Source organism: Haemaphysalis longicornis, unplaced genomic scaffold (assembly GCF_048455015.1).
Source record: "Haemaphysalis longicornis isolate Haplotype H1 unplaced genomic scaffold, Haemaphysalis longicornis Haplotype H1 scaffold_11, whole genome shotgun sequence".
Lineage (NCBI taxonomy): Eukaryota > Metazoa > Arthropoda > Arachnida > Ixodida > Ixodidae > Haemaphysalis > Haemaphysalis longicornis.
This window is the reverse complement of record NW_027526214.1, coordinates 53,315,979-53,443,026: the sequence shown is the minus strand read 5'-3', so window position 1 is coordinate 53,443,026 and position 127,048 is coordinate 53,315,979. Positions and strand designations below refer to the sequence as shown.

At 48.1% G+C, this 127,048-nt stretch overlaps 3 protein-coding genes across 3 annotated transcripts; 2 read left to right on the top strand and 1 right to left on the bottom strand.

The window, feature by feature from the left end:
• Positions 1-5,739: 5,739 nt before the first annotated feature.
• LOC144160954 (protein HID1) lies at positions 5,740-80,110 on the bottom strand. The gene is made up of 19 exons (XM_077692028.1): positions 79,878-80,110; positions 78,140-78,356; positions 74,138-74,277; positions 68,900-68,938; positions 63,931-63,984; positions 60,190-60,358; positions 58,062-58,116; positions 53,554-53,758; positions 52,079-52,315; positions 49,124-49,214; positions 46,358-46,509; positions 34,664-34,742; positions 30,417-30,478; positions 27,500-27,602; positions 18,174-18,479; positions 14,563-14,654; positions 10,817-10,989; positions 10,581-10,739; positions 5,740-10,364 (listed from the first exon to the last, which is right to left on the bottom strand). Exons 1-19 carry the CDS (start codon positions 79,941-79,943, stop codon positions 10,301-10,303), a joined length of 2,463 nt encoding a protein of 820 aa, XP_077548154.1. The 5' UTR covers positions 79,944-80,110; the 3' UTR covers positions 5,740-10,300.
• Positions 24,650-27,143, top strand: LOC144160852 (uncharacterized; the record flags this gene model as incomplete). Its single annotated transcript, XM_077691980.1, has 4 exons — positions 24,650-24,859; positions 24,921-25,160; positions 25,369-25,742; positions 27,140-27,143. Coding segments are annotated over 4 exons (828 nt in total), but the record flags the coding sequence as incomplete, so codon positions are not given.
• A 223-nt stretch (positions 80,111-80,333) lies between the features above and the next one.
• On the top strand, positions 80,334-107,204 carry Rps11 (ribosomal protein S11). The gene is made up of 3 exons (XM_077692026.1): positions 80,334-80,417; positions 80,658-80,846; positions 106,872-107,204. The coding sequence occupies exons 2-3, from the start codon at positions 80,663-80,665 to the stop codon at positions 107,156-107,158; spliced, it is 471 nt and encodes a 156-aa protein (XP_077548152.1). The 5' UTR covers positions 80,334-80,417; positions 80,658-80,662; the 3' UTR covers positions 107,159-107,204.
• The last annotated feature ends 19,844 nt before the right edge of the window (positions 107,205-127,048 follow it).

The following is a 127,048-nucleotide window of genomic DNA, read 5'->3' as shown; positions in this document are numbered from 1 at the left end:
GCAGCGTGCTTTGTTTATTCACATGCAAATACAATGAGAAGGTTTGTGCTACGCCACCGCGATCGCGCCCTAAACAACGTGGTCCACAGTACTCGAAGGCGGCTTTGTGCTCCGAATTTCTATCGTAATTATATCGTTATCATAACGAACTGACTCTCAACTCGAACAATGATGACATGATTACTGTGTTGAAGGCATGATATACTCGCTAACTAACGTAATAAATAGTATACCTGCATATATTACAACACTCGAAACCAAAGAAGAATTCCAAGTAGCTCTTTATTGCTTTTCATCCCTGCCAGGCGCGAAGAACAAATCCTATTCCACTCGAGATGGCGTTCTATGATTTGAAGAAAATTACTTTTACTCTCTTGTCCTGGACTGAGGACCCGGCCCACTAACCAGATCAATTATTTTGTTAAACAAAGTTTTCCCCTCCTCCCCTTCCTCCTCCTCCTCCTCCTGTTGAGTGCAGTTTTCCTATAACGCATATCCGAATATCGGGAAGATATGGCTGTGCAAAATGTCCCGAAATATCCCTCCAGGTCTTAACAAACATATATGTGTTACTATAAAATTAACAAAGACGTGACTCGTTTTGCTCAATAAACCTCCATACTGGTTAGATTCCTGGTATAGAATCAGCACGCGCGTATATACACACTGTGTTATTTGGAACTCAACCTACAGTTTTTGCAGTCTATAGTGCATGTCGGCAAACTCATGCCTTGACAACGTAAAGTGATGTGACAAAAACGCGTTCGAGCGTTCGGCAAGGTTGCAAAAACTGTTTCACCTTACATATGATTACCGGGAATCGTGATGCCTTCTGCCAAAGCCGACAGCGCTGAAGGCCTAGAATTTGTTTTGGTCTTCCATTTTCGCTGGTGTCGGTTATTAGAAGCTGACTGTTCCTTTTGTTCGAATGCTTACATGAGAAGCTGACGCCTAGCTCCGACTCTTCGCGCTCCGCACAGGACCGGCTTCGCAAGGAATGGGGTGGCGCCGGCAATGTTTCTCCCGTAGCGGTATCCAAAACTATACTTTCATTGGCACCATGAGCTAGTGTATGCGATTTTAAGCCTATTATTATGATAAAAAGTTACCCACACGCCAATTCTGGTGCGGACAAGCATCAGACGTTGACCGAGCGCAAAGAAACAGCAGGGAGAGCGATCCTGAGTGAAGCAGACGACAAACGCGAGAATCCCTAAGCTGACGTCACGGAGGCGCGCTTCGCAGCGCCGCCTGTGTTCGCGCTCACCGCCAATAGGGAAACCAGGGAACGTCCAAGCTTGAGAGGCCTGGTTCCGTTAGCGGTTCTCAATTCTTATATATCCTCCCCCAAAGAGATCGTCGTTGGAGTTGGTGAAGAGCAAAAAAAAAAATTAAAATTAGGCTTAATATTACTAATACGCAGATGAAACTTGCAACCTACATGCCTGGGTGTTGATGCACAAAATCCTTTTAATTGAAAAGCACAGTAGCTTTTTCGTTTTTGCTTTTATATTCAATTTACGCCATTATTTGAGACTTTATAGTAACTTTTTACAGCCGTTGGCGGACGTTATTCGGACTTGTACATCCGTTTCTAGATGTCCACTGTACGTCCGAAAATGTACGTCCATACACGGACGTACAGTGGCCGTCCAAACTGGGCCTTGGATGTTCGGCTGTATTTCGGACGTCCCACGGACGTGCGTGGTTGCTTGGGTTGCTGAATGTGTCCAACGTTGGCCCACATTCGGCAGCATTGTCACCACGTTGTGTAACGTTGCCTAACGTTACGCAACATTGGCAACACGGCAGAAACGTTGCGGCAACAATTTGTGCTACTAGGGGTGCTATACTGCGACAGGACACTTCTTGATCTCATCTGCCGATATAAATTTCTGCCGCCCCCTGCCACGCTTGCCTTCTCTAGTGATACACTAGCTGTTACCCTTAATGACCAGCGGTTAGCTTGTCTTCGCATATTACATGCCCTGCCCAAGCAACCACGGACGTCCGTGGGACGTCCGAAATACAGCCGGACATCCAAGGCCCAGTTTGGACTGCCGCTGTACGTCCATGTTTGGACGTACATTTTCGGACGTACAGTGGACATCCAGAAACGGATGTACAAGTCCGAATGACACCTGCCAACGGACGTAAAAATTACTATGAAGCATCAAATAATGGCGTAAATTGAATATAAAAGCAAAAGATTTTGTACATCAACACCCTGGCTTAGCCCTCATTCACACAGCCGTCACTTCTCCGTCGCGGCACCGTTACATCAACAGAAAGCGACGTTGACGGAACGGAAAAGTGTTCAGACTGGATCTACACGGAAGCTTTCCGTCAGATTACAGGGTCGTCACTGCCTAGTGATCAGTTCAGCCTAAATAAGCGTTTTTAATCTGAAAAGTAAAGAAAATGGTTTGTGCTCACTTTTCGCGAAATTTAGCCGCAAAAATTTGTTTTCTGATTAGCTGGATAAGTGCGGGGCATGGTCCCGTCACTTTGACGTGGCGGAAACGTAGAGCTCGGCCTCCCGTCACCGTCGCACCGTTTTCGGCGAGAAATCGGCCGAAAAACAGCGCCCATGACGGAAGACGGTGACGTGACGGTGACGTGACGGGGTGAAAAACGGCTGTGAAAATGAGGGCTTATAGGTTGCAAGTTTCATCTGCATATTTAAGCCTAATTTTTTAATTTTTTGAAGCATTTCACCAACTCCAATGATGATCTCTTTGGGGAAGGATATACAGTAATACCTCGTTAACTCGAAGTCGTAAAAACCAGGGAAAATTTCGAGATAAACGGATTTTCGAGATAAGCAAAGTTGCGCTATAATCGCCGGGAAAAATGAGCGCTCTTCAGAAAAATCACTGCTACTTACCGGCTCTTCAGCGGCAGTTTCTAATCCTTCTTCTCGTGCAGGTTTAAAAGAGAAAAAAATAACATACAAGAGACTTTAACCGGCTGGGTTTTGCCGCACTGCCATTTTATTTAGCAGAAAAAAACTGCCTAATGCTCGTCTGCTTTGCGGTCGTGCTCGGGCCTAGGAAGGCGTCCTCCAGCTGCTTGGCGCATCGCATCAGTCGATCTTCCCCGCCGCTGCACTCAATCTTATTTCGAAGCAAGCGCAGCAAATTTCTCGTCTCAGAAGATGTCGGCACCTCTCGAGGTGGTTCGTCATCGCCGTCGTCTCCGCCGTCCCCTATGTTAGTGGCCGTTTGAACGATTTCGGCGTCCGTCATTTCTCCGGCCAGCGCCACATCCTGCTCACACAGCGCGTACTCCAGAAAAGTCACGTCATTTTCGGCGGCACCGTTACCTGTAAGCTTGATGACCTCTTGACAAAGTTCCTCACAGTCTGTGAAGTCGCGTGACTTCATCGCGCGAATCTTGTGAAATGGTCCGGCGGCGGAATTTTCGTTCCACTCCCAGTCAAGATTTCGAGTTATCCGCAATCCGACCGAAAAATACTTCAAGATAAAGGGAAAAATATACATGGGACGTATAGGAAAATGTTCGGTGCCGCGGAAAATTTCGACTTAGCCGATTTTTCGAGATATGCGAGTTCGAGTTAACGAGGTACTATTACTGTATAAGAATTGAGAACTGCTAACGAAACATGTGAAGCAAGTTCACTGTGTTCATGTATGCCGTCTGCCTGGTAGTGCGTTAGCCTTGCGCAGTGTACTGTACTATTCGTTGTAAGAAAATTAGCTTCTCGTTATACAAATCTGGAAATTTTTAGTGAACATCCAAAATACAGCCAATTTCGGACGTCCAACTGGACGTACGGAAGTGTTAAAACCGGACGTCCAACGGATGTACATAGTACGTCCATCGGCTTTGAAATGACGTCTGGTAGAGCCGGAATGGACGTACAGTGGACGTCCGTCGGCCGTCCGGTGGTTGCTTGGGACGCCCATTAATTTGTACTAATTTATACGAATACTGAAGATTAAAAAATCCCACATGAAGATTAAAAAATACCAACTTGACATGCCAAGTTGTGTGTAGTGACAACTTCATGTGGACGTCCTTTGGCTGGGACCAACGCCGCCTGTATAATCATTGGCTAACGCGTGAGGGAAAAATGGCCAAACAGCCACTCTCCTGTTGCTCTCTCCTACTCTTTCCGGCTCCATAGCCTTCCTACGTGCTTTCATGTCCGCCGGCCAGCGCCGCTTCTCGGAAACTATGCAAAATAGTTGACAGTTCGTTTAGCGTTCCCCAGGCAGTGCTCCTACGCCTTCTTATTGTTTTTCACCATGCCTGTCTGTCTTGGTCTGTCGCAGATAAAACCGCCTTTGCCATGAAGCAAAATCACTTGTGCTGCCGCACGCTGATGCCGGCTTTGCGCACTTATCTATTTGGATCACGGGCTCCGAAATTTTCTGAGTAGGGCATCCCCCTCTCTCTCCTCCGCATTTAGGTCTTGTTTTGTCCTCGCTGTTCACACTCTGCTTCGGTTCGCACTTTGAAAATTGAGGACTGTACTCTAGATGCGCCCGGACAGCGTGGCGGGACCCTCAGCTGCTTACCCTTTGGTTTCTGTAATCTTCTGAAATTTACAAGCAAGTGATATTTTTGGAAAATAATGGTAGAAGTGAGCACCGGAACGAAAGATGTGAACGCAATTTTTTCTTCCCTAAATCTTCCAAAATGAAAAATATCACTAAAATAATGGTTGCACCATCTGAAGATATCGTTTTTCTGTTTTCCATTTGTCTACCGGACAATTAATATGTTCTTACACTATTTTAGTTCCGCCTCCGTCAAAATTATCTTTGGAAAAATGCACCAAGTATGAAGCGAGCGACACGTTGAACGAAATGTCCAGTCCGCCCTAGAACTACTGCCCCGTCGCGGCTAAGATGTGAGCAAAACGGCTCTTAAAACCCAAAAGGCAAGCTGACAGACACACATCGTAGAAGTGGGTGCAGCGTTGGCGACTCGCGAGCAGTGATGTAAGGCGAGATGTCCACCGGCGCGTGCCACATAGCGGATGAGTGCCTGAACTAAGCGTCCCTTCCCTTCCCACTGAAAAGCGCGCGACGCGTTAGGCAATGTTTATACAGCCGGCGTTGCTGGGACTATGAATCGACCTTCTTTGATCATGACAGAAGGTTGAGTTCCCTACTGCCTGTGGTATTCATGAAAAAGAGCAGACAACCTGTAGCAAAATAAATAGGGTATTTTTTCAGGTTTTAGAGGGACAGACAACCGATTTTTGTCGCGTATATGTTCTCTTTTGGCACCATTTGGTTTGACACCACCTGTGCCGGTGGTCACTCTTCTTGTTTTACGAGAGCTTTCAGCTTAAATCACTAATTCACTTCATTACGTTCAACAAAATAGGTGCTAAATTGACAGCCACCCGTCACCGAAACTCAGCGGCTAATACCCATGCTCAGCTGTCATTCGATGCATTTGAACCAAATGCCATGTGCCTCAATTGAACGGTGTCGAATAATATTCAAAATCCACCGTGCCCTGCCAATGTTTACTTACCACGTGACATCAGCACTACCGTTTCTGTACCATAGGTCTACATGATACATTTCCTTGTATAAAAATCATTGCCACTGCATCAGAGATTAAAATTAATCGAAATTTCACAGGTTCCTTTCTGTTACCAATTCTGAATCACTCGCAGCAGAAAAGGCCTCGAAGAGGTTGTGTTCCCCCTCTTGCGCTGAATCTGGGAAGCCTACGAAACCAAGCAACACTTGCGAGTTGAAACGAGACGTCGTTTATTGGAATCGCAAAGTAATTATATTATATCTATGTCATCGTCATCATTGGCACCACAAAAAAGCATACAGCAACAGAACACACAGAACTGCCAACTGCCTCCCGAAGTCATAACCAAGCACTAGCATTGCGTGACCAGGCCGTGACAAAAACGGGTCGCAATGCGCAAGCGTATAGATTTGGAACAGCAGAGATTCTATAACAAGAACAAAAAATGTACAAGTGTGTAAATATACAGTGTTCCTGTGTAAACCCAAACATGCACTCTTAAAAAAAGTTGCTAAATAAAGGGAAAAAAAATCCGGAAAAGTTTTGTTTGCGTGATATAAATGCAATGCAAAGCAAATTATTCTGGCTGGAAACTTTTTTATTTTCCTGCACGCTGCAAGCTTTTATCACATATGGGAAAGAAGTGGGTTTCTTAACATTCGCGCTGTTTTGTTTCTCAAACGCATCTGTCACAGGCAGCTCCAAATCAGTTGAAAAAGAAGCAAATATTCATCTCTTCCGACCCATACCAGGCATGCTGCACTGCTTCCGTAAACTCTTGATAAGTTTTTCGCGTAAATCCTTGCCTGGTTTACGCCTGAACAGCTTGAAGATGTGTCAATGGGCTTCGACGATACACAAAGAATGGAAGCAACTGTTAACAGAGCAATGCAATGCTACCATTATCCTAAAGTAATATAAATAATCTTAACATAACTGTTGTTTTTGTCTGCATGCGAAAGGCCCAGGAATTCTCAAACTGAAAGAAATACGCAGTTTTTATGAGTCGAAGCTGCGTTGAGACCATGGAGAGAATTTTTGTGCATGAGTTCAAATGACAGCCCTAGGTAGGCGGTTGTCCTGGGCTTCAAATCCGACCAGAACTGGAAAATTTCTAAGAAAGCTCTGCAGCTTTACTCAGTAGCTGTTCCCTGCATTTAAGGGGGATAATAAATCGTCCCCCCGCATTCAAGTATCATACACGCCAGCATTTGTCCCTCGCAATGACCAAGAAGGCATTGTTGGCATTTCCATGATAGGAGCCCCAGGCATGGTCTCTACATGAAGATAAGCAGCCAACCATATTTTAGGCCGAGCATTCAAGGGGCCAAGAAAGCCATCCTTCTCTGTGTTCCTCGACACACCGTGAAAGCTGTAATCGGGTCAGTGGAGTGGAAGGTGCATACGGATTTTCTCAATATCTGCTTTGCTTTTGTTGCTGTTCTCAAAGCAGTTACTTCTACATTTTCCCAACTAAAATGGAGCCGGTCAAAAGTGGCCCAACAGTCTTTCCAACAACGCATCTGCCAATGGGGAGTGCACGAAACCTCAACAGTTTTTCAAGCGACTTTCAAGCTGCTTGCATGGTAATTTTCCTCAGATGTTTCAAACTTTTGAAGTTTAAGGGGGACTCGCCTGATAACGTTCACATGGCACTCAATCATTCACGGCGCACAGGCTTAAAAAGAACCGTGTATGGATGCAAACTTTCTCACAGATACGTGAAAATGTTCCGAATGGCCTAGTTTGCTTCTTTTAGAAATATATCATTTCTTTACTGGAGTAGAATTGAACAGGAAACACCTTTTGGCTTATCAAGCTTCCACTGGACGGCACTAGCGGTCTAGCGAGCGAGAGTTTCGTTTGTTTATTTCAAGTAAAGTGGTGACATATTTCCGAAATAAGTAAAATAGGCTGTTTGGAGAATTTTTATGGATCTGCAAAACTCTTCCTACTGATGCATGATGGTTTTTAAGCCCGTGGGTCACCAAGGAGCAAGTCCTATAGGAATGTTCACAGGCGAGTCCCTCCTAACGCTCCAGAGCTGGGGCTCAGCTATGAGGTGCACCGTACTGGAATGCTCCGGATGATTTTTTACCACCTGGGCAGGGGTAGTGACACCAATTTTTTGGGCTATGTTATTACGCAGTTTGCTTCCCTCACTCAACTGAATGCCCTAGCTAAGCTACGAACGGCCTGCGACTCGTGGAACATACTTTAATTTGATGTCGTTTATAGTGCCGACGGAACATGTGGAGTGGCGTGGAAAATGTACGTCAGCATGACAATACTCCACGATACGGTGAAGAAGGTGACGTAGTCACAAGCCTCCGACGTTCGGCAGAAACTCGTGACGTCACTTCACACGCGCCCACGAACTGATGTACGTAGCCCAGAAAAAACTGCTTTACAGAAAAACGTTCCTGCCAAAAACGAAGTTCCACACGCGGGAAAGGAGCTGATATTATAGCCTACAATCGCAACAGAAGTCGCCATCAGGAGCGTTATTGAAAGCGGCCATCCAATATCTGCCACAATAGTGGGCCTAAACGCCTTTGCACATCTCGGCCGGTCAGCTCCGGCATCAGGGCTGTCGGAACACCACCTCCACCGGCCTCTGCCGTGTTTAGACGTCCGCACAAAGAGGTGAAATTACGGCGTGGTTCTCTCATACGCGCCCCCCGCAATGGGAGTGATGGAAACCGAAACTGGCAGTTTTCAGGCCATTCTGTGCAATTAATTATCAGGCATATGAACTGCTGTTTCGGGTTTTCCAGGCCATAAGCACCCACAGAAGCAATAAAAAGGGAACATGAAAATTTGGCGACCGTACTCCTTTTAAGCATGCGTGAAAATCTTGACACGTGAGCGTTTTCACTTCTATCCAGCTCAAAAGTGGCCGCTGTGGCCAGGAATAGAACCCGCCTCGCTTACATGCTCCATGGCCACAATCTAACACATAGGTGCACTCTCTGAACATGTTCTAAGGGCCTTCCTGAGGCCCTTTTGAGGAGCGTCGCTACTGCTGTCATAGTAAGACCTCGTTACAAGAGACACTGTTACAAGAGACACTTGGTTATAAGAGACATTTGAATGAGAACGGTTTTTGTTGGTTTTCCTCTGTTCCCCATGTTAGCAACATCACATACAAGAGACCTTGGCTACAAGAGACACGTCTCTTGGGTCCCTTGAGTGTCTCTTGTACCGAGGTTTTACTGTATAGCCTGCAGTGGCAGCAGTTTGAAAAAATACCATGTAAAATAAATTACAAGGCAAGCTTTTGTTGTTATTTCCCTGTTGTTGGTAACCACAGAAGCCATTACAGGCCAGCCGATATGAGAGAATGCCTTTGTAATGCATTTTATGTGCAACACATCTTTTTTCTTCTTAATTTTTCTTTTATAATTTGATGTTGCAATCGAATCGCCTCTATGTTGACCGAGGCATTTTGAAATGCATAGGCAGGCCGTCCCATATTTTTAGTACTGTGCTGGCGGTCTTGAACTAATAGATGGCTTCAGAAGAATATAGTTGATATCCCTAAAGACGAACCCTTTCGTATGGTTTTGTTGTTTTCGAGGTGTTGTGTGGCTTGTTAGTGGAATTTGAATGTTCACAACTCCAGATCTTCCGCAGAACAGATGGCATGCGACGAGCTGAATACAACGCCCTGATCACAAAGAAAGTAGTTCTGACGACTGACGGGCTGGGAAACTTTTCTGACACTGGTAGGCGAGTGGAAGAGAATGAGCCAATAACGCATGAATGGATGTGCTGGAAATGCCTTCTGGATGCGTGCGGGGCAGAAAATGCTTTTGTGGGTGGCACTGTCAAAGATGCGAGGTTTCCTCCATTCGCCAGGGCAGAATAGTTCTGGGTGGTTTGTGGGCAGTCCAGGAGTTTTCTCGAGATAGGAATTCCATGGGCAAAAGAAAAATGTCGATGGATAGAAGCACTCATAGGCAGCCTGGCCAATATTACAAACAGAGGAGGCACATGATGAGCACAGCATTTTTTTCGGAGCTGACAGGTTTCCTACACCCAACGAATAAAGGTATTCTTTTTTGGTTTGGTTTACTTGCATTACATACACGGTACCAATTTATTTCTTTTCTTGGCACAGCCCAAAGTCATTTCTCATGTTATAACTGAACTGTGCGAAGACGATATTTTGCACGAAGAGAACATATTCACTGCAAAAGCGCTGTTTGAGTCAAGTTGCAACATTGCACCTCAAACCAGAACAGCAGAGCGGCATTCATCAGTCACAATCCAGTTTTGTGACTGAAATTCAGTTTTTTCAAGTGGCGCATGACTTAAAAAGCAAAACCCAAAAGCCAGGGCCTGAAAGCTGTACAAGGCTAATACCCGCGTTGCTGGCCAACTCCAGTGTTCAGAATTTCAAAGCGCTTTCCCCCAAGGACGAACAGAAAAAATGGAGAGATACAGAACAGTTCTCCAGTTTGAGTCCAGCACTGGAGGCACACGCTTCAGAGTGCACTCTGTTTTTCCTCAAAGGACACCGCAGTGTCATGCTGCAAGTGTGGGGTCGCTGCCACTTCAGCGAGCACCGGTGCAGCCTCCAGACTTGGTGAAATGAGCACCCCTGTTGGCGCAAGTGGTGCCACCTCGCGGTGCCAGTGAGAAGAAGCGCTCGGTGCTGGCTGGACGCCCGTCAGAGCTGTGTGGGGGCTCCCTCGCACAGAGCCCCGAATGGGCTCGGCTCACTGCACTACGGAATGCGTCGAGGCAGGGAGGGTGGTGGTGGTGGTGACTAGAGTCGCTGGATCTCAAAGAGCCGCACCTCCGTGTCGTACCAGATGGGGGGGTCCACGTTCCTGGCACAGGCAGAAAAAGAAGGAAAGATGGAGCTTTGCACATCTGTGTAACTCTGAGAGCAGAGCTGAAGGACCTGAACATTTACGGCGCAGTACACAAATCAGGACAGAGGGAAGAAACGGAACGAGGCGACCGCTGGCATGCCAACCAGTTGTTAACAAGGCTGCCGCAGCCACAGCACAATCGCAGAGAGAGAGCGACCCAGAGGAACGCACCTGAGATAGATGAGCCCCCACATGTAGGTGCGGAACCACATGGTGGTGCCTGCATTGGACTGGTACTTGCGGATGAGGATCGGGTGGGGTACGGGCAGCAGGCCCACCAGGGTGCCGTGCTGCAGGAAGCGCAGGATCTCGCTCTCGTCCGTCAGGCCCCTGAGTACGTCGTGAGAGGGACGTAGGGGGGACGTTGAGGGGACGTTGGGGGGAACAGCGGAGACGCTCGGGCTCACTTGTCGATGCAGATCTTCTCCACCTGGGGGACGAGCACCTGCAGGAGGCGCATGATGGTCTGCAGGGGCAGCTTCTGCTTCCACGAGGACACCCACTCGGCCGTCGGCCCACGCCACTCCTCCGGGGCATCCCCGCTGGCCCCACGCGTCAGGGAACCACCGCCCTTGGATGCCTGCAAGGGGGTGCAGCGGCCTCACTTGTAGCTGCTGCGGCCCAGGGGCATCAGACTGGTGCGATTTACACAGACTACTCGAAAGCATTTCACAACGTGTGCCATCAAAAACTACCTCCTCAACCTGAGTGCCTTTCTGAAGGACTTGGTTAGATTGCAGATCATTTGTGGTTGCAATCTGAATTCATTGCTTTCAGCCAGGTGCAGTCATTCAGTTTGGAAACCCTGTCCGGCGAACCACAAGGCTCTGTGCTCGGGCCTCTCTTATTTATTACATTTATCAATGCTGCTGTACAAGTTATCTCTGGAACATTTGTAGACTTTTTCTTTCCACTGCAAACCACAACCACCACCACCACCAGGTTTGTATGCTGATGATTGCTTGTTGTATAACTCTATCACCAAAACTCAAGACCAGTCAGTGCTTGACAATGTATTCTCGCTATTTTCCCAAAGGAGTTACAGGCGGCACATGCCCGTAAATTACAAGAAAGCTGTAGCTATGACTTTCTTTAATAAAAAACAGCCTCTATGTTTCACATAGAACTACAATAGATGCACCCTAACTTGTGTGAGTGAATTTCAATATTTTACACATCCATTTGAACTTTAATGAAGCAAACATGTAGTTCAGATTAGTTGCCAAGCTCTACAGAAAATTTTAGATTAAAAAAAATTCCACAAAAAAGTGCAAGTTAACAGCGTACAAGTCTTTGGTGAGAGTGATGCTCAAGTATGCCTCAGTGGTTTGGTCTCCTCATCTTCAGCAAGGTAAAATTAGGCTGGAATTTGTACAAAAAAAGGCAGTATGGTTAAAGGGGTCCTGAAAAAAATCGTCCGCTGATACATGGATGCACACATAACGAAATAATGCGATGTACTAGAAAGCACCTTCTTCAAGAGTCTTATTAAAGCAATGAGTATTAGCTGAGAAATTGTAAATAGAAAATTGCCCATTGTTGCCATGTCGCGTTTTCTCCACTTCTCAGCATTGTTTGTCCTCGCTGTTGACACTGTTGACAGCACACGAGCGTCCCCTCCCATGATGCTTCACTTCTCAAAGGTGGCGTCTCCAGCCATTTCCGGTTATGTGCTCTGCTGGCTACACATTGCGATGGCTACCATCGGCGGCACATTGAGACGACATGCTCTTCGAGACGCACGGGGAGGTTCATACGTGTCTTGTTTTCTTTCACTTAGTGCTCGCGTACTGTTGATTCGAAAAGTGCTGACTTACATACTGCCCCATTGGTGCAGGCCTTGTTTTGCGGTCTTGCGGTAATTCCTGCCGGCGGCATGTCAAAATGGCATTTGAAAACGGCAGAGAACCTGCACACGTGTAAACGTGCCGCAGGAAGTGCTAATTAACCAAAGGTGCCGCCGCAACGCTCCGATGCTGGCCAGACGACACCTTTTTTCGCCGCAAGTGTGAGAAAAAAGCCGTCCAATAGCAGGATCTCTGCTGCATGACGCACATGGCAGGATCAGTGGCGTACATGAAAATGGCGGTGCCTAAAAGCACGCAGGAAAAGGTGGGAAAGGCGCGGCAAACTTTGCAATGGCAGTGTGAGCTTTCCGCTGCATGTAAAGAAGGTACACTTGGCGCAGATGAAGTTGACCACCCAACCTAACGACTGTGCTTGTTCGTTTAGTGTGTCCAAAATGCCTTTCAAGACCCTTTTACCTGTTGCGACTGAGACTTTTCGCCAACTTTGTAAGCTCATTTGCTGTCACTTCATTCACTAGAACGCTGCCATACACGAGCATGTGATCTTGTTGTGCAAGACTGCAAACATGACTAGCATTCACGAGCCGTCACTTTTGGCTGATTTAGCACTGGCCACAATGCATAGCACAGATGCTATGAGCATTTTATCCTTCACATGTCACCTGGACTGCTTCAAATTTTATTTTTTTTCCCACGCACAGTGGAACTATGGAACAACAACCTTGATGGTGCTTTGCTTAAACTAAACACCGAAGAATTTGGGAAGAATCTCATGTGTTAGCCACAAACTGCGTGCACTGTTGTCTACTTCTGTGTATTTTCATCACCCACTCCAGGGATGTCCCGGCAACAAAACAGCAATATTTGTAAATAATATAAATTAAACAGCAGCTGATGATTACTATACTCCCGAATGCGAAATTTGTGCACCGCGCAAACTCCAGTTTTCCCGGTCACGGCGCTTGCTGCTGTGCCTTGGGAAGTGATCGCGTGATCAGCGAATGCACGGCAGCGCATGCTACTTTGCCGTTATCTCGCCGCGCTTCGCAGCTGCCGAGCATGTTGTTGCAAATCATGTGTGAACCTCCCGTGCAAATGTAACGCGGTTCAAATGAGCCATGGGCAGGGGAGGAGCGTCTGGCGAAAGTGTGAGGGGGAGGCAGTGAGAGAGGCGTCGCCACAGCTGCGCATGCCAGCCTCCCCACCACATTCTGCCCGACGCTCCTGTCCGTTTTCTTTCTGCCTTGGGTGTCTCGTTTGCTTGCTCGGTTACATGGGCATCGCCTTCGCCACTCTGCCGCCAAACACCTGTACCGGGCGCCAGAGTTCTGTGCACTACATGTGTTATGTCGTCTCAGGTTAGCCATGTGTGCATGTGTGAGGGCTAGGAAGAAAAAAACAAAACGCAGTCCCACCCAGTGTGAAATCTGCTGGAACAGCAGAGTTCTCTTTCGCCGGCGTTCACCCATCAACGGCAGCGGCATCGCCACCACGCAAATTCTCCGGCAGCCAAACGTCGGCTGCAGGAGGGAGAGGAACCTGCCCCTGCGAGACTACTGTGCCCTGTATTGGCAGGTCTGGGAACCTGCTCACACTCCTGTGTGACGCCAGACCTTCAGCAGACGGACGAAAAAGTTCAATTTACTACAGCTCCGTCGTTGAAAAAGGTGTTCAGATTTGGGGAAGCCATTACAGCGGCTCCTCCGCACTTGGAGCCTGTGGTGTAATTACTCCACTATAAATCTAAATTAGCCATCTTTATATAAAACGCACTAGAAAGTTCCACCGAATACACATGTTCAACAACCTCTCCACAACATTTACAAGACCGAGACACCTGCCTTAAATCCTTGAGCCACCTAAAAAGACCATTGTTACTTGCTGGATATTGTATGCAGTCAAAAACCTAGTCAGCCCCAAATAACTGCACTCCGTTTTATTAATGTTCTAAAGCTCCATTCACTAAAGATCTCCATGTATCCACGTTTTCTTATACCTACCAAGCTGAACACTAAATGTGCCATCACAAGGCACAATCTATGCGTGTCTGCATGGCTGTAGCTAGAAATGTTTTTTGGAGGGGGTTATGAGTTATCGTTATGAGTTATCGAAATAGCACTAAGTCTCACTTACACACTGCCTGGAAAGCATTTCAGAGTGGGTTCGCACCCTAGAACCCCCCCTCTGGCGTATGTGTAGGAAGGTTTTTCTCTACTAAAAACAAATTGAAAGCCAGCGCTTGTCCGTTCTGTCTTGTTTCGCCCTCTCTAGTCCCCGAGTTTTCGTGCTGCTCCCCCCCCCCTCCCCCTCAGGCAAGAAGAAAGCAGCAGAAGAGAAGCGCCGACCTTTGACCCTGCCGTCTTCTCCGTGGGGCTGGAGGCCGTGCTCCCAGTCGGAGAGGCTGCCGGGTGCGCCTGCTCCGTCATTTTCTCCAGGCCTGCACGAGCAAGAAGTACCACTAATAGTACCGCTAGTACCAAGTAGTACCACTTATTAGTACAGTGGAACCCCGATAATGCCACTTTCAAGAACTCATTTAAACAACTACATTTAATGTGTTTTCGCGTGATTTGTGAACCTTTAGCTAAAATCCCAAGTTTATAAAAAAAAAAAAAAAGAAAGAAGAGCCGCCCATTTTGTGCCCCCTCTTCTCCCCAGCGTCCGAGGTAGCCCGCCAGCCAAGCGCCTCACAGGCGTGAGATGAAGGCGACGTGGTCGAGCAAACTGAGAGGGGAAAAGGCGAGAGTGCCAAGGCCAAGCGAAATGAACGACAGTACCTGACGGCGATAGACAAAAGGCGGCAAGCAAAGAAAGGAGCAAGTAAAGAAACAACGCCGCTTTGAACGACACTGATTAGCTGAGAGCAGAGATAGAGGGAGAGAGAGCGTTGTGAAAGGAAGAAATGTGGATTGAGCGGGCGAGGAAAGCGCGTGATTTGATTTGATTGTGGGGTTTAACGCGCCGACGCAACGCAGGCGATGAGGCGCGCCGTAGTGGAGGGCTCCGGATTAATTTTGACCACCTGGGGATCTTTATCGTGCGCCGAAATCTCGTACACACGGGCGTTTTTGCTTTTCGCCTCCATCAGAAAAGCGGCCGCCGCGGCCGGGAATCGAACCCGCAACCTCGTGCTCAGCAGCGCAACGCCTTAGCCACTGAGCCACCGCGGCGGGTAAAGCGCGTGTTTGGTCACCGCCGTGGGGTTGCATCTATACAGGTTTTCGCGCTCGTCTGCTCGATGGGAGCTTCAAATCCATGGTCTGCCGGCCACCTGGACTTTGACTTGTTGCGGTTGGCACGTTGGCGTCCTGCTGCCGTGTGGGGCCACCACAGGTTAACTCCTCCCGCTTGCGAGTACCCGCCTGCTTGCTTGCGCCTGTCCAGCAAGTGGTATGGCCCGCCTGCGGACTTTTCCACATCAGGCAGTGGCAAACAGCTGTTAAAGGAGCCAGGAAGACAAAATACAGGTTGGGTTTATTACAAAGACTGCTTAGTCCCGACAACAATGATACCAATATCACCGCAATCTTCGAACAAATAACGGAGATATTAAAGAAAACGTGTGAAGCAGTCGCGACCCCCTAGCCAATGTCCTGCAACTTTTTTATGACGTCATGGAACCTTGTTTGCGCGATTGGCGGCCGCCTAACTGATCTGTTGTGACGACATGACTGGACGTCTGTAATGGGGCCTCTAGGTCCATTTGACCGCATCACTTGAATGCTAACGTGCAGTTAACGCACTGAAAATTATGCAGTCACTCCTTGGACGGCGTGGGCTCCGCGTGCCCTGACTTGTTTCCTCTGTGGCTACCCCTTGGTAGCCGCTGCCGCTGGAGGTCCCTGATGCCAGCGTTCGACGTGCGTGGTAATCCCTTGGGCGGCGGGATTCCTCGGTGGCTACCCCCTGGTAGCCGCTGCCACTGGAGGTTCCAGGTAGGCCCGGCTCGAACGTAGCCTTTCGGGGCTGTCGAGACGAAGGTCGACGGAGCGTGGACGTTGGCCGCAGGTGCCCAACCGCTGCAGCTGGGCCCACGAAGACACGGGTTCGTGGTGTGCCTAGGATGACGGTGCCAATGCGAAGTTGGCCCGCTCCCACCCAGGCTCGGATGGCATGGTCGATGGCCTGGCCACGTCCCCCTGGCTCCTTCCTTGGAAGCTCACGTGCTCCTGCCGCCTCCCGGCCTCTAGCCTCTTGCTCTTCTCTTTGTGCGCCCCGCTTTTATCCCCTCGGGGCTCTCTCGTGGCGCGCTCTCATCGGCTTCTTGCCTTTTCCATGTCCATACATGGCCATCACGCCACTGGTCTCCTGTGCGGCCTTCTCTGGTTGGCCGACCAGTGCGCTGCCCTATTTGCCCATGATGCCTCGGTGTTTCGGCGCTGGCGCTCGCTCATTGGTGCGCTCCTGGCGTGCACTTCAAATTCCCGTTCCTTTGTTCTTTTCGTCCCCTCTTTGGGGGTTTTGATGCCTCCCCTCTCGGGGGGTGCCCTTGATGCCCGACACCCACCAGGGTCCACCGTATGAAGCGAACCACGTGCACCCGAGCATCTTATCATCGGGGTTTTTAATGCACTGTTTCTATGGGGAGTTTGCTGGGACCACGGTGATCCGTCATAAGAAGCGGGTCGTCATAAGACTGGGGACGTATCAGTGGGGTTCCACTGCACTGCTTTTTTGGCACCCCCACCCCCAGGGGACAGCACATCACAGCATTTGGACGTCAAGTCTATATTTGATTCCAAAAATGCCTTGTCTGGGAATTTTTCGGGATTCGGAGACGGGCGGGAACTCGGGCTACCTGGTTCACTGCGAGAGCTACATCGAAGTGAAGAAGCAAGCAGAGACGACAGACATTTTGTTCACCTGTTGCTTCCCCATTTTGTCATGTCTTCCTTGCCTTTGCTACATACTGAGGTTCTGAGTGGGTGGTCGGATAGATGTGACACTCCACTGCTTGCGACATTTTATGTGCTGTGAAAGCATTATTGCAACACCTGTCTAAGAATCATGCGTGTCTAAGAATCACTATCCCAAATGAGACGTGTAATCGCACCGTCACCCACTGATCGAAGTACCACAATGCTTCACGAAGAGCAACTTCATGAATCTACTCCTCCTTTTTTTTGTCTCCCATTGCGTGGATGGATGCAAAGTTCTGCCAGCTTGCTCTCTTCCTCTCCATAGTGGCTAATAATTTGTTACTGTTTTCGAATTTTTTGCATCTTTGAATGGAGCAGAACCGAAGTCTAGTTCCTTCAAAACGAAACAAAGTCGTATTTTCTCTTCATGGCGCCTTTAAAACTAGATAGTGCGATTCGTAAGCAACAAAGGTGACCAGCAGGCTAATGGGAAAAATCAGAGATAAAAAATTTTGCCAATCATTGTGACAGCGGGTCATGATGAGCGTGCATGCATCCTGGCCAATCATGACGACTGACATCACAGTCATTTTCCATCAATGCACATAATCAATATCACAATGACAATGGCTCTCAACTTGCGTAGAAGCATTTGCTTTTAGGCAGTCAAACATTGTGACATTTCACTTCCAAATCACTGCACGCTGGGCACTTCTGATGCGATGCGGAACTTCATCTGAACATGGTGATAGCTAGGTTTCTCTCCAGACCTAACCGACCTAAAGGATACTAAAACACCCCCATTTATGAAAAGAATGCGTATAACTGATATACACGAGCCTTTTTCAAAAAAAAAAACTAACAAAAAAAAAAGGTAGAAGTGCACAAAGAAAGGCAGCCCTACTGGGCCTCAAACCCTGTCTCTATGCGGGAGAAGCCATAAGCTCATTTCAGCAATTGATCAGCAATTGGAACAGTGTTAAAGCTAACCACTAGATGGTGACTGGTGCAACGGGTAGTGCCTAGCCTGCAGTGTCTCGGAAACAAAATGCCGCGCAAGCGCCATTTTGCACGGCGTCAAAGAATGAGCAGCGCACGTGGTGTGGCTGCCAGGCTGGCGTTGAGTCCGATGGCCGGAGCGGTCTCCTCCGCTCCTGGTTTGGGCTCCGACGGGTCCGAGGCCGTGCTCGGAACGTTGGGCTGCTCCTCTCCGGGCGTGGTGGGGACGTTGGGCACGGAACTGCTGTTGCTTCCCCCTCCTGCGCCACTTCCCCCTCCCCCTCCTCCACCCCTGGAGCGCCGGCTGAGCGAGCGCTCGATGGTGCCCTGCTCCGTGGGCAGGTTGGCCAGCGCGTGGAACACGTGCCGCTTGCGGATCACCGTGTACACCAGGTTCGAGTTGCCTGTGGGGAGGACGAGCCAAGTCAAAGTCAGAGTCGAAGCCAAAGCCAAGTCAAGTGATCAATCACCTTTAACAGTTAGGTCCACTGCCGGGCTAGCACCTCCAACCACTCTTCTGCTGCTTGAGTCCATTCTTTGTCAAGTCTAATACGCCAGTCACGCGGCACATCTAATGACATTGAGAGCCAAAGTCATTCGCTCTAACGAGAATACCGAACGACATTTGAGGCGAATGACATTCGGTGGCTAACTGAGGTCTCGGACCTCTGTTAGCGGCCAAATGAGTAGTCTCGACAGCAGCGGAGTGTCACTAGAGAAGAAAATTCAGCAATAAACCAAAGAATACTGTTTCTGAAACTGTCAGTAAACTTATATTTTCTTCTTTGTGTTATTGTTCAGATAAAGAAAGACAAACAAGTACTAAGAAAAAAGGAAATCTCATCCACAGTGCGTTCGCTACCCTAATACACATTTTTTGCAGACTTGTCTCAGCTTGTGATGTCTACTGATGTCACCTAAACCGGTGATTTTCTTATTTTTATTTTTAAAAATACCATCCTTTGTTATGTTTTAAAAAAAAATATTGTGCGTGAAAACATTCTGCGAGGTCGCTAATCATCACCACTATCCCAATTAAATTGCATTTGTTTTGCTGCGTAGACCCGCACGGCTTATCCGATTGTCATTAACAGCTAATGTCATTCACTTTGAATGACATTACATGTGCCGTGTGACAGGGGTATAAGTCAAGACCGGACAAATGCACAGGTACCATTGTGATTCTCGGCTGGTGTGTATTTAATGAGCCATGTACTTCTTACGGCCTCTGCTGAAGTCCTTAGCTAAAGAAGTCCAGCTGCCTACCCATGTCTGCAACAACACATTCAAAAGCGTAGCAGCCGCAAAAGCCGCTTAACACTCACGAAATAATACGTGTCTGGCATTTCATTGAAGAGAACCTCAGAGGGAAACTAAACTTACATCCAAAGTAACCTCAAACGAAAATAAAAGTCATGTCTGACATAAAGCAAAGTAAGAATTAGAGTTACATGTAAGGAAAAAATTTAAATTCCCTGTAATGGAACCAAAACGTTAAGTACCATCACATGTTACGTTCAAAACGTTATTGTCATGCTCCACTTTAACAAAATCTATTACTGCTACACCAAGGGCTGGTACACTGGTTGCAATCCAAGGACTGACAATATGCTTTCAGCTTGGTCAAGTAATGTACACCGACTTCCTTTCATACGAACGCTGCTGAAGCGAGATCGGTTGCTGTCCTCGTTTTTTGTCTTTTATATGATTTATGGAAATTGGTTTAATAAGAAAGGACTTCTTGCTACATGTGACACGAAAACAGAGGGAAAAGATAGAGTTCACGACACAGAACATCTTGCCGCAGCTTGGGTCATGGTAAGAAGAAAGTTGATATGGCACAGGGTCAGATGTACTTTTAGCAGACGCAATTATTACATGGTACAGTGGAAACCCGATAATACGACTTTCAAGGGGTACGGGTAAATTCCACCCCAGTAGATGGCCCCGTGTGACAGGTGGTCTAAGAACTTGTTTAAAAAACTACACCTAGTGCATTCTCTCGTAATTTGCAAACTCCTACATGAAATCCCAAGTTAACAATGAAGCAGAACACCACAGAAGCGTTTATTTTGTGCCCCCCTCTCCATCACGGCGTCTGTGCTAGCCTGCCAGCCTTGCCCCGCACGCGTGCAAGGCAAACTGGGAAGGCCGCCGCGGCCGAGCCAATCGAGAGGGGAAAAGGCGAGAGTGGTACACTGCCAGGGCCAAGTGAGATGAATGAGGGTAGGAGGCGACGATGAGGAACGAAGCGGCAACGCGGCTTTGAAAGACACTGATGGGCAGAGAGCAGAGACAGAGGGGGAGAGAGAGCGTTGTGAAAGGAAGCAGCATGGATAGAGCGGGCGAGGAAAGCGGGTGTTCCGTCATCCCCGTGGAGTTGCAGCGCACGCGTTTTCACGTTTGTTGGATCGGTGGGAGCTACAAATTGCTGGTCCGCCAGCCAGCCGGACTTTGACTTGTCGCAGTTGGCGCATCAGCATTATGCTGCCACGTGGAACCGTGGAAGTGTTAAGCTCCCACCCCCCTGCCCGCTTGAGCCCGTTCCCCAAGTGGTTGGGCCTGCCGTGGACTGTTTAACTTAGCACATCCGGCAGCATCAAACGGGGCTTTAGAAATGAAGGTCAGGACGAGGCTGCGAAGCGGTGAAAAAGGTGGGAAAAATGCCGGTTCATACCCACCAGGGTCCATCGTATGAAGCAGACTGTGTGCACCCGAGTATTTTATATTTGGGGTTTCTGATGAATTGTTTCTATGGGCAGTCCGCCGGGACTGTGGTGATGTGATTGATTTGATTGCAGGGTTTAACGTGCTGACGCAATGCAGGCGATGAGGGGCGCCGTAGTGGAAGGCCCCGGATAAATTTTGACCACCTGGGGACCCTTAACGTGCGCCGAAATCTCAACACACGGGCGTCTTTGTTTTTCGCCTCCATCAGAAAAGCGGCCGCCACGGCCGAGAATCGAACCAGCGACCTGACCGCGGTGATCCGTTGTAAGAAGTGGGTTGTAAAACCGGTGGACGTATTATCGGGGTTCCACTCCGGTAAAATGAATGCCTTGGTATTCTTTCACTCCTTTCTATATCTGCAAACAAGGTACACAGAAAAGAATAAAGCTTGGGGCGTTGTTAGGGGTGTTTTGTTCATGTGTCAATGAAAAATATGTGCAAAAGACTTTTCTTAAGAGAACATTTTAGCTTCAATATTCCATGGGAGTCATTTCATCAGCCTCTGCAATTGAGCTCAGCATGGAGGGTTTCCCGAAGAAAATTTCAGTCCTGCATTAAATGCCTTTAATGAGCCAGGTTTTGTAGTTAAAACATTTGAAGAATTTTTTTTCATGGAAACGAATAAAAGGAGGTAAAGGCGCTGATTTTAGTACCACGAATAAGTCTAAAGGGCCCCCTTTGCCCTGTGCTGCATCACCTTTCTTCTTAGCACGAGCCAGGCTACACAGCTTCTGTCTTGGCACCTGACTTCTATGCCTTTTGTTATGCGTGTCGCAAATAGCAAGAAGGGCTTTCTTATCAAAACAAATCTCCATAAATAATTCGAGAGGCAAACAAAAAGATTCAGTACCGGCCGTTGAACCCAATTAGGTCACCACACCAGCCTCGATAAAAAAGGAACATGCTCTAGAACATCCCCCAACTTTCAAGCATAGCTGTGACTGCATCCATGTACTGCACCAGTGCTGCACCAGTGCTGTACCAGACAACAATGTACTGATTCTTGGTACTTTCATACTGATGTCAAATATGGGCCAGGAAGTGGAGCACTATGATAATGTTGCTTACTGTATTTACATGATTGTAGGTTGACCCTTTTTTTTCAAATTTGACAATCCAATGATAGGGGGTCGAACTAGAATTGAAATCGAGCCGTGTACTGCTAAAAACGGCAAGAGAAATGAGAAATCAGCAGTGCTACGAGCTGGGGACAGCTTTGCACCCCCGTTTCCATGGTTATGGTCGAAGCTCAGAGTATTAATTTACCACTGCATACATTCTGGTGTAAATAAAGGTGATGCCGACTTTGAAAGTTGGCTTTCCCAATCTGTGCCCTTTGTCCAATGTACTTAGGGAAACTAACCTCCCACCACCGCGTTCGGAAGTGTACTGAACAATGTGATGTGATCGTGGCTACATTAGTGCCGTGCATTGAATCGAGGGATTCGCTGATACTCATTTTGTTTATTAGAGACGAACAAAATGCTTCTTGAATGCGAGTAATGTACTCACTAATAAAAGGAAATTGCACGCGGCTGCTTCCGTCAGCCGTCATGTTGTTTGTTTTGGCACGGCCCCTCGATCAAGCGCACGCAAGGTGCGGCCTGCCGCGTCGCGCCGCTGCCTATGGGCGAGCGCGTCTCGGCGGAGTTGACAGTTGCGGCCGTTGTTTTCAGTGAGGGCGCTACCGTCCGGGGACGAGTCGGAGAGCCGGCCGCGCTGTCGAACCGCGCTTTCGGCGGGAACGGGAGCACGACAGTTAGCGCATAGTTTGCGTTCGTGCGCACATCCCCTCGAACTCATGTGGTGCGGATGTGAAACGTGATTGTTGCGATCAGTGAGTCATTATTCTGTGTGCGTTTAGTGACATTAAGTCTCGTGCAAGCGGCGCGATGCCGCGCAACTGCTGTGTGCCGCTCTGCGACGCGAACGCCAAAAAAGACCCCGGAGTGCGGTACCACGAGTTTCCTAGCAACACGGAACGTCGTGAGGCGTGGTTGAAGAATATTTCTCGCGAAGGACTAGCAGGAAGAGGGAGTAAATGGCAACCAAGTGACTGGTCGCTGGTATGCTCTAGGCATTTTTTAGAAAGCGACTACAGGACAAACACGAAGGTAAGGATTTTACTTCCGACCGCCGTACCCACCGTGTTTCCTAACTACCCAGAGTACATGCAGAAAGGAGCTGCGAACCCCAGAAAACGCCGCAAATGTAACTCTGATTTTGATGCAAGTACCTGCCCAAGAGAGAGCCCCAGCGAAGGTTCCCTGCCTGATAACAATGATATAGAAGCGCTCGCTCCTGACTTCCTCGCAGAAAAGTGCGCAGAAAGTACGTTTTCAACTGATGTGGGGTGCCAAACCACCGTGGACATCTCGCGCATCTTAGAGGAGAACAAGAAAACAGAGGCTCGACTAAAAAAAAAGATATCTCGCCAATTAAACGACCTGCAAAGATTGCAGAGCGAACTGGACGAACTGAAAGACCGCCTTCGATCGTATGAAAACGACAAGGCAATTCAAGCTTTCGTGCAGGTTTTGGAAACTGCAAAAGAGGGCGACAAATCTGCTCGCTTTATTAGTAACCAAGTTGCCAATTTCAACAAGCAAAAGCCCTCCTACTGCGAAGAAATACTGCGCGAATGTGTGCTTTGGAAAGCATGCTCGCAAAAGGGGTATGAACACTTGCGCGCTAGAGGTCTTTTGAAGCTACCATGTCGTTCCACACTTCAAAAGTATGTGGGGAACTCGACCGGTGAGGTTGGTGTGACCTCCTTGATAAAGGAGCGCCTTCGTGTGGAGTGGAAGGAACTGTGTGTTGCGCAAGAAGATTATTGCTCCCTCATTATTGATGAGATGGCTATCGCACAGAAGGTTATATATGACCGACAAGTGGACAAAATATTTGGCCTTGTTGACATGGGCCCCGGGGGAGACACAAGCACGACACCTCAAGTGGCAAACCGCCTGTTGTGCTTTGTTTTACGGGGATTGTCAACCAGCTATGTGATACCCGTTGGCTATTTCTTCACCCGATGCCTGAAGAACGACAAGCTGTTTTCTATGACGATGGAAGTTCTGAAAGCTGTCGAAGAGGTGGGATTTCTCGTGACGAGAGTCGTAACTGACAACCACCAAACAAATACTGCCCTTTTCAAACGTTTTTCGGACGATGGCACTCTTGTTCATGCTGTGCCTCACCCTTTAAGGAAGGGTGACCCACTTTTTCTTTCGTTTGATCCCAATCATCTGATAAAGAACCTGCGCACCAACTTCCTTGAGCGAGAGATGATGGACGAAAATGGAGATATTCGAGGCGGCTTCTACCTGAAGAAACTGTTTGAAATACAGTCAGAGCTGCTGGTTAAGCCAGTAAGATTCCTCACTCGTGCTCACGTGGAGCCAACCAACTTGGAGAAGATGAAAGTTTGCAGGGCTACTCAGATATTCTCTCCACCCGTTATTGCGACTCTCCAGTTTCTTCAAGACAACCCAAGCAGCCATCCGGACGCACATGAGTTTGAAAACTGCTCTGCCACAATCAACTTCATGAAAATGGTAGCAAAGTGGTACGCTCTCCATGACATCGGCAAAGTTCAGTCTTCAGGACCGCATGACGGACCTTTCATTGTGACCGATGATGAACGGCTTTCGTGGCTGGAACTTGACTTCGTGTGCTACATGGAAGACCTCCGGATGCACAGTGACAGGTCGAAACGAATGACGAAGGAGACCTATGAAGCGACCCTTTTGACGACAAAGTCAACTGTGGCTCTCATTGAATTTCTCCTCGATCATGTCAAGTAAGATATATTTTGTCTACGCCTTAGTTTGTTTACTAGTGTTTGGACGATCCGACTTGTCAGTTTGCTTTCGAGTGTCACCGACCCTTACGTGCGGCATTTGTGCTTTTTTTCAGTTTCCGCTATGTCCTGACACGTGGCTTAAACAGCGACCCCGTGGAGTCACTGTTCAGTTGTCTTAGGCAGTTTAATGGCGGCAATGACAAAGTGGACGCCCGGACGGCAGTTTACACTGTGGAGAAACTGCTAAAGGTACTGTTTAAAACCTCACCGATAATAATGTTATGAAACAAGCAATATTTTTTTTTTTCAGGTTGGAATTCTGCAAGCGGCAAAAAGTGGTAACGCACCCGCTTCTTCTGAAATGAAGGCACCCATCCGGATGGCCGTTCAGAATGTTGAAACCTATCCACTGCCAGCGCCAGTGGTGTTTGCTACGAGAGAACTTGCCAGCGAGATCGAGTTCGTGAACCGGTTCTCTGAAGAAGCAGACATCGAGATAGCACCTGTGGCATTCTTGGCTGGTTATGTTGCTCGTGTATGTGTGGAAAAGGTACGGGTTGTTTCGACGATATTTCATAAAACGCATTTTTATTTTGGTTTATTTTTTGTGGCACAGGCGATAACAATCTATAGATAGTGATCGTAGCTAGCTTTCGATACGGTGTACTGGTTTGTTCTTGCATTATTAAAGTTCAGATAGAAACCTCTGTGCTAGTACCTAGTGCCTGCTTTAATGACAGTCTCATTCTTGTTTTTAGGTGCCCTGCCGGTCATGCAAAGCTTTGCTGCAGGCTGAGGATCCATCACAACCAATTTATGGGCTCCTCAAGCACATGGACAACGGAAACTTGACCTACCCTAAAACTGACGTAGTCGGGCTATGCAAGCTCACGTGCAACTTCGTAAGCCGGGTGATGAAATCAGAAGAGGTCAGACGAAGTAGCCAGCTGTGCAAAATGATGTTGTCAGCACTTCTTCCACACTTTACACGCTGTCCTCAATTAATCTGCGAAAGCCGTGACAGCGTCCACACTGAGAAGCTTTGCAAAGTGTTTTTAATCAAGCTCTTACGACCCCTGCTAGCAAACTGGGCGGGTGATATAAACTCGACAGTAGAGCGACTTCTGAGGCTGTCTCATAAACCTCTTTCAAGGAAGGTTTTCCTTCCGTTTGTAAATATCTTTCATTGTAAATATCTTTCATTACATTAATGTGTTTGAAGAAACGTTTTCTTATTTGAAATACTATATTGACCTCATCTCTTGCTTTATTTTTTCTGAAGAAGGAATTTCAGACTGTAAATACGTTTTTCGTAACTGCTGTTGTAAACAAAATAAAGGCCTGCATGAAACTCCCAGTTCAGACTTTTTTTTCTTGGCTTCGAACAACAGTATTCCACAAATGGGCACGTAAACTTACAATGCCTTTGACTGTGGGGTTTAACGCGCCGACGCAACGCAGGCGATAAGGCGCGCCGTAGTGGAGGGCTCCGGATTAATTTGGACCACCTGGGGACCTTTAACGTGCGCCGAAACCTCGTAAACACGGGCGTTTTTGCTTTTCGCCTGCATCGGAAAAGCGGCCGCCGCGGCCAGGAATCGAAACCGCGACCTCGTGTTCAGCAGCGCAACGCCTTGCCACTGAGCCACCGCGGCGGGTTTTTACTAGGCCGTTATGCAACTTAACTTGCAAGTGATTTCTTTTAAGGGGAATATAAATATATATGAACCTGGGTCTCAAAGCTCCCATAGTCACTTTTCCGGATATAAATACACAATGCAAATGATACTGCGTGAAATACCGGTGAATGCGAACGCCGTAAACACATGGAACGCTATGCCAGTTCGAAGTAAAGATGTTTGTAACTTCAGGCTCCTTATGAGCCATTTTCAGTGGCAGTAAGCTTCAACCTCATTGCGGACCGACTATTAAAACTCAGCAGCAGCTCGATGAGTGCGCGCCTTGTGTGGTTAGCAACGAGCGGCCGTGCGCCACGCAAGCAACCCGGCTAGGCGGGTATTCCGGCACGCGCTAGCAGATACAAGTGAGACTTTGCCAATATAAAGGCTTTTGCAATATGAACTTTAGCTCTCACAACTATAAAAAATCGAATTGCATTCATCCGTTTCAAACAAAGCCAAGCATATCGGCATATCGGCGCCGTCGTCACAGCGCTTCTCCAAGGCTTTCTCCGGAGAGCGTTTCCCCGGATGGTAGCGCTCGGCGGCGGCCAAGAGAACTAGAGCCCGGACGCCGTTTTGGCGTCACGTAGCAGGCCGCACCTTGCGTGCACTTGATCGAGGGGCCGTGGTTTTGGTATCACGCGGCAGTGGCCGCTGCTGGTTGCTTCGATGGGTGTCACCTCGCAGCGAATGTGTTCTCCCCGCTCAATGCACAGCGCATGGTTATTCCACGTGCTTATACAAAAGCGTTTCTTTTTTAACATCTACTGCGTGTACCACGAGTGCATGACTCTTGTGGGAGCATCGATCATTGATGCAAGAGGCGCCGTATGGGGGGTGTTGGCAGTTGATGGAAGAGCGTCTCTTTGTGATACAATTTTCTAGGCAGCGCTCGCATTTTTCTTTTTTTTTTGGAGACATGCAATTTTGGGGGTGTCGACCTACATTCGAGTCAACTTACAATCGCGTAAATACGGTAAATAAGATAGTATGACGGAACTATAGTTTTTATTTCCGACTGCACCAGACGTAATTCGCTTTCCTTTCGGGTTCCACTGAATGTGGCGCTAGGCAAGGAGACAAAAACGTGTGAGGACGTTCTGTCCACTAGTGCGAAGCGGCGCTTGCATGCAGCAGCCCGCACGAACAGAGGCCCAGCCAAGCCCCGGTTGTGCCGGGAAGAAGGGCCGGTCGGGGGTGCACCCACCGTCAAACTGGTACTGTATGATGTTGTTGAAGATCTCCAGCAGGAAGAACACCAGGTGGTGGTTGGTCGGGTTCGAGTACAGGAACCACGGGGTGCTGAACGCCTGCACAGCGGGGAACACCCGCACTGAGAAGCTTTCACGACAGGGGGACACGAAGACAAAAGGGCCACTGTGCTCAATTTTTGGAAGAGGCGGCACTGGAGGCCCCACTGCAAGTGCCCAGTTGTGCTCCCTGGCAGTGGCTGTGGTCAGGGACTGCTGCCCACTGCACAAACTAGATTCCGTGAAGTCACGGAGAAATCGCTGGAAAGCGGCTAAGGAGTTGCGTGCGCTACATATACGTGATTTCTTCAACCCTTTGCCTACCGTAGATTAGCTCAGCCCGTACACACGGGTTGCACGCTCCTGCCGAAGACGAGCTCGTCCACGCTAAAACAAGCACTTGCGCGCTACCACAGTCAAGGTACCCTGAGACATGCTAGCTTATTTACCATGGTAGTGATGTTTATCACGCTAGTTTATTTTGAACCGGTTTTATCCATTGTACACTGGTTCTTTGACCATCGTTTGGCAACTTTACAACAGGAGATGTCAGCGCCTCCCGTCGCTTGACGATGGCAGACGCCAACAGCACGAGCCCCTAAGGTGTTTCAACCCCAAAAAAATTTGCTTAATAACCCTTTCGCTCTCATGGACAAATATAGTCGTCATGAGATTTTGTACCAAAATGGCCGATGTTGACCATACTCGTCACCGGCCATTTTGGAGCCCTGACGGCGCTTATTTGCAAGGCATTGCAGCCAAGACACCGATCCCACTGCACGCAATGGTTGAAGTCGAAGCTTTGCCATGAGCAATCCCTCAGCCACTGGACTTTGACTCATTATGGAGGAGGAGGAGGAGGAATAAACGTCTTCGCAGAGCAGTCAGCCCTGGAGAAGAGTCCTCATTCCAGGATCCCGTGGGGCCATCCAGCTTCTCGGGCTTTCCCAGTGCCTAATAAGGAGGGACACTGCTCTAAAAACAGCTTCCTCTAATTGCCAAGTGAACTCTGTGAAACTTGTCAGTCTGGCTGCTTGTACCCCACTGATTTCAAATGTCGCGTTATTTTATGAGTCAGTCAAGTGGTTACCAAGATAATCAGAGATGATTAGCCACTTTTGGAGGAACAATACACAGAACCGTGTTGGTCATAAGACTGCAATCTTTACATTTTCCAATACCACGAACCCTGGGGAGTGCAATGAGAGAATCGGTTTCTTGATGCACTGCTCAGAACTAATTTTACAGCTCCTTGAACTTCGGTGTTTGAAGTGGGCACTCAGAATGGTTCCTTGCCATTGGTGCCACTGGTGCCACAACACCTTTGCGTTGTGTTTCTTCCTTCGTCGTCATTTTCAAGTAGCGCTTTTGCAATCATGAATCTGTACCAACAAGCCCAACTGGCAGTTCTTCAGTGATGTGCTATGCAGCATTCTCACTTTACTTGAGCTGCGTACCGTTCAACACAACTGCCCATGCATGTTTAGACCTATTCGTTGCATTTACATTTGACTCATACAGTGGAACCCCGATGATACGTCCCCCGTTTTTACGACGACCCACTGCTTACGACAGATCATGGCAGTCCCGGCAAACGTCCATAGAAACAATGCATTACAATCCCCAATTACACAACACTTGGGTCATGGAGCCAGAGTTATTGAGGAGGCACAACAGGGCTTGCTCCGGCGGCGTGATAAAGTCACGGCGCCGAGCACGAAACCGATGTGCCCTCTGTCGCGAGGCGCCAAAGGGAAAGGCTCGCCAGTTCAAGGTCAGTCCCTGCATAGCCGTCTGCCGTCATGGGAAGACGACGCCAACGAATCCCTCACGCGACTGCACTTTCATTGGAGCCGGTTTGCGGCGAAAGAAATCTTCGCGTTTCAAACATCGTTGTCGTTAGAGGCTTTGATTTCTTTTTAGAACAATTAAAAAAAAAAACTTGTGGTATGACAAAGCTAGGTATGACGAGTTCCAGTGAATGATGGTTCTTATCCTCTGTGCCATTAATTCATATTGAGACTGTTGTAACTTCGCCGCCCTGCCTGTGCAACATGAAAAGTGCGCGCAAATCTGAGAAGCCATTGATCGGTGAGAGCGGTGAGAGTGAATCACTTGTGGCGAGAAGGCGACGTCGGCAGATGTCGTCTGCTCTGGGATTCCTTCTCTCCAAGTGCGGTACGGCCTGTAACTAGGGTAGTATGCTGCTGGTGAAATGTGCAGCACTTCCATTCATTTATTTTACGGAAAGAAATATGGCAACTTTTACAATATTACAATATATTTGATATCACGGTTTTTGTGCCTCGCGTCCATAGAAGAACATGTAAACTATGGCAACGCGCTCGACGCGCCATCTGTTGTGCTGCTCCGCAAGCTGCATTCCCTCCTTGCCAGACAGTGACATTAACGCGCCGCCCGCCTTGTTATTACAACACAGTGGTGATGCGATGTTTTCCCACGGTCCCGCGAAAGTCATATCATTGGGGCTCCACTGTATTTTGCTTAGTCATGTTTTATAACAATTGCATTGTAGTTGAATTGTGCTGATGTTCCTTCTTTTATACCGCTCTGCTGCAAGCTGTCATCAACGGACCACTACCTCTTCACTGGTGGTCGGCAGAGAATTCACTGCCCTCCCGGTCTGCTCTCGAGGCATGTGCACAAGTAGGAAGAATGCTGTCTGCTGCAAAGACTGTTTGCGCATAATCATTGCACAACATAATGGAGCGCCATTTTTAATAAAAGAAATTAATGTGACTAACACGCTCCTTTGATCCCTTCATCCTTTGTTTACTTTACTTCAACCCTTTGAGCTTGCACGGAGATGCCACTTCCCACCACCCCCACACAACAATCAAGGCACGCACTCACCTCGAGCAGGTGAAGCAGCTTGGTGCTGGCAACCATGGACAGGGTCTTCAGGTATGGCGACACTGCACGCCACAACGTCTGACTTGTGACAGAGCCGTGCATGGGCACGACGCGCACATGTCAGGTTCGAACGCACAACGCAGCAATTACGGAGTACAACAACGGGAAAGCACATCATGCAGGCTCAAATTCACACTTCTTGCACTAATGGGTGCTGATTCACCCGAGCTTAAGGGGCCACGGAGACAAAATACAAGTTTGTTTTTTACAGTCGAACCCATCAATAACGAAACCGGCGGGGGAAGCAAAAATTTCCCCGCATTTCCCCGAGGGGAAGAATGTGAAAGTGCGAATGCAGGAGTTTAATTTGCGCGGTTCGGTAATGTTCGCGATAGAGAGATCACACACACACACACAACTGCAAAGAAAGAAAGATGCATTTATTCACAGACACCTATTTGTGTTGTTGTTGTACTTGATTGCTAGAGCGGATCTCAGCTTTGAAATTTCGTGTCAGTACTCCTTTAAGCGGGTGCATTAGCCCTTCTCATGCCCGATTCCTGGCCAATCCCCCACGTGGGTATGTGCCATGTCAGCGGCCAGGCAGCGCGCACCCATCTCCCCGCGTTGCCAAGGAAGACGAGGAGATTCCTGGCCAATCCCCCACGTGGGTATGTGCCATGTCAGCGGCCAGGCAGCGCGCGCCCATCTCCCCCCGTTGCCAAGGAAGACGAGGAGCGCGCGCACCCGCAGCTGTTGCTATGTGGACGGACGGCGGTCAACGGAATTCAGGGTCGCTTATAAAGTGCATTCGCACTTAAAAAATTCGCTTTTGCGGGAACTTCGTTGCTGCGAGAATGAAGCATAAACGACAGAAAAATCGGACGCAAGCCAAAATTTATTTCCGAAAGTCGGTTATAATTACTTCGCGAACCTTCCCTTGCAGCAACCAGAACGACCGGATCGTGTCAAACGCATCCAAAGCAACCCGCAGGTTCGCCTTCTCTGCACGTCTTTCTCCTTGGCCCTCAGCACTGCGCATGTCCGAGCTCGCAAGCTAAGCCCAGCTTCTGTTGATAAACTTTTACAGAGAGTGCACCTCGCTGCAATGCTTTTCACAGAACTAAGTGAGCACCGCTCTGTTGACGTCCAGAAGGGCCACAGTCGTCAATGGTTTGTTTTGCGCACGTGTGCCATTAAAAACTGGCAGCCTTGATTTTCAAAATGGTGGAGCTAGGTTCCGGCACTTATAAACTCCTCGTCGCTATCCTACCTTCCTCCACTTGGGCCACTGATTTGGGCCTTCGCTTGTAGCGCTAAAAACTTCCACTTTTAGGCTGGCGGAGGCATCTTACTGAGAGAAAACACGTCTATCACCGCACACACAACAAATGCACGCATGCTGCTCAGCGGTAGCGAGCTAGCGTAGCCCAAGCCAAAGCCGCACGGCCGTACCATGAGTCACCATGTGTCGCCCCCTGGTGGTGTTGCTGCAAAGTTGCCTCCACAACCACCTGCTGCATGGCCTTTAGTAAACAAATATGGCGGCAGCCATGCAAGCATGCTTTGGCAAATTTTTATGCACTTTGAGTCCGAAAAAAAGGAATTTTAAGCACTTTTTGGTTACTTTTAGCCTCAAATTGGTAGGTAAAATGCCGGTTGGACTTGCAGCGAATTTTGTTAACGTGGAATTGCTTTCCAGAAACATTTCACTGCCGTGGGATATGAAATACATGGGCGTCTATGGACATCTATGGACGTTTGCTGGGGATCTGAAAATATTTTGTTGCCACGGGAATTTCGTACTCGTGAGATTTCATTATCGCGGGGTTTGATTGTATTCGAATGATTTCGTGTTTTACAGTGTCCCCAGTGCTTGTCTGGATGCAAACGGTGTTTTATTCACTGAAAAATTAATCAATTCAAGTTAAAATTTTGCTCTTCCCACTAAATCGTGTGTTTTCGTGGTCTGCAATGACACCACAGGAATCCACCGCTCTGCAGCCGATTGGGAAGCCTTGTTTACCGTTAGTGGACCTAGATGGTGCCACCATACTGTGGCAAGCCGTTTTCTGCCTCTGGTTCGTTTTTGACCGTATGTGAACCTGGCTTGTTTTAGTGCACGTAGAAAATAATCGTTTCATGAAATATAGTGACAAATGTAGTCACGTAAGATACCGTTGCTTGCATCAATCGGCCAGTGTTGTCTGAGCTAAACCAAGCATAGTGCGTGCAGTACCAACAACACTACACATCGGTACGTCTATGTTTTGTGGGCTAACGTACGGGATAGCAGAGGACCCCGGCTAGCTTTGCTAGAGAACGCTACGCGCCGTACACTAGCCCTGCGGAATCCGAAGACTCACGCACGGGTTCGGGTACTCACATGCGGTAGACAGGCTCCGGCAATCCAAAGTAAGGCTTTATTGCCTGGCAGATACAGTGCATACACCAGACAACACGACTATCGCTCGCGGGGAGACAGTGGCTCCTGTCGCTCGCTCAAGCCGCTGGGCTCAGACCTCGATATCCGTCATCACGGCCGCGGGAGCAGGGGAGGCATCCCGAGGCGACCGATCAGGGCAGAATCTCTCGGCAGAGTCCCCGCGGCACGCTCTCGCGGGCCGCTCGTCAGCTTGGGTGGAGGAGAGGAGGTCTCCTCCGGCGATCGAGAAGAGGGCGGCGAGGGAGAAGGCGACGAACCGGTCGTCCCTCCCCCTCGCCCCCCGCACACGTTTGCGGCGAGCCGGTTTCGGCGCGTCGCGCGGGGTCGTGGAGAGCACGACCTACGTGACGCGCCGGCTACCCAAAATGGCGGCTCCCAGCTCGCCCCAGCACGTGTGCGGACAAGGCGTGGGGGCACAAGGATCCCCACAGTTTATGTGTGCTTTCGTAACTTCCACTGTTTGTCCCACCATTCTTACTGCTTTAAGAAGAATGTGCCCTAAATCGAAGTGCAAATAGCCCATTCGGCAAGCTTATAAGCTCTGCCTAATTTGCGTTTGCTTTTGCCAGCCTCCCGCCAATCGCAGAGCTGGCTGGTATGACATCATAGGTTCTGTTGTGGGAAATGAGCAAGTGGGTCGCATGGCCATTCCCTTTTTTCCTGACGATATAGCTTATTTGAGCGAAGTTTACAATAAAACTGGTGTCAGTATGATTCTAACGAGTCAATATTTTTAATGAACCAAACGTGTTTTCTCTTCATGGCTCCTTTAAGAGCATTTAGAAACTGCAGCAGCACTGATCATTACAAAATACACAAATCTGTGCCCCATATAAACCTACACGTCAGTTTCCTCATGGGCTGTACTCCCCTCTCCAAAATTTCCTCCACTGGTACCTCGTCTGGTACCTAGTTCTATCACCTGCAGTCTGCACCGAGTCCAAACAATAAAAAGTTCATTGTTTGAATAAATATCGGAATCAATCTGGGGGGAAAAAGAAATGCACCGACGATTGCAATGCTCCCTAATGCAAAACTTGTGAGTAGCACGAACTACAGTCTTCTAAGTTACGGTGCATATCTGCTGTGTCTCAGGAAGTGATCGTGTGATCACCAAACGCACGTGCTCCTCTGCAGCGCGTTGCTGCCGCCGAGCATGTTCTTGCAAGTCTGGCTTGAATCTCCTGTACAAATGTCGTGTGGTCCAGACAAGCCTAGAAATGGAGGAGCAGCATCTGGCAAAAGTGTGAGGGGGAGGCAGTGAGAGAGATGATGCCACAGCAGTGCATGCCGTCCTCCTCCTCACACCTTTGTTACATGCTATGTCGAGCGTTTTGCGTGGCTTCAGCATACTGCCCTCCCCATCACACTTCCGCCTCTTACTTTCCGTCTGCGTGCTCGGTTACAATGCCGTCACTTTCACCACGACCACCGCCACGACCAAACCATAGTAGCGGCCACCAAAGTGCTGCGCATTAAACAAACAAACAAAAAGAAAACCCATGGAGGGTAGGCTGACTGCCAACTGTGCATTCTTAGCAGGTTGTCTCGTGTCTTCAGAGCTCTCTCCTCAGTGCTGTTTTTCAACAACACCCCCTCCCTCAGTTCTCAGTTTATCTGGTTTCTTCCTTTCTGGAAATATTTTGTTCAAATTTTGACGTTTCAGGCTCTCACCCACGGAGCATGCATTTTTCTCGTAAAGCGTCGCTTTATGCAAAAGCAACGCAGTTACGATTTCACATCTCTCATAGCAACACACACTGGATCCCGCATAGCATGCATAAAGGGGCAAAGCGCTCACCGTTGACGATGATGGTGAGCAGGCAGTCAAAGAGGGGCTGCAGCCGCTGGTGGCCGGTGGTGATTATCTTGTGGAACACCTGCACGGACCAGTGGCCACCACCTCTCACACTTCCCCCGTTCAGCAATGCGGCACACCATGCACTGGCTACCTCGGTCAACCCCCGGATTTTGCACCACTGCCTGTTCAGTGATTTCAACGCAAGTGTGTCCCTCCGTGTACCTACCCCACCATCATGCGGTCTCCGTTATTTGCCTCTCCGAAGCAGTTTCGAGCACTCCCTGTGCAGGCCAAAGCTTCGCTCGCAATGCAGAAAAGCTACGAACGAATAAAACACAGAGCTCTTCTGCAGCAGTTCTGAGCCCTCCAAAATGACAAGTAAGAGAGGCATGTAGTTCAGCCCACTAAACTTCAAAATGAGTGCGTTCACAAGCTCTTCCACACACTCCCAGTTTCGGTGCAACCACACAGCAGCTATGACGGTGGGCGTCTAGCGATTGCATTGGAAGTGGCGTTTTGCTGGCAAGAAATCACCCAAGGTTCGCACAGGATTCAGGGACAAGAATTCAAGGATACTCGATGACTTTCAAGGCCTGCCAAGGCATTTTCAAGGGTGCAGAGGAGCAAGTGTGCTAACGTTTTGCTACTGTTTTCACACGTTAAACGTTTGCTTCTTTACACCTCAAAAAATGACCCCAAGAAAAATCTGTTCAGAACAGCTCCACCTTTTCGAAGTGGAAAAGTTTACTCCCACCCACGTTAATATTGAGGGAGCTTTGCAAAAGCCATGCAATCTTGATTTTTTCAAGCTCTGCAAATGATCTTCGTACACAGTCTCGGTTAACGAGGAACATAATAACACCTGCCACTACCATCTCCCAAAAAAGGTCTGTGTTCATTGAGGGGGGAATGGACGACTCTACTGGCTCTGCCCACCATCACACCCGTCAAAATATAAAATATTCCAGCAAAGCTTAGCAGCTAGATGCACTGTGTTCTCACATTCAGAGTTTTGCTTATCTGCGCTCATTCTTATTTCACCTTGGAGTGTCAGCAACATTCGCCTTCGAAACGTAGTGGGGCATAGCTGTGGTGGGGCAGAGCAACGGGAAGATATGCAAAATTAATACCACGGTTAGCCAATGCAGAAAGCAGTATGGAAAATTGGAAGGGGACATATGCTCATTTCTGCCTTGTCCGATGAAGGGGTTTCGTTCCATACGAGCCATTGTGTAAAGCAGCACGCCTGTGCTCCCAAGCTCACTTTAAATTGTAAAAGGTTTATAAAGCAGCACTACTGCACCCCCAAGCAGGCTTTAAGTTGTAAAAAGCATGTTTGAATGGGGAGTGTGCGGGGCCCCACTGATATAAGTTACGAAACCTGGTCACGTAATCGGGTCTCCTCTTTGTTACCACAAGAAATCAAGGGTATTCGAGGAGAAGGAAAAAATTCCAGGCTTTCAAGGGCCTTGAAAAGTGAGTTTTCAATTTCAAGGGTTTTCAAGGTTCTCAAGGACCTGTGATTCACCCCACAAGGCAGAAACAGTACAATAGGGGAAGCCCTCAGTTACTAAAAAAGAAAATAACAGCAGTAGCCTGCTGCAGCAACTCAACTCAACGTGTGTCCGTACCACACTTTTTCTTTTGCTTTCCAACCAATTTTGGCGAAACTTCATGGGCTTGTTCAGTTTTTTTACCTGATTTCAAACATATATGAGGAGGAGGAGGAATAAAGGTTTACTGATCGCTATAAAAAGAAACTTGAGAGCTGGATGGTCTTCACTGATCCTCCAGGGTAGGCGGCGTCCCTCGTCCAGGATGCCAAGGCCCTCGGCTGCTCATCTGGCCCGGATCACCAGGTCGTGCTCATCACCCACGACCTCGCTGGGCAGCAGGGCCTCCCACTGCTCTGTCAATGGCGCCAGGACCTCCGGGAGTTCCTTCACACCCTTGCACTCCCACACCATGTGGTAGAGAGTGTTGGGGGTGCCGCAGCATTGGCAGTCAGAACTGTACAGACTGGGATGGATCATGTGCAACTGTGAGGCACGCGGGAAGGAGTCAGTCTGGAGTCTTCTTGACTGCGTTGCTTCTTCTTTGGTGAGTTGCGGATGAGGAGGTGGATATTTCCGTCTGCCCAATCTGTAATCTTCCAATATGGCCTGAGCTTCTGTGATGGTGGTTGCCCGGTGGGAATGACCTCAGGCAGTGGCATCAGCCACCATATTACCCTCCAGAAGCTTGTGCCCCGGTGTCCTCACGATGTATATGTCTGGTTTTGCCCTAAATATGGGGTACCATAGGTAATTCTGCTGGTAATTAATGCCTGTATTAAGCGGATTGTATCTTCTTCTTTGAGTCCGCGCTTTTTGCGCGCAACCCTCTTGACCAGATGGGTTACCTGGGTGATGGCGTTTTGGAGTTTGTGGAGTGTAGCAGCTCCAGTTCCATCCTTTTGGAGAGTGAGGCCTAATACTCGCAGTGTGTCGACCCTTGGGATAGCGATGCCAGGAAGCTTCACTTCAGCATCCGGTGCTTCTGGCGGGGGTCTGCCTCCTGTCCTTTTTCAGAGTATCAGAAGTTCCGCCTTTCCTGAGGCAACGGCAAGTCTGCACTACTTGAGGTATACCTCGGTGCGATCTACGGCTTCCCGCAGGGAATCCTGTTGGTTACCTGTGGACCCTCTGGTTGTCCAGAACGTGAGGTCATCTGCGTAGATCGCATGTCTAAGGCCAGGGATTGTATTTAGCTTGTCGGGTAGTTTGGCCATCACGACATTGAAAAGATCACTGAGCCCTGTGGGGTCCTTCTTGCTGGGACCTGGACTTTGTTACTCCGGAGCTTCCTGAGGACCACTGTCACCATCCGAGGCCCTCACCCCACATTGCGAGTCTTGTAAGTTCTTGAGTATGGCCTCATGTGATACTTTATCGAACGCACGTTTAACGTCAAGCGCCAGGAAGGCGCTCTTTTGTGACGAGCTGATGTTGTCCGGGAGCTCTTGTTTGATATGTAGCAGAATATCTTGCGTCAATAAGTGTGGCCGGAAAGCGTACGCGGAGTCGGGGATCCTCATTTTGTTGCTGTGCTCCATGTGAAGGGTTAGGCTATCCAGAACCATGTGCTCCATGAGCTTCCCTATGCATGAGGTCAATGAAATTGGCCTGAGGTTAGCCATTCCATTCTGATAGGCTTGTTGGGCTTCGGAATCACGGTCACGTTGGGATGCTTCCACGGCGCCGGCATGCTTCCACTCTCCCGTACCTCGTTTACTCTGTTAAGAAGATCCTCCTTGATTTTTTTCTGGGATGCTGTGGAGTATTCTGTTGATAATCTTGTTCGCTCCTGGCGCAGTGTTCCTTGTGAGCTTGGCAAGCACCCCATCCAGCTCGGCGTTGGTAAATGGGGCGTCAGTGTCGAGGTTCGGTACCCCTCCGTAATCAGGGTGGGAAACAGGTATATTTTGGTCTTGCTCACCAATGAGTTTCTTTTTTGCCGCCTCAAGGACATCCTCTTCAGTACCCGGGGAATTGTTGATGAGGCGCTCCATTAGTCGGGCAGCCGTGTTTTTGGATCCAGTGTTTGGGATGAGTGACTTCAGGATATTCCACGTTCTTTGGGTACTGAGTGTCCCCTGTAGACAGTCACATAACTGGTTCCAGTCCTGCGTTCCCAGCTGGCTAGCGTACTCCTCTGCTTGCTGTGTTATGAGTAACAAGATTCCGAGTTAATTGAAAATTTTCCTTGACTGTTCTGGCAAACGACAGGAAAAAACCTATTCAAAAAAAGATTACCAGCAAGACGTGAATAGATACTAGAAGTTGTGGAGAATGAAATGTGGCAAGCAGTTTTTTTGTTTTGCAATCACTTACATGTTTACATCAATTCTAACTTCTGGGTTTGCACTACTCGTGCTAACCGATTAAAAATAATGCTAATTAGAAAACTACTGAAACATGAAATGATAAAATCTGATTCCCATATCTCATGGTTTAAACATTCAGCTTCACAGTGCAAAAGAAGTGATCTTCATAGCTGCACTACATGCTGGCATGTACCTCTCGAGAATTTCCTATCACTGCGACACCACTCGCGGCGAAGAAGTGGGGAATTATGGGAAAATTGTTATTTCTTTGTTGAAATCGGCCCTCTGCGGCTTTTACAAGTACCTGGTACTGTTTCACGTAAGGAATTTTCGGCGAAAAAACTGTGCAAATCAAGAAAAAAGTGATGCCTAAAAAAATGCTTTTTTGGGCAATTTTTTTATTTATTTATTTATTTTTATTTTTTATTTGGTGCAAAAGACCCATGTGCCCCCTTAACAGCAAGTGGTGGAAGCCATCCCACATGTTAGCTTAATGCAAGCCCTCTTTAAACCATTGTAGCGGTTTCTCAACCATGAGTACGGTGGATGACTTCTTTTGGGCTGGCAAAAGTGATGGGGAACCAATGATAAACAATGACGATTTGTGTCGTGATGTCAAACATTTTGCCCTTTCAGCTAAAGTTGCCCACATACTTATTCAATGCCCACCTTTTGTGCTTGAATTCTACGCTGCTGCGTGTCACACTCTCAAGCAGTTGATTTTGCAGCTAAAAGTCACCAAATCTACGCGTAGCATTTTGTGGGTCTGGCTTTCCCGCATAGCTGGCGTGTTGTGCAAGAAGCCCATTTTACAACACGTGCTACGTACAAGCAATGCAGCAAAGCCACCTTTTTGCATACCAAGCAAGGTTTCGCAAAACGCAGAAAAGATGAGCTTCGGGAAGGGCTTCGTACCCATGAAATCCCCTCGCAAACTCCCTGGGGTCCATGGACTCCCATTTAAGAGCCATAACTAAACTAACGGTACAGTTCCGAAGTTTCGGTGTATTCACAGTGCCCCCCATAGATAGTGGTCCCAGCCTCAAAATCACTGTTGTGCCTCAGACTCGAGTAACAATCCAGTGACGTTTTGGCTGCTTTTATTTTGCAAAGTTAGGGGAGCAGCGATCACGTGCGTGTGGCAATTTGTGTGTGTCTATATAAGGCATTAAAGGGGCCCTGCAGCACTTACTGTTGAATACTTGGAATGTATTTTCAAAAAAAGGCAGGCATGGCTGCCTGCTCGCAGGCACGTGCTTAGGGCGTTTTTGAAGCAATAAACGTTTGTTGTCGAGTGGTCTGGTTGAAAGGGGAGTATTGAGTCCGTCACTCAAACTCCCTGAGCACTCAAAATACAAAAGAAGCGCCAAAACTGTGCGTAAGGTTCAGGCATAGAAGAGGTTCGTACACAGCGCCGACAACGGCATACCTTCGCAGGAAATGCGAGAAATAAGCCGCTAAGTTGACCAGCAACAGCCAATAGGACAGCCATGGGCTAATGACGTCGTTTAGGCCATGCCAGGGGTGCATAATGAGGAGAACTGAAGAGAGCGCGGGTGGTTATTCCACGTCTTTTCACAGCAATTTGCACGCTCATTGCTTCACGTCCACGTGTAATACATATTTGGCTCAGGTATTCCTGGTAGTGTAATTTACCTAAATGTCGGGCCAGTTTATTTGCACTGCTCAAAGAGTGTTGCAGGGTCCCTTTAACAGCAGTTTCCATAAAAAAGCACCTTTGCAGCAAGCACAATAGCAAATAGACAGAGGAAGTAAGGAGGGCTTCGCAAGAAATGCAAGGGGAAAAAGCACCTGGTGAGGATCAGATAACACAGACCTCTTGAAAGATGGTGGGCAAATTGTACTAGTAAAACTGGCAAACCTGTAGCAAAACGCAAAGGCCTAATGACCACAAGCATACAGTCGAACCCCGCTACAACGAACGCCGCTTCAACGAAATTTCCGCTTCAACGAAATATTTCCAATTCACCGTCAGCTAGCCATAGAAGTCAATGCAACAAAGTCCTCGCCACAACGAACCATTTGTCAGGCTTGCTTTCGCTTCAACGAAATTTTCGATGATTTGGGCTGGGTTTGAACAATTATTTTACAATAAAATAAGCATAGCGCCAGCTATCTGTAACTTTTTATACATTCAGGACGCTTAGTTTCACCGAAAACATGCGCGTTGCGACCACACCGCCACCCAAAACAAAACAAAAAATAACTCAGGCGCACGCCATTGCTTGATGGTGATAACGATGTGGCTGGCCGTCTTTACACGAGGCGCAGGCCCGCTTCGCCAAGGCGGAGCCCCAGAGCTACAGCCAATCCGTATCCAGTTGAAATTGCATGAATGTGCTCCGCTGCTGGCGCGGTGCCGTCATGTATGCGTTGTGAGCAGCTGTCCTTGCCGTTTTCCTTCAACCATTCTTCATAGCCAAAAGCAAAAGTCATGTATGCGTGTTTGGTCTTGAAGCCTAGTCATCCTATCTTAGTCGCGAGCGCGCGGTCATGTTAAATGCAAGCGCGCGCGCCTTGCCTGCCAAGGTCAGTAGCTGCCGTGCCCTGTCGGAGGATAAGATAACGGCACTGCTCCTGCCTCAAGCGAGAGGGGGCTTCCGACGGCCTAGCAGCTATCTGCAAGTAATCAGCTCGGTGGACACGCCTTGTTGTACAGCGATACGTTTTGCGCCTGCATATCTTCACCCCCCTCGTTCTTTGGGTGCAGTGAAAAAACAGATAACCATTGGTATGTTTGTTATCCGAATAAACATGAGTTATGGCGCGTCACTCCTTTTTCTAAACATTGTATTATGCTGCCAATGTTGCGGAAACGTACGGGGCTATTTTTCTGGCCTTTCCGTGGTGTGTTGGGGCAGATTTCGCCTCAACGAATTTTCGCTTCAACGAAATTTTTCGCACGTCCCGTCAATTTCGTTGTAGCGGGATTCGACTGTACTAGAATCATGGAAGAAACATCATCCTAATCCATAAGAAGTGGGACATGAAGGATTTAAAAAATTACATGCCAATCAGCTTGCTGTCAGTCGTCTACAAAGTACTTACCAAGGTAATCGCTAACAGAATTTCTGCCAATTTAGATTTCAGTCAACCTAAAGCAGGGTTCCGTAAAGGCTGTTCAACAATGGACCGCATTTGTACGATCAGTCAGGTGATAGAGAAGTGCGCGGAGTATACTGAAGATCCTATATATAGCCTTCATAGACTATGAGAAAGCATTCGACTCGGTCGAAACCTTAACAGTCATTCAGGCACTACGGAACCAGGGGGTAGATGAGCATTATGTAAGAATACTAGAGGATATCTACAGTGGGTATACAGCTACCATCATCCTCCATAGGGAGAGCAGTAAAATACCAATAAGGAAGGGTCTCAGACAAGGAGACGCAATCTCTCCAATGTTATTCACAGCATGCTTACAAGAAGTATTCAGAACGTTGGATTGGGAACAGGTGGGAGTAAGGGTTAATGGAGAATACCTCAGTAACCTCAGATTTGCTGATGACGTTGCCTTGCCAAGTAACTCGGGGGACGAATTGCAAAGCATGCTTTCCGCACTGGACGAACAGAGTAGAACCGTGGGCCGTAAAAGTAATATGCAGAAAACTAAAGTCATGATCAATAACTTAGGGACAGCACAGCAGTTTGGGATAGGGGGCAAGGCAGTGGAATTCGTAAACCAATATATCTACTTAGGCCAAGTGGTGACCCCAGATCCCAACCATGAGGCAGAGATAATTAGAAGGATCAGAATGGGGTGGAGTGCACACGGCAGACATTCCCAGATAATGAAGAGCAGACTACCATTGTCGCTTAAGAAGAAAGTGTATGACAGCTGCATCTTACCGGTACTCACCTACGGGGCAGAAACTTGGAGGCTCACTAAGAGGGTTCAACCTAAATTGAGAACGACTCAGCGGGCAATGGAGCGGAAAATGATAGGTGTAACATTAAGGGACAGGAAGAGAGCGGAGTGGGTCAGGGAACAAACGCGTGTTACGGACATATTAGTAGAGATTAAGAAGAAGAAATGGACGTGGGCAGGGCATGTAATATGCGAAGGCAAGGTAACCGCTGGTCATTAAGCGTAACAGAGTGGATCCCCAGAGAAGGCAAGCGTGGCAGGGGGCGGCAGAACGTTAGATGGGCAGATGAGATCAAGAAGTTTGCGGGGACAAATTGGTCGCAGTTGGCATAGGACCGGGGTAATTGGAGAATAATGGGAGAGGCCTTTTCCCTCCAGTGGGCATAGATAGGCTGGTGGTGATGATGATGATGAACATAGCATAAAAAATTACACAACATTCCACAGAGGAGTATTTACCTTGGTTATCTTAGCTCCAGCGTAAAGTGTTCAGTGAATTTCACACTGGCTGCCTCACTTATGAGCACTCTCCCAAGTTCAGCACTGAACACAGATTTGTGCACTTACGCTATCCTGATTCTAATGGCAACACAGCTTCCAAATGAGATGGCAGTGCAAGTGAAAATGCAATACCACGGTCTTTTATAAACCATGCACAGCGGTTGTAAATGACTCTTGAGTGTGTCATCATTACGTCCATAGATCTACCATATTTGCATGATTGTAACGCACAGGAAATGTACTTAGGAGAGTTTGAAGGAATAATTTGACGCCGCGTCTACCAGCAAGATGTGAAAAGCTTGACCCAGGTGTGTGGCAGGAGAAATTTTATTTGACCCAAGCAACTGTGGTTGCTAAAATTTCTTGTGTCTCATAAACTTACTTATGCAGCACCTGCAGCCCTTAAAGGGGCCCTAAATAGGTTTCTGAAGGTCGCCATTTCAATCGCGCAATCGCTAGAGTACCCCTTCACGACAATGTATACCAAATATTACATCTCTGCGTAAAGCAGGGGCTGCACAAACACGCAACAAAGATGCTTTCTTTCTTCCTTGCTCACCTACCGCTTCCTTGCCGCCACACTTGCGCGCTGTGACGTGCAACAGAGCGGTTCTGACGCACCCGTGTGACGCACGAAGCTCTCAACAGTATGGCTGCGCTATTGGTGGGCCCCTTAAGGGCTGTAGCCACTCAGCGTTCCCGGCTCTGGGAGAAACGCGGTTGCGCGCAGCGCTCCTGCACCGGCGGCACGGCGTATTCGTCCTGCACGGGTGGCACGGACGAATGTTTATCGTCGCCATCCGTTACACGAGCGTAGCTGAGTTTGTAGTCGTTTACAAGGTATTAATAACGCTGAAAAACGCGGAAAATCTCTGCGGGCACAAACGGCCGCTACACGCGCGACCGCGGCAAGCATCTGCCTGCTCGGTCGGCAAGCAGCCCACTGTGCGGTGTACGCACGATAACGCATACACCACAGCAGCTAAAACTTGTCACCGCCCGCCAGTGCGGGACTATTGCTGAAAATCAGTTTGCAAATACGCGAAAGGGGGTGATAGTGCAGTGAAAGATTGCGCGGGGGGTCGTCGTCGTCGCGGCCTCGCAAAGCAGCGTCTGGATAACTGTGGCGATGCTAAGCCTTTTCACCGACCTCGGTGGGACGAGTTCACCGCGAAACGCTAACGCTAGCAAGCCGCTATAGTCGTCAGTGGCAATCTTCAATTATTGTCGTTAGCGAGCATGTTGAGTTAGGAGGCCCCCTATCTTGCCTTCAAACGCTCGTTTGCGCTCGTTTCCGCCGACGCGAGCACGGCCGGTGTGAGGAGCTATTCGATGCGGGCCGGCCACCGACCCACCCCGCTGAGCGGTAGTAGGCGGAGCTGGCGGAGCTTGGCCGTCATCTGCTACAAGCGTGACGTACCGCCGAGCGGAGCCAATGGCTGCGCGCTTCTCGACGCAACCCTGTTTCTCTAGGTGTCACCGATCAGGTCTTGCGCCTGGTCGGTGGCGTCTCCGCTTCCACAGTGCTTTGGAGGAGCGGTTAAAGAGGGAATACGCCAGGCCTTGTTGCGGGCCCTTTTTAATGAACGATAGCGCGGCTAATACTCGATGCTTTTAAATCATTTTTGCAGCAGGATGTTCTTTGGATAGTACTCCAATGATTGCGCACGTAAAATCTCAACCTTTGGAACCTTGTTTAGGGCCCCTTTAAAACTGCAGTTGGAAACGAAAGCATTTGGCATCTCAAGTGCCCTGACCTTCATAAGTTCAGATGTGACAAGTTCTTGGTTCACTCGTCGCTTCTTTACAAATTCCGCCAGGGAGTGATTGAGTTGTCGGAAATGTCTGTGATCGGGGTCGGTGAAGCCTTGCATAAAAATGTGGCTCTGCTTTGTTTGCACAATTTGCGCTGGGACGTTGTGTGTGGGGGATGCTGGTCGGTTGGACTCACTAAAGGCAAGCAAAATTACCTTTTTGTGGAAGTGGTACTCTCTGCAGCCACAACCACAAACACGAGGTGCTAAAATCAGCAGCAACAGGTGGCTAAGGTGTGCTTAACGAGGAATGGCCACGCCAGAATTTAGTCATGCGATCTTGACCAATGGTTCTGCATTAAATTGAAATTGATTTCGGGAGGGGCCAGTGTCAATGCTGATGTTTCTGCAGTGGAACCCCAATTACACGACTTTCAAGGGACTGCGCGAGAGTGTTGTACAACCGGGGTGTCGTACAAGTGGGGTATGGGTAAATGCCGCCCTAATAGATGGCCTCACGCGACAGGTGGGCTAAGGACTTATTCAAAGTACTATATCAACCGCATTCTCGCGTAATTTGCAAACCCCTAACTGAAACGTAAATTTTCTATAAATAAAACGCTCATTTGGTTCCCCCCTCCCCTCCATGGCGTCTGCGCTAGCCCGCCAGCCATGCACCATGCTGTCCAATGCTATTTATAGCCTGCCAGCCCTGCGCCTTGCACGCGTGAGATAGGGCAAACACGGTTGAGCAAATTGAGAGGGTAACGGGCGAGTGTGAAACTTCCAAGGGCAAGCGAAACGAACGATAGTACGACGCAGCGATGCAAAGAAGGTGGCAAAGAAAGCAGTGAAGCGACAACACAGCAGAGACCAGAGAAAGGGGGCAAGAGAGCGTCGTGAAAGAAACTTCAATCAAGCGGGCGACAAGAGCGTCGTGTCTGTTTTTCAATCGGCTCAATGGTGGCTTAGGATTCGCGGTCCCACCGGCCACTTGTCTTGACTTTGGCTTCTCACAGTTGCCGCATTGGTTAACTCCTGCCCACTTGCTTGCGTCTGCTCAGCAAGTGATCGCGCCCGCCTGCGGGCCTTCACACGTCAAAGCAGCATCAAACGAAGGTTGAAAATAGAGAAAGGTGAAGACGAGGCAGCAAAGCGGTGTGAAAGATGTGCAAATCGCCAGTTTATCCTTGCCAGGGTCCGTTGCACGTAGCGGGCCGCATGCACCGGAGCATCATATCCTCGGGGTTTTTAACGCGGCGTTTCTACGGGGAGTTTGCCGGGACCGCGGTGTTCCGTCGTAAGAAGTGGGTTGTCGTGCGACCAGGATTGCGCTGCAGCTGTTTCAAGCCGATTTCCGTTTCCGAGCCTGATTGCAACCCACACACACACAAGACACACACAAGTTGCAAGGCTACCTTGAGTGAAAAAGAAGTGCACGTTGAACACAGCATGTGTGGCCCCCTGCACATACACGGCAAACGGAACTGAGCACAGGCTGGCTGCAGTGTGCAGTGCCTTCTGCCCTCCGCGTAGGCTTCGGCGACAGCTACTCCCACGGGGTCTCATTGGAGGGACGAACGTGGCTGGACGCGGCTGCCACGCGACCCGGCGAGTTCACGCGACGCCACACCATCCACTGCCCGCTCAGCACAGACAGAGAGGGAGAGAGAGCAGAGACTCACGATGATGAGCAGGTCGGCGTGGGTGCCCGTGAAGATGGGGATGTCCATGGGCACGGAGGCCGTGTAGGGCTTGTTGAGGCGCACCCCGAAGTTGCGCTCGCCGCTCAGCAGCAGCAGGATGAACACCCCGATGTGCACCAGGCCCACCCGCGCTGCGCATGCGATCAATCGTGCAGGCATCCTTTCTCACTGGGGTGGCCGCAACGGCACAAGCTTGCCCGCAAACCGGCCATTTCAATGCGGTGCACTTGTCCCGTTAGCCCCGTATTCCGAAAGCAAACTTATCTTATGCCTTAAGGGCACCCTTCACAAGTGCCCGAAAAGGACCGGAATGAAAAAAGGCCACCGCGCGTTTCAGAAAACTTCCTTGAGGCACCCCAGGGTTTATACAGGATTCAAATACTACAAGAATTCAAGGATATTCAAGGACTTTCAAGGCCCTGCCAAGGTATTTTCAAGGGTACAGGGGAGAACATGTACCAAACTGTTCTACTACTGTTCATTTGTTTCTTTACATTACAAAAAATGACCTAGAGAAAAGTCTCTGCGGAACAACTGCACCCTTTGGAAGCGGTCAGATTCAGAGCCACCTGCAGTAATAATCAGAGGGCTTTACAAAAAACATGCCATCTTGAACTTTTTCGAGCTCTGCAAATGCTCTTAATACACAGTCTTGGATAGCGAGGAACATAACTTAATACCTCCTGCCATTGTCATCCCCTTAATGTCTGTTCATCAACAAGTGTGTGTGTGTGTGGGGGGGGGGGGGGTCAGCTCTCTGACTTTTCCCACCATCACACATGTAAAAATACAATGTTCCACCAAAGCTTAGGAGGTAGATACACCGTGTTCTCACATTACACTACGAGTCTTGCTTATCTGTGCTCCCTTTCATGTCATTCTGGCAGGTCAGCCCTGTTCGTTTTCGAAACGTAGTGGGGCATAGCTATGGTGGGGTACAAGAGATATGCGAAATCAATAGCAGGATGCGGCAATGCAGAAAGCAGCATCTAACATGGGAAGGGGACCTATGCTAATTTCCCCCTCGTCCGGTGCGGGGATTTCGTTCCACAAGAGCCCTTGCATAAAGCACCCTGCCAGTGCTCCCAAGCTGGCTTGAAAATGTAAAAGCCTGTTTTCGACGGGGAGTGTGCAGGGCCACAATGATAAGCCATAAAAAGCACGCCACATATTGGGGCCTCTTCTTCATTGCCCAAACAATTCGAGGGTTTTCAAGGAGGAAGGAAAAATTCCAGGCTTTGAAGGCCCTTGAAAACTGAATGCTCAATTTCAAGGCTTTTCAACGCATTCAGAGACCTGTACGAACCCTGGTGACCTTATGAAAGGCGCCCTTTTTGGAGCACGCTAGGCTCCTGCGAACGAGGGTAGCACGCAACGAGGCAATCAGCATACGGGACTTGACCCTTGCACCGATAGGGAAAGACATCCCCGTGGCCCCAGCTTTGAAGCGCTCGGATCAGCAAGCTCCATCGGTGGCCAGTCTGCGTAGAGAACTTCAGGCTCACCGTCGCAGCCGATATTTGATCGTCGCTTGCACCACGGCCGCGCATGCCTATCCTTTGCGTAAATTTCCACCACAGTATCATCCCCTTTCTCGTACGTGTAACTTTGTTTGCCCGATTGATCGCATTCTGGAAAGCAGCGACAAACCGTAGCCACCCCTGCCGGCGTCGTTCTAGGCATGGTGCCGACGCTGGCCGCATTGCACGCCGGCCGGGCCAATGTGCGGGTGTAAACACAGCCGCGTCTGGGCGGCAGGGGTGGGCACGGATCATTTTTACACGCAGAAAGTGCTTCATTCTTTACTGCTTCGTCAATTTCTCACAAACGACCCACAAAATGTGGCACCTCAGCCAAGCTATTGTCATAGTACACGATGTTGGTTGTGGAAAGGCGCGCTTAAGGTAGGTCACGAGCTACACTAAGTAGGCTTACTTTTCGGGCCGATAAGTTTGGAAGAACACCCTTGCAGCGTAAGTTCAGTTCTTGAAATGCGCCAAGGCGCCGTAAAGTGTCACGAGGCCAACAAGCGAAACCAACGATGGGGATTCGCGCTCCTTCACCGGCAGGAAGAAGCCAAATGAGGTAGCAGAAAATGTGAAAGCAGGTCAGGAAACTAATCCAGCGTTTATAGGCAATGATGAACTGTGGGGATATTTTTTTGTGATTGGTATCAGCTGTTATCATAAACTGGGGATGAAACAGATTTTCTGACCGTCTCCTTCCTACCGTGAATCCCATCGTCGGTTTCGCTTTGCATACACTAGGTGGCGCCGTCGTTCCAAGATCAGCTCGCACTGGCTCGCACGTCCGAATCGGCCGCTATTTTCCCATAGGCGAAAATTCTTTTATTTATTTTCAGGATAAACAGGTAAGTACCATCGTTGTTACCAGTGCCAAACAAAATAGACTACAAAATGCGACCTTCGTGTGAAGTTCGAGCGCGGTGGTGTTCGCTCAGGAAGAAATTTTTGAACTGTTCCAATTATCGGCGTACCACTCCGTATATGATGTTGTAGAATCGTGTGAGTCAGTCATGCGATGTTTGTTCCACTGATGTTATTATTTTCACTTCTTATGCTTTTCTTTCTTTATTGTACACATCTTCCTTTCCTCTCCTTTCCCGTGTTTCTTGTGCACACCACACTGAATTAGGCATCATGCTGTTTGTAGGCACTTATCCAAACAAACAAATAAATAGATACAAAAACGAAAAATCCCGGGTGGAGGCGGTTGGCTACTCACATTGGTCGGCACGGGCGTCGTTCAGGTGGTACAGTGTGGGCACCAGAATCTCCAGCACCTCGGAGCTCTTCAGAACGTAGAACAGGAACTTCTGCACAGGGCCACAGAGCAGTCGCAAGCAGTCACCGGCGGGTCAGGTCTTGGGTGCCGCCTATGTCTAGGCTGATAATAGTACGGGGGCGAGTGTGTTCCAACCACAACGCTGGCCTCCGGTTCAAATAGCAACAGACACAGCTCTGTTTGCAGGCTTCGTGTCTGGCTCCTAATGTAACGCAGATCCCCCATAAGACATAGACCCGCATCAACGCTTAACTGCGGGGTAGAAAATAGTTCACGAATAAATGACCGCAGAGGAATCAGTACAAGTTAACAGGCTTACGCTATCAAGAAAATGGTGCACTGCAGGCCATGCTTTTTTCCTGTTTCTTTGTAAGGGCGATTCAGCCCGTGTGCCTGTAAAGGCAGGGCAACTACCTAGTGAAACTACTAAGGGTTGGGGGAGAAACGTGAACAATTGCGCATTATGCTAACACATTCTTAGTTAACTCTCTGTTTCTGAGCAAGTTTATGCAAATATGGAGTCGAAATTCTGCTATCCCTTATTCAATTCAATAGAGAACTCTTTTTGCCATTATGTAAAACAATTTGATTTGAGCAGCAGCTGAAATTTCACTAATCGGGTACATCTAAATGCCTTCACTACCAGTTCCTTGCTTAAGAAACGCTCAAATCTTTACAGTTTCTTGCTTATACATTCATTCAGAACACAGCTGTTCCAATGCAGTTTTCTAAACATGGATTTTGGTGACATACGTGTCTCCACAAGCAAAGCAACCAAAGCTGCTCCCAAACACAAGCGACTGCTTATGCACTTAGAGAAAAAGAATAAAAAAATACAATTAGCGTTGTGATGATGACAACTAGGGGAATTTGCGTTATGATCAAAAGATATGCAGATTGTTTTTGAGTAGAACAGACATTTTAGAGTTTGTTTGCAATATTTAAACTAGTCGCGACCAATCCACAAGCGGGGTATGCGTCAAGGAGTGGAGCAGAAGAGGAAGTGGACGACGAACCGCACTCGTACTGACCGCAGCATCGGTGGCCGCCTCCTTCAACGCTCTTATTCCTACTCACGGCCGTAATAAACCCTTTGCACCGTAACGATATTTTTGCAACAGCTTTTGTAAAAACGAACTGAAGGTGGTGCCAGTGGACAGCGCGCAAGACAAGAAGAATTGCAATAAGACTAAGATCGTCATTCTATCTGCATCGAAGCAGAAAAGAAAGACAAAACCGGTTCTTTCATTGGTTTTTGCTCTTCAAGCCCTGAGCTCACCTACAAAGGTCTTGATCCAAGACCCCACGTCCTCCATAGAGTTTCATTGTAGTATACACTAGAGGGAAGTTTGCCAGTGCAATCAGGTGCTGTCGTGGGCCTGCCATAGTGGCTACCAGTGTTTCTCGCCTACTTGACTTGGCTTACCACGTGGCTTTCTCTCGCTCTTGAAGCCACAATCAACAAAAGGTGTGACATTTTTTTCCTTGCTCATCTTCCGTGATGGTCCTAAAAATCCCCGACAAATAAATGCCTCGAAGCACCACTTTTACATTAACAAAAACAACTTTAAATAGTCATTACAGTAATACAGTCTACGCCCGTTGCAACGGACCCTCATTAATTCGGCACAAAACGTCCGCTGTAGCCGAAGTATGCAGTATCCGACTGGCACCTAGAAAAGGCCTAGTGCATGCGGTCAAGGGTGTAAATACGCATGATAAGCTGAGCAAATAAAGCAAGAGTATAACTGGAAGCAATTATCAACCAGCTACAAAAATCAGTCATGGCCACCAGAATTAGCTAGGCTCCTTTAAATCCTTCACGACGAGGCAGAATTCTCTGAAACCGTTCGTCAAGCAAATCGGATCGCTGCCCGACGTTCCCCCAAGCAGGTGCCACAGTTTTTATGATTTGAGTCTGGTCATTGAAACAGCTGATACGAAATCATCTGATGAAGGACAGCTGTGAAATCGAAAGTTAGTCCAGTTGGATTGCGCACGGCCACTGGCAGATAGCACACAATGAATGGGAACCAACCCCCCTACTTGAGGCATTGCTTAACGGAATGGGAACGATACATGCGTGGGAATTATAAAGACCGAGCTTCACTGAGCCCGAGTTCTTTATTACATAAAAAAAACTGTGACGAGGGCAGACTCGACTCTGCGTGGACCACTTTGCGTATTTGATAGTGCTGTTCAACCTCACCGCGGTCGCGTTTATCGGCAGCGGCCTTGTTCTTGACGCTCACGCGGACCGTCTGTTTAGGCAGGCCTGTACTTCTGGCAATGTCGGCCTGTTTTTCTACATGTTCGACAGCGTTAAGTATACTTAATTTATCTCACAGTGAAATCAGCTATCTTGCCGCTCATGCCGCTGGTCGCGCACACACACAAAAAGAAACCAGTGGCACTGGCTTGGCTTGGCTGCACCAATGACCCCGCCGCCAACAATGTTGCATGACGTAACAGTTTTCTTGCCACACTAAACAAAAAAAAAGGCATATCGGGTGCCAGCCCGCGCGGAAGACCGCTATAAACATTCAGTTGAAACAATTTTCGCCTAAAATTTAGTCTGTTGTAGCCGATAGTCTGCTCTAGCCGGGCCCGTTATGAGCGGAGTGGACTCCATTTAAAATGCATGGGAACCAAACAAACCAACAGAAATGGTCTGTTGTAACTGAAAGTCCGTTCTTGCCGGATCCGCTGTAACGAGCATAGACTGTATTGTTCTTTTTTTTTGCAGCCACAGATAACTTTTCAGCTTGTTGGCGAGCGCCTAGGCACTGGTGCTGCATTTCCCTCCAGTATTGTATGTTGGTATGAACCCCCCCCCCCCCCTCCCCCGCACTTGGCCGAAGGAAAGAGCGAAAAGGGGCGGGCCCAGTGCGGGACCTTGTTGTAGTCGCAGAGCTTCCAGAAGAAGACCAGCAGCTCCTGGTGGCAGGCGACGCGCTTGGCCGAGTGGGGCAGGTAGGTGCGCACCAGCGGGTTGTTCAGCAGGCGGGTGAAGCCCCGCAGCACGAAGGAGAAGTCCTCCTCTCGGTGGATGCGCGACAGGTAGTTGATGAACAGGTTCTCGCACCAGCCCTCCTCCTCCTCCTCCTCCCCGGCCCCCACGCTGGCACCCTCCTGCGCCAGTGTTGTTGCCGCAAGCAGGGGCACGGGCAGGCGTTGCTATGAGGGGCGTGTGAATACTCGAATACGAATCGAGTAGTACCTCAGCGAATAATTCGATTCCCAAATTGAATGTTCCCTATTCGATTTTTTGAATAGTCGAGTGGAGTTTCCGAACGTTCCCTGGTTTTGCGAACGCGAGAAATGTCTGTGCATGCTAACGCGCTGCTGCTACACCATCAGCTGGGCAAGTTTCATCCTAATCCCGCTTTCGGCGAGCGCGCCTTGCAGAGGCCGTAAATTTTATCCTGCTGCACGGAGTAATCTGCGATTGCACCAATAAGGTCTTTTTTTCAAGCCGTCGCCGTCGACTCTGGCCGCCATTTTGTATCGTGCGACTGGATGTTTACGTGTCAGTGCAGCTTCCCGTAAAGACTGCCGCCGTTTTGACAGCGCTTCCGTTAATTTCAAATGAAAAGCGGTTCTGGCTGTTTTCAATGCAGTTGGGGTATGGTTACTGCGCGTTTACTTGTTTTTAGGACCACAGGCTTGCCCACGGCGACTGTGGTGCAAGCTTTCCTTCCCCTGCGTATAATTCACGCTTCTCGCTGCTTGTGTGCTTCCGGAGAAGTGCCTTATCGTGGTCCATGCCTGCAAAGTGCTCGCTTGTGGGTTACGAGGCTCTGAATAGTCGTTGCCTATGATTGCAGTACACCAACTCCACTGCAAGTCGTTTATTTTTTTATTTTTTTTTTTTTCAAATGCGTATCGTGCCCACTCCCGATTCCTGCAGTACCGCCCATGCAGTCGGAAAGTGCATTCACCGGGTTGAAAAAGAATGTCATGCCTCCCAAACATGCGAAGTAGCTTCTGCATTTGCACAAAAATCTATAAAAAATCGAGGCCTGTAAAAAAAAAAAATTAATATTCGATATTTGATTAGAAATTTACTATTTGGCATTCGCACAGCCCTAGTTACTACGATCGTTGATTGATGGCTCACTGTGGGGTGCACTGTGCCGCAGCCCTAGTGCAGGGCCCCCGCAGACTAATCTTGACCACGTGCACGGGATCTTTAACGTGCGCCGAAATCTCGCCACATGGCCGCGTGTTTTTCTCCCACTGTTGCTGGGTTCAAACCCGCGTCCTTGGGCTCAGCTGCACAAAGCCACGGCCACTGCAGCAGCCACCGCGGTGGGTGGACTTTTGAACGAGCCGCACTTGTCCCTGGCCAGCTTAAAGGGAGCACTCACCGCTGCGCTGCCGGCCCCCGTGGAGTGGTGGGCGTGCGGTGGCCGGAAGTCGTGGTCCAGGGTGACCACCAGCAGCTGCAGGGCCACCTCAACCAGGGGCTCCCGGTGGTCGGCAAACAGCAGGTGGTTGAAAGGGAGGCCGTAGCCCACGGGGTCGTACCCACACACCACGTTCAGCAGGGAGGTGAACAGCGGCAGGGCGTGCCTGCCCAGGGCGGCCACCACGCGGCCGTCACGCATACACGCCTGGCACACGTCGACCTAGCCTTTAAACTTCTAATGAGGGGTACGATTGACCGCTTGGATGGATTACGAGTTAGCATTTGGGGACGGTTGAGTGAAGGCCTTCTTGAACACTGTTAGATGTGCAGAAGTACGGATGGTCGAGCGGTAGGAAGTGACTACCGCAAACAGGAGTAGGCCATCAGGCCCACGAGAGACATGAGAACATGCCGAGCCGTTTGCCCAGAACGAACTGTACTTATTTTCACAAACCGGCCACTCGCCGCTGTGCTAGGCTTGCACGGCTGAACACAAAACTATCAGCACCGTGTGGGGGCGCTGCACATAAGCTAACATTGTAACAAACACGCAGTTCAAAACGAAACATCTGTTGGAATGAAGCGGCATCTGTTGAGAAACTGCGTGGTTGCCGCAATGGCCATTTTGCTGCACAGCCCCGAAATGAATCGTGGCCACTATGACTTCGCCCAGCAGGTGCCGCAACCCTCTCCATCGCCGTCAGAGCTACGAAGCTTTGTAGTCTGTGTTGCTTCTCGCTGCGAAATCATCCAGCCGAACAGGCCGTTTTGCCTCCTCTACATATTTGTGCTCCATGTCACACACCAGAGAGGCTTCTCACAGTTAATTAATGGGCACCGTGATACAAGTCTTCGAGATATAATTCCCCCTTCATCTGAGCATGCTACTAAGCACGGGCAAAGGTTCACAATCACCCCTTGCCAAACCCAGAGGAACTGATTACCGTATTTTCCTGTCTATAAGTCGCACCTTTGTATAGGTCGCACACCCCTCAAAATGACAGTTTTTCAAAAAAAAAAAAAAAAACGTATATAGGTCGCACCGGTGTATAAGACGCACCAGTATCTAAGACGCACTTGTCAAGTAGGTAAACTCATAGCGAACCAGATCGTTAGACACTGTCGCGAAAGTACATGGTCGCGGTGGCCGCCGCCTATGAACGCATCCCCCGGTAAGGTGGGCTAGCCACGTGCATATACCGTCTAAAGTCTAGACAGAACTAACTTCTCAAAAATGGTTGATTGATACACACAGATGGCATGTACTTACAGATGGCGTTTAGTCAAAACCATCAAAGTCTTCTTCCTCCGACTCGCTAACAAGTAATTCAGCAACTTCAAGTGGGAGTTCTGCCGGCGCATCACTGTCTTCCTTTGACTTGCTGATGTCTTCTTCGCCGACATCGTCACCACTCACGGACCGGATTAGTCCGGCCTTTATCAAACCGGCTACAACTGTTTTTGTAGAAATGAGTCCCAAGAGTGGGAGACCCATTTATTTGGCCACGTCTCTTGCGTGCTGTCGTAAATCAGCGCAATAAAGGTGTCATGGCGGACGGAAGTGACGCGAACGGAAGCGGCGCGAAAATCGAAATTGATCAGAAGCTGTCATTCTAAGAATTAGCAGCATTGTTTACCTCCTTCAGAGTAACTCTCTGTAATAATTTACAAGCTGCATTTTGTTTTTGCAACCTAGTTTGATGTTACTTTGAATTTATTCTGAACTGTATCTACTGCGCATGGCATAAAGTGGCATGTGGTTGTCGCAGGCCATTATCACTGCTTTTGACTAGAAAAAGCTGCAAATTCTTTGATTTAATGTCCTAAAGAGACATGTGGGCTATGAGAAACGCCGTAGCGGTGGGCTTTGTTCGCGGCCACCGCGAACCGGATTTATCCCGTACATAAGTCGCACCGGTGGATAAGACGCACCAACAAAAATTTCAGAAAAAAAAAACCGCAACTTATACACCGGAAAATACGGTAAGATTTCTTTTTTCTTCCAAAAACAGCAGTTGATCAGAACAAGCTGTCCAATGATGAAGTGTCCATGCCATTCTTTGCATCAAGTAGCGCTTAATCCACATTGTTGCAGCAATTGTGCAAACTGCTACCAGATTGTTTTTTTTCTTCTAACAAACATTTCTGCACCACTCTGTCACTCTGCTGGACACGATGATGATAACCCCTCGCGGGTGTTGCCGTGCTCTGTAAGAAGGAGGTGGCGTCGCGCCTGCTTAGATGACATGAGCAATGGCCTTCAACACCTGCTCGCACGCCAGCTCACAGCTACATGGCAGCAGCGAGCTAGCTGGGAGTGATTGGGTGGAAAAGGCAATAAAGGAACAAGGGAGACTGATCACAAGCACTCGGTTTCTGGCATTTTTTCTGCGTGCGTGAGTGGTTATCACTGGCGACTCGCACAGAGGGACCAATGCAGCGAGGTGCGTGTTTGTTTTGTCTGCGGCTCGCCTTTGGGAGCCATGGTCACGAAAAAATGGAAGAATTCGGATTTAGCGACAAAGCGGGCATTGCTCGACTGGCACAGGTCGGTGAAAAGATGTCGGCTGCAGAGGTATCCGGACTGGCTTGCGGCGTTTTTGAGCACGATACTGCGCAACAAACCTGACGCACAGGCGAAGGCAGCACGGCCACGGCCCGGCCGGTGCGGAGCGTGTCGTATTCAAGGTGGCTTTGTTGCGCGGCTTCAGACAAGAGGAGTGCAGATGCTAAAAAGAACGGTGCTGAGTGCCTCGAGAGGCAATTTAGAGAGCTGGCAGCGTTCGCATGCACCATTCCAAATGACACAACGGCACACGAGTTCGTGAGTGCTGACGACAATGTGCGGGCGGTGGCGGACCTCACCGATGCCGACCCTACAAGCAGGCCCGACAACGTTCCCAACCGCCCCGTGCAGCCGAGCTTGCATCAGTGTTCAGATTTGCCACTGTACTGGCACAGTGCACAATGCGGGATTTTGTTACTTGGACAGCATTCATAAGCTTGAAGACCAGTGTGGTGAACTTTGTGACGCAGAAGAACCAAGCGAATCTCATTTCCTGCTAAATAAAGTGCGGCACTCGTTACGCCGCGATTCAAATTTTTTGTGCTGTGAAGAACAAATTGGTAAACTACTGCTTGTCACAATCACGAAAAGCTCTCTGGTGTGCTGAGTTATCACATAATCTTCAGACAGGCATATTTTATATTTCGAATTACCGATAAATCGACCAATTTGGCGATCCCCTTCAAGTTCGGTATATCTGTGTTCAAATGTACTAAACGGATGATTGGAGAACAAGAGCTTGGCACCACTTTCCAGCCCAAACCAATGAGATACCTTCAGAAAGGAAGCATGAAATTGGGTCCTCTTGCAAGCAGTCTACTCTCACACTGTACCGACCAGGGCCTACAAGCAAAGCCAACCCCTGTAAACACAGGTTTCTGTAACTGCAAGGCTCCACACAGCACAAATTATGTAACGAACATCTGTAAACACTTGCAATGTTCTGCAGTTTACTGTGCATAATAAAAAAAGAATAATGCCGGAAGCAGAGATGGGAATAAAAAGTAAGGCATAACCTTTCCCTGAGCCAGGTGCGGGTGTATAAAATGCAAAAAATTAACTGTTCGCTCAGCCAGCCACAAAGTCAATAAACAAGCCAGCAAGCCACAAAGGAATCCAGCATTCCTGGCGTTTATTTGTTCTTGGCCAAGTTGACACGGGGTATGAGTTTTCTTTTAGCAAGAAGCTAGGCTGGGCCAATCCCATGGCCACTTCCCCCCCACGGATAGGCACCAAAAAGTGGGCACAGCTTTAGCGCAGTTTTACCTCGCAGAAGCCTGCACCTAAAGTCTCTCAACCGCACAGAGGCAAACTATGTGAACCTCAGCGAATTAAGCACCTGCCTCCTGGAGTAGCAAGCAAATGAGATGTCCTTATTTTTAACGTGTACTTGAACCAGTTCCCGAGTGACTCTTGAGGAACTCAAATCTTTGGAGTGGCCAAAACTCCGGATGGTTTTAGTGGAACAGTCCATTAGTAACATATCAGTGCTTTTTAAGACTCCATTTTTGTGCACTCTCAGATTGTATGGCTGTTCTTACTATTCGTGCCACGCCACACCAGACACCCTCAAAAACAGTTGTCAAGTGTACCGTTATGATTAATTTATTGCGATGACATTTCTTACCAAGAGATAACATTTATATGTGGGCAGCGACTGCGACACATCCCTTCGTTAGGACAAACACTATGAGGCAACTTTAAAAGCAGAAACAGAGGGTCACAATCACGAAGGACTAAACAATATGAGGGAAAAAACACCTCGCAACATTTTATGTATGGTGCACATACTCTATGTAAAAAAAAAAAAAAGAGAGAGAGAGAAAGAAGAAGCCAGCTTGTTGTACATGTAAATATTGCGGCAGTTTCTTAAGAAAGAAGAAAAGAAAAGCAAGACGCACCGATTGTCTGCAGACGTGAAGAAATGGATCCACTTGTTGGGTTGCTGATGGGCCTCTGCATGAAAGCAACACAAAAAGGTAGTGACGGCAGGCCTTCGAGGCTTTCCTGCACCCACTTACAGAGGGTCAACTACAGCAAACTCAGACGCACCGGGGCAAGCTTGCCAATGGCGGAGTGGCAGCAGGTTTACGTAAAATCCATTACGGCATGACAGATCAGACTAGCCATCCATAAAAAGCAGGGTGGATTCAACTGCTTGTCTGAGCAGCACATACGAAATGCCAGATACGAAACTTTGCAAACCCTGAAACCCTGACCGCTCGCAAATGCGCTCGGTTTCAAAAGTAAAAGGTTTAAGCAACTATCATCCATCCAGCAACAAAAAACTATCAGTCGTGCCTCTGTGGAGTCTTAAGTGATGCTTCACATAAACATTTGTCCGTAGCAAAGCACACCTCGTCTGCTACGTCCTCCCTTGTAATCTGCTAGCACGAGATGCGTGCCAATGACGCATTCAAATTGGCACTTCTAATTCTTCTGAAACACACGCTACTCTCCATAGAGTTTCATACTATATTATGTATAGTACTATAGAAGTAAATCTGCTGCTACAACAATGTGTCACGTGGTAGCTGCCCTTGCAGCTGGGAGCATTCCTTGTTTACTTGGCTTGACTCGCAACATTACTTCTGGTGGCCCCTGACAACTGCGGCAACTGTGGTGTCGCTAGAAATTTGGCTAGTGTGCAGTATGGGCTAGTTATTCATTACAACGGTGCGTTACTGAAGTGACAAAAACACATGAGAAACAACGCACCGATCGACTGCAGCGCCCTCTCAGCGCGCTATGCAATGCACTCACCAAGTTTGCTGTTGAGGCATTTTTATGAATCGGAATGCTGTTTTAAAGGGACGGACCACCGATTTTTGTTGCGTATATGTTCTCTAGCTCGTATGAAAGCCAGCGTGTTATACAGCCTGGTAACCACAAGCAATTTATAAACAAATTAGGGGAAATAATTTTAATTTGGCATCAAACTTTCTGAAATCGGAAGGGTGGCGGTTCAGAGTGTAGAAACTTGACTCTACAATATGTGTCCCGGTCACATGACCTGCAAACCTGGCAGCTGCTGAAACTGCTGAAACGTTTATTCACTTGTGAAAAGCCTTTTTAACAGAAGTATTTGTATAAGCTCAAAATGTATGTGTATTTTTAAACGTTATTTTGAAAATTTTTAAGACATGCCGCCTGCCGCTACTTGGTTGCTTTCACTGTAGCTAGCTAGGCCTCCATGCCCAGAATCAACAGCAGCGATCAGTAAACAGACCCTGTGAAGGAGCTTTGCCGATTCTGTCCAAGTCTGCAGCGTTTCTTCTGCCGAAATATTGGATTTCGGTTTGCAAATACACCAACGGCAGCTTAAAAAAAAAAAAAGGGCATGCCCGGGTAGAATCGAACTGCCAACTGCCACAGCGTGAAGCCAGATTCTACCTATCGTCCATCCCAACAGATAGCGCCTTCGTGCAAAATAGACTAGTGAATTAAAAAAAACACACACACAAGGGAATAAGAAAGCCTATGATTCCCACTTTTTTAGCTGAGGACAAGTTTTTAATCTCGCGTACAGACTAATCTAAACTTTAGATCTAAAAATTTTGATTTAAATTGTTCTAGGGCGCTATCAGCAAAACCGTTTGTCATTAAGGTGCTTTAAGGGGATGCCCATCCATTAGGGATAGAGAACATGTACTCAGCAAAAATCAGTTATCTGTGCCTCGGATACCTTTTCACTGTAAAATTATTTATTTGCTGATTTTTTTGTCTGAATAATTTTTTCTGGAATTAAAATTGGAGCAGCACCAACACTTTCAGGTACGGTTGTGTGCACTCCGAGGCAAGCACAGTATCCTTTAGAGTTCTAAAATTCCTGAGTAAACTTATTCAGACGCCAAAAAGGACGAGTGGAGCTTTCTGCTGGGCTACTAGTTCGCGATTAGTTCTCCTGGCTTCAAGCAGCAGTGCAGAGCATAAGAGCGGGGTCCTACTGTGTGGCAGTTAGCAGTTAGCAGGGGTGGTTCGGGGGGGGGGGGACCGTTGTCCCCCCCAATCGAACGGAGATGCGCTCACCCTGCGCGGTGAGGTACATGGTCTGGGAGAAGCAGGTGAGCAGCAGCTTGAGCAGCTCGAGCCGGTTCTGGTCGTGCTGGGGCACGCAGGGCGGGGAGTGCGCAAAGCCCACCCCCGAGGCCCAGATGTACTCGCAGCTGTCCAGGGACCAGGGCTCCTCGGGCCGCTCCTGCACACAGAGGGGGCGGGGGGGCTGCACCACTTCCATGTTCGGTTCACCAGTGATTCAAGGAAAGCAGTACGATGACAGCATTATGCTGACGAGGCTGGCCCCATAGTTGGAAGCTGGGACGGGACCACCAATGAATTACAACAACTAAACAAGCGACATGTCACCCGAGCGAATGGAAGTCAGATATGCAATTCCTAGGGATAAGTGTAGTATAATCAGCGTAAGCTAAAGGCCACAACAGTCGACACAGAGAAGGGAGGGGAAAGAAGGGAAATATGGAGCGCTGGTTATTCTTGGGCATTGTCGACCAAAATACAGGTGTCTAGAGAATAACGAGGGTTGTGACAAAATAACAATACAGCAGAACCTCGTTACAAGAGACTCTTGGTTATAACAGACATTTGATTAGGGTTTGGTTGGTTTTCCTATGTTCACCATATTGGCAACATTGCATAGAAGAGACCTTGGTTAGAAGAGATATTCCGTTATTAAGGACAACTTTTTTGGGTGCCCAGAGTAAATTCTTCGCTATTTAGTAGAGACTCGAAGAAAGGGGGGGGGGGGGCCTTATATGAAGGACCTTGTGGAAAACTGCGCCCAAGATGAAGCTTGGGCCTGCATCCAAGAGACCACAGAGGTTCCAGACACTTAGGATGAGTTTGTGTCTGCAGATGTGGATTCTGTGTGTTCGAGGAGCCTACAGATCATGCGATCCGCACGTAAGTAAATGTTGCCCTAGAGGATGAACCAGAGGAGTAGGATGATGAGGGTATTGTAGGACAGAAAGTGGTGGCAGTCAAGGCTGACAGTTGTCTAGGAGCACTTCGATGGTAATTCGAGAACGGGAACGCTCGCAAAGTGAAGTGCTTCACCTACAAAAGTTGAGAAGGAAGCTAATACAATCTGCAGTCCCTAAAACTACTATGAATGACTTTCTTAAAGGAGCCATGAAGACAAAACACAAGTTTGGTTCATTCAAAAGACAGCCTCGTTTGAATCATACTGACACCAGTTTTAACTTCGCTCAAATAAGCTACATAATTAGGAAAAAAGGGAATGGCCATGCAACCCACTCGCTCATTTCCCGCAACAGAACCTATGATGTCATACCAGCCAGCTCTGCAATTGGCGGACGCCGGCAAAAGCAAACGCAAATTAGGCAGAGCTTATAAGCTTGCAGGACGAGCTATTTGCGCTTAAATTTAGGTCACATCCATTTTAAAGCAATAAGAATGGTGGGACACACAGTGGAAGTTACAAAAGCACATGTAAACATAGAAGTACTGATGCGTACTGCTGTTGGTGCTGCGCGCACTATGCTTGGTTTAGCTGCACAGCACTGTGGGGCTTTGGGTTGTCTCAGACGACACTGCTGATTAAGGCAAGCAACACTGTCTTATCTGACCATATTTGTCGAGCGAGCACTGTTTCACGAAAAGATTATTTTCTCCCAGAAAAAAAACAAGGCAGGTTTAAATAGTACTGTCAAAAACAAACCAAAGGCATAAAACGGCTTGCCACGGTATGGTGGCACCATCTAGGTCCACTAACGATAAACAAACGCACGAGTACCTCAATGCTAGCGCCGCCGTGCAGGGTGGAGACACGCTTTGAACAGTCCCGCGCCGCTGCAATCGGGTCAACGTGCTCAACGCGATGTTCTTTTTGTTTCTCACGAGACCCAGCAACGCAAAACAGATAAGATGATTCAAACTTCGCCAGTAAACCGCGTTGCGGCGATAATTTTAGTGCGGTTTTGATACGACTTGCTTTGGCGGCGAGCGAGCGACCCAAAATGGCGGCGCCAGCGTATACGTGTCTCCACCCTGTACGGCGGATGCGTGAATCAAGGGACTCTAGGCTGCAGAGCGGTCTGTTCCTGTGGTGTCATTGCAGACCACAAAAACACAAGATTTAGTGGGAAAATCAAAATTTCAACTTAAATTGAATAATTTCTCAGTGAATAAAGCATCGTTTGTATCCGGACAAGCACTGGGGGCACTGTAAAACACGAAATCTTTCGAATAAAACAAACTTGTTTTTCGCCTTCATGGCTCCTTCAGGTCACAGTGAGAATTTTCCTGTCGACCTGTCTGAGTACACTTCCATACTGATTTACAACAAATTGGTCCTGTTCAACTCTGCACAGTATGTAGAATTTTTGGTTACAAGAGACATGTTTCCCGGTTTCCTTGGGTGTCTCTTGTAGCGAGGTTTTGCCGTACTATTAAGGGGAACAAAGCGAGAAAAAAGAAAATGCAGAATACGTGAAAAAGACGGGCCACAGCGTAAACTGGGATGCTGCCAAGATACCGATGACAGAGCACAACGCATTGGGACACCCTTATCTGGAGCCCTTGATCGCCCACACAGTGCCATCCACGATCAACAGAACTGGCAGCCGTGCAAATTCCAGCTACACCAGGACCTTGGAAAGATTGTTCGCAGCTATTTAAATCGGCGTCTTCTAGTGACTGCTTTCACTTTAAACAAGGGAGCCACGGCGCTCCCAAAGTGTCACTTGTATTGCTGACTTGGTCAGGGATCCATTTTTCTTTTTTAAGTTTTTTTTTTTGGTAACAAAGAAGGACGCCTTACAGGAAGTCTGGTCCTAAATCTGGTCCTACAACCTTCACCTGTAAACATTCTCAATTGCAGTCGTTACATGATAAGCAGGGATCAATGACATTCATAATGACAACAGTGCAAATACAGAGACTAAGAACAGAGAAAACACAAACCCAACACTGTTCTTAGTCGTCCTACACACTTTAAGTCTTCCTCTCTCTTTGTAGTCCCACCCAGTTTGCCATACTCGACACCAAGATGTGGTTTATGACAACAAAGCATATATCCCTTTTTCAGCACTGGTGATTTCATCGAGTCATACAAGGCTTAGAGAGTGCACATTCCATCCTGTCCCACTATCACCATGTCCTCACACTGCATCAGTTTCAATGACAGCTTCCGGCACAACTTGATCGCCCCAACAGTGACAGTGTCCGAAAGAGTCGTGATTCTGACAGTGTCAAGGTCAGGGAAAGGGTTGCACGTTGTATTGTGGGTGGTGAAACATGCAACCACGAAGCACCAATTACCGTACTTCATACCCCGCTTTATATTTGGATCTCAGTATATACATATATATATATGCCGATTGTGTTGACTCTCCAAACTGAACCCTCTCCTGATGACCACGACAGCTTTATAATCAAATACATACGGCAGTTGCCCACCGTGCACTCAGCAGCTGCCTCTGACAGTTGACCACCTTGAAGCGACACTGCCACCATCATTACACAACAGGGTCTCACTGAAAGAGACATCTTTTCTAGCCGTGCGAGTAGCTGCACAAAGACCGGCTGTGCATTTTGCCCAACAGAGGGACGTGTGAGCACCATTTCCATACGGACGACACCGAGGGTGACTGCTAAAAAGACAGCTGAGCATTTGAGAAATCTGAGGTTGCAGAGAACAGAACACCCTTCCAGTGTAGCTGTTTTTCCATTTGTTATTGAACTTGCGCTGGGTGTTTTGTTTGTTTTTTCTGCCCAAACTGGTTTACTCACAGGCCCCGCCTTTCTCGAACAGGACACAGTGAAGTCCGGGCAGAACAGCAGGTCCTGCGGTGCGCAGCAGAGGAAAAAAAAACACGAGGGCAGTTATGCATGCCACCTGGTATGCAAGCCACACAGGAAACACCAGAAAAATGCAGGACCAAATGTAGAAGCTAAACACCCTGGAGCAAGGGCACAGACCATGAAGCGCTTGTGGCTGCCGCTGCAAGCCACACACAATGAACTCTGTAAACGTAAGTGAACACTGCCTAATCCAGAGTATCTCAATTTCAAAAGAAATGTTTGTTTTATGAAGTTCTGCCTTTAAAGGGACACTGAAGGGAATTTGTCAAGCTCCCGTTTTTGCTTGCGCTGCGTAGACTGGCTTAAATTAGCCCACTTTTCATCGTTTATCCGGTTGACAAATCGGTAATTATTTTACAAAGCGCGAAAGAAGAAAAAGTACTATGCGCGGTTTGCGGCGGCCGCACCAACTAAAGCTGTGACGTTGCGAGGAGGGAGCACCGTGATTGGACGATGCGCAAGGTTAGCAATCAAACAAGTTTCGGTTTTGGTTCTGTAAAACACAACCTATGGCGTTGTTGGATGGGCATTCTCAATATCTCAGTAACCATCGTACCGCGCTTCTGCCATGTTGTCGGCTGTAAAATGCGTAAGATAAGCCTCCCAGGACGGCTTGGAATCGTAGCATTCACTAGCCGAGGCCTACGCAGTGCATGAACGCCCTCCGCGTCCCCGCAGACGCTCAAATGCCATGCGCTTTTCCCCCATATTTGGAGCTTGCCTCACTCATGCCTGTATCGTAAAAAGCGTGTTCGCACCAGGCCAAGGATCTGTTGATTCTGGCCTGTGCCCACTGCCCGCAAGCAGTCGGTGCTTATGGCAACAGCACGCCAACGAGAAGTCGCTAGCGCGCCAGTGCCAGCCTGCACGCGTTCTGTGAACTAGTTCGTGGAGCAATGAAAGTTGCGGCCCAAAAAAAGGTGAACTCAGTATAGAAAACATCGGCGGAAAACGAAAAAGTTAACTTATAAAAAAAAAAAAGCACGCACCCGCGGGGATTCGAACTCGCGACTTGCAAAACACTTGCAATGACATAGCGCTTTTGACCACTCGGCCACGGAGCGGGCTCTGCTGACCTTGGTAATATCAGGTGTATATTGTATAACCAGTTTACACTTTTATTTAGTTTTGGCATTTCAAGCAGCTTAGGTGACTATTTGTTGTTTTGCGCTCGTGCAGTAAGCATCCCCGAACTTTCCACAATATATCATGTCTAGCAATTGCATTTCGTAGATGGAAAAGCGTCCGCAGATGTGTAGTCGTGCTGCTGACCGCTGTGCTTGTTCACCCAGCGCAAAAAAGTACTCCCCGCACCCTAGTTTTACGCTGTACGGTAAAAATATCAGTTGATTTTATTTCCTTAGTACCTATATTGACTTCGCTGACTCTTCTACCCCTTCAAGAAGCCTTATATTTTCCTACTGGCGTACCAGTCAGCGAAGCGTCGCATGTGCACTTGTGCAGCGCTTGTGTGAAGCGACCTTGACTTGGAGCTAGATACAGTGTACAAACTAACCAAGTAAAGAAAGGCCCATTCTTCCATTCACAAACGTGTCCTGGTTTCGTTTCAACTCAGCGAACGAATTGCGACGACCCGTCGGCGGCCGGCGGACGAAATGCTGGGCCGACTGACTCAGCCTGAAGGTCGGGGAGCCGTGCAGTAGCGCAGCCAATTGCGAGCTCGGCTCCTCCCGACGTCACACGAAAACCCCACAGAAAATGGGCGAGAGGAGGACAGCATTTTCGAATTAATTTTTCTACTAAATAAAATGGCGTAAATGCGCCCAGAGTGGTCGAAACATGGCCTGGGGACTCCGGACTACAATTTGCGCTAGTAATCCCGCAATGTTTACATATCACTTCAGTGTCCTTTAACTGGGTGTTTGGCGAAGGTCACTCTTCGTCCCCTGCTACGTGCTGTGCCAGTACACGTGCCCTTCAGCTTCAATGAAGGAGCCAGGGTGCTTGCGAGGCCCGGATTATGAAGTGCTGTATACTGCTTGCACACAAGTAAAAGCTTGGTAGAGAATCTTAAGAAGTTCCCTGGCCTGAAATGGCAATGCCCCAACTACGCCCAATCGTCTCCGTAACTCTCGGCCACACACGAAAGGCCTCACCAAGCCCTTTTCATTACTGAGCTCAAGGGCACAACTATTCCAGCATCAACACTGAAGTGACACAATGCCAATGAAGAAGTTGGCCCGCATCGAAAGAACGATGCACCTCGTTTGCAAACAGTACAAGTTCAGCAACAATGGCTCGTTGGCGAACCAGAAAACAACAACGTCCCAACATAGGTGGTGTTGAAGCAAATTAACACGCTGCAGCTATACAGCATGTTCGGGGTGCCTACCAAGTTGACATTTTCAAATTCCCTGACATTTTCAGGTTTTTCCCAAGGCTTTCTGATAAATTCCCTGAGTGACACAAAACCTTGTTTTAGGCCAAGACGGACTGCCACCACATCGCCAGTTGCTGTCACCCTCTAAAAAGCACATTATAAAATAAAATATGCCATAATAGATGTTGAATGCTAACCAGTAACTTTATCACATCCAAAAAGAAAACGTAACAGAGTGGTAGTAACATTCACAGTGGCACGTTAAAGGAGCCATGAAGAGAAAATGCAAGTTGGTTTTATTCGAAAGATTTCGTGTTTTATAGTGCCCCCAGCGCTTGTCCGGATACAAACGGTGCTTTATTCACTGAGAAATTAAACAATTTAGGTTAAAATTTTGATTTTCCCGCTCAATCGTGCGTTTTCGTGGTCCCAAGTGACATCACAGGAACCGACTGCTCTGCAGCCTAGAGTACCTTCATTCACGCATCCGCCGTACAGGGTAGAGACAGGTATACGCTGGCGCCGCCATTTTCTGTTGCTCGCTCGCCGCCGAAGCAAGTCATTGTGTCAAAACTGTGCTAAAAGTATCGCCGCAACGCGGTTTACTGAAGAAGTTTGAATCATATTGTCTGTTTCGCGTTGCTAGGTCTCGTGGGAAACGAAAAGAATAACGCGTTGAGCCCGTTGGCCCAATTGCGGCGGCACGGGACCGTTCAAAGGTTGTCTCCACCCTGTACAGCGGTGTTGGTTTGTTCCCGCGTTTCTTTACGTTCCGTAACCTAGATGGCGCCACCATACCGTGGCAAGCGTTTGGTTTGTTTTTGCCCGCATTTAAACCTGGCTTGTTTTTGTTCTGGTCGAAAATATTCGTTCCCTGAAACAGTGCTCGCTCGACAAATGGGGTCATGTAAGACACCGTTGCTTGCGTCAATCGGCCAGTGTCGTCTGAGACAACCCCAAGCCCCGTAGTGCTGTGCAGCTAAACCAAAGCATGCTGTGCGCAGTACGAACAGCAGAACGCATCAGTACTTCTATGTTTACATGTGCTTTCGTAACTTCCACTGTTTGTCCCATCATTCTTATTGCTTTGTAAAGAATGTGCCCTAAATTTAAGTGCAAATCGCTCGTTCGTCTAGTTTGTAAGCTCTACCTAATTTGCGTCTGCTTCTGCCAGCCTCCGCCAATCGCAGAGCTTAGCCCATGTGACATCACAGGTTCTGTTGCTGGAAATGAGCTGGTGGGTCGCATGACCATTCCCGTTTTTCCTAATTATGTAGCTTATTTGAGTGAAGTTTACGTTAAAAGTGGTGTCAGTATGATTCTAACGAGACAATCTTTTGAATGAACCAAACTTGTGTTTTCTCTTCATGGCTCCTTTAAGGATCCCCAGAGAGTCCAAATTAATCCAGAGCCCTCCACTAGGGCGTGTCTCGTCGCCTATGTAGCGTCGGCGCGTTAAAGGGACACTGAAGGCTCGAGCGTTCACAGTGAATAAAATATAAAAAGAAAGGGTAAAACCGTACTGCGATGTTCTCAGCTCGCACTCGGTGCCTCAGTGCTGTATTTCACTACTACCTATGCGGAGCCACCACACCCCGCTAGGGTGTCTCTGCAGAGAGTTCTTTTGGTGCTCAGCGAAAGCTATGGAGCCGAAACATGCTCTGCCTTCCTACGCAGCGGAATACAGTGCCGGCTTGCAGTTAAAGGTAACTCTTAAAACGGGGTACGTACAAGGCCTATATTCGATACTTAAGACGTATTTTGAACACAGCTGCGTATTTTAAAGTTGAAAATTAAGTGAAATTTGCTTTTTTTATTACGCCAGGTTCACAACTCAATGATTCGCAATGTGCGTCAACTAACTAGAAACCACAGCAGATGGTGCCAGGTGTTCCAGCATAGGATTGAAAGCTACTGTACAGCCCCTGTAGACTCGCTTACGCTGCCACAACACACTATTGCGGCGCGCAACGTTCTCCGTTGCCTTTCAGGAGTCTACAATCTAGGATACATGCCAGAACACAAGGGGAGCATACAGGGGATCGCGGGGGGGGGGGGGGGGGGGGTGACTTGCAAGTTGTACGAAGCAAGTTCTAACTGGAACCAGTGACTTCAGAGGGCACCACCAGCAACGACGCCAGAGGGCTGTCCACTTTCGAATCGCCGTTACTCGAGCCAGCATTACCAGGAATTTCGCTTCCGTTATGCAGTTAATTTTCTCTGATAGAAGCACAAATTCTCTGAATTTTTCCAGACTATTCAAAATCCCTGAGAATTCCCGGCTTTCCAGGTTGGTGGACGCCGTGATGTTTCAAAGAACATCTACATACACGCCTGCACGCATATGAAGGAAGCAGGTCCAAACTTCTGTTCGCTAATGCCCTCTCTCACGATTTGCACTTCTCTTGTTGGAGTCAGTCTGATGGACCTGCCCTCCAACGAGGCCATTAGGTGCCACGAATACAGACATCAGAGGGCACATCATTTGACGCACTGGCGAGCCACAAAACTGGGCACACGCCGACAAGGACGGAAGTGGCAATAGGCAATACTTACGCACACTGCCGTGATGAGGGACTGGGCCAAGGACTCCGTCTGGAATCGCACAAACCACACATTCGAGCCTTAGCTTATTCCCTGAAGCCTCGAGGAAAAGGAACAAAAGACGTGCAACCAACGCAGCTGGCTCACAAACCATGCCACGTGACGTCACAGGGGTTTAAGATGTGATGGGATGCCACCTTAGCCTTCAACTCTTTCAATTTTTGCCTGGTTTATTAGTTAGCAATTGTTATCGACCCTTCGTTTGCTTATGCAGCACTCACATCTACAGAGGCTAAGCATGCTACCTAATCCACCATAGTCTACCTGCAAACATGCTTATCATCAGCCCAAGTCGGCAAACCGTCAAAGCGTGGGATGCAAAGCAATGGCAGTCTTGAATGTTTTCCTAGAGCAAAAATTCTAGCAAAAAGAGAAAGTGCACATCAATTGGTGGAAAAGAAAAAAAAAATACATCTAGTCACCCTAGAGTTTCTACTCTGAAAGCGTGACCATGTTTGTAAGAAACCTCAGCGCTCCTTTAGCAACCCGACCAAAATGAGCGATCAACATAAGTGATACAATTACTTAGTTCGTTAATTTATAGGCCTGTCGGAGTAGTTAACTTTGCTTCTCCTGAAGCGAATACGAAGCGAATGTTTCACAATTTCCATTAGTAAAGTCCATGTTTACTATACTGCTTGCTTATACATACTTCAGTAGCTATTCACAGGAGCAAGAAAATGTGCTTGCTTGAAACTATCTATAAAATTTTTCTGTAGCAACAAAAGAGAGAAGCTACACTGTTTGCTATATTGACGATGTTAGATTTTATTCGGAGGCAACCTTAATTAAACGGTGACTCCAACCACAAGCGTTTCAGTATTAGTGCAATCAATGCATTAATTAACTACTGACGCAAAATATGGTGATCACAATTTGTTTAGGAAAAAAAATTATCTTCTGGGGAGGAAAACTCAGCATTTGGAACTATTCATTACAGCGCAAGAAAGTGAACTGTGCCTGTACAACATCACAGGCATGCGTTCACAGTGCCATGGTACTATGTATCATCCCTGCTTTTCAGCTCTTTGATCATGGAGCCGTCCCAGCACATAACATCTCAAAACCATTTTTCAATGCCTGGGCTTTTAAACGTTTCATCAGGCACAAAAACATGAAGTATGGGTTTTACTAAGGGTATTCCACACTAATATGAGCGTAAAAACAGTGCTCAGACACAATTGGCACAAGTGTGCGATGATAAACACTCGTGCAACGCGCAAACAACCTTCGACAGTGCAGCGGTGTCGAAAATGATTCATTTCTGCATCAGATAAATCTTGTTCTTTCTATATTACAATTTTTAAATAAAGGATCGACATTTCACTTTATTTCTTTTCATCAATCATTTGATAACAGTGTGCAGCAAAGCTATCTTATCTACAGGGTGTTGAACAAGCCCTTTAGGCACTATTGTATCACTAGGATGAGAAAATAGAGGACGAGAATGAAGTTGACCAACTGCCAAAGCATAAGGGGCATTCCGAAAGCACCTAGCTTTTGCCAATAGGGCTTAGTCTGACCGGAAATAAAGTCTTTCCCTGGTTTGCCTTACACTGCACGACACGGTGCATTGCGGTGAAGGCTGCGAGCGCTCAAAATAACACACATCTGGTGCTTAACCCATTCTTACTAACTGTAAGGGGTGCTTTTCCCGCACTTATGGCGGGGAGTTTGCAGTTTTAGCATCACAGTTCACTCATACGATTGTCGTCCACTGGCGTTTTCTAATTTGGAAACACTCCAAAAATACTGAGAGTTTTCGTACAGTGCTACTCTCTCTGAACCAAACTGAATGCAGCCTACTGTATTTGAATGCAGAACACTGTATTTCAGCGATTCCAACGCACCTCCGATTGTAACGCACAGGTAAGTTTACTCTGAAAATCTTGACAAAGAAAATTACTTGGCACTGATTCTGCCGCACAGATTTAGAATTGGATTTTGGGATGAGTTTTGCGCCCGAGGCAATGCTGCCGGCCACTCTGAAAGCCGATTTCAGCTTTGAGGCGGATCGTAACACTCGCACAAATTTCCAAGCTAATTTTAGTGGAAAAAGGGTGTGCGTTAGAATCACGTAAATTCGGCAACAATACTGGTTGCAAACCCTACATTACGTATAATGAGAAAGTTTTGGCGCTGGGAACTGTTTCTACCCAATATGAGGCAAAATCAATCGCTTACAACAATCCTCAGGTTCCCTGTTATGAGCTACAGTGATCAAATCTGAGAACATGGGCCTAAAAGAAGCCACTATTCTAACTGCAAACATAAAAAAATATGCCATGCAATCATGCGTGCTCCTAAAAATGGATGCCTCACTGCTGTGCATTCATCGTCTGTACTGCATTTCCATCACAAGATGTAACTGCCTACTGCAGTCCCCACAACGGTCCTAATGGCCGTGATGCAGAAAACTTGACACTACTATGCACTCATTATCTGCAGTACTTGTATTGTCCTGCTCATTATGAAAAAGTAATCGGCTCCTCCATTCTTTGTTTTGTTTCAGAAAAAAAAAAAAAAAGAAGACTTCCTCCGTTGGCTTGTCTGATTTCCCCAGCACTTCACAGATTGCTTATCTGTGCAGTGTGTACATATCTCCCGTCTTGATGCACGTTTTGTTGATGCGGCGAGTGCTACCCACACAGTTTCTATTCGGGTGTGCTAAATGTTTGCTAACCACTATTACATGCTCCAGAAACAGAACTCCTTTAACCAACCCTGTAGTGGCAGTCACTGGTAATAACAATGGCTGCCTGTTGGAACGCCCCGGGCACGCCCTTTTTCTTTAAGCTGCCGTTGATTCTGGGCATGGAGGCTCAGCTAGTCACAGTGAGAGCAACCTAGCGGTGGAGGTTGGCGTGTCTAAATTTTCCGAAAGAATGTTTAAAAATACATATACAATTTAAAGTTATACAAATACTTCTGTTAAAAGGTTTTCAATAGCTGATTGAATGGTTCAGCAGTTTCAGCAGCTGCAAGGTTTGCAGGTCATGTGAACCGGACACATATTGTAGAGTCAAGTTTCTACACTACGAACCGCCACCCTTCCAATTTCAGAGAGTTTGATGCCAAATTAAATTAATTATTTCCACCAACTTGTTTATAAAATGGCTGTGGTTATTCGACTATATAAAACGCTGGCTTTCATATGAGCACGAGAACATGCATGCAACAAAAATCGGTGCTCCGTCCCTTTAAAATAAGACACGATGTGCAACTATTACTTTGAAATCTTTCTAAGCAGAACACACTCCATTGCCATAGCACAGCACATAGCATGCTTGCACGATGATCCCAATGTCCATGGTTGGGACCTGGCTAAAAAAAGCAAAGGTTTTGGAGCTCATGCATGAACTGAGGAGTCCGCTTACACCACTGATTACTTTCATCATCATTTCATTCCCGATTTCACCAAGTGTTCCACCAAGAACTACATACCCTATGCACGTGCCAAAGTGCCCGGTTAGTACCCTGAGCATGTGTCACGGTACAACCAAACTTCAAAAGTACCTCGCAATGCTCACCTCAAGAAAGTCCAAATGGCGTTTCGGTGCCCCAAAGCTACACCTGGGGTACAAGACACACTTTAATGGCTAGGCTAGAGGTTAGTTGGAGCACCACTCGAGGGCCTTCATTGTGTGCCACAATGCCATACCCACACACAGGGCCTCCCATATTTGGGAAGAACCAGCCGGCCACACCACATGTCAAGCTCTCAGGAGTTAGAATCTGAGGAAGCAGACTTCCCGCCCGGCAGCAAAGCACACCCTACACCACTGCAATGTGGCCTTCAGGAAGCCTCAGGTGTGGACTGCACTGTTGCTTGTTTCAGGAGACCATCCAGGCAAAATCCAACCTTCTTCAATTTGTGGGAACCATTCTTTGCTGGGCCACCCTGCTCCATTCTGGCCATGAGCGACATTTCTTTCACGTGCAAAAAAAGTAAGAAATATTGCAAAACCTCCAAATCGTTTGTTATCCGACATCGGCGGAGGTGCAATAGGGGGATATTAAAAATGCACTTGCCCGAGAGTCAACTGCACGTTAGCATGCACGTGGTAGGGCAATCGAACAGAACTTGAAGAACGATTACAACTGCACAGACCCGTTTCTGGGCGGTGGCGTTGCTTGGCGGCCCGCAACCGTACAAATGACACTCTGCAAAGTCATCAGGACTTGGCGAGAAAGTGGCCACTGAGTTGCCACTGCTTTGTCTGTTTAACTTAATATAATTGAGCTACGTTGTTCAGGGTTGGCATTAAAGTTGGCATGATGGTTACTTTTGAATGAACCAAGCTCGTAATTTGTTTTCTTTTGTTTTCAGCAATTGCTCAGCGTTTATCTGTTTGCTACACAACCTTCCCTTGGGCAATGATAACGTTTTATCGGGCTTTATTCCCACCTGCTTGTTGCTGGGAGTTTGACGATGACAGCATCTTTTGATTACAGCCACATTTTCGATGCAAACTGGATGCGTTTGTGCTCGAGACGGTTCTCTGTATGCGGAGCGACGCTCACTAGGGAGTGGCTCTGCCAGGATTCCCTCAGAACAAAGAAATCTTGCAAGGACCGGACCAATGTGACAACACGGGTACTATCGCCCCATTTTATGCATAAATCACACCGGGCGCGCATAGCTCCTCTGTGCTGGCACGTGCCACGTGCAGTGGAACGCCCGTACACCGATCCCCGAAAATTGTGACAGCGATGCAGCTGACATGCTTTGGGTATCCCCCATTTTGCGAGCTACCGTCAAGTGTCCACGCTGCCTGGGAACTCCACCCAGGCCCGTCGCCCAGTCCCCGAGAGAATCTGTGCGTCCAATCCACCCGCATTATTCACTGGAACGCAACCAGCAGTGCTTCGCTCTGCCCACATGTTTCGTCCTCCCCTCGTTTCCTTTCCAGAATCACCAAAAAACGCAGCATTGTTTCGAGGGAACTACAGAGCAAGGACTCGCTAAGGGTTGCCATCCTGCCCTTCCCCCTCCATCCTTGTTCATTTGTTTATTCAACCAATCAATCCTTTCCCTTTTTTCCTGATTCATCATCTCCCTCTCCCTCTCACTTGTATTTCCTCTCCTTTGTTGGTGAGTGCCCCACCCTCTGTAGACCTCTTCATTCAACCTGTCAATCGACCAATCAGTCAGTCTCCCTTCCTCCCCGCCCATCACCTCGCCCTCACCTGTGCTCCCCCTCCCCCTCCATTGGTGTGCGCCTCGTCCTCTGGGGAGCCCGGCAGACTGGACCAGAAGAAGCCCCGCCAGTCCGAGTCCTCGAAGATGTACGGCAGCAGGCGCGTCAGCAGCCGCACGCAGTTCAGCACTGCACCAGCAGCGACGACACCGGCGCACCACCCGTGGTGACAAGACGGCACGCTCATCTAGGCGCGCTTGCCAAACATGCCAGCACTACCTGATTGAATGCGCAAACAAGTGCCAGATACCTGCTATCTTCTGACAAGCAGCCTCTCGTGTGCCATAAGCTTACGTGGTGTACCCCGAGCATGCGCATGTGCAGCATCTGACAGCACTGGAATAAATTACTGCTAGTAGTGTTGGGAACACTGGGTGATGAATTGAGACCTTTGTCATTTATCATTCCACGTAGCACAAAAATTTCATTGTCATTCACATACGGGCTCTGCCTCAAACTTCACAGCATACTCATTAACAACATGCTTGTAAATGTCTCTCTGCGGTTCTTCACAATGGTTACGACTACTAAGTAGAACATGGCCACGAGCACTGAAGAATTTTCTCCTTTTCAAACAGCATGCTGTCAGTTTAGGCTCCGAGTTACGGCCATTATTTCACAGCAGTTCTTTCATGGGCATCCTAATCTTTGACTGTGCCATGACCTCGCTTGGTTTGCACTTCCCACAAAGACGACTCTGCAAGAAAAACAACCATTTACACAACAAAAAAGCGTTTTCACAAGTGCATCACCTCAATCACAGTGATGGGGATAAACCTGCGCTAGATCCAAAACCAAAACACGGCACATTTAGAAGCCTTCAAAGCAGAGCAGGGTTACTAGTAACTAAAGCTTGACGCCGGCTCAATTGGTTAAGTATTCAAACCACTTCAAAACAGTGCAAGGACGAAGACGCAAGAAGCGATCAACGAGAGCGCTCTTGTAGCAAGTTTTGACGAAAGTTCGTCCGGTCGGGCATTGTTTGGGCCAACAGTAAAATGGTCACTGAGCTTGTTAAAAGAGTCGTAACACGTTTCACAACCCACACAGGTTCCTTGTTCACAACGAAATAAAAAAGAACAAGTAGTCAAAATTTAAATGCAGACTATTCAATGCAGAAATTTGGGCTAGTTGGTGATACGACTTCGACAAGGTAAAAGGCGCACTAGACGGGATTAGCGCTCGTCCCGTGTCAGTCTTTTCTTGTGTCCCCGTCTAGTGCGCCTTTTACCATGTCAAAATTTAAATGCAGAGCTTGTGATGCAATGATCGCAAATAGATCAATGGCAATGACCCTTCTTTTTTGCATTCATGGTATCAGAATTTGTTGTATATCTTTCTAGACTTGATCAGTAACTGCTCTGAAAGGAGTACTGACACGAAATTTCAAAGCTGAGATAACTATCTAAAACGCTTCCTTTTTATCAGGAGATATCTCCCAGCAAGTTTCAACAACAACCGTTCAGCGAAACTTATTTAAAATCCATTTTAATCTTCGCCCGCACGAGAAAGCCCAGATCGGGCCGACGTGACATCATCTGCTACGTGCCCCAAACTGTTGACGTCGGGGCTCCCGTGACGAAGCCGACGCGCTGGCTGTGGTTGGCGCGCGCTGCTCGGGCGTGTGTACACGTCATGCTTTTGGGACTGACGTCATGCTGCCCGGGCCTGTGGGGACGGCGGAAACCTCGGCCGGTTTGGGCGCGCGCGTGCGCTCGCTCGCGCGCGCTTCCAGAGAGGCAGCGATACGGCAAGAATGGTGACGTCATGTTATACATGCTGTCATGGCGGCCGCTCGGCGTTTTTCAGTCGAAACCGAAACTGGCACGAATAAACGACGCCGTAAATGAATGTTTACGCTGCGCTCGACCGTCTAATCTGTCGTTATATGATTAGTGGGCTGGTAGGCACGCATAGCAGCGAAAAAAACGTAACATAAAAATTTCGTGTCAGTACTCCTTGAAGAGATAGCCAACTACTTTTTGCGGAGTGCATTGCCTCTAGCTTGTATGAAAGCCTGAATAAAGAAAGTGGTGGAAATAGTTATAATTTAGCACTAAACTTTCTGAAATCTGAAAGGCAGCATCATATAATGTCTAAACATGGCACTACCATTTGTACGTAAATAGCCCCGTTTCAATTTCAATTCACGATTCAAAAACCGCATAAAGAGATAGGAAAGACTGCATTTAGCATACTGAAGTCTGGCAGGTCTTAAAAACTCCGTTTCGAAAACTTCTAGGGGATTTCGGCGCACCTTAAAGATCCCCAGGGGGTCAAAATTAATCCGGAGCCCTCCAGCACAGCGTGCCTCATCACCTGCGTTGCGTCGGCGCATTAAACCCTACAATCAAGCAATCACCGAAAAGATCAGGGAGACTGTTTCAGTTCAAGGTGTTCTAAACATTGCCCTTTCATTTGGGATAGAGAGACCATGCTCCACAAAAATCGCTTGCCTCTCCCTTTAACTGTTTGTGCAAAGAGTGTTCTTGTTGGTTACTTCTGACGTCCTCGTCTTTCTGTGTTTTTTTTAATGAAGCCGCGAAGACAAAAACACAACTTTGCTTCGCTTAAAGGAACTAGACTCTGGCAACCCACTCAGCACTGTGCCAGCCATGAATGACGTTTTCTAGCCGAAAAAGTACAAAAAAAGTATTGAAAAGCGTTGAAATTTTGCGCCACAGTGGTGTGTTGTGGGCAAGAGTGACGCATTACTATGGGCGAGCAATAAAAATGTAGGTTTCAGTGCATTGCCCGGCCATTAGCATCCAACGGATGCAAGCAGAGGGAACCAGGGGTCCCACCACAACCTCCCGGCCACGTTTCAAGATCCTGTGACATCCTACAGAAAGTGCTGGAAGGTGGCTGGGGTTCTGCTCCCCCTGCTTTCTTCAACACTATGGGCATCCTTGATTTACCAGTCCTGGACGGTCCGCGGGAGTCCGAGAACTGCATATGGACAGGAACTCCCATAGGAATACACAGGAAAATCGAGCGCCGGATCGCGTCTCAGGCAGTCTGCGGACGATCCAGGATTGATAATCGAGGAGGCTCTATATCTCTTTAAAGCCCGGGATAGAATCGTTTCCGAGGGCAGAGCAGTGTCTTTAAAGCTATGCGGACAAAATACAAGTTTCTTTTATTCGAAAGATTTTGCGTTTTATAGTGCTTGTCTGGCAGCAAATGATGCCGTATTCGCTGAGAAATTAATCAATTTAGGTCAAAATTTTGATTCTCCCGCCAAATCTTGCGTTTTCCAGACATCAGCAATGAAGTCCTAAGCCCACGTATACAAACGAACTTGCACTGCCTGATTCGGCTGCAGCGCTGCTTGCCGCCGTCAGTCTTCCCAGATGGCGCTACCATACTCACGCAAGGACCATTGTCTGCCCTTGCTTTATTTTTTGACTGTATTTGCACCTGGCTTGTTTTTGTTCCTGTTGAAAGTAACCGTTTCGTGAAACATGGAATATCCTCGACAAACAGGGTCACGTACGACAACGTCGCTCACGCCAATCGGCCAGTGCGTGTAAGACAACTTGAAAGCGGCAGACAGCTGTGCAGCTTAAACAAGCACATAGTGTGCGCAGTACCAACAACAGTACACATCGGTACTTCAATTTTTATGTGTGCTTTCGCAACTTACACCGTTTGTCCCCCCCTTATAACTGCTATAAAAATAATGTGCCCTAAATTTAAGCGCCAATAGCTCGTTCGGCAACTCTGCCTTCTATAAGCTCTGCCTAATTTGCGTTTGCTTTTGCCAGCGTCCGCCAATCGCAGAGCTGGCTGGTATGACATATAGGTTCTATTACGGGAAATGAGTGAGTGGGTCACATGGCCATTCCCTTTCTTCCCGATATTATAGCTTATTTGAGCGAAGTTTATGATAAAACTGGTGTCAGTACAATTCCAACGAGGCAATCTTTCGAAAGAGCCAACGTCGTGTTTTGTCTCCCTGTGATGCGGCAAAGCGACGCTGCTCGGTTACCGGCGTTCTGCTGGGCGGGCGTGTTGCAGAGGGAGTCGGCGGCGCGCACCAGGCGCTCGACGGCCTTGTAGCAGAGGGTGGCCAGGTTGGAGGGGGCCTCCTCCCGCAGCGCCCGGATCTCCGCGGCGGGCACCAGCGCAAACACGTCCTGCGCCCCCTGCAGCCCTGTCTCGCCCCAGAACTGCTCCCAGAAGGCCTCGTCCCGCGCCTCGATGGGCTGCGCTCGCCAAAGCAGTGCAACACTCACCTCCGATCACGCTGCACTCGCCACAGGGCATGCTCACAAAGCACGAGGGCAACAGTTTCTCAAGTCACTCGGGAAGGATGGTAGCTACTCTGCAGATAGCTGCGCTGCTCGTCTATGGATCCCTAAGTTCAAAGCTAAAGCAAGCTGTTTCTCCCTTTTTCGGCTTCAAAGTAACCCAGTATCTTGATACCTTACAAAATGTATTAAGCGTTGATTTGAGAAGGCTGAAATGTACTTGACAAGTACAGCTGCATCTTTAGTCTTGTTCAGTCTGCCTGTAGTACACCATTTCTCGAGCAACTAACCATTATGATATGGTGTAGTTAGGGCACGTTAGTAGAGGCGTCTGGAGTGTTCACGTTTAGAACTAATACATGATATCCATAAGAACAGATCAGTGACCAAGTGTTTTGTATGATACGTACAGTGCATGCACTTGCTTCCTTTCCTAAAGATGTATAGTGAATAAACTTTGAGAGGTACATATTTGCCATTTCCCCCCATAATAAACGAACAACCAGACAAGTGCCCACTGTAGTATTTGGAAAGGGCCACTGGCCACAAAAAAACTTTTGCTGGGCAGCAAATAAATCTACGGGCTTGTCGAGTCTTTGGTCATCTCATGCCTCCATACAAAGATATTAACTAAGAATGTTAACGTACGTAGAGTAACACACGTCAATTTCCAGATTCCAAGACTCACAGGCATTAATTATCTCATTAAAAGCTGCACACATGTTAAAAAGACACATTGCGGAGTGCGCGCGTTTAGCTGGTCGCACGGTCATCGCTTAACGAGTGGAGAAGCGTTTGATCGTTGAGAAACAACAGGTGATTACACGCATGGCCTTTGATAAAGTGGGTGGCGGAATTCCGTTTTTGTTTTTCTCGAATAATGCGATATAGAGAAACTTCCAGGATCTCTGCACCGTAAATAGGGCGGCATATTCTCACGAAACACCTGTTCATCATGCTACGGCGTTTCGATAACGAGAGGAAACAATTGGCGGCGCACGGAACAGCACGCGAAGCATGCCATCAGATTGACGTACTGCCCTTCCCACGCATATCGATTTGACAAGGGCAGCATATTGTTTGGGACCTCGGGCGGCTCCAGGCGCACGTCAAGACGGCCGCATTCGCGATCGGCCGCACAACTAATTCACACGAAGAGCAGATACCGCTAGGAAAGTAGCACTGGTACCAGATAACGCCACTAAACTCGCAGCAAGGGATCGAGGTCGGATCGGCGCACCCTGTCAATCAACTTTCGGATGTGGCAGCATAGGTCAATTGCACCCACACGTCGGCTGCGAGTGATTTTCGATTACCGCCTGGTTTGATGGGAACGAGCCGCGAGGTCTGCCGGGTCCGAGTCCATCGTGATGGCAACAACCGGCAGCGTGAATAAATGAACGAGTGATGAGCGGAATCCATGGCTGCTGCGCGGTTGTGAATCGTGATGAATCGCGCAGCATATGCGCCACGCACCTGCGTTTTCGTCGTCAGCTGGATCACGGCTTTCCTGAAGTTGAGCTTCGAGTCCGTGTTGCCCATGCTGACGCTTGCTGGCCGCACAGCCGGGGGTTGAGAAAGCGCGGCCTGCTAGCCGCACGGCCGCACACACACACACACACCCGAAAAGCGGAACCAACGCAAACACAGAAAGGATGCGCGGATCGCCCCCGGTGATCTTTACGCCGTTTCGTGACGGTCGACGTTACGGGTTACCGGAACCTGCTAACCGGCCGTGACCTGGCTTGAAAGCTTCTAAAATGGCTTTCGAAATTCATTTGTCTCTGCAATTTGAGAACTATACAGTTCATAATTAAAGTAAAAATAATAACTCAATATGCGGATGTTCAAAAATTTGTTTAAAATAAACACTCTTCGTTAACAAAGTGCTATAAACAAAGTGCATTTTCTTGCTTTTGATTTTATGGCATAGTTGGCACAAGCACAGTACAGACAAGTCGGACAAGTCAATCCAAGCACGATCCTTTTCTCTTCGGTCTTCGAGACAGTTGCTAGGTGAGTTACCACGTGTGGTGCCGATAGGGGTAAAATTAGCGTGACATAACCGTTCATTTTGAGTAAATCAAACTTTGCAAGCTTTAGAAGGCGCCGGGTACAGAAATCTGCGGCCCTGTTGCTCTAAATAACCGCCAGTTGAGTGTGGTGGGCACGTAGCTGGGTGGTTGTTAGGCCTCGTGGTGCCGTCGTCGTCCGCCGGGCCTGCCTGAACGCGTCGGTGGCTGTTCTTGCGCGCAGGCAGCATGGCCGAGCAGGTGGAACGTGCTTTCCAGAAGCAGCCCACGGTTTTTCTCAACCGCAAGGCGGGCCTGCCCAAGGGGAACCCGCGCCGGGTGCAGCGCTACTACAAGAGCGTCGGCCTGGGCTTCAAGACGCCGCGTGAAGCCATCCACGGCACATACATCGACAAGAAGTGCCCCTTCACTGGTGCGTCCCCCCGTTTCATGCTGGCTGCCTCTTTTCAGCTGCTTTGGCCAACTAGTAGCAACAGGTTCGCTATCGTACGTTTCGCCAGCAGCGCTGTAACCCAGAGCATCGGGCCAGAATTCCGTTCCGAGGCGGAATTATATTACAGCATTGCGGAAAAATGCCTGCAATTTTCGTAAAATCGTTGGTGTTTACAGCGCGATTCGCTGTGCGCTGAACTAGGCCAGCGGATCAGTTTAATATGCCGGCTGTTACAGCGTTACTTAAGGCAACGTCTTGTTTGTTTAGCGAACGCGTCAAGCTGGGTGATGCACGATTAGTGCAGTTCCGGCACACTCAAACAAGCAACCTTAGGGGCCAGACACATGTCCGTCTTTGCAGCCAGTTTTCGGCGCCGGTAAACGTTCCGGAAACCGCTCCCCGCCGCCGTTTGGTGGAATTGGAGACGCATCGGGCCGCTTAGCTCCGCCTCGTTCCGTCGTGCGTGCATGCAGCGTTTGGCAGCCCGCACAAGGGTCGCATTGACGCTTGACGGAGTTCTCCTGGGTGCCCCGCGATGCTCATGATTTCTTCTCGTAGGAGATTGTAGCTTTTGAAGAAGAAAGTTGCGCTTTTGCGCACTCAAAAGCGAAAGGCCGGGAAAAAAACGACAACACGAATAAATAATCGCGCAAACGGACGAAACCAGCCCTACGCCTGTCATCTGCGGAAAAACACACTATTGGTCAAGTAAATGCGCTTAATCAGTATAAGGAAGTAATTTAGATCATTGGCAAAAAGAAACAAAATAAGAAATCAAAACAAAATACCCCAACGTCTTAGGCTACTCATAGCCAAATCTGACTCTGAAAAACTCAATGAATACCAGCGGTGTAAGAATGCTATGCATTATAGACAATGGACCTTTTTCCAGTACCGGTCCCTCTAGCGGCCGCCACGGCGAACTAAAAATGGCAGTAAGGCACACCCCCAAGAAATTTTGGCTTTCGGAGAACTCGTGCACAGAATATCCCGGTCCTGCTGCCCCTCCCGCACTGACCCGTCACCCGCACCTTTCACATGAATGTCACGGTAGCAGGCAAACGTTCCCGTGACTAATCTGCCGGGTTCGAAGCGCGCGCCCCCTCCCCCCCCCCCCCCCCCCCCTTTTTGTTTTTTTTTTTTTTTCATTTTCGTAACCCCCTCACTGGCAGCCATGTGCTGGCAGCGCGGTCAGTCTCAAGCGTCTTCGCCCCTTTTCTTAGAAAGCCATTATTGTATGCCCATACGAACCCACCACGAGGAGTCCAAAGAGAAAAAAGGAAAACGTGCAAATTATTGCCGCTCCCTAAGCAGAAAACCAAGGGGCGCGCTTTTGTTTATTTTGCCCGAGGCGCCTGCCAAGAATGGCGGACCGGCAGCCCACGCATGCGCAGATCGCTACTGGAAAAAGGTCCATTATTTGGATTTCTGCAAATGCTTTTCTCATTCAATGCGGCAAGAATATGGTTTCGGCGGTTGTTCTTTTCACATGAACTTTAATAAAAGCCCCAAATCAACCACGATAAAGAGAGAGAGAGAAACAACATTTATTCAGGCCTGCGTAAACCCGGTGGGTTACCTACTGGCGCTACTCGCCGGACCCCGTGCAAGGGGTGGTGGAAAGTCGCACTTTCGGCCGCTGGCGTTCGATGGCCGCGAGCTCGGCAGCCGTCTTTTGGAGTTCGTAGTTGACGCTGGTGACTGCGTCCCTCACGCTTGGTGGGAGCGGATCATCGTCCTCCTCCGTTGTTGTTGTCGGTGGTTGATTGAGGCAACCCCACAGCATGTGCTGCATGGTCGCACGAGCGCTCCCGCACAGCGCACACTCGTCCGTTGGGTATAGTTCGGGGCACACGCGCTTGGCGACCACGGGCGTCCATATCGCCCGAGTTTGGAGCTGTCGCACGAGCACCCCTTCCCTCCTGGTGAGTTTACGGTGTGGCGGCGGGAAGGCGCGCCTAGTCTCTCTGTACCACGCAAGCACATCCTTGTAGGAGCTGACCGGGGTTGCCTCCTCTTCTTCCCTGTAGTAGTCTTCCGCGTTCGATGGAGTAGGAGGAGGAGGCAGACTCGCCTCGACCGCAGCCGCCGCCCGAGCCGCCACCGCACCCTCCGCGGGCGCAGCAGCAGCAGCCGCGGCAGCGGCCGCACCAGCGACGGCGGCGCCACCGTGTCTCGTTAGCATGCGCGCCGCTCGGTCCGCCTCCTCGTTGCGGTTGGTCCCGGTCCCCACCGGTCCCACGTGTTTCCCAACCACGATAAAGGAAGCCTTCAATGACTACACGGAGAAAAAAAACACTGCAATGCCGATACTTGTTAGAGATGTTGCACTTAATTGTACTGTATGCAGCGGGGTCTTTTACCGTTACAAGGCAAGCGAAATCTCTTGCAACTGTGGGGAAAGAACAAATGAGTAAAAATGTTTTTTTTGATCCTATATACCATATAAACCGGATTATAGGTCGACCCCGTACCTTGAGGTGGGAAAAGTTGACAAAAAAAAATAATTTGGCGCAGAAGCGCACTCACAATGTCTATATTTATTTTCGACACCCGTCTGTCACTGCCACTCACTATGCCTGCTGAAGTCACTCGTCCAAGTTCTCAGAGTCGTCCGAAGATGACTGCTTCGCACTGTCATCTTCCATGCCATCAGGCGCGTTGCTGATGGAGCACTTCCTGAACGCTCGTTTAACCATGTCGTCCGGCAGGGACTGCTCAGAGGAGGACACCCAGCTTGACACGGTCGCAACCGGCCCGTATAGGTCTTTTTGTTGTCGCCGGCTATCCGCGCATGGCCTCCGGAGCGATCGTGAGCAAAGTTCCTGGACGAAGTCCGCCACTTTGTTCTCCAACTCGGGGTGCACCGCTTGACGTCCACAGAACGATCGGTTTCGGGGGTTGCACGCGCACAGCTTAGCTTTCTGGCTCCGCCAGTACCGCACACTTTTCTATGAAACGCCTAACTGGCGTTTCGCCACCATATTCCCATTCTGCTCGGTGATGCAATCGCCGTCAGCTTAAACACCGCGGTGAACTGGCGTCGACTGCCGCCACTCATCTCGGAACAGAGACGTACAGAAATGTACGCACGCACGCGTAATAGACGAGTAAAAGACGAAAAACTAGAGAAAAGCGAAATCAAGTAAAGGCCTGATAGAGCGAGAGAGCAGTCCGACACGAATGGCGATTGGCGACGGACTACGCTTGCACATTGTTGCCAGACAACAATTTACATTCTGCCAATGACCGCTATATAAGACGAGGGGTGACTTTTGTGCGGATTTTTTTGGAAAAAAACTCGACCTATATTCCGGTTTATACGGTATTTGCTTCTTCTCGTACCAGAGACATCAGCAGATCGTTTTCGGCGATGCGGGCCGCCCTTGAGCTGCTCATGGCTGTGGCGCAGGAGAAAGCCACCTCGCGAAATGGAGGAGCGGAGGACACACCGAATGCTCCCCTTTTTCCTAAAAACCCGCGCGAAACGTCATGAATGACGCTTCCGCACCTCGCCCTGTCATTGGCTGCCGCCCCCTGCCAGTTAATTGCCCACACGTTTGACGCGTGTCACGGCGGAAAATATCTAGCAGGTTTGACGCATGCGGAGAGCCGGTTTTGGGTGCCAGGCAGGGGCTGTTCGCCTCCCTCTCCGCCCATGTGTCCTCCGCTTTAAGGTCCAAAGCGACGCGGTATCGGTTGCGGCGACAAAAAGTTGGTGGCGACTGAACGACCAAAGTGGTTGCCGGGCGACTAGAACGACAGAAATCACGTCACTTCCATCGCTCCAGTCGCAAGTGTGATAGGGCCTTTGCTCTATATATCCCTGAAACAGTTTCACACACGGAAAGGGAGGGGGGAAGTGGTGCCAGCGTTTCACGAGTTTCGAATGCTTATGACTATATAAACCGCTTGGCTTTCGAAGCCTCTGGGGTGCGCCGCAAACAACAGCGTTACCCCGGGATGCCGCCTTGGTGCTCTATATACTTGGGTCGAGCGAGCGAGCTAGGACGAGAGGGCGAGCGCCTAAAGTAAAGTGCTCTGCGCTTAAAAATTCAGTTCTCCCATCTTTACTCCTACTGGCTGGCCGTGTAGCCTTGTTTGCAGTAAGTGCAATTTCTACATAGTAAATCAGTCAACCAATCAGTTTCAAAAAGTATCAAAAATTACAGCGAAAAAGGGGGGCCGGAGAAAAATCCGCTCATTTGTGGCTTGACTGGGCTCAGGACACCCGTCGGTAGTGGTCACAATGCAGTCACTCAAACAAACGTACATTATAACATACATTTAAAACATACTAAGCTTTATGAAATGGCATTGAAATAAAACACACTAAAAACAAAAAGTCACAATCACTTTTTAAACGAACATTTCAACAGTTTTTTTTTTTTTCGGTTCAGTTTTATAATGTCGACTTCTATTGAGTGAAAATAGTTTAGTAATATTGTAGGCAAAGTGTGCTCTAATCTTTCTTTCCGATAATTTGTGTGGGAAAATGGAACTTCCCATGGTGACTGTTGACGGAATGGGTATGTGTATGTAATTTGCTTTAGGTGTACTAGGGTTTAAAAACAAATTCGGTGCTTTGGTAGTTGCATATCAATCTATGATTATACATATCCTTCACTTTTATGATTCGATGCTTTTTAAAGATTGGAGCAGTGTGTTCTAGATAATGTACATTTTCAATCATTCGCAGCGCTCTTTTTTGTTATACAGTCATCTTGTGTATATTTACTTCAGTAGTGTTTCCCCACACCAGCATGCAATAGCTCAAGCTGTAGTTGAACAGAGCATGGTGTAATTGCTCTTTAATTGTGGTTGGCAAAAGATGGCGATTCCGATTTATGATGCGAACCGTTCTGCCCAGTTGGGACTGTAGTTTTATGACATGGTCGTTCCATGACATGTGGTGAGAAAAAATAACACCGAGCGTTTTCACGGATTTTTCAATTGACACAGTATAAGGGCCAAAACAACCGTTTCAGGAGCACTGATTGTGGTTTCCGGTACACGAAATACGACGCATTTTGGTTTCGATTAATTTAAAATGAGACCATTCTGTTCACTCCAAGCTTGCAGTTTAAAACAGAACTGGCTTGCGTTTGCCAACAGAGTCGCCACATCCTTCTCCGAAAAAAATATTGTGCAGTCATCAGCATAAATTACAGTTACAGCGACAATCTATTTTGATTGTAGGGTCCATTCCATGCCAAACATTCCAGCCGTAAATTCAACCATCACGGATTTCTTCAGTAAAAATTATGGCTCATCCTTACATGGTCCGCAGTGCTCCCTCGAAGCATTTTTGTCCAAAAGCATTTTTTTTTTTCTTTTTCTAGCCGATTTTTTATCTCGACAGTTTAAAGCAAAGTTAGGTCTGGCAAAAAATCATAAGAATTCAATTTTTTTTTTCAATCGCCATAATTTTTGCGTGGACATGTTTAAGGCCCCGGACTTCCCACACAGCATTTTTCTAAGATTTTTGCTTTTTTTTTACGCCATTCCGAAAATACGCAATATTGCGCATTTTTAAAGAAAAGCCAATGAATCATTTCTTTCTAAATTTCACCATTGTGGGCCACTCGGTAAAAATATATTGACACTGAAAACAGGAGAAATGTGCGAGTGAACATTAGTCAAATTTGGGAAAATTTCCTTTCTGGCCCATATTCACTCCTAAATTGCGCATTGTTGGTCTTGCTGTAAAAGTGTCAAATACAAGGCATTCGCTAGTACAAATCATCGCAGTTTATGTCAGAAAGTTTAATCGAAACAGTGTTTGTTTAGGCAGAGAAAAAAAATTCTTGAATTTCAACACCGACATTTCACCACACTGTTTGACAGAACGTCTCCTCTGCATGTCACCAAGGAGCTGTTGGAACAAAAAATGACCCGGACACGAGTTTCCGTAGGGTAGCAGTATTCATCCTGTTCTTTGGAACATATTTCATTTTAGTGAGAAGCAAAGTTGGCAGCAAAGTTACCTCATGACACCGCTTTGGAGACACGGACATGCACTGTAGTCAAGTACGAAGTTAGCCCAGCCTGGAGAGTGGAAAGGGATGGAAGGATCATGTGCCTTTGATAGAAAGCGCCTTTTCGAACCTTTCTGCGAGTTTGACTTTTCTGTCTTGCACATCCGGCACCCAAAGCACTGTAATTCCGGTGATGTTCTTTTCCACCCACAGAAACAGTTGATGTGGTGTCATGATCTGGTCTTCGTATGGCCGCTGAAGACTGGCCGGCCCTACTTGCTAGACGCTTCATTGTCCCACCAACGTCATCACATGCGCACTTGCCATGTGGAGTACTGAAAAAAATTCCACTCAGCAGAGAGATGGAAGTTGCTTTTGCGATAGCAGAGGTTAAGGAATTTTTTTTTATTTTTGTATTGCGATGAAGCACCGTCTGAGAAGTAATGAATTTTTCTCAAAGAAGGTACGTCCTTCGCCATAATCCCAGCAGTTCGGCCTGAAAGGCCGATACAGCAGCAGTAATGTGCTCAAGACAGTCAGATATTGCCACAAATGATTTTACGGAGACGTCAGGTGCGTTGTCCTCTGAGCTGAAATATACGACGAATTGGTGCAGTGTGCATTGCTTGTTGATAGGACTGTATGGCATCTTGAACCAGAAAATCGTAGCTTTCTGAGAAGTCCATAAGAACAATAGCTTCGTCTTGAGGCGTTTTTTTAAGTCGTGTAAATATTGCGCCTGCCGCTTGCTGACATGGTGGTGCGTCTTCAGGGCAGATAGCATAGACAACGTGTCACAAAATTCTTCCGGTGGCAGGATAATCGTTCCCAGTTTACATCATGCGCCGCTGGCCCACTGTTGCACATGGAAATTATCTACGTTCTTGGAGCTAGGAGCAGGCACGTTCCATATTCCCAGCTCGACACCATTGTGGCCTGGGCAACTGGAACACTTGTTCACCTCGCATGGTTCGTTGTGTAGGTCGCGCACGGTCTTTGTCAGGATTTCTTCGCTTGTTGTGTTGACGCCAGCAGCGTGAAGCATAAGCCTGATATTTGATGCTCGAGGCACACACAGTGTGTGTGTGTGCCAGATCCACCGGTTAATGCGCAATGTGGAGGACGCAGGCTGGCGAAGGAAGAGAACCCGCATTTAAATTGAGAGGCCTTCTTCCACTCCTTGTGCAGCTCTCGCAGGTTCATCAAAAGTAGGAGCTTCTGGTGACCGAGAATAACATCTTTTTTCCCCGGTAGACAAGAGGAAACTGCGTCGTCTTCGTAAAATTCCTTCACAGCTTCCCTTATTTCTTCGCTCAAAGGGCGGCCGGCCTCTTCTCTGTGGAGGTACGCTAAGAACACCACTTTCTGATCTGAGCTTAACGGCATCAGGTGCTTGTCGCTTCTGCGCCCCCAACAAATCCACAATTTTTTGACGGGACCACGACCTTCGTGACAGTGTCAGAATTTGGATTTTCCTTCCTCTCTCGTGTTCGCAATTGTACTTTTCCGTGAGATCTTGCATCAGTGGCACATAGTCGACTACATTAAATTCGGTGTTAATTTGAGCCGAAGAGCTGGATGGCTGGGCAAGCCCAAGGCGTGCATCCTCGAAGTCTTCCCCTTCGTGAATATGACGAAGCTTCCTTTTAGCGCACGAACTTGGGTCTGTCTGCCGACGACTTCTCGTCACCGAGCTCTCACCGGTAGCTACGCGGCCCTTCTTGACGTCTTGGCTAGCTGCTTCTGTGTCACTTTTGCTGGCACCAGCTTCTCTGGCGAGAGATCCGGAATCCTCTGTGTTGAGCGTTTTGTAGCAGCAGTGATACTCCTGGCACAGCCCGTCTCCCGGGATGAGCCTCAGACGAGGATGAAGGTCGGCTAGGGCCGTTGCAATCAGCCAAGTTCTGCGGCGGTTTGCGCCATGCTCCAAGAAAGGATTGCAACAGTTCTTAGGCGCCATCAACGCTGTGTACCTCTGGACATACACCATGTAGTGATGCCCATATACGGTTGAAATGCCTTCTGTTTGCCCTGATTGATAGTCAGCAGGCGACGGTCTGATTCCGGAAGTTCGCGTACATTCATCACGTACTGTCGTTTTGTCTGCGTTCTCTTGTGGCAGCCTCTCGGACAAAGGGAGCAAGCAGAAAGTTCATTTTCTGAAATCAAATTAAAAGACCACTATTTAGAATGTTACATTTCTATGCATCCTCAAAGCAATGAAAGAAAACCGAATATTACTTCTGGCTGTAAGTTTTTGTTCGTGCCAAGTAGGCACGTATTTTATTTGGCAATCTTGTATCGCAATAAGCCACTTAAACGTAACTAAGGAGTACGCACGTACGTAATACTGAGGATGAAGCGGGTGAGCCAAAAGTTTATCTAAAAACTGATATGCTACTGCAGGGTTCGCACAGGTACTTGAAAACCTTGAAAACCCTTGAAGTTAGAAGTGTCAATTTCAAGGCCTGGAAAGTCCTGGAATTTTTAAATGGTCCTTGAAAACCCTTGATTTTTCCGGAGAGAATCAATGGCCCTGTCTTTTCACAAGAATTCAAAGTGTTTGTCGTGGATTTTAGGTGCTAACAAATGTAAAGAAACATCGTAACAATCAAGTTTCAGTGTATTGCGTGAAATTACAAGTTTGGTGGGAGCAGACACTTGTCAATCCAATCCATGTCACGTACAATCCAGTGAAAGCCAGCTTCTGTTTTCTCTCTTGCATCTTCCATACAGTATGTGGACGCATGCTCCTTGCATGTTTCCTGCGCCTCATACGCTCCATCTGCGTTTGCTTTTTCGTGCAAATGGTAGACGTGTACATTTTTCATCCTGCCTTGCAGCAACACTTGCGGATTTAATTTTAGCTGATACTCTTGCTGACAAAGGAGGAGATGCAGGCAACATTAACTAAGTTTTAAAATCAAACAGCCCCAGCAAACACAAAGGAAAAAGAAAAACCTCTAAATACCAGCCATGAAATAAAAAATAAAGCTGGGGAAGCATTTACGAACCCGTTGCAACTATCTAAATGTGCACTAATGTGCTTAGGTATTGTGCAATAAAAACTTTTGCATTGTGTTGGAAAAGTTATAAATAATCCCATATAAAACGTTAGATGGGGACCTTTAAAATGTGTTTTCTGGTCCTTGAAAGTCCTTGAAAACCCTTGAATTTTTGCTTTTCAAGCCTGTACGAACCCTGTACTGGTATTAGAGCCACTCACCTCTCGCATCACACACTGAAGTCGTGAAACGACTCTCTTGCGCGGAATAAGCTGCTCCATCCGTGGCCGCTTGAAACTCGCAGGCAATGGGGCTCCGTTTTCTTTGCAATGAAGCAAAGTTGCTCTACTCGAGCCATCATCAGAATGTGAAACAGGCGATGAAGAGTACGTAGTGACCCAAAACCACACACAGGGTTCGCACAGGTCCTTGAAAACCTTGAAAACCCTTGAATTTAGAAGTGTCAATTTCAAAACCTGGAAAGTCCTGGAATTTTTACATGGTCCTTGGAAACCCTTGATTTTTCCGGAGAGAATCAATGGCCCTGTCTTTTCACAAGAATTTAAAGTGTTTGTCATGGATTTTAGGTGTTAACAAATGTAAAGAAACATTGTAACAATCAAGTTTCAGTGTATTGCATGAAATTAAAAGTTTGGTGGATTTTCATTATTATCTTGGTGACGGTACTGGCGATACCGCGGACCCCGAGCCCCCAAACATACGCTGGATCCAACCGTGGCAATGTGTTTATAGGTGAAGGGTTAGAAACCATGAACGGTGGCCGTCGGAGCCCAGGTCAAGCTCCGGCGGATGGGCTCCCTGTCTGTTCACCAGGCAGGGAGCTCCGGGACCTCTTTGGCTACCAGGGTAAGGTCAAAGAAGAAAGTACCCCCGTCTCCCTGCTTCCCAATGTATTATATGGCATTTTCCAAACCCCCCCCCAAACGTGATCGGCCCCCGAAAAGGGGCCGCACCGAAGCTTCATTCCCACCCTTGCCAACAATTGCATCCCAAAAGCCAGATAACTATCCGCGCTTCTTGATTGTTGAATCTCTTGACAAGTCAAATCCCATCTCCTCCCAGTCAGTGTTCCTTATCACCAAATTCCTTGAAGGCATCCTTGGCAAGTCTTTCCAAGCCAAGAAACTGAGAACCGGCGAAGTTCTGGTCGAGGTGAACACTCACCAGCAAGCCACAAGCCTCCTTACCCAGAATCGCATGGCAGATCTGGACATCAGAGTCACACCCCACCGTAGCCTCAATAGCTCTCAGGGTGTGATTTCTGAGCCAGATCTGATAAATGAGACGGAAGCCGATCTGCTTGAAGGTCTGAAAGGCGAGGGCGTGACGGCAGTGAGGCGCATCACCATGCGGCGAGATGATAAGCAAATCATGACAAAGCATATAATCTTGACATTTGACCGTTCCACACTCCCCGAATCCATCAAAGCAGGTTTCATTCACTGTTCTGTCCGGCCTTACATCCCGAACGCTGTTACAAGTGCCAACGGTTCGGGCATGGCACCACCTCCTGTCGCGGCAAAACGTGTGCAAAATGTTCATCCCAAGATCATGATACAGATAACTGCCAGGCTCAACAATTAATGTGCAGCAATTGTCATGGACCTCATGCTGCGTACTCCCGCACGTGTGAAAGGTTCCAGATGGAAAAGAAAATAATAAATCTCAAAATCACTGAAAACATTACCTTCCCAGAGGCGCGGAAGAGGTTCGCCTCTTTTCCCCTGGGGAGGTACGCCGACGCAGCTCGCCGGGGGGCGGAGCGGCGTCTTGTTTCGGCGGGGACCCAGTACCGAGAGTCGGACTTGGTCCCGCCCCCGCCCCCCCCTGGGTTGCCTCTTGCAGCCCAACCCGCCTCCGCATCGCTCGCTCAGCCAGCAGCGGCTGTGGTGGCATCCACGTCCGGTGCGGAGGCTGCTGCACCCACCGTTTCCCCCTCTCCACCGGCCCGAAGCACACGCAAGGGCCCGGACGAGATGGAGACGGAGGCGGTCGCAGCGACCCGCTCCCCCGCCTCACTGCCTGTGCCATCTGGGGCGCTCCCCACGCCTTCGGCACAGGCAGCGCAGGCAAAGAACACCCGAAAGGGTATCACGTCAAGGGGGCCCAGTCCGCTGGGCACCCCCTTGCCATCAGATGACGACATGGACGTCGAGCCCTTCCGGCTTTCATCGCAGCGGAAGGAACGGACTGCGACGTCCAGGTCAGTAGAGAAGGCCAGAAAGCCCCTCCCAAGAGTGCAAGCCCCGAAAGACCCTACATAATCACTCTCCAGTAGCTCTATCACATCATAATGGGAAGAGAAAACATAGTTCAATGGAACTGCAGAGGCCTTCTGAATAATCTTGACGACGTGCATGAGATTCTGCATGCCAACCAGCCAAGTTTAATGTGTGTCCAGGAAACACATCTGAATTCCAAACACACAAATTTCTTGAATAGTTACCTGGTATACAGGAAAGACAGGGATGGCTGCACACACTCTTCTGGCGGTGTGGCCATAATCGCCCGAAAATCCTTAGCATGCCACCCTGTCACCTTGAATACCGTCCTTGAGGCTGTAGCAATACGCTTAATAATATTTAATAGGTTGATAACGGTATGCTCCATCTACATTCCTCCTGATGTTACACTTTTAAGCTCTGACTTCGAGGCGCTGGTTGACCAGCTGCCCGAACCGTACATTCTAACAGGCGACCTTAATGCTCACAATTCTCTTTGGGGCTCTTCTCGTACGGATGCCCGGGGTCGCCTGATAGAGAGGTTTCTTACATCCTCTGGAGCATGCCTTTTCAACAATAAACAGCCTACATATCATAACATAGGACACAACACATACTCATGTCTTGACTTGGCTATTGGTTCGGCAATTCTCTTTCCATGTCTTGAGTGGGGTGTGGCCACGGACCCATATGGTAGTGACCATTTCCCTACTTCATTAACATACATAGGTACAGGCCCAAGCAGTCCATCTTCCCATAAAAGGTTTAATGAAGCAAGAGCTACATGGAATACATTTACAGAGACATCTCAACTACACCACACATCCATAGGACACCTACACGTTGAAGAAGCTACCCAACTGCTCACGGCGCACATCCTCGACGCCGCCGAAAAGTCCATTCCCCACGCCTCTGGTGCCCCGCGCAACCAGCGGAGGCCGTGGTGGAATGAGGACTGTAGGCGGGTGCGAGAGGCCCAGAACAAGGCGTGGGGTGTCCTTCGTCGGTACCCCACGTCGGGTAACCTCATTTTGTTCAAACGGGCCAAGGCGTTAGGAAAACGTGTGCGCCGTGAGGCAAAACGAGAGAGTTGGCGCTCATTCATAACATCTATAAACTCGTACACAGACACACGCAAGGTATGGACACGTATACGCAAACTCAAAGGACAACATACACACAGCCTGCCCCTGGTCAGTACAACAGGGGACACACTGGAAGACCAGGCTGACACACTCGCACAACACTTCCAACACGTGTCCAGTTCAGCACACTACACGAACACTTTCTTGAAGTACAAAGCCTCTTGTGAAAAGAAGTCCCTACACGATAACATCAAATCACAGACTTCTTACAACTCCCTGTTTACACTACATGAACTGAGGGCTGCTCTGAGCACGTGTAAACCCTCAGCTCCAGGCCCAGACAACATTACATACACAATGATACAACACCTACACGCAGACACACTTGAAGCACTTCTACATCTATATAATAAAATATGGCTTTCGGGGCACATTCCACACTCTTGGAGGGAGGCCATTGTAGTAGCTTTCTTGAAGGAGGGAAAGGACCCGTCGTCCCCCTCAAGTTACCGTCCAATAGCCCTGACGAGCTGCCTGTGCAAGCTCTTCGAGAAGATGATCAATCGCAGGCTCGTGTACTTCCTCGAGTACAATGGTCTTCTCGAGAGCTGCCAGGCAGGCTTTAGGGTGGGGCGATCGACGAACGATCAACTGGTTGCACTTGACTCATACATCAAGGATGCCTTCGTACATAAGCAGTACTGCTTAACTGTCTTTTTCGACCTCGAGAAGGCCTACGACACCGCTTGGCGTTATGGGATCCTTAGTGACCTCAGGTCATTCGGTGTTTCGGGTAATATGTTCAACACCCTTGTTAGTTATTTGTCGGAGAGAGCGTTCAGAGTAAGAGTTGGTTGTGCACTTTCAAAGGTTCACGTCCAAGAAAATGGCGTGCCGCAAGGTGGCGTGTTGAGTTGCACTCTCTTTATCGTAAAGATGAACTCTCTGGGAAAGGCACTTCCACCAACAATCTCTTATTCTATGTATGTAGACGACGTGCAAATATCTTTTAAATCATGTAATATGTCAATATGCGAACGTCAAGTCCAGCTTGGTGTCAAGAAGCTTGCCGGCTGGGCAGACAAGAATGGGTTTAAATTGAACCCTGCAAAAAGCTCCTGCGTTGTGTTCTCCAGGAAGCGCGGGGTCCATCCGGACCCAGACATTACTCTGAATGGTGTGTCGCTTCCTGTGAACAAGGAGCACAAGTTCTTAGGTGTTGTGTTTGACCATAAACTCACATTCATTCCACACATCAAGAAACTTAAAAATAAATGTCTGAAAACAATGAATATACTTAAGGTTCTCTCCCATCAATCGTATGGTTCCGACAAAGAACTCCTACTACGGCTCTATACTGCGTTGGTTGGGTCTCGGTTAGACTATGGCAGTGTGGTATATGGGTCGGCGACTAAAACAGCGTTGCGTATGCTTGACCCAGTGCTACACTTGGGGCTGCGGCTTGCGTCGGGTGCTTTTCGCACTAGCCCTGCTGAGAGTCTTTATGTCGAGTGTAATAAGTGGAGCCTTGAGAACCAACGAACATACATGGACTTGCTTTATGCTTTTAAGATTTCATCGCTGAATAATCATCCTTTTTATCCTGTCTTTAACGATACATCAACATCTCTGCTCTTTGTAAATCGCCCATCCGTTCCTCTGCCCTTTTCACTTAGAGTGAGAGAGCGAGCCTCGGATCTCAGTGCTTTGTTTTTAGATGTGTACTGGTCATCCTTTTCAAACAGTTTACCGCCTTGGCAAGCTCGCCCTGTGTCGTGCGACCTTTCTTTTATGAGACTTGACAAAAATCGTGTACCACGAGCTGCAATACTGCAGCACTTTCTGGCTTTGCAGTTTAAATACACATGTGCCGAATATTATAGTGACGCTTCTAAAACCTCCAGTATGGTGTCGTGCGCTGCTCATGGTCCTAATTTCAATGCAGCCAGAACCATGAACGTGCACACATCAATTTTTTCTGCAGAAGCGTATGGAATTTTACTGATTGTACGACACATACTTGAAAATCATATTCCAAAGTCTATCATCTACACAGATTCCTTGAGTGTCGTTCGCGCACTGTCATCGCATACACCCGCCAAAAACCACATAATTAATCTTGTATTTAACACTATCATGTCTGTGTATGCAAAGAAGCATGAGCTGGTCCTCTGCTGGGTCCCAGGACATGCAGGGATCGCTGGGAACGAGTTGGCAGACGAGAGGGCCGGTGCTGCTGCACTCAGGAACACTGTGGACATTACAACGGTACCCTACACAGACCTCAAGCCACACATAAGACAACACTTGCGCAGAACATGGCAAACACACTGGAATGAACAGACAGACAACAAACTACATGTAATAAAGCCACACTTGGGACGGTACACATCTGACTCGCACAACAGACACTCGGAAGTCGCCTTGGGTAGGCTGCGGATAGGGCACACCCATGCAACCCACTCGTATCTGCTGACGGGATCTCCTAGACCCCAGTGCGGCAGGTGCGGAGAGGCCCTATCCGTAGTGCACATACTAATCACATGCAAGGCACTTCACACAACACGACACAAACACTTCAGAGAACTCTACAGACAACATATTCCCCTACATCCATCTTTTTTCCTAGGTGACGATGCCATTGTTTCCGTCAAACGTGTGTTTGAGTATCTGTCAGAAGTCAAGTTTTTAAACCTCATTTCCTATCACGCATCATGAAATCTGGCCCTTAACACCAGCCATCCTCACTGTCTTTTATTGATTTTACTTTTGTTCTTGCTTATTGATTTCAGTGTCTAAGTTCTCACCTCTCATATTTAACCACTGTTTTGGCGCTCTTTGCCCTAGTTGGCCTTGCGCCATTAACATCCAACCATCATCATCATCATCATCGATTTTCATTATTACAAGGCAACATTGGGAGCAGGCACTTGTCAATCCAATCCATATCACGATACAATCCAGTAAAAGCCAGCTTCTGTTCTCTATCTTGCATCTAGTCTGTGGACGCTTGCTCATTGCATGTTTACTGTGTCTCATACGCTCCATCTACGTTTGCTTTTACGTGCAAATGGTAGACGTGTACATAGTTCATCCTGCCTTGAAGCAACACCTGCTCGATTTAATTTCAGCTGATACTCTTGCTGACAAAGCAGGAGATGCAGCAACAATAACTAAGTTTTGAAATCAAACAGTCTCAGCAAAACACGAAGAAAAAAGAAAAACCTCTAAATACCAGCCATGAAATAAAAAAATGAAGCTGGGGGAGCATTTACGAACCCGTTAGCACCTATCTAAATGTGCACTAATGTGCTTAGGTATTGTGCAATAAAAACTTTTGCATTGTGTTGGAAAAGTTATAAATAATCCCATATAAAACGTTAGATGGGGACCTTTAAAATGTGTTTTCTGGTCCTTGAAAGTCCTTGAAAACCCTTGAATTTTTGCTTTTGAAGCCTGTACGAACCCTGACACAGCGTAGAACCTCTTGTACTGCGGGTGAGCTGATTCGCGATTGCTTATCGTCGCGGTTTACTAAAGCAGATATCAACGCTTTGCCATGTCACCTCCCTGATTTGAACTGCAGATAGCACGGCGATGAGATTGAACGATATGCTGGCCTGTACTGCCTCGTCATCCAATTTGGCACGCGTGCTGTTCTTTGCAAAATTGGGCTTCTCTGGAAAGAGGTCGATTAACGTATGTGTGGTTTCTCCTATGTGTACCGAACATTGGGAAGCGAACAGCGGCCGAGTCATCGCATTGAACAGGTTTATTTGTATGCGTTAGCGGGAATGAGGTACACTGATTGCACAACTCATGTCCAGCCAGCCATTGAGTCTACACGTAGTCGTAGAACGGGCGCACCACCACCAGGGCCACTGAAGGAAGCTCTTTCTCTCTCTCTCTCTCTCTCTCTCTCTCTCTCTCTCTCTCTCTCTCTCCATATTGTACTTTTCCCACCAACAGGGGAACTATCCCTCTTTCCGATATTGACCCTACGAAATACCATTGCAGAGGAAGTTATTCTTGCAGTGCGAAGCCACTGTCTCGGGCATACTTCATGAAGGCGGGCGCAAGCCGTGCAGAGAAGACGTTCTGTCGAACAGTGTGGTGAAATGTCGGTGTTGGAATTCAAATTTTTTTCTCTGCCTAAACAAACACTGTTTCGATTAAACTTTCTGAAATAGCCTGCGATGATTTGTACTAGCGAATGCCTTGTGTTTGACACTTTTACAGCAAGCCCAACAATGCGCAATTTAGAGGAGAATATGGGCCAGAAAGGAAATTTTCCCAAATATGTTTTCTCACACATTTCTCCTGTTTTCAGTGTCAATATATTTTAACGAGTTGTCCACAGTGCTGAAATTTAGAAAGAAATGATTCATTGGCTTAGAGAGTGTGCTTGTATCCGCTAAAAAAGTTTTAAAATGCGCAAAATCGCGTATTTTTGGAATGGTGTAACGAGAACAAAAAAAGCAAAAATCTTAGAAAAATGCCGTATAGGGTAGTCTAGTATAGGGCTTTAACATGATGTCCAAGCAAAAATGATGGCGATTGAAAAAGAATTGAATTTTTTATGATTTTTTTGGCCAGATCTAACTTTGCTTTAAACCGTCGAGATAAAAAAGCGGCTAAAAAAAGAAAAAATGCTTTTGGACAAAAATGCTTCGAGGGAGCACTGCGGAATGTAAGGATGAGCCACAATTTTTACTGAAGAAATCCGTGATGGTCGACTTTACGGCTGGGATGTTTGGCATGGAATGGACCCTATAATCAAAATAGATAGTTGCTGTAACTTTGTAATTTATGCTGATGACTGCACGGTATTTTTTTCGGGGAAGGATGTGGCGACTCTGTTGGCAAACGCAAGCCAGTTCTGTTTTAAACTGCAAGCTTGGAGTAAACAGGAATGACCCTATATCATTTATATAAGAGAAAAAGAGTGGGGCCTAGAATACTTCCTTGCGGGACTCCGCACTTAATGCTTCTACAGTGTGATGAATGCTCGCTTAACTCTGAATTTGGGACTCCGCACTTAATGCTTCTACAGTGTGATGAATGCTCGCTTAACTCTGAATTTAGATCTACCCTGAAGGTAAGATCGGATGAGTTTGTTTGATATTTCTCTAAAACCGTACTTTTCTAACTTTTAAAGCAAAATTAAGCGATTCAGGCGGTCGAATGCCTAAATATATTGTTAGTGTAAATAATTTATTTTCAAAATTGTTCAATATGTCTCTCTGAAGTAGCAGTGCTGTTTCTGTCGACCGGCCTTTTCTGAATCCAAAGTGAGGATCAGATATAAGATTGTTTTTGCGAAAACTTCTGAATGTGACGGCGAATAACTTTTTCGAGACCCTTGGAAAAAATAGGCAATATTGACACTGGGCGGTAATTTCTTATACTATCTTTCTCACCATGCTAGTAGGAAAGACACCAGTCAATAATGCGGTGTTGAATATGTGTGTTAACACCGGGGCGATCACATCCACTACACATTTTATCGGCCGAATTTCAAGGTCATCCTGGCTATGGCTGTTTTTTAGGCCATCAAAAATTTCACAAACTTCTGTAACACATGCAGGTTCAAGGAAGAGAGATGGTTGTAATGGTGAAATACAAATATCGGCTTTGGGAGAAGAATAAGTGCCGCCTACTTCCACAAAGAAGACGTTAAAAAGATTAGCAAGTTCGGTTCCTTCACTTCGTGTCTTCATTTCGTGTCCTCATTTGCAATCTCTGGTCATTGTTAGCGCCCGTTCCGAGTTTGTTGCATCGCTGTGTGATGAATGCACAAGCAACTCATCCTTCTCAGCAACGATGTGCAGCTTTTTCCACCTTCACACGAATGTGCCGACACGATGTCGCTGCCGGTCGCTCCAGCAGACAGCGGAGAATGCCGGTTTCTTGGTGTCAGTCGCGATGAATCTCGAGATTTGCACCCCGGTGTTCCATTGATTCTTGCAGGTGCAACCAATCAAACACACCACCGACATCCTCATCAATTTCGCTTTCATCTGCAGAACGATTTCTCGCACCAGACCGCCACACGGATGAGGCCATGTTTGTAAAGCGTGCGGGAAACAAGCCACCCATTCCGCCATCTATAGTTCATATCACAAGCTAGCTGCAGCACTGTGGAGGCTACATTGTTATCAATAGTACGCCCACTGAGGGTGCCTAATCCGCCGTGAAGGGGGTCCTGAAAGGACACTCCCTTCTCCCCTCTCGGCAAGTGGCACCGCACAGCCCCGGCGCCTTTTGTCGCTTCCTTCGCGGTGAGTTAGGCGCCCTGAGGGGGACAACAATGTAGCCTCCACAGTGCTGCAGCTAGCTTGTGATATGAACTATAGTGTGGAAACTCTCATTGAATACATTCACCAATGGCAGAACCCGTGCTGCCATCAATGTTGTAAATAGAAAAGCATCGTTTGACGAGCTGGGCTCGTCAAAAGCCTCTTGTAGCCTTGCGATATACCCATGACGACCACAGCTCGTCATAAGCAAAATACTGACAACTGCCCATGACGAGTTCAGGTCGTCATAAGCCCTTAACTCTTTTGCTACCGCGCCTATCAAAATCGATCAATTTGATCGATACTTTTGGGAGCGCCTTTTCATAGCGTTCCAGGCGTTTCTCGAACAAGTAAAGCTGTTCGGAGTTAGATCAGAAAATGGCCTTTCAAAATCAGTTTTGTTTTCATTTTTGCAACTGAAACGTGATTTTTGACACGCTTTTGAATCACCTGGGTGTGGAAAAGGGGCGTGGTCATCGTGCGTCACGGCTACCAACGAAGAATGCGTGCAACTCGTAATTACTCTGCACCAGAGCTTGTTTTTTGCTATCAGGGCGTGAATGGAGAACTAGCAAACAATTTTCAATCGTCAGGTTCACGCTCTGACAGTAATAATCCCAGAAATCGGCTGAAAATGTCAAGCAGTGCCTGGTTGCAAAGCTACTTTATGATTTTAGGCAGTTTTATTGCCTTTGCGCAAGTTGTTCTAAGTACTGCGGTAGTTCTACTTACCCCAGGACCATTCGCAAAAAGTTTACAGCAGTTTCGGTTTCGTTTCTGCATCGCGAAATTCATATTGAGCGCTACTGCGCAGTTACCCAACTTCAAGGCTACCTGCCATGGCGCCTGAAGCGTCCGTGACTAATCCTCGAACAAAGCACGCCGCTCCTGATTTCCCCCCACCCTAACCCGATTTGTGCGATAAGAACTTCAGATGGAAGTCAAAAGGTCACACCCAGTCGCCAGATATCTGTTCCGCCGAGGACAGCGCTTCAAACCGGCCTTACACTGCCAGCTGTTCGCCTTCCAGTTTCGTTTCCGTGTGAGGGTATATCCGGGTGTCTAATGTTGCTGCTTAGTTGAACTGTCTATTCGGACGGAGTCTCTGATAAGTTTTTGTACTGTTTCATTTGAAAAATGTTAGGTGGCGCTGCAATAGAGGAGGCTCGTTGTGCAGATCTTTTTTAGCGCGCTACCGCTACTCGGCCAAAGATCGCAGGGCACGATTCGAGCTCATCGTACCTCATTTTTGCGGGCAAGGCTACAATTGCGAGTAAGAAGATGATAATAAAGCTCAGCTTTATGTTTTGAGAGATAACTGACCGTGACCGACAACAAGCATCAGCCACGGCGTTCCGTTTTCAACTTCATGCATGTTTTTTTCCGCATCGCGTGCTAGTCCCAAATATTGTGCTCGCTGTAAATGCAAAGTCAACCTGACAAGATGTTTTTACGTTATGTGGGGGCAAATTGGTGCCCCTGATAGCGTCAAACCGCCAGATTTATTCCGGGGAACCACCCGAAATTGCACATTTTGAATTAGAGGTTGGGCTTCACCGCATGACACGAGCACCGTGCGTGCTAACATTTTTTTTTTTATATCTGAAAAACTGTTCCGCGCAGTCGACATTTTTTTTAGGGTGTGTTTTTGAAATGTTTCCCTACAAAATGTATATTCTAATTTTTTTTTCTACTTCCGGTGGTTTGATATACACAACTCCTTTTTTATCATTTTTTTCGACAACTTCACAAAAATTTTGATTTTGATATTTTTTTTCACAACTATGATATATAAAAACCTTTAAAAAACTGGTGTTATTGGAAAGACCGTTAAATAATCTGCATTTTGTGCTCCTGCAATTAGTGCCTAAATAATTTTTTAGCAGGAAAAAAAAATGTTGTCTTGGACCCCTAAAAATTGGTCAATTTTCTGCGGTAGCGAAAGAGTTAAGGGGTTAAATGGGAGAGTCTTTACCAGAACTAAAATCGGAAGAATCCACATCATTGCTAGAGTTATCACTGCTGCTTGGACAAAAAAAAATAAGCAGCAGGAGTGGCTGAAGTCCTTGAAATTGCTGTCCACCTTTGCAGAGTGCGTAGTGAAACGGGATGCCCGTTTTGCCTAACTCGCTGCTACCTTGGGTTCAAATTTCGCTCGCGATGCTGTCTACCCATGCAAAATGTTAACGGCAACAAAACTGAAAAAGGGGTTTCCACTGAACACCAGTTGGCATCAGTTGTCCCAATAGCATTGTTTTTTAAGTGCAATGCACTTTATAAGCGACCCCAAACCTTCCACCGCCGCCGGCGCCGTCCGTCCGCAGTCCTCCTCTCCCCTAGCAACGGCGTGGAGAGGAGAGGAGCGTCGGTAGCAACGGCGCAGTGACGTCACTCACCACGTGACGACACGACGCCCCTCACCGCTCCTCGCGGCGCGACGGCGTGGGCCGCGCGCGTCCCTCTCCCTTCCCCGCGCCGTGACGTCACATACTCCACCTCCTCTCCCCGGCAGCTGCCGTGCGCCGCTGTGTGTCACTCTCCCTCCCCGCGCCGTGACGTCACGCACCCGCACCTCCTCTCCCCTCGCTCGGCTGCAGCTGCCGTGCGCCGCTGTCCCTCTCCCCTTGCGCTCGCCTCCTCTCTCAGCCACCTGGCTCGGCGCGGCGTACCCCCCTATATATGCAGCGATAAACTGCCAGAACTCCGTGGGTCGGCTCGCGCGCGCTCACGGGCAAATGCCAACGGATTTTAACTTTACTACCCCTCATAGCATCACCCCGTGCATTCGCACTTAACCATGTTCACCCTCGGGGAAATGCTTGGGAGTTTTTTTATGGGAAGTTTGAAAATCATAGTTCACTTGTGAAGAATGGCCTAAGGCGTGGCCATGAAAGAGTTAAAGGGACACCAAAGTGATTTGTAAACATTGCGGCATTGCTTGTGCACATTGTAGTCTGTAGTTTCTAGACCATGTTTCGACCACTCATTATGCGACTTCATTCAGCAGAAAAATCAATTCGAAAGTGCCGTCCTCCTGTCTGCATCCATCTCCCTTGCCGATTTCTTATAACGTTTCGCATGATGTCAAAACGAGCCTGTCTTGACTGTGCTACTGCACGGCTTGCCGACCGTCCGACAGAATCAGCCGGCCCAGCGTTTAGTTGGCCAGGTGGTCACCGCAATTCGTTCGCTCAGTTGGAACTAAGCCATGGCATGCCAGGAAGAATGTGCCTTAAGATTGCTAGTCAATAGACTGTACCAAGCTCTAAAGGGGCACTGACAAACAAATTTTGCATCTTGTCTTTTTTGTGGCGATAAGTAGCTAGTGACCTATTTATCTCGTGTAGAAGCCTCATTCGTTTCAGCGCGCGATTAGAGACACTTTTAATGCGGCCAATCGCATTTTTGATTTCAGCGGGTGCCCCGAAAGGCTGGATTTGGTATAAACAAAGCTGCCCACGTGGCTGTCGGACGGATATCACATAGCAGAGCTGCCGTAGCACTGTCGATTCCGTGTCAGCGGCGGTTTCTGCTGATGCCCCTATGTACTGATCTCATCAGCTGATTAATTAAAAGAAGGTGACATGGACGTGATGCAGGGGCTGGGAGTGCAAATTTCTGCTGCGTCTAGAGAGCAACACGCGACGCTTGAGGCAGTGGGTCGGGAGACGTGCGCTGGGAGCAGCGAGCCGGTCTGCCTACAGATGTGTTAGGCTTGACCACGGGCTTGACACTGCGGTAAATATTCAATTGCCGCTCTCGTGAGCGGTGCAGATGACGTTTTTTAATGCAATTCGCCATCACATAATTAACTTCTTTCTCGTATGTGCTGCCTTGTTTGGGACTTGAGTCCCGTTTTGTGCAGCGGTACCCGGCTATCACTCGAGCTATGTGCGGCTCGCTCAGTGCACTTTTCGTGTCCCCGGCGCGTTTTCGCTTACAGTGCAAAGTTCAAATTAAGAAGGATAATTTCACTTTGGCTGGTCATGTAGTGAGGTGACATGACAACCAGTGTACCATTAGGGTAACAGAGTGGATACCGCAAGACAGGTCCAGGGGCAGGCTATTAACTCTTTCGTTGCCACGCCTATTCAAATCGATCACCGGTGATCGATGATTTACGTGGCCCATTTCGACAGGTTGTAGTCGTTTTTGGTACACCTAATGCGGCCAGTGGTTAGTCTAGGCACTGCCCTTTTAGAATCAGTTTAAATTTTCCCGCTCCGGCGACACTGAGATTTTTGACGGCGTTTTTTGCGAGCTAAGGTGCGTGTGTTTTTGAGGAAGGGGGCGTGGCTGTGCACTTGACAAAAAAAGGATGCAGATCGTGGTTAGGCTGCACTACCATAGTATTTTTTTGGTCAAAAGGCTCCCGGCAAGTCAAGTACCAAATAATGTTGTCAGCTTTGTAATCCGACAGCGTTGAGAGGTGCTAATTACTTGAAAATGGCACCAGATACTCACCAATGATCTTTGGTTCGGACAAAGGGCAGGTTTATTCTCCCAAAGCTTATTTCTGATGGTCCCCCGCATGTCTAGCAAGTGTGCCTGGCATTCTCAACGAGTTTCCAGCAGTTTCGGTTTCGTTTTTGCATTGCGAAGTTCATATTTGGCGCTACTACGCAGTTACCCAACTAACAGCTCATTTGCCATGGTGCCTCCGTTGCCCGCTACTGCTCCTCAAAACAAGCATGCCGCTCGCGCTTCCACTTTATCCAAGCTTTGCTTCTGCGATAAGAGCTTCCGCTGAAAGTCAAACGATAACACCAAGTCGTTGGGTATCAATTCAGACGAGGAGAACGCTTCCAATTGGCCTTGAACGCCGCCAGCTGTTCACCGGCCAGTTTCGGTTTCATACGAGGGTATTTCCGGAGGTCTAGTGTCGCTTCTTAGTAGTACTGTCTATTCTGACAAAGTTTCCAACAACCTTGTATTTGCTTCTTTTCGAAATTGTTAGGTGGCGCTGCAATGTAGTAAGCTGTAAGTGCTGAACTCACTTCATAGTCCGACGGCGGCTTGGTGAAAGCTTGCTGGGCATGATTCTAGCGCATCGTACCTTATTTCTGCAAGCAGGGCTGCCATAGTGAGTCAGAACATGATTATAAACCGCAAATGAAAGTACTGACTGATAAGTGATCATCAGAACGTCAACAAGCATCCACCAAAGAGTTTGGTTTTCAACTCCAAGCAGATTTTTTCACATCGCTTGCTTGCCTTCAATATTGTGCCGGTCATAATCACTGACAAGGTGCTTTTTACATCACGTGGAGGCTAATTGGGGCCTTTAATAATGTCAAACCACCAGATTTCTTCTAGAGAACCATCCAAAATAGCAAAATTTGAAATAATGGTTGGGCTTCACCACTTAGCACGGGCACCACGCGGGTTAACATTTTCTTTGATATCTGACAAATTGTACTGCGCAACTCAATTTTTTTTCTAGGATGGATTTTTGAAATGTTTACCTACAAAATGTATATTCCAATTTTTTGCTAATATTGGTGGTTCATTATACGCAACTTACTTTTTTTTATTTTCTTCGACGCGTGGACAAAAATTTCGTATTCGATAATTTTTTTCGCAATCATTATTTGGGAAAACATTATTAAAACTGGTGTCGTTGGAAAGCGCGTGGAATAATCTGCATGTTATGTCTTTGCAATGTGTGCCTAACCAATATGTATAGCACAGAAAAAATGTTTTGTTAGACCTCACAAAATTGGTCAATTTCCTGCAGTAAAGAAAGAGTTAACTCGATAGAGGGTCAAAATACTGTAGTTACTCGTGTAATGACCACACTTCTTTTTTTTTTTTTTTTTGTTCAAAAAATTCTATGCAAATTTAGGGGTGCGTTCATTACACGGGGTAAATTTTCTGTGAAACGTGTTTGAGAGCACAAAATTCTAGCAAATTGTGGTTAAAAATTTTTACGATAGGCCTCATGAACATATAAAATAATAAACAAAAAAAGATAAAATCTCCGCACACCGGCGCCAGTCGCTTTGCTAAGTGACACGAAATGCAGCGTTGTCGTGAATTACGAAACATGCCAGAACGAGCTTGCTGAGAGGTGACAACAGTTCGACCAATAAGTGGCTGCCACTGTCACAGTGTGGGACATGAAAACAGGTATGGCTGCCGACGCAGCAACCTGAACGCTTTTTTTTTTTCTTGGTCTTCCAAGTACATTATGTGCATTTCGTGAGAGTTTCTTCCTCATCAATACTGAATGCATGCTAGCCTTTTATCGCTAATATCGGCGAGTCTGTTGCAATAACGTAGCCATGTCCTGTTTGAAAGGAAAGGAGAGAGACGTACGCACTATCATCATTGGCTAAACTTGGTACAAATGCGGGATACTGTTGCGGCTAGTTCATGGCGTGGGAAATTTAAAAAAGTCGAATTTTGACGGATAACTGCAGGGGTGTGATCATTATGCGAGTAAATATGGTAAGCAAATTCGGAGACAAAGGATGGACTTAGGCAGCACAGGACAGGAGCAGCTGGAGGTCACTGGGAGAGACCTTCGTCCTGCAGCGGACCGAAGAGGCAGATGAGGATGGTTATATTTTTGGTTATACATTTATATTTTGCCTCAAGTATGTGCAAGGTGTTGTTTCCGTTTAATATATTGTGGGTAGGCATGAGCTGTGGCAGCAGTTGCAGCAAAGAAAACAGGCCTGTGGCCAATTTTTTTGCCTTGCAGCAAGTACGTGACAAGTACGTGACCTAGGCAATTTCGCATTCTGAAGAATGACTAGGTTTAACGTGCACTGCATCCATGACGAAATTTGGGTTCCCCAACCCACTGCGAATACAGGCAAAGTATTGTGACTGGTGGTCTCTCTTGTCGCTGTAAAGGGTGATGGCTCACTGCAAAGAGTGAGTGCAGTCATTGCTTGTGACTGCAATGACCTTACTTACTGCTAGCCAACAAGTAATCCTTGATTCCTCATGCGTGTCTCGACATTGATAGGATACTTCTTTTCGGCTAAGAGCAGTCCACTTGCGCTTTCATTCTTTCGTTAGATGTGGGGCCAACCCAACCCAGATGGTCATGCTGTGCGGTGAAGCTTGGAACTTGACTCATTGTGCAGCAAAGCCAACTCTTGTTGTTCTCCTATTTGTAAATTTGGGGCATTCAAATGGTAAAACTTCTCTGGAATAATTGTACGTGCTTATTGTAAATGACAGTTCAGAAACTAAGGCAAGAAGAATTGGAAATGCCAGCCTTTTGCTGCCTGCGGGAATGACGCGCTCAAGGTTGTTTCTAAGTGTTGTGAAGGATTTTATGTCCACGTATACAGCTTGAAGTTGAAACCAGCAGCCAGGCAGGCCCTTGAGCACGTAGTCGCTGACCCCGTCCGTGTGTCCTCCTCCTCTGAAACGTGCAGGCAACGTGAGCATCCGGGGCCGCATCCTGCGGGGGGTGGTGATCAAGATGAAGATGCAGCGGACGATCGTGATCCGGCGGGACTACCTGCACTACGTGCGCAAGTACAACCGCTTCGAGAAGCGCCACCGCAACATGTCCGTGCACCTGTCGCCGGCCTTCCGCGACGTGGCCGTCGGGGACGTGGTGACCGTGGGCGAGTGCCGGCCCCTCTCCAAGACCGTGCGCTTCAACGTGCTCAAGGTCACCAAGGCCGCCGGCTCCAAGAAGCAGTTCCTCAAGGCCTGACCCCTCTGACGATGGTCCCCATTAAATAACACCACCACACCACCCAGCGATGGTTTCACCTTCTCGGTTGTTTCTCACTCTGCAGGGGGTTCAATTCCCTCTCACACACAGGCTGCTGGACTTTGATGGAGGTTAAATGCAGATTGCAGGGGGCTAAATGGACTTGAAAAACTACAGGCCGATCAGCTTACTGTCAGCCGTCTACAAGGTACTTACCAAGGTAATCGCTAACAGAATTTCTGCAACCGTAGATTTCAGTCAACCTAAACAACAAGCAGGGTTCCGTAAAGGTTATTCAACAATGGACCGCATTTGTACGATCAGTCAGGTGATAGAGAAGTGCGCGGAGTATACTGAAGATCCTATATATAGCCTTCATAGACTATGAGAAAGCATTCGACTCGGTCGAAACCTTAACAGTCATTCAGGCACTACGGAACCAGGGGGTAGATGAGCATTATATAAGGATACTAGAAAATATCTACAATGGGTCCACAGCTACCATCATCCTCCATAAGGAGAGCAGTAAAATACCTATAAGGAAGGGTGCCAGACAAGGAGACACAGTCTCTCCAATGTTATTCGCAGCATGTTTACAAGAAGTATTCAAAACGTTGGATTGGGAACAGGTGGGAGTAAGGGTTCATGGAGAATACCTCGGTAACCTCAGATTTGCTGATGACATTGCCTTGCTAAGTAACTCGGGGGACGAATTGCAAAGCATGCTTTCCGCACTGGGCGAACAGAGTAGAACCGTGGGCCTGAAAATTAATCTGCAGAAAACTAAAGTAATGATCAATAACCTCGTGGCAGTGCAGCGGTTTGAGATAGGTGTCGAGGCAGTGGAAGTGGTAAGCGAATATATCTACTTAGGCCAAGTTGTGACCCCAGATCCCAACCATGAGGCAGAGATAATTAGAAGGATAAGAATGGGGTGGGGTGCATATGGCAGACATTCTCAGATAATGAATAGCAGCCTACCATTGTCGCTGAAGAAGAAAGTGTATGACAGTTGCATCTTACCGGTACTCGCCTACGGGGCAGAAGCCTGGAGGCTCACTGAGGGGGTTCAACTTAAATTGAGAACGACTCAGCGGGCAATGGAGCGGAAAATGATAGGTGTAACATTAAGGGACAAGAAGAGAGCGGACTTGGTCAGGGAACAAACGTGTTAAGGACATATTAGTAGATGTTAAGAAAAAAATGGACGTGGGCAGGGCATGTAACGCGAAGGCAAGATAACCGCTGGTCATTACGGGTAACAGAGTGGATCCCTAGAGAAGGCAAGCGTTGCAGGGGGCGGCAGAAAGTTAGATGGGCAGATGAGATCAAGAAGTTTGCGGGATAAATTGGTCACAGTTGGCACAGGACCGAGGTAATTGGAGAATCATGGGAGGCCTTTGCCCTGCAGTGGGCGTAGATAGGCTGATGATGATGAAATGCAGATTGCGTGGCCCGTGGGTGTCTCAAGACATCGGCACGTGTTAAATGGAGGTGTCCGCGCAGTCTAGTGTGATTTGTAGCCTTGGGCTTTTGGGCCATTAAACTGCAATTGGAAGTTCTGCTCTTGAGGGATTTTTGCATGGCAGGCCTGAAAGGAGTACACAGCAAGTTTTGTGGCTGTAATAAAGTAAATGCGTGTGTTCATCAGGTGCCACAGGTGAGAATTAGCAAAATTCTTTTTTTTTTCCAGTTTTGTATTTAGAATTTTCCATGTGATAGGTGACTGGCAGGGAATATCTGGTGATGAGTACTTCCGAAAGGCTTGGGGGGAGGCAACGGCAGCTGAAAAGGGTCTACTAAAGTTGTTACAAAGCGAACCTCTGGCTGCCGTCAAATGGTCAGGGGTAGAACAGCTGCGCCATTCAGCGCCAAACTTGTTCTCCTGCACCGAACTCGTTTATTAGTTAAATCTTTTATCAAAAAGGGAAGGCTGGAGGCCTTGGGGGTGAGTTGGGAGGGGAGGATTCATGGTTGAAGGGGGCTCGTACGAGTTCGTGGTCTTCGGGAGGCGGCATCAGTTTTTCACAGGACAATTGTTCAGCATTCAATGGTCCATTCACTGGCGTCGGCCATCGCTATATAACTCGCGCTAGACCGCTCTTAGTGGCGAACCGTATTACAAGGTTAAGGGTGTGTACATTTAATGTGAGGGGATCGATTGCTGTCGCAGAGCCCGATATTAGTGAGATATGACCGCCATGATGCCCTGTGCCCGAGAAATTGGCTGAAACGTGTTTTCGGTTTCAATAATCTGGAAAATGACCGAAAGCGAGTGAAATGTTTTTGTGTCACATCACAAACGGATTCGCATGAAAGGTTGGGTCCAATTTTTGACGAGCTTGGCTGCATGTATGAACAAAAGGGGTATTGGACGCTTTGCTTTCACTTTCTAATTCGGTTTGCCTTTGTTGTGAAAGAATTGCCCATTTTAGCCTGTGAGCTTTGAGGTTAGCTTTGCTTATGTAGAGGATGGGCCAGCATTAATTATGCATTCCAACAAGCTCTCGTTGCATAATCAACGGCGTACGTTCGCAGTGCTGCCACTCCTGCGCCAAATGAGGTATCCTAGCTGCGCCATCCTGATAAAAAACCACGATTTTGCAAGCAAGTGCGCCAAAATTTGTGTCGCGCCAATCGCGTGCAGCCTGTTACAAGCACTACTTCGCAGTGGTCTCTAGACATGTACTATAACTAAATCGGCTTGATAACTTGAACTCCCTCGCACCCGTAATCGTGTTTTCCGCGGTGAGTTTGGTTGGCGCCGTCACTGTACCGCCGATACAGTGTTTTCGTCTAGCATTGTCATTGCAGCGCTGGCGTACCGCGGTCAAAAACTTTCCTTCTTGTTGCAGTTTCCAATAATTCCTGCTATAAAAAATAGGTAGTTTTAGGTGGCGTTTATTGCCGGCCCTCTCTGCTCCGAGAGCCAGCGGGAGCGCCGTTTCGCGGCATGCGTGACGCGGTTGGCTGCAAGCTCTCGCTTCGCTTGTTGGGCTCGCGGACTGGACCGCCGCAAGTGAAGCGGGCCGTGAAAAACAGCCAGTCTCTCTAAAGCACGAACCTCATGGAGCGTTTTCTGCTTGCGAAAACGCGCCGCGTAAGCACCCGCACTCAGCGCGCAGCGTGGCAACATGGCGGCGGCTTCGGCCGCGAAGTGGTGTGGGGAGCTCGAGCGACCACTTTTAAGCGCTCTCTAAAACACCACTCAAGGCGCGCACGAAGTTGCTTGTGTGGTAAAGGAGCTTATAATGTGGGCGAAATCGGTACTATAAAACATCATCCGCGTCGCTAGTGAAAACCTCCATGCAATACCTGCCGGGGTAGTAAGCCTAAAAACCGCCGACGGAGCCAGCCGGCCGTGACCGGGCTGTCTCGAGAGCTTCAAAACCGCCGCCATGAGGCACGCGCCTCCCCATTGGCGCAAGTCGCCAGGCTCCTCCCACTGCCGCGCGCGACGCGCGTCATTTTCTGAGCGTGGTAGAAACTGCCGCGTGCGGGCGTGAAAAAATCGCACGCGCAACGCCGACGCGCACGAATCGCATGCAAAAGTGCTCCATGCTCATTTCTCGTGCACATTTCCAGCTAGCTTGGAAATGCGCACGGGGACTGATAGCAAGCGCCTGCATCTAATAAAATGAAAAAATAAAACACGAGGGCTTGCCTCAACAATTAATAAACTAGAAAAGAGGCGCGTTGTTTTTTTGCTAGGCAGGTTTGTCGAAGCATTTCAATATTCATTATCGTGTTGCATGTTGTCTTTTATCCACACCAGAAAGGAACTAAATACCTTGCAAATTATGTTTTGTTGCATTTTTGCAATTGCGTGGATACTTGGGAATGTAATTGCATCAAACTTCTGGCGGCTTCTAGCGACTGTTTCGAAATAAGTGGAAAAAAAAAAAATCCCATTACCCCAGGAATGACAGGTCGGGCTATAAAGAGCCAAATATGGCTACTTTTTCTTGTGGTTGTAGAACTTTTCTGTATTGGCTATTTCGCTATTCCTGGGCTATTGGGAGAGCTGACTGTTAAAGCTATTTTGAATGCACGTTCGAGCCTGCTAACTATGAAGCGTTTTCAGTGACTCCTTGAAAAAGACTTCCCCTAGTAGGGACAAGAAGACCATTATTCTTGAGCTGTGCCGTCCATTTGTGATCGCATGTGGGAAAAGCACCTTGAAGAGCATTCCATGACGACCTACACATTACTGGACGATACTGGTCAATCTTTAGTGTTGAGAGATGCTTTGGACACATCTAGCAGTTGATGTTTAGTTGCTCCAAGGTGCTCCAAAACTGGTATTTAGGTGCTCCAAATTGCTCCAAAATTAATAATTTGCTGATACAAAAATTTCTCCAAATCACCGTTCATCAGTGGCACCACTGCGTTCGTCGACTCTCGCAACCCCGTGGTGGGTGAAGATTAGCACACCTTCTGCTGCGCACGCACTGAAACTGCTGTTTGGTAGAAAAAATGCCAGCAACTGCCTTGTTTTACAAAATGCTGCCGTGAGTTCGCAACACTGCCGCGTACTGGGCACAAAGCAAGGCCTGTTATCCGATTCCCTTCGACTCTGTGCGTGACTCTTTGAACGTGGCACACTTGCTGGGGCCGAAGGTAGAAAACTGCGCATTGTAAATTTCCAGGTATAGTGCAAGGATAAGTAGCTACAGCGCGAATAGAAACAAGGACACAGGCGACGGGATGAGCACTGTCTTTCTGTGTCCTTGTTTCTATTCACGCTGTAGGTATTTTTATAATGAACTACCAACTTCCCAACAGTACAACTTAGATAGTGCAAGTGCTGTGTTCCTGGTTTGGAGTAGGTTCTAGTGCACGGTAGAACACCTGATATCGTAGATAAATAGACTAAACTTAATTGGCAGGTGGCTGGCCCAGCAGCCTGTGCAAGCCCCCTGACAAACGGCCTTTCTGGCGGCTCCAAACCCGCTGCGAAAGGCAATTTTGCCTGCTCGCAGGACTGCCCCCAAACCCATGTACCCTGTTGCACCCCTGAATGGTGCATGGGAAGTTGGGATGGCACACTTCAGAGCACGAGACCTACTTCTCTATACGCTCTCAAAGGACCCTGGCTCAAGTCCAATTATTGGAGCCCTCGCGTGCAGTGCGAAGCTTGGAATGCTACATTGGGAGACATCTGAGAAACTTGAGGGCGAGAAGCAGTGTGGGCTTCTTGGTTTACTGTTGCACAAATTATTCTTTGGTGCAAGGAAGTACAAATTCACCAGTTAAGCGCCAGTACACATGAGTGGTGCAGGAAATGGGGAACGAAGCATTCTTGGTGCAACGAACTGAAGGGCACTACTGTGCGCGAACGTTCAAGTAGAATGTTTTAATGAGGTCAATCCAGCAATACCATACAAGATTGCGGTAAAACATTGGCTGTTGGAGTTGTAGCAAGCATTTAACGGCCTACCCCACTGAAAGTTTTGGCATGAATATACTATTATCTCGTAGGATACCTAAAAACAAGCGGTAGAGGTAAAACACTGAATTTGAAATAGGAATGTGCGCTGCGGGCGTATTCGGAACTGAAACTGAAAAAAAAAGGCTGCCATTACCGGCGGCTGGACAGGACATAGGTGATTGAACGGTAGGCGATGGAAAGTCTATGGCCAGTGCCTGCAGCCATAGAGTATGCTAGGTCCCTGCACTGCTTTCCCCTTCTAGCCAGTCTCAGCCTAGCTGGAATTTCTAGCCTGCCCAACTGCAAGAGTTGCTTGTTAGTCCAGCGGAACCATGCACAGGTAAGGCCGCCATGCACAAATCTCCCCGTTGGGATGGTTTGTAGTCTGCATCTTGATTCATGCATAGCACATGATGTATTCATGCAGGAGAAATTTCCTGAGTACAACCAGTCCTGGTACAACTACCACACAAGTTGCATGTGAACAAAGCAGCAGATGCAAGTGGCATTTTAATAATGCATGGTAGCAAATTCACGCGGGCACTGGTATATAAAGGTAGTATGGTCCGGTGTAATGAATTAAAGCGAAAAAAAACCCCCGCTTTTCTGTGAAGTAGCGGTTGCATGTCCAAGTGGTGTTTTTTGCACTTTGTCAACCCATCTGGAGTACACTGCCGATACATTCTCTTTTGTGATGAGCTGAAGGCACCCAGATGTGTCGTTAGGGTTGACACGTTTCTCTGACGCAAACATAAGAATCCAGGACGGGTGGACGTCGGTCACAGTTAAGCTCCCGATGTCAAAATTTAAGGGCCCATGAAGACAAAATACAAGTTGGTTTTAAATGCAGAGCATTTCAGTAACTCACGATGTCACCCGCGTTGTCCTGTCGTAGTCCGCACCGTCGTTGTCCGCACCCCTACCCCTACACTATATAAAAGAAAATACTATCCGGCGCCTGGTTTCGATCCCTCGACCCTGCGGGCGGAACGCAATGTGCATGGTGCTCTACCCACTGCGCCACAAAGCCGACACAGAATGGGACGCTACGAACGCGCCTTATATCGTTGACTCATTCAAATTACTGCTGACGAGCGCTCTCTCGTCAGCAGTTGCCACAAGTGCAACAACATTAACGTAACGCAAACTACTTAACGTCGTGCGCCCCCGGAAATGCTCTGCATTTGATCGTGCCCCTCGCGAGGGGGATGTTTCACTGCGTCTTCTCTCGGTCGCGGGACCCGTGGCGCCATCTGGCGGAGGCGCGGCACAACTCGTAGCACTTTGAAAAGATGCGGCGCCAGCCAGCTGTGTGTGTGCGTGCCGCACTTGTACAAATGGCGAGTGCATTGGCTGTCCACAGAGCGAAGCATTCGTGCAAGTAAGCCGTTGCAGTCAGTAAGTCAGTCAGTCAGTTAGTTAGTTTTTTGCCGTAATCTCATTTTCAAAATACGTGATATGTTTATTTACTTAAGCGCTGTCTGCATCATTTATCTGCGCCATTCTATGGAGCGGATGGCTACGTTTTTTTTTTTTCTGCGGAAACTGGCGCCTGATGCTCACAATAACGCGAGGCCTTTTGGAAGAAAAGGCCGTAGCCCTTCGTGGGCTTCCGGCGCCTGCAGAAGCAAAGTGGTTTTCAGTATTTGCTTCGGAGTGGTTTGTTGTGCGCTGTGCACAGGCCGCTCTGCGCGGCTATTCGCCCCGAGCGCGAACATAGTCGGCCCCTGGCGGCGGCGGGACGAACCGCTCCTAGTGTGGATGGCGCTCTCGCGTCGTCTGCTTTTTCACGTTGCGTGCGGCGCAAGACGCGTGCTGCACACGACAAAACAACCAATATGTGTGCTCGTTTGGCAGTAAGCAATGACATAGTTACCTCTGCTTGCGCATTTCCTCTAGAAACGCAATAATCAGCGGCCGTTGCGGGTTAATGCGCTGGTTTAATTCCACGAAACATCTTCGCCGTGGTCACCGCTTGAGTGTGAAACGTGTTATAAACATTGCTTCCACACATTGCACTTTTCGTATTGTTGAGTGCAGTCGTCTGCCGTTTCGGGAACGTCGAAGGGTGCTTTTTGAAGGTGGCGTGGTGATTATTTAAAGTACAAAAGTTTAGTACGCGAAACGGGTAAGAAGCGACAAGACCTGTGCATGCACGTGCAAATTCCACACCCTTGTAAAATTGCGCTGTGTCCTTATAGAAAGAAGAAACAAACAAAAACATTTACACTGCACACGACCCGTGCGCTATTGACCATACATTACCGGACACGTATTTTACACCCGCAAGCGCCTGTGTGATCGTGTCCTTCCCGTGCCTTTTCTAAAATAAATACCATTTTTGGACAGTCGTTGTTTATACTAAGGAGGAGGAATAAACATTTATTCAACTGTATCGAGTTGCTAATTTTACGTATTATTTAAAATACGTTTCTATGGATGCGCAAGAGTATTTAGGGGGGATTTTTCGGTAAAATTAAGCAGTTGTGAGTTTGCGTCTGTCATGTGGCATTCCGTGTGTCATTTTCATATACCGACATGAATCACCTTGTCCAGAAGCGTGTCTCACTCAGCATAACCAAATGCCTAATATGGTCACCTCTTAACCTTTTATGTGGACCTAAGTTTAAAGAAAGAGAAGAAAACGCGTAATATAATGCACGTTGTTGCCCACATGTGTGAGGGGTGTACGTGTGCCATGACTCACTGTTTTTTTTTTAATTTTTTCCCACAACGCTTGCTTTCAATACAATTTTGAAAAAGGCGAGCCACAATTCCTGGACAATTTGGGACCAAAGGGGGGTTAATCAGTTTTGAAAATACGTGTTAAAATACTGCGTTTTCACCGCTACAGAACACGACGCCTAGTTTAGTTTCGATTGTAAGTAATAGTGATAACCATAGTTTGGCTTTTCGCGTTACATGCATTCTCTTCTCGCTGCTCTTGCAACGTTGGCAGGACGCCCCCCCCCTTTCCCGGAAAAAAAAAAAAAAAACGAAATGCACAGAATTTTATTTTTTAACCAATCCTCAAGAAGTAAATGCCAAGACAAAGGCGATATTCTGTTTACAAAACAAAGTAGTTACCGGGAACCCGTTGCGCTGATTCGCAACGAGAAATAAAAAGGAAATGTTTTACTACATCTGCAACAGCGCAACTTCATTTATTGCCATCTTTAGGGTTCGTAAGCGACCTTATACGCAAGAATGCAAACACATCTCGCTGTTGCAGGCACCTGTTGGATTTTAAAAGGAACGCAAATGGTCAACAGAGCAGCCGTAACAGAAAATTTGTGCTCACTGTGAGGTCCCAGAAGCTTGGTTTGTACACTGTAAACCTGCTTGTCACTTTGCGAAAACCTAGCTAAACATGACATGTTGATTGTACTGCGTGCGTTGACAATTCAATTCGCAAGTTCACTTGCTTCGAAAGCCGTAAATAAGTGATCCGAAACCGTTATTCATCAAACCTTTCTTCAGAGTCGCTAAAATTTCATTTAAAAGACCCGTTAGAGTGGTTACATTTATATATCTGCGCTGATCAAAATTCAGTAATCTTATGTTGCCTTTTCAACGCACAAAAAATATCGTAAGCTCTTAGAAAGAATTTCGGGGCAGTTAAGTATAGTGTTACCATTTCAGGGCATCCCACAAATGCAAGAATGCGTCATGCTACCAGTGAAAGCGATTGAGATTGCCTTTGTAAAAGAGATCGAGGCTTCCTGATTTGTTTCTATTTATGCTTTTATTGAAGGCTCAAAGCCATAGTCTGGAAAGATCGACCTTGCTACGAGCCACAGCGTACAAGTTCATTGTCACAATCACGGCCATTCTGAGATTCCCGATGAGTCGTCGCTTTTTTTTTGGCGTAGTAATGAAAACTGACTGCCGCTTCCATGGTATACATTGAACGTTGAGGAACCGAACTACAGCATACCACTCTTGTTTACACCTTTCGTGCGCACATACGGCGAGAAAAAGGCACGAAGCGCCCCCACAGTGTGCATTCTTACGGGCCGCTCAGCGGAGCATCCACACTAGCAGCGCGACGCTGTCGCCACCTACATGTCGAGCTCGCGGCGAATAGCTCGAGAGAGAGACAGAGAGGAGCACTTTATTGAAGAAGACCCCTAAGCGAGGGCCGGCAGCCGGAGCTGTGCGGCGACCTTCGTAGCCTGGGCTACGGCGATCTTCTGTCTCTCCGGGTTGGAGCAGCTCAACGCTGCCTCCCGAGCTCAGAGGAATTGATTTGAGGGAGGGGATCGTATGGAAAGGCCCACATGTGATGTTGCACCGTGGCCTTTTCTCCGCATATAGTGGGCAAAAGGGAGAGGGATAAACTGAGGGATGTATGTGATGGAGGAGGGCCCTACTGGGAAGGGATTCCGTATGTGCGAGCCTCCATAGTCGTTCTCCCGTGTAACTCAGTGAGGGTTTGGCCGGTGGGTATTTGAGGCGACAGGCGGTAATGAGTAGTTATTTCGTTGCAGCTCAATAGGCTGTCTCGGCTGATCCATGGCTCCGCGAGAGGCTACAAAGTGGGACACGCCCGGGAGGTGAGTGCTCGGGCTGTCGTGTGTGCCACCTGGTTACCCCCAAGCCAAGTGTGGGCAGGAGTCCAAATCAGCTTAACTTGGGTGGTGGGTGGGTTTTGTAGAAGTCTTAGGGCCTGGGGTGAGGTAGTACCCGCAGCTTAATTTGTAATGTCCGTTTTCGAATCACAAAATATGAATGATAGCGGTGGCCGACTTGCAAGGACTTCTGCGATTGCCGCCTAGCTCTTCCGCCATGACTGCCGCGCTGATCGTGAGAAGTGAGTGGCGGATTGTTTGGGGCACTAGTGACTGATATTGCGAATGCACTGCGGTGCTGGTATTCAGCTGCATCGACATACCCTGTGTCTGGACGCATCGGGTACTTTTCTGCAAGCACTTTGGCCCTCTGCATCCTGCGGCCCGGGTGTGCATGAGGGTGCATACTTCGAGGGAGGGGGCGGATTTTGAGGCTAGCGTGAATTTCCAGTGGGACTTGGAGGCTGTGGTGATGGGCGCTTTGAGTTGTAGGGGTTGAAGCAGATGCTGGCCGTGAAGCCCGAAGAGCCGACGCCTTCGGCGATTGCTGCCGCTGCTGTATACGCGAAAGGCGATCGTACACGCCAGTACGCCGCAGATGTCCACATCAAAACACAAAGAACATTTGGTGTCCTCGGAATTTCGTTGTGTGTGCTGGCTGTGATGTCACCAGCAAGAAATGCTCAACTCTAATTTGTCCTGCGCGTTAAAGATGCAATAGTTACTTTAAGCGCTTTTCCAGCAAGAGCCTTTTCAGGGGAAGGGGATCGTTATTGGAAGCCCATAATTTCGACTAGGAAGGCAACGTTAATGGGCTCTGCATTTCTTGCGCGATTTAGTTTCCCGTATAGAAGTACGCACACGTCTTCTGCATCAATATTAGATGGGATGAGCAGGCTTGTTTTTGTTTATTCTATTTGGCGGGCTGAAAGCTTAAGCAAGGAGTGTACTTGGAAAGAAACTCTGTTGGTCACTAAATACAAAACGGAAAAACTACAGCAAACGCGTGTTAAAACAATGAACCCCAATATGAAGATTGGATTGAAAAAAAATTAACGCAGGCAGCAGCAGAAAGAATGAATAGTACCAAAACTAATAAAAAGGAATTCCGAAATCTAGGGATTCACTTTGAGGAGTGGCATAGCTGCTGACGCATGGTGTCGCGTCTTCTACGGAGGGCACTGCGTGGCAGGATGACAGCTTCAGTTATTAATGCGCATCACTTTGGCGGCTGCTACTGTGGTTTTATATTCGGCGTCGGCGTCGTAACCGAGCGAATGAATACAAAGAAAACGGCGGAGGAAAGTGAGGGGAGCGCGGTATGCTGAGCCTGCAGGAGACGCCCTCGGTGGCGACGCATGGCGAAAGCCTGAGAGGGAGGCAGTAAGACGTGACGGGCCGTGGCGACACTCTGCGAGATGACGCCATAGCAGCGCGTGCCGTTGTGCTCTCGACGATGATGAGCGTTCACTTCCTGAGACGCGGTGAACGCCGCCTACTAAGAGGTTTACCATCGCTGCCGTCTAGAGAACCCACGAGTGGGTGCTGCCACAGCGCAGTGCAGCACTCGGGAGTGAGTGCTGGACAACGAGTGAGACAACCGGCGGATGTGCTCGGCGTCCTCCACGTTGCGTAGCTCACCCGAACCACGTGACATTTGCGCGGGAGGTTCACACACGATTTACAACAACATGCTCGGCGGCGGCGATGCGCTCTCACATCAGGGAAGAAGAGTAGCGCGCGCCGCCCTGCGTTCGCTGGTCGTTTCCTGAGACGACGCGACTATGCGCCGTGACCGAAAAGACTGCAGTTCGCACTGTGTACAAATTGCGCATTAGGGAGTATTGGCGGTAAGATGTTTGAGTGGCGCCCCCTGGCTCTGACGTCGTTAGGGATTCGCGTTGCTGTCGTCTGCTACTCTCTGCTTGTGAGGGGCAGCCGTGTTCGTGCTAGAAATTACCCGCATTGATGCTGTACTGCATTAAAAAGTGTATTTCTCGTAATTCAGTTATTCTTGCGGCTTCTGACACATTTCAATAATTTCAAGCTGTATCCCCACAAGTTTGCAACACACGAGGAAAGAGAGAACAACTATCTTCAGAGCACCGGTCAGAAGATCGTGTGTAACTCGTCCGATCTAGTTTATTCCGGAGGTTCAGCGCTCAGAGCCCCTCGATAAGTATTCAAAATGTGTAAGCTTCCCTACAGTATTTTTGAGATGCTGTTATGACGACCCAACAGTCTGCTACGTATCAAGCAGCGGGTCCCTGCACGCGCATCGCACAGCGGGAAATAAAGCGGGCGTTTTCTATTTCTTTCGTTGTTGTTGTCTTATATCAGATGAATGTTTTTCAAGACGATAGTCTTTCTTGGGCTACTTAAACCCAGAAATTTTGGTCTGTATGTCTGTCCGTCTGTCTGTCTGTAACTCGATTAAGCCACCCGGTCAAAGTAAAATTGATATTGCACAATATTATTTTATACTCACAGCCAAATGTAAACGTCTAAGCCCGGTTTATATGTTCATACTTGTCAACTTTGTTGAACAAGAACAAGACATTACGCAAATATAAGACAGGAAATTAGTACGCAAGGGATATTTACAGTGCTCCTTTATTAAAAAAATTCATGGATGCTTCGTTTTCAATAGCAAATGATATTTTACATCTACTGCAGAAAACCGCCGCCTCCTGGCGGCATATGAAAAATTACGCGGCAACAGCAACAAAAGGTTCCACTAGCTGGGTCCCACGTTCTGCTTGGAACGCACGTGCAGCACGGCCACGCGGTTCTATAAACCTTGTAGCAGGGTGTCGAACCGGAATTTTTTCGGGTTCGGTTCGGGTTCGGGTTCAAGCCTTTCGGGTTCGGTTCGGGTTCAGTTCCGGCGCACCATTCCGTTCCGGTTCGAACCGGTTCGAACCGGTTCAAACGGGTTCGAACGGGTTCGGAGAACAAAAAAAGCAAGCGTGTTTTTTTCTCTGTTAATTTTTTTAAAATGCAGAGCATTTCTTTAACTCACGATGTCACCCGGCGTTGACGGCGTGCCTCGGCGTCCGCAACAGCCGTTCCAGGTACGCCCTCTCCCCCACTCCTCCTCTCCCGCATCACGCTACCGTCCTCGCTCTCAACAACAGGTCCGCACTCCTCCCCCTACACTATATAAAAGAATAATACTTACCGGCGCCTGGTTTCGATCCCACGACCCTGCCGGCGGAACGCAAGGTACATGGTGCTCTACCCACTGCGCCACAAAACCGACACAGAATGGAAGGCTACGAACGCGCCTTATATCCTTGACTCATTCAAACTACATCAATAAGCTGCTGATACAACGCATTCACTACCTGTGGGCGGAACGCGAGGTACATGGTGCTCTTCCCACTGCGCCACAAAACCGACACAGAATGCAATGCTACGAACGCGCCTTATATCCTTGACTCATTCAAACTACGTCAAGAAGCTGCTGATACAACGCATTCACTACCACCAACTCCCAAAACACTAAACCTTAACGCAATACACCCACCCCCTATGAGACGCATTTACTCGAGTCCCCCTCGCGGGGAGATGGGCCCTTTTGTGTTCGGTTTTGGTTTCCTTGTCAGGTTTCCTTGTCAAAAACGAAGCCCGAATGTAGTTTTTTTGTGCAAATGTTTTGTTTTGGCCAAAAATAAGCAACCCTGCAAAACTTTTTTCAACTTTGTTCGAAATCTTTAATGCTTGCAGAAAGTAGTCAAACAACACGTCCAGTACTTAGATCAGGGAGTTGGAAAGTCCCTCAGACAAAAAGTACTGCTCTGTCCCCATCAGATAACTTACAAACTTGCTTGAAATATTTTTCTCTCTTCCCCAGTCTTGGCGTTCTTCTACCGCTGGAATGACGTCATTACAGCGATGTAGCGGCTATTTGCCGGCTTTCCTTAAGTTTCGGCATTAAAATGAAACCACAAAAGCGAAGCAGAAACGGAAGGCGTATCTGCTGGGACGAGCAAATCCCGCACTGCTCCTCTGTGCTGGCAGCAATAGCTATAACTTTCGCAGTGCTTCCAGATGCGAAGATAAGAGTGAGAACGTTGATCTAAAGTGTTGAAGAGTTCCTTTAACTGTAAAATGTACTGCAAAATGTAATGTTTTCTATGGTAGGTCCACGATTACAACATTAATTGAAGCGAAATGAAAAATTCGCTCGGACACATATAAGACTGCGTATTTGTATGAATTTGAAAGCCCTGCTTTTTATGGCCGCAAGTTTATTTTTATTGATTTAGTTTCTTTCATTTTTATAATTTAATTGAATTTATTCTTGGATCATAACACTGCACTTTGATGCCCCGCAGTTGTTTTCTTGAAGAAAATGACGGACGATTACAACACTCGCTAATGCGAAATTTGAGTGCAGCGCGAACTCTAGTCTTCTCGGCAACGGCGCATAGATGCTGTGCCTCAGGAAGTGATCGCGTCATCAGCTAATGCACGAGGGCGCGTGGCATACTCTGTCGTTATCTCGTAAGGTGTCGCCACTTTGAAGCACGTCTCGCACGGTCACGGAATTACGCCCTCCCCCTTACACTTTCGTCATACTTGCAACTTCCGTTTTCCTACTAGCTCTATCTTCGGTGGCGTCTTCGTTCTGTCGGTTACAACGAGTGCGACGCTTAGGGACTACGCGAAACCACAGGAGCGGGTGCTTAAGCGCTGCGCTCTAACGCATGGCTCTACATAGCCGCTGTGCAGCCATGTGATCCACTCCCTTCGCCGACAAGTGACGGGCCGCACGTCGTCTCCAAATAATGCGTTCTCGCCACAGTCTTCTGAAAGCAAACAGGTAGCATCCTGCCCAGTGGGCAGCACGCGGGTGCCTCCGACGCCCCCCCCCCCTCCCCCCCCCCCCCCTCCCGTGCATCTTCGCCAGAATCTTCTGGTAATGGGCAGCCTCCCTGCAGACTGCCTATTGCCCCGTCCTACTAAGCAGACGACCCGTCCGTCCACAATCGTTTTAATGCGTACCATTCTTTGCCCACAGCAAGGACCGTGTAACCCCCTTCATTTCCACAAAAATACCGATTTCGCGGGAGTTTCACTTGTAATCGCTATAATAGCGTAAATGTAGATAACTAATCGCACGAAATTTCTGAAAAACTAAAAAATAAAAAAAAATCACGCCATATCCACGGAATGAATGATGATAAGTGGAGCGAAGCTCGAGAGGGGGAGATCATCGGTAACCGTAACTCTCCCGTGAAAGTTCGCCCATTACATCATTAAGAAAGACGTAAGACTGTGTGCGTACATTGTACAAATCAACTTTTATTTTCGGAGTCAATGCTCCCAGGCCCACACCCGGTGAAAGACCCCGCGCCATCGAGGACTACCCCCCACCTCCACCACAATTTGTCACGTAGGATGGGACACAACGGTAAAGAAAGAACTTTTATTTAGGGCGAACTTGTGCCCGAACAATACGAGAGGAAACGAGCAAAGGTCCTTGCGTCTCGTTCGATCTCCGAGAACGACTACCTGCGTTCGTGGCGTGATCTCTTGCGTGATCTCCCTCTCGCAGTGCACGTGCGCTCGCGCCTCCGTTGGCGAACACAGACAAGCTCGCGCTCCCGGTGCCGAGTTTGCGCTGCCGGTTGCAGCCGGTTCTTGCGCGTGCAACGCGGCCCACTTTGCGACATCTCCGAAAGCATGCGGCGGTCACGTACCACAAGACACAAGGGATGGACAGACCCATGGCTTTAGGAGCTTCGCCCCTAAAAAGTAATCACCGAAACTGGCAAACCGTGTGACACCCTTCATTTCCACAATAATGAGGATTTCGGGAAAGTTTCACCTGTAATCGTTATAATAGGGTAAATGGAGATAATTAGTCGAACAGAATTTATAAATGTAGAAAATACAAAAAAGTAAAATAATTGCGGAACCTGGCGAACCCTGTAACACCCTACATTTCCACAATAAGGCACATTTCGCGAGTTATCAATGTAACCGTTATAATAGCGCAAACGGAAATAATTGGTCGAACGAAATTTTGAAAAACTATAAAATAAGAAAAATAATAAACAATTAGGGAAAATGGAAAGCCGGTAACTGCCTGCACTTCTACAGTGGATATTTGGTGAATATTCCATTTGTAATTATAGCAGCGTCAATTGAGATAATTGGCCGGACAGGATTTATAAAAACCAAAAAATTTGGCTGTAGAAACACACTGAGGACAAGCGGCTTAGGAATGCTACGCATTAGTAGATAATTATCTGAATTTCTGCAGAAATGTTTTAGTACCCTGGAGTGTCACCGTGCTACAGTATTTTGCGTCTCCGCCGCCTGCCCCCTCCGCCCGGGCGTCTCGTGGCGGGCCGCCCCTCGTCCGGAAATCAAGCATCCTCGCAGGAATCGCCTGCCTGGCAAGCAGCCAGGCAGGCAGGTAGTTTACTGGCGAGCGGGCAGTCTTTTTAGATACCACGCCTCTCATTCACCCACCTTGTCCCTCCATCCGGCGTCGGCGTCCTTGTTGTCGGCGTCCGCACCTCCCCCATTCCCCTCGCCGCACCAGCTTCGCTCTCCGCCGCTCACCCCCTCTCCTCTCCGATAGCGAACACTCTCTCGCGAGGGGCATTAGATTGGATTGGCTTGGCTTGGCTTGGCTTGGCTTGGCTTGACTTGGCTTGGATTGGATCGGATTGCATTTGGATTGGATTGGAATAAAATGGATTGTGTTGGATTGTGTTGCGTCATAGCCGCGGCAGACGCACTGGCGCCGGCGCGTCCCCTCACCGTTATGCGCGCTATAAAACGCGGTGCCTGCGCCGCTCCGCTCCATCGTTCCAGCGCCGTTCCTCCGCTGTCCAACGCTGCAACGTGAACCCCCTATGCGTCGCATCTACACAGGGGTTACCGCGAGGGGAGGTGGTAGTTTTTGGCGGGCAGGAGAGCCTGAGCGCTCAACATAGACCAAATGTCTACGCACGCACGCGCGCATGCACCCCTGTTTTCGCACAATGAGGCAAATAATTATGCATTTAAATAAATTGATTGGTCTGCTACGCTTTTCATGTACCCCTTGTTTCAACAGCGCTTTAGCTTTAACACGAAATCATTAGCACTGCTAGAAGTCGAAAACAGTCCGGCGTCGGCGTCAACCTCCGACTGTCAAGCGTGGCTGGTGGCGTTTAAAGCGATTTCCTTCTGCTCATCTTTCATATGCTAACGTGCCAGTTAGAAAGAAAGAGCGGCTTTAATGACTCATTGGACGGCGTGTACAGGACGGCATTGTATAGGGAACCACCGTAGATAGGAACTTGCTAAATGGAACTTCAGCGACAGGTGAGAGTGGTTGGGCTCAACGAAAGATAATAGCTGAGTGAAGTCACAAGCAGCAGTAATAATCCCTCGTAGAGAGAGGGAAAATGAACTTTAAATAAATCGAGGAAAAGTTTCAGAGAGGCGTCCTTATTCAAGGGGTAGAGTCGACAGTCGTTTCCATCAAGAGAAACTGATCTTCCAGGCCGGAGCTGGCCAAGGCTTTCTCCCAATTCTCGATGGAAACGTGTAGGTCGGGTGGATCTAGGGTGGACTTGTCGCAGCCCCCTACTGTGTGTATAAAGTTCCCAGGCTCCCCACAGAAGCGACGAAATGGAGAGAATTGTGTCCCGTCAAAGAGGTGAAGACTGGTGATGTGTGGGAAGGTGTTAATCCGCAGGGCACAGAATAATCTTTCCTGGTTAATCGGTAGCAATTTGTGCGGGGAGGAATACGTTCTACGGAAGAGGCTGTAATGCTGAGTAACTTCCTGGTCTGTGACTGCAGGATGCATGCACTAGGGCCCGGCTTCATCAGCGCTGGCTAAGCGGGTAAAATCTTGAGCCACGAGGTTGGTGATCTTGTTTGCCGGCGATGCCAGTATGAGCATCGCCGGTGCCCATACAATCCTGACTGGTCTCGTTGGTGGTCTCTGCTTGTTCATTCGAAGTGTTGTAACATGCAATAGACTGTTGGCAAAGTTGCGCCACGTAAAGTTGCGCCACGTAAAGTTGCGCCTGATAAGAGTCTGTTATGAGACTTTTGGCCGCCCTTTGGCTAAGCGCACGTGCTATCGCCTCTTCCTCAGCTTGGAAGGGGCTGTGTTCGGGGGTTGAGATGCTACACCCGTGGAAGGCTGCAGAACGGTAGCACGAAGAAAGAGAAGGTATCGGAGAATGCTATCGGGTGTCTTTTGCATCAAACCAGTTGATCGTTCCTTTTTTTTTTCTTTCAGTTTAGTTGCTTCCTATTCTTACCTCATATATATACACATTTTGAGAACCTTTTGGTGAATATAAGACATGCATTAGGCAATTAGTTTTTAACTTCAGTGCGAGATGTAAATCTTACGTGAGAAATAACATAAGAGCGTAATACGTGCATAAAAAGGCATTTTATATCATCCAGGTGGCCGACACATAACTTTCCGGCTATTTTGTGCGTAACTAAATTTTCTGACTGGTCGAGAAAGAGAACGCTGCAAAATTTACAAATGCCAAGGACCCCAAATCTATCATGTTTGGTCCTACCCTCTAATCCGCCTTAAGTGACCCGCTAATTCCTCTAACCCATATTAATCAACACCGCAGTCCCACTAATTCACATTAGTTCATTCACTCATATCACTAAACCACCCAAGTCTACCTGCTAATCCGCGTTAATCGACTTAAATCCATGCATCGAAATGCTATCGCATTTACTTTAAAAGTGAAAATGAGAAGGCCCCAATTTTTTTTTTTCAATTCTCCTGTTCTCCTAGGGCAGTAACTAAAGGACACAACGGCACTGTACAAGAAAAAGTGATGGTGACGTAGAGAACTGTGAGTGTTTGCGTCTCAGTGCTGTTTTTATATAAGTGCCCACTCAAACTAAAATAAGTGGAAAATACGGATTTATTGTTGATGGTGTCCCTGAAGGCCTTCACAAGCGGACACGGATGCATTCGAATTAACATGAAAACTTTACACGATTTTAAACACACTGCAGGTAGAAACCATAAAGAATACCCCATGATATGTTGCCACGGAATATGCATTCTAACTTAAGTTATTGTAAATCCAAAAAGATAATTTGGGGAGACGGGCAATACCAAAAGCAAACTAATAGTGTATACGGACTTTACATTAAATTTAGGGTAATAATAAGATGAGAACCTTATGGGCCTTGGGAACTGCAGACTATGCAAAATATTTCGTGGTGCCGTCTGGTGAATGGTAAAAATATATTCGGATGCAAGGTATGATACCGGAATGGAAAACTAGAAATCGTAGTTTTGAGGCCCAGGAACCGGTTCGGAACGGTTCCTTCCATTCGTTCCGGTTCGGGTTCAGTTCCAAAATGGCGGAACAAATACGGTTCCGGTTCAGTTCCGGTTCCGGGAAAAAATTCGGGTTCGGTTCCGGTTTTCGGTTCGGTTCCGGTTCCGGTTCGACACCCTGCCTTGTAGTCCGCCGCCTCCATTCACGCGCGTCTCCGCCGTACTGCAGCGCTGCCATCGAGGAACCCGGCCTGTAGCAGTGGAACGCGGTAAATTCAAATCGCCTTGCGCAAACCTTTAGTGTGCTTACCTTGGGATGAGCGCGACGGTACAGGAAAACATGAGAGGGGAGCGGGAAAGCAAACGGGGGCATTTCCTTGGCAAAAGTCTACTTTTGACGACATTTGCAACGAAAGGAGCAGATACGCGTCCAATTTTTTTTTTCTGTGCCCAACGCATTAATTTTTCTGCACCGTCATAAACGTCTTATTAGTAGGTTTAGGGGTGTTTGGGCGGCTCACAAAGATTGTGTTCAGGGCCGTACCCAGAGGGGGGGTTTGGGGGTTCGAACCCCTCCCGAAATCTTTTCCAGGCAGCACGTAAAC

What these genes read in the sequence shown, in the direction of transcription:
- Rps11 (XM_077692026.1), top strand. Translation starts at nt 80,663, where the DNA reads ATGGCCGAGCAGGTGGAACGTGCTTTCCAGAAGCAGCCCACGGTTTTT. An exon ending in CAAGAAGTGCCCCTTCACTG is followed by an intron (nt 80,847 to 106,871) that starts GTGCGTCCCCCC and finishes TGAAACGTGCAG; the next exon opens with GCAACGTGAGCATCCGGGGC.
- LOC144160954 (XM_077692028.1), bottom strand. Translation starts at nt 79,943, where the DNA reads ATGGGCAACACGGACTCGAAGCTCAACTTCAGGAAAGCCGTGATCCAG. An exon ending in GTTCGAGAAAGGCGGGGCCT is followed by an intron (nt 60,359 to 63,930) that starts GTGAGTAAACCA and finishes CTCTGTGTGCAG; the next exon opens with GAGCGGCCCGAGGAGCCCTG. An exon ending in AGCTGCTTCACCTGCTCGAG is followed by an intron (nt 27,603 to 30,416) that starts GTGAGTGCGTGC and finishes CCCGCTGTGCAG; the next exon opens with GCGTTCAGCACCCCGTGGTT.